Source organism: Vanellus vanellus, assembly GCF_965231255.1.
Source record: "Vanellus vanellus genome assembly, chromosome: 7".
NCBI classification, from domain to species: Eukaryota; Metazoa; Chordata; class Aves; order Charadriiformes; family Charadriidae; genus Vanellus; species Vanellus vanellus.
This window is the reverse complement of record NC_138912.1, coordinates 18,475,063-18,619,241: the sequence shown is the minus strand read 5'-3', so window position 1 is coordinate 18,619,241 and position 144,179 is coordinate 18,475,063. Positions and strand designations below refer to the sequence as shown.

Here is a 144,179-nt window from a genome sequence, read left to right as displayed (position 1 = left end):
GGCTTCTTTCCATTTCGTAAAGAAAAGATTTTGGTGCCTTCTCCGATGTATTTGTCATCTGACCAAACATAAGTCCAAACTGCATACTTAGTCCATTTTCCAGAAAATTATGAAGGAGAAAAGTCATTGATTAAAAAATATATAGGAACAAACAAGTACTAGTAGTTTCTATCTGAAAAATTATAAAGTTTTTACACTATTAAAAGAATGGCTAATATGCAAATTACAGAAGGCATTTTAGAAGAGAGTCCAAGCACGTCCAAAGAGAGTCCAAAACTTTTTGAAGCCTCTTTACTTTTCAATTCTATTTTTTTCAATAGTGTACAGATAGCTTTGTGTAGGTAATTATATCTGTGTGACATTGTCCATAGCAGAAAGAGAGAAAAATCCTCTTTTCCCTTCTCAATTCTGTTGTGCTTCACAAAGATCTAGATCTCAAAAGAACATAAAATCATAAAATGATACAAAAATTAACACATTAGTGTATATGTGAAGGCATTAGCATATACATCATCTCTATGCAATTAGGAGAATATTAGTATTTCTTGAAGCATGTTTTTCTATTAGGACAGATCAACTATGCCAGGTCCCTATTACAAAGATTTAATCAGTCAATAAATAAAGATGATATTTTGCACAACTGTGATCACGAGTAGTTTTTCATCAGCTTTGAAAGAATTTCATCATTTTGATTCTGAGTGGAGAAACCAACAGACAAAAAAGCAAGTCAGACAAGTATTTAAAAAAAAAATACCCTGCTACTGCATTCTATCCCCTCTGTTATGGGAGGAATTAGATATTGAATATTGCACTGATGTACCACAAAGCTGCACCTGTTAACAATACCATCATCCATATTTGAAATGCATACATTTTGAATTTTTCCTGAAAAGGAATGTATTGTAGGAAATTGTACAGAACTAACATATGAAGCTCAGCTCTACCAGTGAGGATTCATAATAAATATATCAGAGCAGGTGAGACTTTTTATGATGGTTTGTTTTGAGAAAATAACAGAATTTCTGGGCACAGAAAAAGCCTGCAGCAGAGCACTTGCCGCTATGCTTCATAAGTGGTTCTTAGTTAAGGTAGAGAAGGTAGGAGTTGGGAGAGTTGTGAGGTGGATGAGAATTTTGCTAGAGGGGAGGTGCTGAAAGGAGGAATATTTGGTCAGAGGTGTTTAGAGGAGAAATTACTACTGTAATTTCTCAATGATCAATTTTGTGATCATCTCGTTTCATAAGACAACAAAAAGCCAGAGGGCGGTCGTGTCCAAAAGAGAATGATCAGAACGGCACAGAAGAGAAACAGATGCTCTTGAAGACCACAGTAGCAAAAGTGAGATGAAAAGTAATATATAAAGTACAAGTATATATTTAGCAACTAATAACAAAAATTTAAATTAGACTAAAGGTCTCATCAGCTGGAAACAACAGAAGGAAAAAAAAATATCAGGAGGTATTACCTGATCATGGAAAGACTGAGTCGCCAACATGATACAGCTGCAAAAAGCAAAAAGTGATACTGGAATATATGAAGCGAGGTATTTCCAGTGGAAATAGTCAAATATTCATAACACTGGAGAAAGTGTTGTTTGAGCCTCGTCTGGAATACTGTTCACATTAGCCCACATTTTAAATTAATCTTTGTTCAAAATTGAATGATGGAAGAGAAGACTTGCCACACTGACAGGATCCTGGAGAAGAGAATGAAAAGGTTCATGTGGTGCAATAGAGTGAAGTCTGCTAGGATGGTTCTCTATAAATAAAAGAAAAAACAAATACTCAAAATGGGAAAAAAAATCTTATTTAATTTTAAAACCAAATTAGTGCAAGAATAAATAGATATACTCTAGCTCTGAGCAATTTTTTTTTCTGGATTTTGAAGGTTTTAATTGTTAGAAAAGCAACATTCAAGAAGAGCTTTCCATTAAGAATAGTGGAAGCAAAAAACATATCTGTTTTTAAGACCGAGTTTGGTACATTTTGAGAATGGGGTTTGTGACCAGATAGTAGTTACTTGCAACAGCAGTGTCAAAAAAGGTCTCTTCTAGTCCAGCGCTATGATAACACATATTGCTTAGGATAAAAAATACTAGCTCTGATACAAAACCTACTACATGATTGCCAAAATAAAGTCATCTGTAAAATAACACCTGCAAGCTATTGACATATTAATATAGTTTCTCTCAAAATTGAAATCTAGAAACAACAGTTCTTTCTCTCCTCACTTCCTCCCACCACTTGCATCAGCAGACAGTAAACTTGGCAAGAACCGCTTCACCAAGCAATAGTCATGGTAGGAATATATTATACAAAATGTTGATCTGGTTATATTAAAGTTAGGTATATTGTTACTTCCAAAAGAAAACATACCTTAGGATGTGGTGAAGTGTAGAAAGATCTTTTACAGTCAGTGTGAATATTTTAGTTTCTAGGTTTTGTGGCACATGATGATATTATGCTATGGAGTTATTAGTCTGTAGTGCATGACTTACTGCTCATTCCTGCTGCTTTAACTCAGACCTATCACAACTCCTTTCCAGACAAGGCGATTCTTTTACGTTAATTGTGCATTTGAGTAACGAATGCAAAATTGGATCCCCATTTTCTACATTGAAATAACACGAGCAAACCAAATAGGGTATGAGAGAACAAGGAATTTATATTTTGCATTGATTCAGTCCATAACACAGCTGTTTTCCAGATTTAACCTTTATATTCGGAATTCTACTACTTGATAAATCACTCAGAAATATTCAGGTCTATGAATATCTTTTATTCAATTCCTCTTTCCAGGTAGAGATAATAAAGTGGACAATGTTCACATTCAGGCATGGAAATATTGATAGCCCATTAGGAAATCTGAGCATTTCTGCAGTAAGCCAGTGTTGCTGCTTCTTGCCTCGCTCTTGTCAGTTTTAACTACTATTCCCAGGACCACAATAAGCAAATACGCTCCCTATACTGTCGTCATAGGAAACAACTGAATTAAATCACAGAGAGTAAGACCTTTGGAATTAGGGTCCCTAGGAGCTTAGCTTTCATCCTTTGAAGTATTCTCCTCTCAAAAATCAAACTCACTCATCATTATAAAGGTTGGGTGTTTTTTATCTAGTGCTAGGGTCGTAGATGGCAATGTAAAAAGCAGATAGAGTTGAACATATCAACTCCATGCTCGTCTAGCCATCTCATCACCATGGTAGCCAAAATGACAACAACAAACTCATCCTCAGCCTAATCAAGCTTTCTTCAAAAGACGCTCAACTTCACAAAAGGTGTAGCCAAGCTCCTTACTATCAGGCGAGCACCCCAACTCCCGTGTTAGAACCCCGCTTCCTGGCCACACCAGTGAATACTTATAATCTTGCTCTGGCAAAATTGTTCAGGCAAAGTCAAGTTTCTCCCCCAGAGTGGAGCCACCATGCTACTGGAAGCTTTGTGGTTAGGAATGCTTTCCCAGCAAGGGGGAGAAATGTGTCACTCAGCCAAGGTATGACTTAAGTTTCCTAAGTCTTGGATGGCAACTTTCATTAGTAGACAATTAAATGAAAAGGAGACACCATTGCTATTTTCCCTTTTTCAGCTGACATCCTGAGCATATCTAGTAGAAAAACAATGCATCTACGGCCCTCAAGACCTGTAGATCACTGAGCACAAAGATGAGGCAGAAAATACAAATAACAAAAAAACAAAATAAACAAGGATAGTCTCTGTATAGGACTTCTGTTTAAGGACTGGGTTGCTAGAGGAGTCCTGCAAGAAATTTTGGCTAGACACACCCTGGCTTTTCAAATTCCAGTGGAGTTTTGTTATCAACTCAAATGATGTTCTTTCCCATATTATACCTTGCTTTTGTATGTAACATTGTCCCTGTGTTAGATAATGCCATCTTGACATCATATCATTATCAATTAACTTGATTTGACTGTTTTAGCAATTTATTATCATATCACTAATTTAGAATAAAACATGTAACAGGGATTGTTTGGTTTTGTTGTTTTGAAAGAGTTGGGTATAATTCAGCAAAAAGGTAAAAATAGTGCAGCAGCCTACAAATACTGACAAGAGCCCAGTTAGGATTCACTTCTGAACGTCCACCTAAAATTGCAACCCATCAGAAATCAATTTTTTCTTCTATATACTGACATACATCTTTTACCTTTTTGGTAATTCAGCCAATACCTGAATGTATCAGAATCTAGAGTTATTAACATTTCTGTTTTTCCAACTTTTTTCATATAGGCAGTTGGGTAGGGGGCCATGACTTTCAGTTGCAGTACATTAGATGGTGTGAACACAGTAGCTGTTATTGCCTTCACGTGAATGTTGCCTATTCATGAAAGACTCGCAAATGAAACAAGTGGGTGCCAGTTTTTCTCAGTAGAATTAGGCAAGCTTTTGATATCATTATGATCTCCAGAAGCTGCTCCTGAAAGCACAGAGGATGTGAAAGCCCTCCAGAAATTAATTTCTGTGCTTTGGAAGGGACATAGTTACCTCCTTAGCTTCAACTTGTTCTGCGAAGGCCTTCTGCACGGTGGCGTCAATGAGCAAGGACAGGCTAATGTGCAGAAGCTGATCAGGAGAAAGATGTGACACCATCTGTGTTCCTCAGCCTTCAATACTCAGACAATGTATTTGGATGGATGACCTTGGCTTCTTGTAGAAACTGCCAGCCTGGGGAACAGAAGACATTCACTTTCCAATAACTTAGAAAACAACCACGCTCTCTGTGAGGGAAAAGGTCTGATGATCAAAAATGCTTCCTATGAATTTAGCACTGTTAAGTTATCAGGATGCTGAGCAGATCCCATAGTCATGTAAAACTAGAGAGGGTGTTTTGTATCTAATATCCCCTAAAGAAAAAAACGGTTCTAAATGAAAAGTAATCCTTAACCAACTTCTCACATACCTACAGGTGCAAGCAGAACACACCATTTGTTTAATATCGATGTGAAATTCTTCTATCGAGTGCTCGGTCACCTGTAATCCTGAATATATCAGTCTGGCATAACTGGCACATATCAACTAGAATGCTCATCTGGAAAAAGTATATGTCACAAATTACCCATGACATGGTGACATTTTTCCTTACATCATTTGCACTTTCAATTGAAAACAATTAGCCAGCTAAATTATTGTTAATAATGTTGCCCAAATACTGTGTATATTACTGGTTGCACAGAAGCTGTGAGAAAACATTCAGCCTTTTGACTGAAAGAAACGACCCACTGATCACTTTCTGCTACCATAAAATGCTTCTGTTCTGGAATTACCAGCCAAAGTCAGATCCTGTGCCTCTGTAGTCAGCAGGCAGAGCAGAGCCTCCTTCCATGGGGCGGAAAGAAGAGATATGTAATACTTCTTATACAGCTCCCCTTACAACAAGCAGGTAGTTTGTGTAAGCCTAGGCTTCTTCCCTTCAATGAACCCCACCTATTACTCTTTTCACAGTTTAATGGACAGCTGGTATTGCTACCATAATTTTACATTCAAAGTAAAATAAAATATGTGTAAACAGAATTCTCTTTTGTTCCTTCTTCTGTAATTCTTTGTGAAGATGCATGTAAAAGACTAACATAAATAATTGTTTCACCTTCCCTAAAACAAGTCAATGACTCTATTTCTCTGCCTGGTGAGATGAAAAACCACACTAATCCAAGACGGGTGCTAGTGTCATTGCTCAATGCACTTCTGGAAGATGCTCAAAGTGACGAGTACAGCAAGAGAACCTATGTAGAACATAACAGATGAAAATCTAGCACAGAAAATAAACAGAGCTCTGGACTCAAGCAACTAACATGAATGAGCTCTTGGTACAGGTTTGCCTGCAACAGCATTTTGGGCATTGGCTTGGCCTGTAGGCAACAGCATGACAGGCAATCTCTTCTTCCTAGTGCCAGGACATTCTGATAACAACTTTGAATAGAGAAGGGTTAATGATCAGGGACATCTGAACAATGTTTAAGACATCGTTCTAGTCACATTGCTGCATTGTACACCAATGATAATAATGCCCCCATTCAGTCACATGTCTTCATAGCTCTTGTGCTTTCAAAGGAGAACCACACTTTCTGCAGGGACAGAGAGAGGTGAAGAGATGCTGAAGGTGACAAGCAAGGAATCAGCAATCCCAGGAAGGGAACTCAAGCCCCAGCTGAGCAGTCTGGGACTTGCTCAGAATATGTGGAAACCTCTTTTCTCTGTGGTAAAGACTGGTGAAAAGGGCGCACACATTTGTCAATAGATAGTGCTGCACTCCATGTCAAAGTGGTGCTATAATTGGCATCCAGCAGCCTCCGCATAAGGCCACATGGTTAGAAGAAATTGCTAAATTATTTGACTTGTAAACCCAGTTTGAAATGCTAACTGCCGAGTATTTGTCTGAGTGATAAACTCTGTAAGGAGAAACCTTTGATCTCCAGTCAAGTAAAGACCTTTAAAAGTCCTGAAGTCTGGAGTAGCCAGCCCTAAAGACCTTTGTTTGCAGCCATCACTGGAAGAGGGGGAGGGAAAAAGCGTTTTGCACAGTGATTGCCCAGAAGTTTGGCTTTGCTTGTAAAGCTGGAAGGTGAAAGGCCGCGCAGCTCCCTTTCCTCCCCCCAACAAAAAAGGGTCATCCAGCTTTATGGTATAAGGCAGTCCTTAACTTTAAACTAATGACTTGGGCTTAGCAAAGAAGATTGTAGTCTGCAAAAAAGGGTTTATAGACAGTGAATTTTCTTGTTCATGAAAAAACATTATTAAGATCAAATTTGAAGTGGCCTGTGGTATCCCTTAAGTACAGCATGTTGCAATATATTTTTGGTTTCTAGCGCTGAAATGGGAAAGAGTTCAATCTGCGTGCTAGTGCTGGTAGAAACACTTTGTCACTTTATCACTGAGTTCAGATCAGTGGGGCCAAAGCTTGCACGTGTGCTAACCGTCATTCTTCAGCATCACTCAAACTAAAAGCAGCAGCGTTGGGCTGCCACTACAGTCCTCTCGGCAGTGTAAGAGGACAGTTGAACCATATGTGAACTCTTTCCTGCCACCGCACAGGCAACCTCTAGGGTAGACGGCAGGGTTACTAACCCTTTCTGCCTCCTGAGTTTATTCATGGATAATATTAACTTCCAAGATTCTTTGTGACAGAAGGAACTAGAGTTAAAAAAAAAAAAAATCTACCAGAAATTGCTAAGGCCCAAGTGTCTGTCACTCCTTCGACTTCCTCCTGTGTCCTTTCACCACCACCACCCCCTGGACAAAAGTTCACAGCTGACTAGCAATGTCTGTGAACGGCAGATCTTTTACTGCTAGCTTGAGCCTCTGCTGAGCTCCCAAATGGGATGGTGTTGCTTGATGGGGTCATCTGTTTACTTAAAACAGGACTGGGATCAAAAGTTCATTTTCATAGACCATTAAAGGACAATGATATATTAACAACTTCAGCCACTGCTGAGTTGGGCTGGATGTGACTCGTAGGTGAATGACACCATACGCCAGCCACTTTGTTTCTTACAAGATTTATTTCAAGGACCTTTCCTATACCTGTCAGGGAACATGGGAACAGCCATCTTCCATACCAATCTAGAAGGTGTACCTGTAGGCAATCTCTGACACATTATCTTCCCCTTAGAGGTCACTAGTGATTCATTACAGCATATTTACAGACATGCCCCCAGCCACTTGGGTTTGTTTCAATGAATCAGTAACGCTCAATTTCTGACCAGCAAAATTTAACTTATCTTCCACTTTTTCGGTCACAAGGAAAGCTCTGAGAGACTTACTGCATGTAGACCATTAAATATTAAAGTCAGCGCTTGTGTTCCAGACGGAGGGCAAGGGAGAGGGGAAAAAAAATAATGAGAAAGGATGACAATTTAAGTAATTTCCAAGTTTTCAGACAGCAGAACTGAAGAAGTGAGCAACAATTCACATTGCTTCTAACAGGCAGCTCCCTGAAAAGTGGAATAAATATGACAGTGATTGATTTTTGGTGTAAAAGCCTGAGCTATTTAGCCTTTTAAATTATTTGACAGTGTTTTTGCTAATTAATCATAAAAACTCCGGTCCAGTTGAGAGTTAAGGCAAATTTCTGCAGAAACACAAAGGAAGACTTCCTTAATCAAGTAGGGACACTCAGAGCATGCGGCTGACTGACACATCTGCTGAAGGCCCAGCATCTGCCTGTAAAAATGCATTTTCTCCTGCAAAAGTGTGTTGTTTTTTTTTTCTCATGGCATATTTAAACACTCAGGAGAAAGTAAGGGCCCAGCTAACCAAATCCCACCCTCTTCCACACAGCCACCAAGTGCACAGGTAACTCCAAGAAGACATGGAGCCCTGTCTGCAGCTTCAGCTGTCAGTCCTTCCCACGAAGGACAAGTCCTGCTCAGGTCTCCAAACCCCTCTTCTGAAGCCAAAGCCTCAGGTATTTAATGACACCTCATAAGGCCTTTTCTCAGCTGGAGGGTGTTTCTCCCTCTGTAGTATGGCGTATTTTGCCTGCCCCATCAAATCTGTTAGAAAACACCAAGGAATGGTGTAGAGCAATGCCAGACCCTTCTTCAACTGGAAGAAAATCAGAAAACTGGGAAGGGGCAGTGGGAAACCCTTGTGCCCTGGGCAGCACCAGCAGAGCTTAAGGGACTTCTGCTACGGTCTGTAGATCACACAAGTGTCTGGTGGCACCCATTAACCGCTTTCAGCATAACAATGGCTCTTTCTCATCTCTGCCCATCCTCCCCGTCCCAGTTAAATGAGCTATTTCCCAGACAAATAAAGACTGGGGAGACTGCCTTCACCAGGGGTAGGAGACTGGGGAAGGGAATTCAGATGAGAGTGATGGGCGCCTACTGACAGAGGTGGGGAGACGGGCCACCCTGAGCGCTGCTATGGGAGAGGAAAGGAAGGGAAAGCCTGGCGGTAGGAAAGCCTGGTGCAGGGGAGAGAGGCACAGGGAGCATGAGGGGACATGAAAACACATTTACCCTCTGCCCAGGGATCTGCAGGAGGGAAGGGAAGCCACAGTGCAGGGGCAGATATTAGGGATCAGGGAGGCGCAGGAGGTCAAAGGAGGACGGGAAAGGAGGAAGCTGACAGGGAGGAGGCCCTGGTGCCTGCACCAGCTCAGCCTACAGAAACCGCAAAGTGCACAAATGATCAGTAAAACCAGCAGGCAAAGCGCTAGGCTTCTGCTTCCCTTACTGACTGTTCTCTTAACATACCTATGTCCTTTTCATTCGAAAAAGTTGAGCAGGCAGGAGGGGAGCCTCACTGACACCACTTGTCCCAAGCTGGTGGCCTGACCCTGCTCCTGCCCCTTTTCTGCTTTAGCTGCAAGGACAGTGTGTCTAGTCCAGAAGCTTCTTCTGAAATCCTCATACTTCCTCCAGCCTTTGGGAAAAACAAGCAAACAAGGAGTAGCAGCCAGGTGGGACACACACTGCGCTTTAGAGGTGACAGGTCAAACTTCAGTTCCACAGTGTGTCTGTGTTTCTTTGCCTAGTGTAGGTAATGTGAAGATAAAAAACATTTTATATATTTCTACCCAACTTTATATAGCTAGATGTATAAATATATACATTTGTATAGCGTGGGTAAATATTTCTATGATATCTAACCTGACTGCAGACTTCATGCTGTCAGATAAAGCAAGCAGTCAATTTTAAGGAATTCAGGAATACAAGATTGGTTTGTAATATCACTATGGTATTTTTGCCACTTCTGCTGAAAACAACTGTTCCAAAAACCACACCGGCCACAGTGATACAGCAGAGCCCCGAAGCTGGGCTTTGAGAAGTATGAAGTTCAGTATATGAAGAAAGAATAGCAACAAAAAAAGACTTAGTTTGTTAAAAGACATTAGGCAAAATCTTTCTCCACAGCACTGTTAATTATAAGAAAGCAATTATCAAAATAATTCAAAAGAAACCACTTCGAGTCTGCATCACTGTAAGCCAGCTCAAGTGAGATAGCTGTAAAGTAAAAAGCTTTGGGACCATCATTTTTGGTGTATCTAACAGCTCTAACTCAACAGTGACCTCCTAAGCATCCTTGCCAAAGCAGCCACCCTGAGGATTGAACCTACTATTTTCTCCTGTAAGAGTTTTGTTGACAACCCTGCTCTCCTCTTCCCGGGGGTAAGAAACAAACCTCCCTGTGAAGCGTGAGGTCGCACCTTTCTTGAAACAAAGCTGCTGGCCCTATGAAACTCTGAGTGGCAGGACATGAGGAGAGAAACCCCTCCAGTACAGCACAGCTGCTTGCTGGGCTGGCTGAGCTGCGACAGGGGCGTCCTGCAAAGAAGACTCATCTTAGGGGCTCTCTTTTAACACAGAGGGTTCGCTGGAAGCAGCTGTCAGTGAGAACACTGTAGCAACGGCATCTTTTTTGCCACCGAGAGGGCAGGGCTAGGACACACGGTGGCAGTCTGGCATGTTCAGAGAAGGTCTGGTTTAGTAAGGCCAACTGTGAGGTCTGCCCAGTTTTGCAGAAGATGAGATGTAATGTTGCATCCTGTCCAGATCTTTTACACCAATCCTTTCCCTCCTTGTGCCTTTCCTAACCTCACCACTGTCTCACATTCAGAGTCAAAATACACAGCAAGATCTTGTAGCGTGAAAGACAGCCTGACCTAAAATTGTGGCCTCACGGGCCATTGCAATGAAAATCCTGTTTTAACAGAAATTGTTCGTGGCCATCAATATACAGGAACTAGAATACTAACGCACTGCTGTATTGTCACAACCCGGAGCGGGCAGAGAGCCTTGGGGAAGGCAGTGAAAACGTATTTGGGAACATTTTGATCATAGACTTCCTAAACATAATTCTCTGCTGAAAGGATGAAGCTGATCAGAACTGTAATCAGAACGTTACTGGCAGGCGCTGACTCAGCCTTTCCCGGATATCTCCTTCCCAATCCAGCCGCTCCTTAACTCCTTATTACACACGTACTGGCGCTTCTGTACGCAGGACAAGCTTGCTTGTACATGCATCTCTGCACAGCCTTTCCGCAGGCTGCAGTGGCAAGGAGGTTAGCCGAGGGCGGACTCGGAGGAAGAACACTTGCAGGAGAGAGTTTGCAGCGCAGTTTCCCCCTTTTCTCTTCCAAGTGCACTCTCTTCAGTATGCCCCTTCTTAACATCGCTGGGACTTTCTTTTCCGCTTTCTGCTGTAATACTGGTGCTGAATTTTGATGAGACAAAACCAGGTGCAGCCCGTGGCATTTATTTATTTGGAAGCAAATGCAACATTTTTGGTAGGTATTTTGGAGTTACAGAGAAGAATGCTAGGTCAGCTGCTTCTCTCAATCCAGAATGAGTTCTTATATTTTTATGTGGTCAATTAAGGGAAATATTTGCCTTGAATCCACAACCGTATTTTTTCTTTTAGATATTCCAGAAACTTTTGGTCTTACGTTAAAGTTAATGTTAGCTCTTTATATAATTCATACAGTAGCCACAGGCACCAAAAAAAAAGTTAATTTCTTAACTGTAGCTTTCCTCTTTTTATGTTTGCAATTTCAATTAACTGTTCTAAATAACTGACAACATGGAATATAAAACATTCCTGCAACAATGTAGGTCTAACAGCAATTACGTTGATTTACTCTGGACCATGTTAAGTTCAGGGAGTAGGATAAAGAGACAAGAGTTTAAAACTTCTTTCACACTGATGTAATAAATTCAGTACATTGCTTTAAAGTTAGGGCAAAATAGCTGGTAACTGAAAGTCAAAAAAACCCTTGTTTTGTTTTCCACTGTGATAGAAAACAATAGATTATGGGAAAGTTCTTCAGAAGGTGATCAGAGGAAAAGTTCACCAGCATCTATCATGGACTGTGTCTCTGTGGCCTGCTGGGATAGGAGGGAGGGACATAAAGGTGTCAGCAGTTGAACTGATACGGTAAATCACAGTAGGGCTAGTAAAGCGCAATGGCAGCCTAGTGTAAATGCCTTCAGACTTCTATTTCTTCTCTGAGGTTGTACTCGGGACACGTCCCCTCTTTGTGACCTTATCTCTGGGGCAGTGGGTTGTGCGCTGGTCTCTCCTCTTTAGTTTACGAGGACTAATCCACTTGCAGGTTAATAAAAGGTGAAAAGAACAATCACCAAGGAGCCACCAAAATAAACACATAGTACCTTTGACTGCTTAAGGATTCTTGGTTTTCCTCACCAGCGTGCTCAGCCCATCTCCTCTCTCTTCTAAATACTTTGATATTAAGTACATCTGTAAACCGTTGATTAAAAAGAAAAAAGGTACTAACAATATGCAAGACAGGAAAACAGTACAATTCCATAAGAAGTGGATGGTTCCACTTTGCAGTGGTGTAACTTGTTTCTGCAAAATGTACTTTTCTGTGTATGTCCCTGTGGTTGAAATTTGCAATTTTTTCTAGAAATGCTGACTGACAATCAGTACTTTTCAGTGACCAGCATGCTCTCAGTCCCAGTTAGAGGAAAGGTTCCCTCAGAATCGTCACAATTCTGAGCCATTTCATTTCGTACAATGAGCAAAAAGGTCACGACATGCTGTTACTTCAAGCAATCTGTTGATAAGATTAATGAACTTTTCTCTTTAACTGCTAGATTTATAATGCATGTGCTAGCTTGCTGCAGTGCTGTAGGCAAGCATCATTAACATCAATAATGTATATTTAATACAACGACACCAAAGAGCAAAGGAAGCCCGGACAAGAAGGGTGACACCAGGGTGAAAATCACCCGTGTGTTCTGCAGGCAGGGCTGCGGCGTGGTGCCGGAGTGGTGGGGCTGTTGGCCTCGCTGGTGGTTCCTCTTTGTTCCCACCCCATCTCCTTCCATTCTTGTCAAAGTGAAGGACAATTCACAAAAGAGGAGGCTATTGCCAGGTCAGGGAGCTGTTTCTGATTACTCTGTGGTCCGTAGGCTTCCAAGGGAAGCTTCAGAGAGACGTAGGGTGTTTTATGAGTAGGTATATGAGGTAGACTTGTAAGTAAGAGGGAAAAAAACCCAACCCTGTTCACACAGGCTGGCACAGCTAGCAGGGCACTATCCAGCCCCCTCCTTCCTTTCCCATAGGATACAGACAGGTTGTTAATTCAGCAGGGCCTAGATATAAACCAAAAGCTATTAGATAGAAGCAAGGGGCTGTGGTATGCTTTTTCAATTAAGTCAGCAAGCTGAGAAAACCAAGACCTACCATCATTCCACTGCAAATTCAGATCTAACCCTGAAAAGATGCTTGTTCTGCTGACATTTTACACAGAAAAGCAGTGTATATTTTTGTTACCCAGATATATTAAATTAACGTCAAACCTATAGATCTAAAGCAGAAAAAAACCAGAAAACTAAGTTGGTGCTCCTCTCTCAAAATAGTGAGTCCTGGAAGAAGCTATTTCATTTAAAGCAGCATTAAAAAATATGACTTAACACAATCTTGGTAGATGTGTGCCTGTGCACATCTCCTCCTTAAACTGTCTCAGCTATACCTAGACCACTGCTCAGGACCCAGATCTTCATGTTGACACTGATCTTTTATCTCAGAAAACCACCTCAGAAAGTTACTGACCTGCCTCCTACCCGAAAGAGTGCAAATGGGACTGACTGCCTTTTGGTTACTTTTATCTCAGGAGAGATCCTGCGAGGGGCCCTCAGCTCTGGAATTTATTCCCCCTTTGCTCAAAAACAGCCTCCAACAATCTTTGACCCTCTGGGTAAGCTGTGAGGCCCAAATCCAAGGATTTGCTGCGGGAGAGGCATAAGAAAGGTTGGCATTTGTGGGTGTGGTAGGAAAGCATGTTGTCAATAGCCAGTTTAGTCCTTGGTTTATAATTTTCTCGTCTTGTGGCGGTTATCCTGTAAGCTTCACCCATGTACACTTAGGCTTTCCTACATGGTCATAAATTGGAAAAAAAAAAATGCATTGAAATCAGCCAGTGTATGAATGATTGTGTGTTTGTGAACAAAATGACCTGGCAAACAAGTACGTCATAAGTCACTTTTGCTAAAATGATCCTTCTAGCCTTGCAAATCACACACGTTCTGCATGTCTCTGGGGCATTAACAGCATTGACAAGCGAAACAGGATTGTTGGGACTGCTGAAGAACAAATGACACTTTAATTAACTAAGAATACTTAATATGTTGCCCTGCCTATGTTACAACTGCAAAGCGAGCTGTAAACACCTATTAAAACAGCACTATTATGTCCCACCACCAAACTTTTCTTTTCTGTCACCTTTTAAATATTTTAAGCTGAGATTCTTTAAAAGCTGTCTCTGCTGCTCTTACTCTCTGGATGTACACAGATTTGTTAAATATTTTATTTCTAACCCACCCACGAAGTTACATTCATTTACATAACTTAATGAAGGCTGCATTATTCATTGAACTTCTCATATAACATTTTTCATAAGACATTATTAAACAAGTGAAGCGAGCCAGTCTAGTAATGAGCCTTCTCTAAACTTGCTGCCAGTTATGTTTCCTTTCTCCTAATCTATCACTCTAATGGTTGCAACTAATAAACTTTTTGAATCTTTGCTGCTAATCTGTATATGTTTTGCATTGCATGCTGGATGTATAACTTGACAGAGAATTTACAATACAAACCACCTGGGAAACAAAACTATCTGGATTAACAAATGCTATCCAAAACCACCCACTCTTTTTTTGTTATAATAGAGAAGACAATTACATGCAACATAGTACCTTTAAGCCATAAATGATGTAACTAATTTGAGGCTGGAACATACCCTATTGAGCAGTATGTCCCAGATTTGTGACTGCTTTTTATAATTTCAAAAACATTGCCGAAAGTCAAGAGATTGGAGTTTGGTTTATGTGAATGTTCAGCAGAGACACAACCTCGCATAGGATTATATAGGCTTGTGTAGGATGCTGTTAGACTGTTCTAAGAATGATGGTATTTAATAGTTTTAAGGTAAAGGAATTCTGCAATGGGTTGCTTGCACTTGGGCTACTTAATCTGTATTTTGGACTAAGTCAAAAGTAGTTGGATTTTCAGGGAGTCTAAACAGTGCGCCTCACCTTGAGACAGATAGCAAATTTTGAGAATTTATACCTCATAAAAATAAAATCTAATACTCAAAAAAAAGAGAGAGATTAATCTAGGGGTCTAATTTTATGCATATTAGTTTTAAATGACTGGGGCATATTCTTTTGTCAGCATCCACCCTGAAAACCTCTGCCAATGTGTATAATTAACAAAACACAATACTGTTCTGTTCTCAAAGATGACTGGACGCAGATTCGTACAAACAGATTAAAAAATTTCCTATGGCACTTAGGAAAGTATCACTTGAAAGTCATGATGGACTATTTTACATATTATTAAGTATTTTTCTTGGTACCTCTCCAAAGGTTATTCTAAATCACTGACCAGAATAAAATAAGAAAACGTACAATAAATTGCAATGGGGTAGAACGGAGGGCAACCTTTTTGTCAGCTTCTCATCCTGCAAGGTCCAGAAAAAAAAATCCTGTAAAGGCACAAAATAAAATAAAACATCAGAAATGTAAGTGCAAAACCTCAAATATACAAGGCTTCAAATGATACTGTCCCTTCGATAGGATTGTTTATGAACCAAAAGAAAAAAATCCTTTCACAGCTCAGCTGCTGATAGTAACATATCCTAGTTTCACTAGGACAAAATAAATAAATCTGGTCAAATTATTTTTAATCAAGCAATATTTTTTTCCAATGAGCATTCAGCATTCATTTGCACTTTTTTGCCTTGCTTATATAACCAATACCAGAACTCGCTGTTACACGTTTTGAAATTATCTGAAAATACTATTGCCTTTCATCGAGAATTGATTTATCAAGTAGCATTCCTCAATGTCAATTTATGCCAATGTCTTTCTTTGATGTAATTTTTATTCAAGAATGGCTATAACTGCGTGTTGTTAAGAACCACACATTTAGCATCACATAAAGACTTCAAAAATCCTGAGCACCAGAGATGCTGCTGGCTGGCAGGAGCTATGGTTCACATGGGTTTAGGAGAAGCGTGGGTTCCAGTAACCACCTTACCCTCAGAGAAGAGCCAGCATGCTACATATAAATCACAGCTTTTTACTCCAGGACCAAAGCATAGCACCTACTGAATCACGTGTGGTTTTTTGCAGAGTCAAATTTTTTTTCTTTTAAATGACAGGTTAACTAAGAGAAGAAATATGAAATACCACAAAAAGGCCCAATTACAAGAAGCGAGCGAGCGCTCCCCACCAAATCTGACCCTTTACTGCATCTCGTTTGTAAGCCTTGGAGTCTTACCAGTCGCTTACAGTAACACATCGTAACACTTGCTCCTTCCTCTGCCTGCCTCCTCCATCCCCACTGCAGCACCCCAGCACAAACCGCTCACCCAGGGAGCTGGGGCAGGGACCTGGTGTACCTGAAAAACAACGGGGGTTTTGGCAGATAATTTTCCAGCAAGATCAGTTCCCAGGTCCTGCATAATAAAAGGAGTAGGGGCTGAGGGCACAAGAGCACATTAGCCCCTAAATAGCAACCACAGCCTTAGTGGGTGCCCACACCAGGCACTGCTGAGCAGGCAAAGCTACATATAATCATACCAGAGCTCACCTGAAACTGGTCTGCAGCCAGCATCTAAGCTGTCAAGATACAGCTGCATAAAGGAGATTAGCAGGGGTTGTAAAACCTGCTCAAGAAGTTGGGCAAATATTTTAGCAATTAACCCACACTGAGCTCTGTATTACTGCAGCTACACTGCTACCATTTCTTGGGACAGCTTGTTTAAAGCTAGCTCTGAGATGCCTAAATTACACAGCAGTGACAGACCATTTAACTACAGAGATAAATTATACAGGGGTGGTGCCTAACATAGGTTATATTGTCATGATTTACAACAGCTGAGGATATGCCCCCAGATGTCCAGACAAAATCAAATTAAGTATATGATTTTTTTTTCTCCAAACATAAAAGCCTTGCAAACTTGACTCAAAAATAAAAAAGGAAACAGAGAAATGCATGTGTGACCTTAGACTTACACTGTGAAAGTGTTTGTATTCTCCAGACAGCACTTAGATTGCCATTCTTTATAAAAAGAAAATATAAACTAAAATAATATGAAAACTATGCAAAAAGTTCCCACGCATAAAAGACTTCAATTAAAAATAAACAAAACATTTAAAGAATATCAGCAACTATTTGGATTTGCAGAATGTTGAAATGTTAAGGAAGAAAATGTTAACAAGAGATACCAAGACGAGAGTCTTGCTCTTCTCCAGACTTCAGATCACCTGCAAATCAGGATCAGGGTTTGCAGTTTTCTGTTACTATATTAGTAATAATGGGGTCGTAAACTGGGATTATTCATCAAATCCCTGGAAAGCATAATGGTCTGCATGGTACAAGAGGTTTGCATAGTAAACATTATTTAAGATTTTAAACGTTGCCAAGAAGACTCAGGCATAGTCTAAAAGGAATATCTTTTGTATTTTAAGACTAAAAGAAATTGAATATGAAAAAGTCTTGGTAGTTACACTCATATGTAGGTTGTATCTAAGGTCTTACATTAGAAGTTTATGCATTTAAAATGCTAGCTGGAAACACATCAAATATACTATAGAAACACTCCTTAAAAAAATCCAAAACGTCATAGATGTCGTTAAACAGCTGTGGCGATTTTGAGCAACTTAACTCCATCCATAATTTTTGTCTTCGGAGAACATAATGAAAAAGTGCCTGTTTTCCAGAAGCAAACAAAAAATTAAATTAGTCTATATGGTGCTATAAGTATTAGTGGCACTGAATTACATTAGTTTACTTCGTAGATGTTTATAAAGCCAGGCTATGTTGTTTGACTTTTGAGGGAAGACTAATAGGTGTAGTAAGGGGGGGGGGGGGGGGGGGGGGGCAGAAGAGCACAAAAAAAACTTATGGTTAAACCAAAACAGGGGTCATGCCTAGGGCATTTTATCTGCCCTGCTTACACACCCCCGGGGAATTGCATCTCAACAGTTGATTCCCTGTTAATCAATTCACATTAGCGCCTGCCCTTTAGTTTTCACTTTGCTGAATTCCAGGAAAGAAGTTCTTAAACCAAATGCATGCTCTATCTCTGACCTAGTCAGAGCTGTTGCATTTTGAGAAGAAAGCACAGCAGATTTTATTTGCTCTGCCAGCTGATAAGAGACACCTTCATAAGTAAAGATTCAAAAGTTTCATAGACAGCAGACTCAACACAGAACAAGACCCAGTGGTCTGCTTACACAGGTCAGCAGTAATATGGGAGGAGAGGACCTTTATGGAATTTATTTTTCCTCACATATTTTATCTAGCTACAGAGAAAGACTCGTGTTACACATTATTCTTCTACTTCCCTTTACTATCTTATTTACTATGGCTCGAGATTATGCACTTGATAAGAAGACCCGTAGCACTTACTATCACTCCATACTGTTTTCAGCGAGCGTGTACATTTTTGCACTGCTCTTGCCACTTACAGGTTAAAACATAAAACAATTGACTATTCACAAGTGAGAACCACGTTGGGGGTGGGAGGCAGGGGAGAGTTATAAACATAGAAATAGCTCACTCACAAGAGCAGGTCTGACTTTACATCCAAACCCTTTAGACCCATTGGCTAAAACTACTCTCTAGCATACACACAGATCTTCATACAGAGGATCATCAAAAATAAACTTTATTATCAAACTTAAAATTCACACATTAAACGTAAGATCTAGACAGAAATAATACTGAAAACATTCTCAAACAATAACCATTTTAGGTAATGTGGATGAGTAGCTAGTTACCATTGTTTCAAATGCCTTTATGAATATTTCTTAATACATACACCATCGTGAAATGTCTTCAAATGCTTAGCTGGCCAGCTTTCAATAAGATTTTTAAATAGGAGGAAACTTATTTCTATAGAAATAACATTATCTAATTATGAATCAGAGACCCATAATTGTAGTGCTTGGGGAAAAAAAAAAAATCATAGCCTTTTGAAATATTTAGAAGACATAAATAACTATTGTACATTTACAAGTTTAAATATTTAAAGGCCTTTGTTACTATAAAAAATTGCTATGTACATATTAGATGCTATATAGAAATCCAGCCGGAGGCAAGTGTTGAGCTCTCAGATTTGGCCGCTGAAACCTATGAATTTGGTAGGCAGATTGTCCACAGGGTACACTATGGGGCCCGTTTTCATTGTAGGAGGTCCATTCAGCAGCTGCCAGTCACAGCTCCGAGCCAACTCCACTGTAAATATTTTTAGAAGGACTTTTGCAAACTCTTTGCCCACGCAGGTCCTCAAGCCCCCACCAAAAGGAATGAAACTGAACCTAGAAGAATCCTCTGGAGATGGAGACATGAAGCGATCCGGGTTAAACTCATCCTTGTTGGTAAAGAGATCTGCCACATCGTGGGTATCACAGATACTGTAAATAACATTCCAACCTTTAGGGATCTGGTAACCCTATCAAAAGAAGAGAAAGGAGACGTGAAGCACCTTGCTGTGTTAAATGAGGTGAAGCATCAGCACAGGACATGTTGGTGCACCCCACCTCCCCCCGGCTTCCTGCAGGTCTCTCCAAGGCAGATAGACTGCGTGAAGGCACTAGTGCTTTGCAGCTGCGCTGCGGAGTCGAGCCCAAGCCCCACTTACGTTTAGCTCAAGGGTCTTGAGTGCAATTCGAAATCCTCCAGGAACAGGAGGGCTCAGCCTGAGGGTCTCTTTGATGACACAGCCTGTGTACTTCAGCTGCTCCAAGATCTCCATGTCCAGCTGCTTCTCTTGGTTAGGACCACACAGTAACCCCTAGAGAGGAAGATGCTGCAATGACTTTCATGGAGCAGGCGGCCGAGGCTCCTTGCACTGCAAATCAGCTGCCCCTCAGTGGTGTTTTCATGCCAACCCCCTAAAAGAAGGGCACCACCTGGGTGGAGGGGAGCCCTGTCTGGGACACCTCTCTTGGAGGTACCTGCTCACTGCCCACTCCCTTGAAATGGCTCTGGGGGAGACATGCACCGGGGGAGAAACACACCTTCACCTGCAGCTCTTTCCTCACTTTCTGCAGGACATCGTGGTGGAGCCCTAGGAAAGCAATCAGCGACGTGGCGGCACTAGCAGTAGTTTCATGGCCTCCAAACAGCAGCTCTGTGGCAGACTCCTTCAGCTCCTTACGCACCAGACAGAGGAATACAAAACGGGTCTTGGATATAATATCCCTACCAGGCCCACTCCACCACCATCTCACTGTGCATCGCTCCCAGACTGGAGCAGGCACCCAGTGGCCAGGATGGGGTGGTGGTGCTTATGGTCCCTGGGGACATGGCCCTGGTCCTGTGCTTCCCCATCCAACAGCCCAGTCGCAGCCTCTGTACCCCAGTGCACTACACGAGCTGGTTCATTGCATGGGGAGAGGGGGCTGAGCCTCCTGCTCTCTTCTTTTGGCCCCAAAAGATAAGCATGCTGCTGAGAGAGGGGCTAGGGGAAAGGGCTGGATCTGGCCCTGGGGACCTCACCTGCATGTTGAGCTGCTCCCCATTGCCCTGTGTATGCTCCATCAGCAGTTGCAGTGCATCTTTGTAGCCACCCTCGGGCTCCTTGCGGGCCATCTTGGCACGGATGTTCTCCTCGATCTTGGCATGGATGATGTTGCGTGCCCGCAAGCCCTACCAGGCAGCAGGGACAGCACCGTGGGACTTGGGCCAATACTGCCATCCCTCCCATCCATTCCCTGCTGCCCTGGCTGCAAGGGCGCCCCTCTCCTCCCGGCCCATCAGGAGCCTTACCCGGTAGAGCCCACTGAAGGGCACATCAATGGGGAGGGAAAAGAGGTTGCGGATCATCTCCTCGAAGGCCTCCACCAGCTGCTGCTCGCCGTCGGGGCTGGCCTGGCGGGGCTGGAAGCCGAGCAGGATCCTCATGGCGATGCGAAACATGAGGCGCTTCACCTCGGGGTACACCAGCAAGCAGGGTCCGGCAGCGCCCAGCCACTGCGCCAGGCAGGCGCTCACCTCCTCCTGGATGACGGGCACGTAGTGCTGCAGGGCGTCCCGGGAGAAGGCCCGCATGATCACCTGCCCGGGAGGACGAGGAGGAGGAGGAAGGGGTTCAGAAGGAGCTCAGCCGCCGTGCCTGGGGTGGCCGCACGGCTCCCCGCCCGCCGTCGGGGCCGTACCTTTTTGCGGTGCTTGTGCTGCCCGTTGTGGAGGTTGGAGAGGCAGCCCGAGCCCAGGATGGTGCGCACCGAGGCGGGCCACTGGACGGAGACGAGCCGGTGCTCGCCCAGCAGGATGTGCCGCACGTTCTCGGCGCCCATCACCCGCACCGTGGGCCGCCCGAAGAGGTGAGTCTTGTAGATGAAGCCGTATTTCCTGCGCTTCATCTGCAGGAATTTCCGCCTCTGGACAAGGGAGGGGGCGGGGGGGGGATAATAAAATAAGTTTTAAAAAGGAGGAGAGGAAGGGGCAGGGAGCGCAACTCTTTCCCACCTGGGCACGGGAGCCCGGCGAAGCCGCTGCTCATCCCCCTCCCCTGCAGCCAGAGGAGGAGCCGGAGCGCTTCTCCGCGGTATCGCCTCTCCTTACCTGCAGCACCATCTGCAGCGTCTCCCCGAAGAAGGGGAGCCCCATGGTGCCCGGGGGCAGCGGGAGCGGGCAGCTGGGGTCGCGGCCGCTCACGCAGTACAGGTCCCAGAGCTTGACGGCGGCCAGAAAGAGTAGCAGGGGCAGCAGGAAGGTGCACAGGGCGCTGGCGACCAGGGCGGAGAAGCCCATGGCTAGGGAGCCAGTCCAGCCCGGCCCCCCGGGAGCTCCGAGTGCGCGGGCCGGGCTCGCCGCGGGCCGCCTTTTATACCCTTCCCAGGTTGCTGCCCACCCTACCTTGGTCCGATAAATTAGTTCACCCAAAGTTCATCTTTAATTGCGGATTGTGGCCTGGCTCCTCCCCCCGAAATCTTTAACTATTTGCTTTGCGCGGCGCATCCTGCCCGCCGCAGACGGCCGCCGGGGAAGGGAAGGTGCCGCCAGGCGCGGCGGCGGCTCGGGGCTCGCTCTCGCTGCACCGCGCTCACCGAGCGGGCTTGCGGGACTCCGCCGACAGCTGACGGCCGGCCACCGGCCGTCTCCTCGGATTTATCACCGGTGCTCGTTAGAGACCAGCAGGTTGCGCTGAGGCGGAGAAATGCCCCGCTCCCGGAGACACCGACCCCCGGGGGCGCTCCCCGGCCGGTGCCGATGCGCTCTGCAAGCTGCGGAGCTCCTGTCGCCAGCCGGGACCGGCGAGCGAGAAGAAGCCGGGAGAAGCCGGGCCGGACGGGGCGGGCGGTCCCCCGTGCTGGGGGAGCCCGGTGGCTCGGCGGGCAGCGTCGCAACTGTGCCGCCGCATCGGCGGAGGAGCCTCCGCTGTCCTCTGGTTCACCTCGAAAGGCCCGGCTTGTATTTCTGCCCGGCCGCGGAGGAAGGAGCCGCAGGCAGCAGTCCGTCTCAGCCTCCCCGTGCAGGTTCAAGCGCGGGTCACCGAGGGAAAGGGAGGTGAGCGCGGAAAGGAAACACCCAGCCCGCCGTACTCGGCTCCTCTCCGCGGGGTCCGCTGCCCGCCCTCGCTTGGGGCTCGTCGGCATCCCGGGGCCGTCGGGGCTGCCGCGTCCGAGAAAGGGCGGTCGGCACCGGCCGGGCACGCCCCATCTGCAGCCGGAGCGCGGAGGGGCTCTCCCGCAGTCGGCGAGCAGGCACCGGGGGTTGCTCTCCGGGATGGAGCGGCGGCTCCGGTCAGGAGGAGCGCGGCGGGAGCAGGAGCGGGCGGCCGGCGGGGCCGCGGGGAGGCTGAGCTCGCTGGGGCTCCCTCCGGGTCCCGGCGCGGGAGGCCCCGTCCGGGGGAAGGGGCGCCCGGCGCGAACCGGGGCCGCGGAGGGAGGGACGGAGCCGGGCAGCGTTCCGCTCGGCACGGCTGCTGCCAACAAACTGTCGTGCTCGCGTCTTATTTATTTTTTCCCTTTCTGTTTGTGTTTCCTTTTCCCTCCCTATTACTTTTTCTTTCCTTGCTCCCAGACAAGTTCAATAAACGCTGGAAGTTTCGTGTGTGTGTGTGTATCGGGGGGGGGGGGGAGGAAGGATGTCACTTTTAATTATTATTTTTCTGACAATCAACGCATCACACGGGACCCTCCCTCCTCTTACGATGCCTTGCCGGAGCGGGGCTGCCCGCCTCCCGCAGCCCCTTGCCCAAGAAGGGGACACCCCCTCTCCCGGGGGGGTGGGGTACCTCCTGGCCCCCGGAGGTGCGCAGCGCCCCGGGGTACGGCGGGGCTCCCGGCGGGGCTCGGCCGGCGCTGCCCGGGAGCGGCGGCCGCGCCCTGACCCGGCGCTCGCTCTCCCACTGCCGGGCGCTGACCTGCTTGTGACCTACAACACGGACCGTGACATCTGCGTGAACCCGGCCGGCAACCGCGCCAAGTTCACTGTCTATCAAAATAACGAGATACGGTGGCCTGAGCACCGATAATTGCCACAGGAAGGCTTTATTATCTCCCCAGCTGTGTATTCCCCAGCCATCGGCTCGAAAAGAATCAAATGGTAAAGAGTGAAAGGGATAATTAAAAACATCTTGGAAGGGGGTCAAGAAATTAACAGCCTAATATGAACAAACTTTGATTACAAGTAACAATTATTACACTTCATTTGTAAATGCTCGTGTTTATCTGCAAACAAAATCAGTTTCAAGTCTTTTTTTTTTTTCAAACTAGATTCATGTTACATTTTTCAGCGGGTGGCTACGGGACTCGTTAGCGCTCGGGGTAATTTTTAAGTGCGCTGCTCGAGGAGCCCTGGCCCTCCCGCACCCGGTGCTGGGTGCTGCAGGCCTGGTCCTGCCCGCAGCCCTGCCCGCGGTGGGAGCCTGCGTCGCCCGTGGGTCACAGCCACACCAGCAGCTCCTGCTAATTAAAGTTAGTCATTGCCACTTGCAGCCAACACCTACTGATTTCACCTCTGATAGCCAGAAAGATTCACCTTTCAGGACAAGGTCAGGAGGGGCAGAGGGTCTGGTTCACTACGGGGTCGACCTGCCAACAGCACTTAACTCAGCCCTGCAGTTCAACCTCTTCCAGATTTGACCTGTCACATTTGGGAGCCACATTTCTGCCCCAGGTAGGTGCTCGCTGCACAGCCCTCGGACAGCTAACAGTGGCACACGCCCCACCGCAGTGCCCCAGCATGGGGGTGCAGGACTGGCCAGGGCAAAGTCATTTGTAGCCTGGCATTGAAGCGGGACGATGGCAGAGATTCAGGGGACAGGGGAGCTCCCCAGAGCCTTTCCAAAGGGACTCTGTCCTCATGCCACATTTCTGCCCTCACAGGTCAAGCTGCTGCTGGTTCTTCACACAGAGCACACTGCGCCACCAGGCTCAGGATGCAGTGGAGGGACAAGGCGGATGGATGGTTTCCCCCACTGTTTCCATGCAGGACGCATGACTGAGGTGAAGCTGAAAGGAGCATATAAACACATTGCCGTGGAGTAAGGACCTGGGCCCAGCTCTGCTCTCAGTGAACAAGCAACAAGGCTCATTTCACTTTACATGGGAGAAAAATATCCCATGTCTCAGCAAGGCAGGCGGTACTCGGAAGACACTTAAAAAGGTGCCCTCAGCACCCAGGCTTAGCCCCAGGTACCACCTCCTGGATGGATCCACAGAGTTGCTGTCCTGGCAGAGGCAGGCTGTGGGAGGTGATGGTCAGTCTGGCCAGCCAGCCACCATGGCGCCTGTGTCACCTTGCAAATGCCCCATCTACAATGTGAACAGCATCATCAGGAACAGGGGACTTACCACCACAAATCTACTTAATGCCACAAAATATTTAAAATGTTTGTTTTCCAGATGTTTATTCCCCAAAGCCCCCTCCCCTGCTTCAGTCTGATCCCTCGGTCAGGCTGTGGCGGGGGAGTGCATGCTGCGGGGACCACAGAGGGGGCTTCATGGCAGACCCTGAGGAGCAGCACAGTGCTCAGGCACAATATACGCAGCTACTACTATTGGGTGAATGAGACACGTCCTCTTTGTGCTGGCTGCAATGGGAAGTGCAGGAATGAGATTAAATATTTACAATAAAAACCACTTTACACCCTATTATTCTAGGTACAGCTGATGCCATGGATTGAGCAGCCCTGCTTGTGTTTTCCTGCAGAGTCCCCTCATCTTTCTTTTTACATCTAAAAAGCTACAGTGTGCAGGATGTTCATCCTGCCTCTCCTGTAACGCGCCCACAGGAGATAACCCTGGGATAGAAAGGCTCTGGGAGCCATAGCTGTGGGGTTGGGAGTTTTGCTCCCCAACCTTGGTGGCTGGAGACCTGTGCAGGGCAGGGACCGGCTGAGCCCCCGTGGGGGATGCTCCCTGCTGGCAGCTTCAGCGGGTTTGGGGCTGAGGCTCACCCCAATGCTCAGCAGCGGGACTCAGCAAGACCCTTGCTACCAGCGTGCACACCAGGAGGGGAAAAATAAAGACATTTGTGGTTTTGCTCTGTAGTGACCCAGTGCCGTACCCAGCCTGGGGCAGCAGAGACCTGCCCCCAGCAGCCATGGAGGGGCACAGACGCCAGGGCTGAGGGGGCAGCATACCTCTGGCTCAGGCCTCGCTGCCGCGGCCGGGCTGCAAGCGGTGGAAGTAGAGCTGCAGCCCGTCATCAACGGGGTGCACGATGGGCACGGTCTGCATGGCGGGGTAGCTGGGGGTGGCCAGCTCCCAGCGGGCCGTGCTGACCAGCTCGATGGCCAGTAGCTTGAGGATGGCCTGTGCCAGCTCCTTGCCAATGCAGCTCCGCGCCCCACCGCCAAAGGGGATGTAGTGGAAGCGGCTCACAGCCTCCATCCGGGTGGCATTGAAGCGGTCTGGGTCGAAACCACCAGGGGGGCTCTGGTAGACGGTGGCCGTCTCATGCGTGTCACGGATGCTGTACATGACGCTCCAGCCTTTGGGGATCTGGTAGCCCTGGGGAGGGAGAGAAGAGGGGAGGAGTGTTACATACCTGTGCAGCTGGCTGTGCTTAGCAGAAGGTGAGCCAGTACCCAGGGACAGCCCCACCACATTGCTCAGCTGCTCTCCAGCTCCTTTTCTCCCCAGCCCAGCTGGGACCCATGGAGGTTGCTGGGTGCCATCTTCTCCTGAGCTACCCTGCCAAGCACCACCACTGTGCTGGACGCAGGGTGCTCGCAGGCAGTGGCAGGCAGCAGCTCCCTAGCAGCCCGCCAGCGTGCGAGGCACTTACATCCAGCTCGAAAGTCTGCAGCGCCGTCCTGTAGCCTCCAGAGACCGGGGGCAGCACCCGCAGCACCTCCTTAATCACACAGTCCAGGTAGCGCAGGCGGCTCAGCTTCTCCAGGCTGATGTCCGAGGGGCAGTGACAGCTCTGCCCCGATGGCATCCGGAGCTGGGGCTCAGCACAGGGACTGGGCTGGGGAAGGTTGGGCTCCGGCGGGGCACGGGGCTGGGGAGAATCTTCCTCCGTTGGGCCCTGGGGCTGGCTCTGGTCCTCACGAGCATCTTTGGCTGTGGGGCGGAGAAATGTCTTCTCGCTGTTGCTGCTCTGGGCTGTCAGGGTGTCTGGGCAGGGTCCTGCAGGACAGTGCTCACACTGCTGGTACAGCTCATGGGACATCAGCTCCTGCCTTATTTTTTCAATCACTGAGGGGTGCTTCAGTAGCAGAAGGATGAGGGAGGTGCTGGCACTAGCCGTGGTGAAAAAAGCAGCAAATATGAGCTCAATCGCTGACTCCTGGGAGAGGAAGGAAGGTGACAAGTTTGAATGCCATTTTAAACTGGTGGTGATTCAGACTGTTCTCACCTTTTGCAGGTTTTGGCCCTGTGCAGGGCCCTGGCCCCACCTCTGCTATCCAAAAACCTGCACCCACCCTGGGTTGGCAGGAGCCAAAACAAGACACACTTGTTCTTCCATTTCTGTATGAACTGGACATCCACTTGCCAAGTGACTGATGCAGAAACATAACTGAGATGAGTACACATCACCTCCAGTCCAGTTCTTCTGAGTTTTCTTCCCAAGATTTACAAATTTTAAAGAAGCAGCTTAACATGCATTTTAGCATACTGAGTGAAGTGCATTTCAAGCATTACGCTTTTTGTCTTCATCTGCCAATTCCCCTTTGCACCCAGCATTTACTTCTCTGCCCAGCCAGAGCTTATGGGGCTGCGTGTTTATGCATAAATCCTAGATGCGCTGGCAGCTAAAATGGGTTGCATTTGATCCATCTCCAGTTGTAATCGACCATTTGCTTGTCTGGGAGGGGACTCAAACCAACTGAGTCGAAAGCAGAAAGACCTCCCTGCCACAGCAGGTCAGCCAGGGAGGTGCTGCAGCCGGCAGGGAGCTCTCCCGCGGGGACGCACACACAGGCAAAGGACCTGCTTGCTTTTCAAGCTTTACAGCCTGAAGCAGAGCAGTGCTGCCAATAGCTCCGTAGCAGATGTGTCCGTAACAAGTTAGGAGGTTAGCCAGCTCAGACGGACCACGGCACAGTCAAATCTGTAATACGTGCCTCATCCCGGCTGACGGATCCCCACGCAGTCTCTTGGTCCCCTCCCAGGGACTGTCTGCAGGGTCTATATGGCACAGCACATGCCAGGCTGCTGCGGGCTGTTTGCAGCACCCTGTGATTGACTTTTGGAAATTGTTTTCCAAAAGTTAAGGGTTGCCTGGAGCTGGGTCATGGCACGTCACATCTGTGATGGCAAACATAATGCTCAAACTCACAGCACCATCTGAAGGTGCCAGCAGCTCCCTAGCACTGGGCTGGGAGCGCTGAGGCCAGAGGCCAGACCCAAAAGCCACGGGAGCAGCACAAGGAGAGAGCACAAGGAGCTGCCACCCTGGGAGGGGCTGGGACCTGGCTGGCACTACCCAGCACTAATCGCTCCAGCCCAGGGGCAAAGCAGAGTAAAACCCTCGGGGGAAACAGAGCAGTTTCCTTTCATGCAGCTATGTGTCTGGATTTTAAACTGTTCTGACACAACCAGTTTCTGAAGAGGTGAAGCCGAAAACACAGGGAAGGGCACCTGAAGCCTGAAGGTACCTGGAGCCAAGTCTGGTAAGGTCAAGGGTAAGGTAACAAGGATCACCCTTTGCTACTGTCCCCAGTGCCATATATTGGCTGGACTAGAAGCTTTCGCCAAAGTGCACCTCTCAAGGGCATCTTTCAGCTGAAATAAAACCTCTGAAATAATAGATCCCTGTCAACCCCTATCACACCTCCTGCAGGCGTTAGCAGGAATTTTTACATTCACAAGGTAGCAGGCCCAGATGAAAAGAAATCTCTCAGTGCCACCTCTTGCAATTAAACCCCAAGACATTTCAATAGCACGCAAGGAATTTAGGTCAGGCTCTGCAATTTGAAATAACAGCCCTTATGACTCCCTGCATCAACCTCTGACAGTGCTGCTATGTAAGGTGTGACACTGAGCTGCCGACTTTCCCTCCCTGCTTTTACAAGGCCAATAACCGATGACTGGGAGGCAGCATTAATACAGCTTCACCAGTATTGTCGCTGTGCTACAGCCCGACCCCCAGCCCTGGGAAGCGGGACCAGTGGTGTTACGGTTCCACCCAGCCAGCCAGTGACAGCACTGTTATCATAGAATCATAGAATTGCTGAGGTTGGAAGGGACCTTTAAGATCATCAAGTCCAACCATTAACCTACCCTGACAAAAAACACTTCTAAACTATGTCCCCAAGTACCACATTTACCCTTTTCTTAAACACCTCCAGGGATGGCGAATCCACCACCTCCCTGGGCAGCCTATTCCAATGTTTAATAACCCTTTCAGTGAAAAAATGTTTCCTAATATCCAGTCTAAACCTCCCCTGACATAACGTGAACCCATTTCCTCTCGTCCTATCACTTGTCACCAGGGAGAAGAGATCAACCCCCACCTCTCTACAACCTCCTTTCAGGTACTTGTAGAGGGTGATAAGATCTCCCCTCAGCCTCCTCTTCTCCAGGCTAAACAACCCCAGTTGCCTCAGTCTTTCCTCAAAAGATTTGTCCTCCAGAAGCCTCACCAGATGGTTGGTGTTTTTTAATCTTTCCAAGGTTTTACATGTTTTAAAACAGTACTTTTGGCAAAGTGATATGTTTTTAATGACCTTTACATTTCAAGGGCCCTGCTGAGTTCATGCTAGCAGTGCAAAACCACAGCGTATTTAGGAAAATTTCTGGGAAAATGGTCCTTCAAAATAATTTGAACAAAAAGCAAATTAGCGACTAGCGTATGCCAGTGTTTGGAGTGTCTCTCAAAGTCAGATAGATCCGTGATTCTGAGACATCTTTGGACTTTTTATCCAATTATACCATTTCACTGGATGAGAGCTCTACTAGTGTTTTAGTAAGAGTGGAGAACACTGCCATAATTGCAAGCATAGGCCGTTCGGTTTGCAAGTCATCTTGTTAAATACAGACAAGGTAGAAATTTTCTAACTGTAAAGGCACAGGGCAGCTTATGAATATACTATCATTTGAATCAGCTGGCCCAAGGTCACTGCCACGTCACTACACGTTACATTTAATATCTCCATATTCCATTCGTGGTCAGAGGCAGGGACATGATGAGAGGTCATGTAATTATTCGTGTGTAATATCCATGTGAATACTAACAGAGATTAATCAATCTTAATCACATTTTGAATCTGGCAATTATTTTTTAAAAACATATTATAATAAAACCCGTTCTATTAGAATAAATGTCTTTAATGACCTTTACATTTCAAGGGCCCTGCTGAGTTCATGCTAGCAGTTCTAATTGTATCTAATAGTCACTGTAAGTCTTTCAAATATTTTAGATTTAGAGATCACGCTTTTACAAAATATTTATAAAATATTAATCTTTGGATAGTTTTCCTTAAATACCTAAATGAATGGTGAAACTGTATGTTCAATCCTTTCAGACTATATTCAAATACTTTAAAACTATATTCAGCTGCTGTACCCATGCAAAACTGCTTCAAAACTTGTTATATAAATGCAGTGTCATCTGTCATTCACTGAATCATTCATCAAGTGACCTGGAGCTATGAACGATGCAGCACTAATCACAATTTTTTCCCAAGATCTTTGGCAAGTTACTCTCCACATTCAGTTGGTAGTTTGGGCTCTGTATGGACTACTGGGTTCATCCCTAAGTCACATTGATGCATCACATTGCATCATAGCAATCCATAAGCTAGATGATATAATTAATGATGAGGTGATAGGGAATGACTCGGAACCCATCATTCCATCCCTGGACCCATTTTGATATATTGTTGCAGAGATTTTTGGGCTCACAGCCCCAAGGAATAAGGTGACATGATCTACACGCCATGCCGTGCCCGATGCTGGGGGATGTTTAGGGAGCACACAACTAGCTCTAAGTATTTCCAAGATAGTATCTTGGAGGCTTCCAAGCGCACACTGATGTACAGAGCCTTAGCATAGCCACATAACCCTCCCAGCATCCTAAGTCAGGCTGAAGCCTGGTGGCCATGAAGAGGCAAGGTAGAAGAGGTATTTATTCCCTTTTTAAATACCAGCTCTCTTCTAATGCAAGGAGATGCAATCCTACAAGAGCATATAAGCATGCCGAGTCCAGGCTTTCCCACTTGCGCTGGAGATGGTCTCCTCAGAGTTAGTAAGAGGAGGGCAGAAGCCAGCGGCTGGTGGCAGGTCCCCATACAACCTCCCGCCCCTCAGCCCAGGTCTCTCAAACAGCCACCAAGTCGGACAGGACACTGCAAGGGGATTTCTCCTTACCTTTAGCTCCTGCATGGTGAATTCTTTGCCGTGCTCCTTGGCACTGTTTATTATGAAATCCAGAGCATCGCTATGATCTTCTGGGTTGTTTCTCTTCAATTTTTCCCGTATAGCCTTCTCCATAAACTCATGTAGTATGTCCCGTGCTTTGATTCCCTGCAGGAGGCAGACACAGTTCAGGAGAGCCTTAGGAACCGCCCCCCTCTCCAGAGAGACCGGGGGACCCCAAGCGTGGCAATCCTTAATCCCAGGATCTGTAACAGCAAGAACTGTTTAATCTGTTGCCCAGCCCCACAGCTTTGCAAGAGGCAGCATTTTGGAGGGACCTGCTGCAAATTCTGTTGCCTTGCTGTTGTGAACCAAATACAAGAAACCCCCTGAGAGGAAAAGACAGCAGCAAACCCACGGTACCGAGTCCAGAGGCATCTGCGCTGAACAAACCTATGGTCACATCAGATCAGAAAGAAGGTTGTCCAAAGGGACAAGAGGGAGTAACTTAATAAAACTGAATCCAAGCAGGGAGGCACATTTGAGACAGGAACAAATGAGTGGCTTTACCAGGGTATAGTAGATAAAACTGCATTAATCACACCCAGCTCATCTGCAGTTGTGTTGCACTCCTGTGCAGCAAAACATTTAGGTAAGATCTCAGCAAGTCAAGTGATCAGCAATCTCTTTGCAAAGTGGGATGGATGGATGGATGGATGGTCGGTCACAGAGCACATGGCTCTGTATCAAGATGCCTCCTGCCAAAGCCAGAAGGATCAGAGGGATGAAAAATGGCCATGACCAGATGTTGGGAAGAAGATACAAAGGCTGAGATTTGAGGTGGGAAGGACTGGACAAAGGAAACAGGGCAGGGAGCAAGGGGAAAGACAAGGTGACCTAAATGCAAGTTTAAGAGGTTGGTCTGGGGCCAGACAGGCTGTGGCTGACCTGAGAGAGGGCATGGAGGGCTGCTTTGCAGGGAAACTGGAGAAGGAAAATGAGCTTTGAACTGGTGGAGAAGAGCAGCACAGAGGCTGGGGGAGAATTGGGACTGGCTGGGTAAGGTGAGGCAGAGCTCACAGTGGAAATAAGAGATTGGGCAAGACCCAGCTAAAAGGGGCAGGAGACTTGAGCTGTGATAAGGGTGGAGAACCCAAAGCTGGTGGACAGAACGCAGACTGAAATGGGAGAGGAGGGGTGGAACACAGGACTGGTACGTAAGGCAGGAGTGTAGGAAGGCAGGGTAGCGGGGAAGAGATTGGGTTGAAAGAGGCAGAGGAGATTGTCCCTCTGCCATGTTCCCCTCCAGGACCCCTCGCTGTCTTTCTGCTGCTGGGGGACAAGGGACCAAGGACCATAAGAGGGTCGCAAGTCCTCGGCCTGCCCTGAGGTGCACAGGGAGTGCTAACCTGAGGTGCGCTGTGCCCACTTGCTTTTGTGCTCATGCCCGCACACCTCTCTGCCATGGGCTGACATGAGTCCAAGCAGGATGAGATGGGACAGAGAGAGGCCAGACATGATGGACTAACCAGAGCCAACAGAGGCAACATATGGGGTGAGGGAGGAGACGAGCCCTGCGCTGTACAATAAGCTGGAGGCAGTGCTCAGAGGGGCTGGAAGTCAACCAGGAGCAGGTGAGAAGCGCAGAGAGAAGGGGAGACAGCTGGGGTGGGCAAGACACCAGGCCCTCAGACCTGGAACAGGGTGCTGCAGATATCCTGGCCCATTGGAAGTGTCCCTTAGCGGGCCTGGGGACAGGGGGTCTGTGCCGCTGTGGCCCGGGTCCCTGCCCCCAGGCAGAGGGCGTGGGGCAGGCGGCAGTACCTTGCGCAGCCCACTGAAGGGTATGTTGAGGGGCAGGGAGAAGAGGTTTTCCACCAGCTGTTCAAAAGTTTTGGCCAGGTCCTTGAACTGCTTTTCCTCCAGGCGGAGCCCCAGCAGAATCCGAGCTGCAATGCGGAAAGTTAAGGTTTTAGCGGAGGAATAAACTGCGATGGAGCCCGGCTCCATGCACCAGCCCCGCAGCTCCCAGCTCACAACCTTCTGGATCCGTGGCAGGTAGCTCTCCAGGGCGGCGCGGCTGAACACTCTGGCCAGGATCTAGAAGGAGAAGGGGGGAACAGAGGCAGGCGGTTAAAGCAGGGGGTCCCACGTGCCACTGAGGCCCAAGCCGGGGCAGGAGGTGCCACCCAGGCTGCGTGCCCTGTCGGGGCAGCACGAGGCTCACCTTGCGGCGCTGGCGGTGCAGGTCACCGATGGAGCCGAGCAGGGTGTGGGAGCCCAGGATGATCTGAGTGCTCTGGGGCCACTGCGTGCTGACCAGTGTGTGCTCGCCCAGCAAGATCTTGCGGATATTCTCAGCGCCTGTCACCCGCACCACTGGCCGACCCAGGAGGTGGGTCTTGAAGACGTTTCCATACCTCTCCCGCCGGGAGCTGTGGAAGCGGGAGCCCTGGGGACGAGCCGCAGGTCAGCCCGTGGTTCCCACCAGCCCCTTCCCACCCCGTCCCCGTTCCCGTCCCCCTGAGCCTTACCTGGAGCAGCCACTGCAGGGTCTCCCCGAAGAAGGGCCAGCCCATGGAGCCCTTGGGCAGGGGCAGGGCGCTGGCGCGGTCCCGGCTGAGGCTCCAGCGCAGCGCCCAGAGGTGCCGGCACAGGATGACCAGCAGCGCCAGGGCCAGCAGCGCCAGCGCCGCCGCTTCGGGCCAGGAAAGCCCAGCCGGCATCCTCCTGCCGGGCGGCGGCAGACGGGGCGGCGGCGGGTCCCCGCCCCGGGGGCGCGGGCGGCTCGGGGGGGCGGCCCCGGCGGCTGTCAAACGCGGGGGGCCGAGCGCCCCGCGACTCCGCTGCCGGCGGCGGGCGCTCCGCGGCTGGCCCTGCCGGCTGCTGCCCGCCCGGCCCCGCTCGCCTCCTGCTGCCGGTTCGCCCCTCGGCCACATTTATATAGATATTGGCCACTTACGCCCGATCCACCTTCGGAGATGACGTATCCGCTGCATATTTAAGCAGCGAGGCCAAGTGCGGTGATTGGAGCGGGAGAACCGGGGATAGTGACTGCCGGCAGAGCAGCCCCCCTCTCCTCGGGGCTGGGGGCCCGTCGACCCTCTCCCCCCCACCCCGCGACGGCACGGCGCTGCCGGCCGCGGCCCCCCCCCCGCTCCGGGCAGGTCGGCCCCGCGGAGGAACGGCCGCCCCTCGGCGCGGGGTGCGGGCTCTGCCCCGCGTCCCGCCGGGACACCCCCCCCCCCCCGGCCGCCCCCTCGGCCCAGCCCTTCCCGGCGCCGGGGGAAGGAAGCGAGTCCCGTCCCGGGCTCCCCCGAGCGGGGAGCGCCCCAGCCCCGCTCCGCAGGCCCCGCCGCCCCGGACGGCAGCGGTAGCCGGGGAGATCCCGCAGCTATCCCGGCCGCACCCCGCCGGCGGGGCCGCCCGGACCCCCGCCCGCCTGCCCGGGGGTAAAGCACCAAAGAGCCGGGACCTGCACAGGTCCCAACGAAACCAGCTCTGAGGTGCGTTCCAGTGCGTGAAATTGAACAGGAATACGGGCGAGGTTTATATTACTGTATTTAGACCGTCAATAACTTAAAAATACAGCGAAAAATGTACATTATTTTTACATGTTCCATTTGGTTTGTATTTGTTAGACATTCTCTTTGTGTCTAAAATAGCCAGGAGGGGACAGTGCAAAGAGACGGTGGGACGAAATGCTAATCGCTGGGATGAGTCTGGCGGTAGAAAGCGCCTACTGACAAACAGATGCGGCACGAAACCAACAGTGGCAAATCTATTCCTTACTGCAACCTGGGGAAAAGAACCCGGGATCTTACAAAAGTACAGTTAGAAATAGTAACCCTGAGGAACAAAACCAAAACAAAACGTCACATTATAAAGAACTCAAATGGTTATTTACATTCACAACCTCAAGATTAAACCCTTTTGGAGAACAAAGCCTATAAGCCCTAGTGCTAAATAAATATCAAGTCTAGTTCTCAGGTAGTTTTCAAAGGTACTAAAAATCAGAAGATTTTTTAATACCTCCAGACTACAAAATCTGGTATACAAAATTTTGTCCAATCACTTTAAGGCTAATATACATTTAATGCAAGAAAATAACAGGCGGCATCTGAAATGCAACTATCTCAATGCTTAAAAACCATTAAATTAAGATTCATCCAGAAAACAGCAACTAAGAGGTCATTTCTCAAATAATTCCTACCTGGAGCAAAATTTTGGACACCATGTCTGCAGATATTTAAATAACGTATTTACAGTTCAGCTGTTCCATGTACAATACGATTGAGCTGTTTTTTATTGTACAGCCTTGTTTTTCACCATGTGTTTACAATATACAAAATAGTATTCGATCCATTAAAAATACGTACAAAGAATTGTTTGCCGAAGACTCCGTGTACAAGCCATCTACTGCGTTTTTCCTTTACTCGGTCAAACGAATGTCCTAACTGATATCACTGTTTGCTTAGTAGAAATAGTGGCTAAGAAATACCTCTTGGCATGATGAGATACCATCGATTTAAGATGCTTATGTGTGCTGGGACATACCATTCACTAAACTCCTAAGTTGCTTTACCACAGTCTCTATTAGCTTCTGCTTGTCACGATCATTCTTCCTGAACTGAGCAAAAATGTTGTTCTTTTTGCTAGAGTCTCTCATTCTGCAGAAATAAAAGAACAAATGACACAGATGTGTTAGAAAAATAATTTGAAAAGGAAAAATCTGACTATTTAAATAGGTTTACTTTTGTTCCTCTTTTGATCTTTGTGCTAATAAGAACGGAAAGATTACAAAACCTGTTATCTATACGTACTTAAATTAAACTTCCGCAATGCGGAACTCGTTTTAACAAATATTACTTCACAAATCGCCCGTAAGTATTAAGCAAATATGACTTCGGCAGGAACCAAATGTGTTAAGAGAGAAGCTAACCAGAAAACCCGTTAGTATCATCTGCTTCCATGGTCAGTTCAGACTCAAGGAACGGGAGTGTGTTTTTCACCATCAAATTGCCTGATATCGTTATTGTTATCTCCCATATCAATAGATTTAAAAACGAAGTTTGGGAAAGGAAATAAATTAAAGCGAGAGTATTTTGTAACAATATAGGAGATACGTACCCTCTGTGAACTCTGCAAATTGCGTATTCATCGCAGGCGGGAGAGGAGAGAAAACACCGTTAGAAAATGCCTTTCAATCACAGTATATTTCGATCCGGTTTTTAAAAGCACATTGATACTCGGCTGGCGGCAACCCTGCCCTCCCCAACCCACTCGCAAGCCCAGCCGAAACGCTCACCCCGGCTTTTACCACGGCGAAAAAAAAAACCCAAAACACGCGTTTCCCTTCCCTAAAGCGGCAAACTCGGGGCAACCGCAAAACCGCTCCTGGGGCTGCGGCGGCACCGCCCGCGGTTCTCGGTACCCGGTACCGGCACGGCGAGGAGCTGCCGCCGCCGCTCCCGGGAGGTCGACCCCGCTCCCCCCGTTCGTGTGCGCAGCGCTCCCAGCCCGGCACCCACGGGACGACCCGTGGGTGCCGGGCTGGGAGCGCTGCGCCCACGGTCCTGCCCCACCGCCCACTCGCATCCTCAGCTTTCCCCCTCCCCCCCGCTATTCCCCGCACTTACTTCTCCAGCAGCGTGAGTGCCGTGCCGGGATTGACCCGCAGGTATTTGGAGGTGGCTTGCCCGTAGTCAGCCAGGTAGGTGGACCAGTCCCACACCATGAAAAGGTCCAGGAGCTGGGGGGGATTGGGGAGAAAAGGCGGGTGAGGGAGCGCCGAACAGCTCTGCGGGCTCTGCTCTCTCTCCGGGAGCGCAGCCGACAGCCCTTTCACCTGCACATCTTCTTTAACGCCTTCTCGCCTCCCTCCCTGCGCCGGGAGGCGGCTGGGCAGGTTCGGCCCGAGGAGGGATGCTGAAGGTTTCACGCTCGGCTGTTTCGGGAGCTTGTTTTACCGTGGGGAGCGAGAAGGGGATGCTCGCCCCTGTTGCTGCTCACAGTAATTTAAACCAGAGGTTCAGGTAGTCTCAATTAAGTGAATTAAACAACCCCTGCTGCACTCTCCATGGTGACCGATCCCCATGACTCAGCCCCAAGCCCTGGGCACACTTCTGGCCCAAACAAACCCCAAACACTTAAATGGGGGAACAAAAAAGCCTCCAAACACAGTCCTGCATCTGAGTGCAGTTTCAAATCAGGCCTTTGATTCTCAATCTTGGAGTTGCTGTTCAACGAAACAGCCTGCTTTCGCAAGCAGACGCCAAGCCTAACCTCCAGCAGCCAGCAACCCTGCAGCCCTCAAAGCCTAATTCCCCCTCTGCCATCACAGGTGCAGACCAGGCACCGCCAGGCCCCCTGCCCAGGCTGCCCGGGGCCAGGGCACAGGCGGCCCCACTCGCTCGGTGGAGCTACCTGCGGGCCAGCCGGCCCCACTCCCACTGACGTCCATGGTGGAGTGCCCCAGCTTCCCCCCGCGTCTGATGCCTGGCCTTGTCCTGCTGCTGAGGGCTAACGCGGGCTTGTTCTCAGGCTGCCCTGTGTTAGCCAAACCTACTCTAAGAATAAGCGTGGGGAACCATTAGCAATGCTGCCCCGGCTCGTGGTGCCCATGGCTGCTCAGCTGAGCTGGGTCCTCAGCGTAATCCTGCTCCCCTGAGGGCCTTGCTACATCATAATGCCTGGAAAGGTGGGGTGGAACAGGATTTTCCATAACAATACCACTTTAAGAAACATAAAACTACTGCACCTCACAGTATTTTGCTATTTAAAGAAAGAACCTTTTTCACTTTAAACATTTGCTCCTGCTAAGCCAGACCAGAGCAGTCACAGCCGGGGCACAACAGCAGCAGCCCTGCTCCCGCAGCAGGCGCCCGCTCCTCTGACTGCTCAGAGCGCGCTGAGAGCAGGACTACGCCCCTGAGAGCCTGGCCTTATTCAGGCTGCTCAGGCTGATAAAACGGCACAAATCTCCAGGAATGCTCATCCCCAAAATTATAATACCAACTTCATTACAAAATAAAAGCATACACCCGGTCTTCACAGCTTCAAATTTATATGCTTTTCTTTCTCCGATTTTTTCCACTCCCTAACCCCCTTTCTTACATTATTTTCAAATAAAGTGTCTAATTTAAATAAATTATTTTCTAATTAATTATTCCTTTCATATTTGTAGTATAGTCTTTTATGAATGTGTAGTAACGTTTCCTGGCTTTATAATGGACCTGACACAGTTACTGCTCTGTTGTTCCAAAGTCCTTCAGGGACCATTTGAAAACTCAGCGACATCTAGATTTTACATTTGACTATCTCATTTGGGTGAAAGGTGTGTAAAAAGCAAGGTGGCTATTTCATTCTTCACTGACTACATATCCACAAGAGCCATCAAGGTCAAATGCAAACAGTTTTCTCACAAAGCGCTTTCTCAGGATGGGCACCATCAATTCTCCTACTGAGCTGGAGTGAAGAGAACACGCCTTTAGTCACTGAACAGACAGACTTGGGAAGGCTCTGATAACTCAGGAATTAGTGGCATGGTCTCAGTTGCTGCTGCATGTTACTTATCATTTCTTATTACTTGCGTTACAACAGTCAGTAGTGCCCAGTCCTCACAGAGGCTGTATGATACGTTCAAAAGCACTCAGAAGCACTATGAGATGGGACAAGCAGACACACAACGCAAGTTGCGAGGATGAAGCTGAAAACCACAGGAACACAAACTACATAATCTGAAGACTTGATGTTCCCTCTCTCTCTTACAGAGAAGCAAACAATGTATTAATAAATTGCTACTAAATACAATGTCACTTGCCATGAGCTCCACATGGGAGATAGTCCTTAAGAAAAGACCGTGCCAATGCTCCTGCAGCAGCTGCTTTCAGTAAATCAGAGGTGAAATATTTCATTTCTTGTCCCTATTGTAACATTGAAATTGAGGATTCTGGGTAAATCCTAAACAACCCTGAAGGTCTGTATGCTGTTAGCAACGTGCAACCCAAAGCCATCGATGACTGATACAATTACAGTGCTGACAAGTTCAAAGAAACTTTCCTGCCAACATCGCAAGAGTGATTTTCATATCATACTTTCAGTGCCTGAATCAGCCATCTGATTGTGCCGTGGCTCCGGGACATCTTAGTGATAGTGACGGCTGGGGTGGAAGATTACACCTCATTTGTCACCTGATCAAACACAGGTAGGCATGTAGGGCTCTAAACAGACCATGGAGTCTGCTGTTTTTCAACACAGGGTAAAACAATGTCCCAAGAAAATATGAAGCATATTCTGCGTGCTCCAAGACAGTCCTGGCTCTGAGGAGTGAACACCATGAGAGACACTATTAGCAAGGGGGATGTACCTGTCCCCTGCTCCACACTTGGTCAAAGAGCTGCACACAAGCAGACTTGTGCGAATAAACCTCCTAAGTCAAAGCAGCTGTCGTGACACGTGGCAGATAACACGAAGGACCAGGGACATGCAATCAAATGACACATGCCACTCAACCATAGCTCCCTTCCCTCCTTCTGCGCATGTGTTCAGGGGCTGCAGTGTGACAAACGTGCCCTGCTGCTGGAGTAAATGCTACGGAGCTGCAGACGCTACTGGAGACTGGACTGCTGCTGTGCACAATTATGCATTGTGCGTTTTGTCCCCCTCACAGCTGCAGGCATATTGCTGTACATAATGGGCTTTGACAGCACGTACTGTACTCTGTGGGTGGGCAAGAACTGCCTGGTGAGCAGCTCTTCGGATCCGTGTCCTGGCCATTCAGATCACCTGCATCTGACTTGGCACTTGGCGGATGTACAGTCAGTGCAGGCACTTTGCGAGGGGAGCAGGTTGGCGAGCAGCCAACAGCAGCAAGGACAGGCTAGCAGGAATGAGCTGCCGCTCCCAGGACCGTCACACTCGTATGGGAAATACCTTCAACCTACCTATACAAAGCTTCCCCCGAGCACAACCCCAAATTCACCTTCACTCCTCCAGCCATGCTGCAGAGGTATTGACCCTACACAGTGCTTCAGCTTCTGCTATTCTGTTTCTTTCTGATTTACACTGCCTTTTGCTACAAAAATGCATGCCTTATTTAAATGAAGCACTTTGGTTCCTCTTGCTCGTATAGAAAGACCTCTATTAAAGTAGGACTGTCTTGGCCACAGCCAAGACAGCCCACCCATTTTAAGATGCATAAAAATATTTGGGCTACCTGATGTGATTTGAACATACTCTTGGAAAGACAAAGCTGGTAATGAAGCACTGGCCTACCTAATCCTTCGGTAGATTATTTTTATTTTAGTAAAGGATAAAGTTATCTTGAAATTTATACATAAAGATTATTGAAAATAAGAGAAGAACATGAAGATACAAAAAGGCTGGGTTTTAATTCATGCAAACAGAGAGCTACATGAAATTCATCATGAAAATTTGGCCAACTCTTCAATAGAGGAGAACACCCCCACAACTTTTTCCCTATATTTTTGCTGTATTTTCATTCAAATAGATGCATATTAAAATGATTTTATAATGTGACAGGGACTAGGTGTGTGCAAAACCACAAGGAGAGGGAACAGCCCTTGGTAATGTTACACAGTACTCAAGGTGAAGATATAATGGAAATAGTTTGTGGATTTGGCTTGACATAATGACGTGACTCATACTACAGAGATCTAATATGTGGGATATGTTAAGTTCCACTGAAATAAAAGGAGGTTGTAACTCTCTGCAGTTTTAAATACTGTGATTACTACTAATGTGGAAAAAGAAAAATTATATCAAGGGCAAGTCTAATCATAAAAGCACTAATTTTCCCAAAAAGAGTATCAGCTACAATTAAAAAAAAACCCCAACAGTTAGAGGATTTAAGTTCAGGTGAGCTCGCCCCACAGCTTCTCACTTGTGAAGCATGAAGTACAGGAGAATTTGCTGGTTCTGTGACAGTAGTTCTTATTGTGGCAAATAGAATCAACCTGTTAAAGGCCAAATTAAAGCAACATTTCCCTGCTACTATTTTATCCACTAAAACTGTCACTGTTACCAAGACAATAACTGAAAATAAGATGTATTGTCTAGCAAGGAATGGTCCACACTGACATACACTGCAGTAAGAGAAATATATGCACAGAGTAGGTTCTGGCAATAAATATTTTCCTGCCTCAAAAATCAACCCAAATCCACAGTGTAGCACATCACATTGCGCTGCTGGCTGTGACTTCTTCAAGGTTAGAATGTGCATTCTTTGCCTTGAATTTATAATAGGAAATGCATCTTTCCAAAGTTAACATGTACACAAAATACTTCAAACCAGACAGAAAGGCAATCTCTCCCGCCACCCTCAGAGTCTGGAGGCCGAGCAGACCATTAGGTGGTAGGCAGCCACTCAGCCCCACCCAAGGAGCCACCCAAGGGTGCTCTGTCAGAACCAGCTTATCACACAGCTGAAACGCTGTGAAGCACTGAATAAACTATACATACTCTACTACGCAAGAACAATGGCACTGTTGTACTCTCTTTATCCCATAACAACCATGAAAAATAAGAATAAGCTAAGACAGGCAATGCTATACCTGAGAATTTTACAATGAAGCAGAATATCCTCCCCTGGGAGCAAGGGAAGCCCTTCTGACTAGGAATAATTTGCGGAGAAGTACGTGTACCTCTGTGTGTGTCTGAGTCATTACCAAACAAAAGGAACAAGCTTTATCCTTTCTAGTATACCAGATAGTGTCCAATAGACTGTCCACTTACATTTCCAAGATAGAGAGGGTACACACTTCTGCCTTACTTAGAGGAATTGCCTCTTCTAAAGGTTTGACAGAAGGGGAACCTTTATCCAACATCTTGGAACCATCAGGCATGATGATCAGAGCACAGCATGTTCCTTTTACTGTATAGGCAAAAGATGGTTTGCCTTCTCAAACCATCACATTATTAGTCACACATATACTTCTAACACTGTAGATAACTTAGGCCTCTAGTTGCTTTTCTGCACTTGCATTTTGAATGGTGTCCTACAATACCTTGATTTTCTAACTTTTTGTTCATGTCTATGTATTTTCTAAATGTCTTTTATGTCTAACATCAGCTCTTTCTGCTTGAAATAAATACCCCTTGGAAAAAAAAAAGGTGTTCATATATACTTACATAAAAGGCTATAGTCATCTCTTACATTATACAGATAACACTGCTATTTTTAATTGACTTTTATTTTAAACAAAACAATTTGATTGTAAAATTTACTAAAATATTTTTTGGTTAAAAGAGGTTCTACTTTAAGACCTTGATAGCTAATGGGTTCAGTTAACACAAAACATTACAATATTGATGCTATGGGGGGAAAAAAGTTAACCAGAATTCTGGTTTCAAATAGGGCACTTGCACCTATTCTTCAATGTCAGTACACTTGCTTTTTCCCAATATCTAGGCGATATGGCCACGTCTGGATAGAAATTACTGGCAATCATTGCTCAGTAAAGCTTTGTCTTACACTACCTAAAGTCCTGAGCAGCTCAGCCGTAGTCCTGTATTTAGGCCATCTTGTAATTATGTGAGAATTTTGTGCACTGGGAACTGCTGGAATCGACCATCCGGCCCTTTCAATCCTGTTTGAACCTCTTGTCACATCGTCAAATATCATAGAGATGCCCTTTCCTTTTTACTTTTGGGCATCTGTCAGGAATAATCTCGGAAGAGACCACAACTTTGGGAACTAGCTATGCAGAGTCAACAGAAAGGCTTTGCAGAAGGAAATGGGGGCAGTGTCCATTTGACAACACTAAGCATGTTGGTTGTACTAGAAAAAAAACGTAATTTTAAATTATCAAGGTAGCTAAGTACGAGTTGGGATGGTGCCGTTATCTCTTCTGAAGTAGCAAGAGTGTGAGCAAATAGCTTTGGTTGTACAACAGGCACCAGCGATAGAGGAGCTGGAGATAAAAATGAGGAGTTGTACACTTAATATCCTGCTTACCTTTCCATAAATCCAAATATTCCTTCAAAAGAAAAGCAATTCTTTTAAACGTATCACTGTCAGTTATGTCCTTCTGGTCCACTCTCCTTGCTCCCAAGCTGAATATTTCTTATGCTAAACAGTTTATTAACCCCTAATCACCCAGTTACTTCTAGACTTGATTGCATGTGTAATTACCTTTTGTCAGGTACAATTTGCCTGATAAACATGTCAGAACACTTGCTGCTTAGTCTGTTGAAACAGATAAATGCTGTCTTTCCACAGCCTTGGGGCATAATTAACAGGGAAAAAAAAAGGCAGTTATAAAAACACACAGAAGCTGATTCAGTGAGGCAGGAGTTCACAGCATGCAGCCCGCCAAGGCCCATTGCCTGGCCCGCTATGCTTGCCTGAGCGCTTATTGAGTTCCAGCCTGCTGTGACAGGGCAACAGGGGCAGCCCTCAAAAACTGAGATTTAAAGCAGGTTTCCACGTGAACTTCAAAAAAAAAAAAAGTGGGATGATGCCTGTTTGGGAAAAAAAACCAAAACGAAACGAAACAAAACAAAACCCCAAACCCAAAGTAAAGCAGCAGATAATGATATCGGTAGAGTCCCACATAACTGTTATGTGTTATACGCTCAAGTAGACTCGCTGGGATGGGACCAGGAATCGAAAAAATTAAAATATGGCAAAGGTAAAAAAAAAAAAAAAAAAAAAGAAAGGTCAGGAAAAGCAAAAAGGGCAAGAGTTAAAAAAAAAAAAAAAAAAAAAAAAAAGCTAAAAGCTTTGTGGCATTCTTGGCCTCAGTTGCTTCTGATTTCTGCTCTATAGTGTTTGCAGGTTATGTACCCACGCACTACAGGGAGTGCAAAAAAAGAAATCCTTACCTGACCTCTGGATAACCCAAACAGGAGATTAGCCCATTTCCAAGCAAAGCAGGTTGTCACACTGTTAGGCCAATTGCTTCTATTGACACTTTGCATAAACATCTTACACAGGGTGATCAGAAAGGACTGTTATGCCATTAACGCTCTTTTTATTTTTTTATACCTAAGCCTTACAGAATAAAGGCCTTTCTGAGCAAGGGATAACAAAAGGGTCAAAAGGTCACAAACATTCTTTTCAGTAGGTAAAAATCGGGGAAGTTTAGATTCATTGAAAAGTGCAAATTGGGACTTTTTTGCATCTTGCGACATTTCAGCACACTCAGCTTTTTCTAATTTTACTTCTAGTAAATTAATTAATCTACTTAATTGTGTATTTTTACTTTTACTTTTAAATAAGAAAATGCTAAAAGCTTCATTTTAGGAAATAGCAAGCTGTCTAATCTTCTCAGCTAATCAGTAATCTAAACAGATTTAGACATTACCATTAAAATCCTCATGAGGAACAGTGTGAAAATTTTTCTTGACACTTTTTCTTGAAGTGGTACAACTGAACACTCTCTCATATACAGTTTTCACCTATAATTTACACAGCATGTGGTTTGCACCATGTACAGCAAAATATTATATATTTTCCTTTGTTTTGTTTCTGCTTTGATCAGAGATGGAAACAATCTCCCTTTAATAGTATAAAAGCCACCTGCTGGGCATCGCAGACTACAGCTAATTGGTAAATTCTTTGAAATTTAGATATAATGGATTTTGACCTCTTCAATTAAAAAAATCCCAAAGCCTAGAATACTGGTGAACTCTTCTGGGAAATGAACAGTGCCAAGCATATACAACTGCAAGCTATGCCAAGTCTTTTCTTAGGAGAGAATACACAAATAATATCCCATTTTTTTTCCTTGAGGATGAGTGGCTTTTGATCTAGAAAAAAAGCCCCATGATTGTTGTTAGCTATATATCATTTAAGTTATTAAGATAAAGGAATAGCAAATTAATTAATATTTCAATTATTACTATTTGTATTTCAGTTTGGAGCTAAAAAGCTCCAGAGATGAAGGGAACTTTTTCATTCTAAACACAGACGTTACAAAAGCTACTCACAAATGTCCCACTCCAACATTTCCCACCCCAAGGAGCTCACACACACCTTTTCGTCAGAAGAATGAACAGGTCTGATGACTGAAGAGGAAGCCTGTCAACCAGAATCGTGGTTGTTTCATAATTTCTGACATAATGTTAACCTTTCAGCGGAGCTGTGAACTCTGGAGCAGCGCTGTCTTCCTTTTGATAAAACATTTATTTATACTCTGCCCATCATAATGGAGCCATGATCCCTGCCTGGGACTTGTAGGCACTGCAGTAACACAGCTACACACCACCACCACTTTCTTTTTAGTGTCTGCTTATATTTCATGCACAAGTACGCGTGAATATATATTACACAGGTATACACTTACTTCCAACGGATTAACAAAAAACCCTGCACGAACATGAAGATAACACCCTCTTTAGTTCACCAAATGTTATCTCCCTGTTTATTAAAGCATGCACACCATGAAAGCACTTACTAGATTGGAACTAAAACATGAAGGACCAGAATCAGAACTGGACAAAGACAAGTCTTGTTCACTCTAAACTTTTCCTGATCACAAAGGAACAACGGACGTATCTAAAATACAGATATCAAAGTCCAGCTTACAAGGAAAAAAGACAGAGTTTGCTAATTGTAGAATAACACCATACCAACCAAATGCAATTATCACTTAATCCGTTGGTGTTTGTTACTGCTGACAAATATCTTGTTAGCCTGGTTAGCAAGTCTGCCTGCCACTTGCCAAAATATTTTGTTTTATTTACTCCTGGTGACTTATTTTGTGAATGTGGTGAATTTTAAAATCCCCCCCTACTGATCACATAACTGGAATAACACACATTGGTCTTGTATTTCAAAGTGTAAATTGATCTCTTGATCTGTGAATGTCTCCCTATAGTTTATGCTACCCTTTTTCTGGATTGGTATAACAAATGCATTTTCAAAGTGATGTTATGGGGACTTAGCTATGCAATTCCCATTAGTGTCAATGGGGGTCGCAGGCTAAATTCCTAGGCAACGCTTTGAAAATTGAGCCCTGGATTTTCAAAGGAAGGATAGTTTGTGTTAGAAAGGCAGTGTCTTTCAGTTTTTAAGCCACTGCATTAAAACGTGCTTTTTTTTTTTTTAAGCACTATGCATTTAGAAATTGTGCCTAAATTGGGGACATTTAAATGTTCACAAGAATGAAACGGGTTTATATTCAAATGCTTCCATCTGTTTCAAATTTATAAGAGAAAATCATATCTGTCACTATCTTGAATGCTGGGATACAATCTTAAACACATTTGCAAGTGTATAATATATAAACTCAGAGGTTATGACAGCTGAACCATTGGGAATTGTTGTTATACTAAGAAAAGAAACAGAAGTTACTTGTGGTGAAATAAGTCCTTTATAACCTAAATTCTCTGAAAGGGCAGAATTCTTTCCTAAAATGTGGACGTTGAACCACTGTGAGAGATGCCTGGTCTTGTTATATTCATGAGCAAGCCCAAATACCTTTTTTATTCTTGGGCACTTCAAATGAACTTAGGCCTGCCACAAAATAAAACGCTTGCTGTTGAAGTCACGCGAACAAGCTTGTTGCCGTTACCATAACCAGAGAAACACTTACAACGTATAATTTTTACAAATCCCATTAAAACTTCAAGCAGCCCAACTTCTGAAGAAAGTCAGTGAAAAACAGTCACCGAGGCAAGTATAAATTGCTAGGTCCTACGCAATATACAATATAGCAACAAGTAATACCTCTTCAAAGAAGATTTGTTTAATTACAGTGCAAATGTTTATTATGAAGTGTGTTCTTCTTCATCATTAAAGAATAAGCTGGACTAGTAGCAAAAGAACCGTCTTTTGAGTCTAGAAACAGGGAAGAGTTTGAAAAGCAGGAGTCTGGCAGACAGTCAGGCTCCAGAGGGCACAGGCTCGGGCCAAATTGCTCCTGTCAAGCCCGTTAGCCCGTACATGAAGTCCCTTTAGACAAAGCATAAAACTATGTCAATGGTAAAATCTGTGTGGATTAAAAATTGTGTATTATGCAATGGTCAGGTCATTCACCATTTTTTTTTTGTTTTGGAGCTTCTGACGCAGAGGCGTACGCGCTCCAACAGCACGCAAGGGTGAGAAGTGCAGCCCCCCAAAACAGGACATTCGCCTCTGGCCTGAACGAGACCTTGAAAATACAATTTCAGTTTTTAAAATTATGGAAACATTTAATATAGCACAGTTAAATTTAAGCTGTCGTTTTCATTTGGCTTCTGCTTTTTTCTCTTTTAAACACAGACCTGCAAGTAGCCCTTCAACATTGAAATTTACCAAAACTACTATTAACTGAAGATGTATTTTTTACAGTTAAGTTCAAATAAACTTAAATTTTCGATAAGCGTTTTTTTTTTTCAACTGCACAAGACTTGTAAGAGGCTGGCTTTAAAGAATTTGTATGTCTACAAAATAATGCCATAAAAGGCATGGGATGTGGCACTGTACCTTAAAATATGTTTCTTAGGGATTAAAACTGTATCATTTGTATCAATACTTCCTGTAAAAATCCATTTGAGGTGTTTCACTAAAAAGATGTATTCAAAAATTTCAAAATCTAATGTTAAAACTAGATTTAACCACCTTCTCTGGTTTAGAGAAGGTGGAACTAATTAAAAATCATCTAACTTGGTGTAACTGGAATAAAATTTAAATGCAAAAAAAGTCCACTTCAACTTCCATAGTACATTCTGGAATTGAATACTCTTGTCCCATTTGTCATATTTAAAATTTAGCAGAAGCCATGTGACTAGCTCTAGATGCTTTCAGTCTCACCAGAGGTCAGTATATACACTATACCATGAACAGTCATTCTCTGACAAATGCTGTTTTGAACGAACTAATCCAAACTGCCCTTGTATACACCCATACCTAATCTATAAAGTCAGGCTGCTGTTCCCTGGAACTAAACATCCATAGTGGTCTCCCCAAGCATAATTACAACTCCAAGTTTAAATTTCAGTCCGAATGCTTCTAGGCTCGAGGAAAGGTGTTTTAGACACACGGTCCTGGTGTGCGAATGTAAACTGATGCCTACAGGAAGACAAGTAAGCATGGCACAACTCCACAGCATCAGGCTTGGGCTGACAGAGGAGGCAAAGACGAGCCACTTCAGCTCTTTGTGCGAAGCTGCAATGCAGAACTGACCCAGGAAGCCACCAACCTGGTCACTGGGAATTAGCAACTCGGTGGTAGAACGGGATATTTCCTTTTCCTAGCTTTCCAGTTATTTCTTGTCATATTTTGACTTGGACCAAAACACTAGAGGAAATGACATCTGAGGAACATACTGAAATTACATTGTTAGAGAGATTGAGGTTTCCAACCTAACAGAAAGATATATGTCAGGTCTATAAGGTTTATGAGCACCTCTTGAATCTGCAGCATTTGGTCTCCACATAGGTCAGTGATCTCTAGTGTGCACTATGAAACACATCATCTCCACTGAGGTAATCTGGGGTTCTAACAGCAGGTAGGGGAAAATAGTTTGTTTCAACACAACAGTCTAATTATTTTTTAAATTAAAATGTTTTGGTTCGGTTTGGTTTATTTATAAGATTTGTGCGGTTCTCAAAAAGCTGCAGATCTAAAATAACAAAAAATCAGTCTCAGTGCTCCATATTATTCTCTTATGTGGCCATCAAAGCGCTCAGCATTTTATATACGAGGCATCTCCCTGAAAAGCCTGCGCAGGAAACAGATACGAATATAGCAACTGTTCAGTAAAGTATCTCAGCTGATCTTGGGTGCTGAGTTAGAATATGTGGAAAGCCACTGAAATCTAAGACATAATAGGCCAGAAGCCAGCATAATTTTGTTTGCATCCGGAAACAAAAATCCAATGCAATCCATAAGCATTACAGATGTGCTCATCATGAGTTTACTGTAAACAGATAGTTATTTCTTCCAAACTAGTGCACTCAGGGTACGGCTGCATAACCACCCTTCAGAGCAGATGAAGTTACATCCCTTAGGGACAGCTATACTAGACCTGGGAACCACTGGACAAGGAATTCCACAATCAGTAGCTCAGGAATGTAAATACAGACAAGTTAAAAGCAAAGCCAAAAATCACTAGACAAAAGTTTTATATGCTTTCTTGGACAACCTTCACTTTCTTCTTCAACTACTACAAGATGTTTACTTCCACATTTATATCTATCAAATGACTCTAAAAACATTTTAGCAAATACTACAGCCCATATAGAATCCTTGTACTTGTTTTTGTTTTTCTTGTCTAGATAACTTGGTTTAGCAAAGACTTCTGAGCCCAGTAAGTTGCAGTAACAAGAAACCCAGATAACTCACAATTTGTTTTTGTTGGCTTTTTGAAAAAGATCTTTTTTCTGCTACTATGTTTGCAAACATTTTAGGAAAAACCCTTTCTGCCTAATGTCAATAGTCCCCTATTACTTCTTTTCTAAGAAATACCTCTACAAGAAATTATTCTCCTTAGAATTTGTTTTCCTTACAATATGCCTTTTCTCATTACTCCTCAGATGATATTTTCTTAAAATGTTTCGTCTGAAAAAATATTTTTACAATTGCTCTTGAAGAGAGAAAAATTCCAAAATATGTAATATGTAATTTGTAATAATTACTCTTCATATCTTAACTCCAATAGATCCCAATATACATGGAACTTTTGCTGAGTAATGATGGCACAATTCAGCATCTAATACCTCTTGCAATTTGAAAACCTCTTCCCCTGATTTTACTTGCCACTTTGAAATGTTATCCCTTTCTGGTGAGTAATCCTGTGCCAGATTCTTTTGCTGCTTAAACGAACATTATTCTCACCCTTTATTGACTGACCACATCTATTATCACATGTAAGCAGTGTTAATCCTCTAGTAATTAACACCCTTATTAAAGTAATTTTAACTCAAAGAAGTTTAAATCGCATTATTGGTTTTATTTAATTAAGCTATGGGGACTGTTTTACACTGTCATTCGAGTTTTCAGCTTGTGCCTTTTCAACCTACCAGTTCTGCAGGTTCCCCCCACACCTCCAGTTACCTGTACATTTCTGTCTAGGAATTGTTCAACATTATTCTGTTTCACTGTGAACTTTTTAAACTATCCACTGTGTCAATGAATGCAAGACTTAGACACTATACCGAACATATTACCATTCCCAAAACTATCATTTGGGTGTGCATTTCAATGAAATCATCAAATCTATACTTCCACAGGGCTCAATATCTTGTTAGTGCTTAAAATGAAAGAGCCACTTTTAATGTCCTTCTCATACATCCTAAGCAAGGGCAAAGATTTTTGCTTAAACTTTAGACTGGCAAAAAGAAAGGAGAATCTGAATGCACTGAGTTGTGCCACTTGCAAAGGCTGGATCAGCACTTTTTCTGTTACTTTGAAAATAAGTCAGGTTTTAAAGTTGCTTTTTGTGTGTGTGTGTGTGTGTGTGTGTGTGTGTGTGTGTGTGTGTGTGTGTGTGTGTGTGTGTGTCTACTGCATGTTCTTTTCTATGGGAAAATATCTGATGCCCTACGTTCTCTTACAGATCTCAGGTAAGCTACTCAACTGACATGTTTGACACAGGGTCAAAAGATGAAAACTGTCTTCTGGTTTAACTGCATCATGTTACACTGTGCACTCTGGAAGAGTGTGGGCTAATTGTGTGTCCTCCTGGAATGATTTCCTGGAGGCACGCCACCGAAACCAGGGAAGCTTGCGTTCTCCTGGGAATAAGGCAACCTGATGGCTTCATGGACTTTATACACCATTAACTGTGTACTGAAAGTCCTTTCTTCTCTTTGGGTAAAAACATCTCTTCAAACTTCCGCTGCTTAAAAAAAAATGTTCTTAATGGATCTCAGCATAAACCATAGAAAATGATAAACACAGAAAGAAAAGTATAAGAACAATAAAGTACATTTATAGACAAGAACTGACTTTTTCTTTTTTTTTTTGTCCTTCATCCCAGATCTTTAAGTTCTTTTCTCCCCATCATCTACTGCTTTCATCTACTAAATTTTTTGACCTTTTTTTTCTTTTAATTTCTTTACATTTCTGTTCATATTCATTTTTTTTTCCTCCCCCCATCTCTCTCCCTATGATTGTACAGTCTTCTAAGTTGCACTGCTCCTTTGGTCCTAATGCTCTAGGGAAAATCCTCTCCAAGAGGAGAACCTCTTTAGGTTCTAAAACATAACCCATATGTGAATCTTGTATGTAAACTTTATTTATTTCAATATTCTTTAGAAAAGTGCAACTTGTAAGATGACAAATTGCTCCAAAACTGACGCACCCATAAGAGACACGTATGTTAACACGGTATAAGCCAGGATGATATAAAACTGGGCCTGAGAACATGCTGGTTCAGTCATATTGCTTATAGTACAATTACTTCACTTCATTCAGAAACCAGTTACTTACATAACAGTATGAAATTCAATCATTTCTTTTGCCACTTATTAGTATCTTTGTACTAAGAGAAAGAAAATACAATGGTTTAATCTCCCAAATTTCACTGACTGACTGGAGGCAGTCAGACAGTCAGAATATTTTTTTTATTTGTATTTCTGCAGTGCTAAAACAGCCAGCTGAAGACCAGTGTCACATTATGGCACATAGTGTACAAAAACTTTTAAGATATGATCTTTTTTTTCTAAGACCCTATGATCCAAATTAATAAAAATTCATTAACTACATTTCACTTATTCAAGTCCATACTATGTCTATGCAAGTCCTTCCTTATGTTGTTATTGTTCTGAAGCAGAGAACAAGTCTCGATTTCTTGTTGTAAAAGATTCCTTTGATTTTACTGAATTTTAAATGTGCCCTATAGTGACTTCCAAAGAAGAGATGGACTAACTTTCTTTTTCACAGAAGAAACTAGCAAAAGGAAAAAAAATGGGATATTCTGCCTGCTGTCTGTGACTGACAGACAATTTCGAGAAGGAATGGGACCTAAATATGTCAACTGATGCAACTGAAAAAATATTGAAGGCAAATCTGGAGGGTTAAGGGGTTAGTAGTGTTGCCCAATATATACTACATACCAGTGATACTACCAGCTTAGTTAAGGCTGGAGGATGTAAGCAATTTTGGGGCAGAAATTATTGAATATGCTAATGCAGCTATCAGTCCCATGGCTCCCTGATGGGAGACTAGGTCTCATAGATGTTAAGAGAATACAAATAACAAGTAACTTGAAGGAAAGCAATCATTTTCTTCTCCTGTGTTGTTCAATTAACAATGCTCATTCATTACTCATAGGAACCACATACCACCCATGGGATTCAGAGGAAGTCCTGTGGACCTTGGGGCTCCAAAATTGAACTCCATCCATCAGCTCAGGGCTACAGAAGGGCCCAGACACAATGGTAGAGATCCTGCAGCAATTGGCTGTCAGCAGGAAGACAACAGCTTGAAATAATGTATTCAAAAACTTCAGGAAAGTCATGCACCCAAATCTTTCCTCCTTGCATTCCATAGTTTCTTACATGACAAAGATAAAGGCAAGCATCAAATGGGGAGCAAAACTGCTAGCAGAAGAAAACTAGAGAGAAACTTCATTCCACTGAATAGCTTCCACTGAATGTGATGTGTATCGGTGACACAAAGAAAGGTTAAGTAGGAGTTTACAAATGTAATAGGCACATGGATCAATTTCTTCTAATTCAAGCTAGAGATTTGTTACTTGAGAAATTATCTGAAAGTGAACTTTCTGAAACCTTTCTACCAACAGCTCCTTCTGCAAAAGAATAGAAACCATCTCCAGATAAGGCTTATTTTGTGCTTTCTCTCATAATGTCCTTGGAAATGACTGCTTTATGAATAGTTTCCCAGACACGTACCATGCCATTTATTAAAGAAATTTAGTATCTCATCCAAAAAAACCCGAAGCCTTTGGGTTCTGGCATTATTATGGACAGGGTATAACCGGTATAAGCACTTGAACTACCAAGGATACAGTTTTAGTGCCATTTACATCATGATCTTACAGGGAATTCCTCTGTAACTATGGGCTGCACTTTCTTGAACAGAAAGGTTTTCCAGAGATATGAAGTTTTCATCGTAACAACAGTTCTGCAGATTTTGAATGAATTGATTAACTATTTCTAAACCTTGTCTTGTGAAAGTATTGATGACTAAGAAGAGGAGCTGAAAGCTGATTAAATGTGACAGTAGTATTCAGATAGGGATTCAGATATGTCCATCTAAATAGTCTTGACAGAAGCTTTTGACTACCTTTTTTTTTTTTTATTGTAATATTTACTTTGATCAACATCTCCAGTGAAACTTTTAGTACTTTCTATGATGGTAGTATTTAGAAGCTGGAACTCCCCTGCACTACTCTAAGAAGTCAAGTGTTTCACCTGCACATGACAAATGAGATCAATAAACGTCATTTCCTGTCTCAGTTCCAAAAACTATAAATTCACACAACAACAACAACAAACCCCCTCTTGTTCAACTAAGGCTTAAGTTCTTATGCAAAGGCTGTTATCTGCAGGTCTCTAAGTCAAGCTGAGCCAGCGCTTCATGAGTTCTGCCATTTTCTAAATACACAGTACAGATTTCGTGTCAGCTTATCTAATTCTTGCATATATCTTGTTCAGTAAGTGGAGAACTGAGAGAATCGTATCCCTTAAATAAACTAGCTTAAAGAAACAACAAGAAAATTATTTTATTTTTTATAACTTCCATAGTTTATGTACCTACAGCATTCTTTACTGTTAATTAGGAGATGACATTCAGTTTAAGCATTACACCTCTCACCACATAGTCTTTTGTGCACAATGTATACTATACTTTCCTCTGGAGAAACTGGTATAGTTTTTGCTGTAAGCAGAGTAGCCTATCTTGTAGTTAAATGGCCACATGTATGTCATTTTAGTTAAGTAAGATAACAGCATTTGTACGCTGAGTTTTTAAAACCTGTGTTCAGGTATGGCCCCTCATTGTGAGTAAGCCAGGACCTAGAGCAAAAAACTTAGTATGTTATCAGCATGTTATTTGCATTTCTCTGCTGAAAAAGGGGCAATCAGATGCTGAACTGGATACAATCTGTTTTACAGTGAATTTGACGATTGATTTAATGTCCCAAAGAACATACATATACCTAATACCTGGCACGTGTGCTCTTAGATCCTGGCAGTAACAGGGTAGGAATACCTACTGCTGGGAAATGACCGACTTGCCATCCTGTTTTTATTCTGCAAATCCTTATCAAGACAGTGTATCCAAAGCCATGCTTGTTTTTGACCCCCTGCTGCTAATTTCTGTGCATTTGTTCCCAAAGCTTCCTAATTCTTACCAGCTGGCAGGTATAACCCCCATCCAAGTAACGAGCTGGCTTGTTTCTGTGTACAGAGAACCGATTGAGATCTTCCTCACAAATATCTATACACACAACTTGTGATATGAGCCTACTGTGATTACCTGAAAGCATCACAGAACCTAGCTGAAAAGGAGAAATCAAAAGTAAGAGACTCCATTGGGGAATATAAGTGCTTACAAACAAATTGTCACGTTCATATGAAGAATTCCCATCTACTTGTAAGAATACAGTACTCTGAAAAGAGACTGTGCATCCCCTGCAAGTTGGTAACACACATGTAGCATCCAGTCATACTCAAATAACCGTGTCATTTTGAATACAGGTATGCATATGCATGCTGCCCCTGTATGATGCAAATACTTGAGATATTGAGCCTTGAAGTGTCCTTGTTCTGCTCACAGTGTGCCTCAAGCCCTTCTTCTGCTTTAGCGCAGAGTCAATTTATGGAGAAGGGGAAGGCCAGCAAGAGCGTTGCTTCCTCCCCCAGCAAAGCGAGGATCCATGGTCTGAAATCCAGAGAGGTGCAACTCCTGTTTTGTTGCTGTCTGAAATCTGAGCTCCTTTCTTTAGCTGAATAAGCAGCATTGCACTGAAAATTAGAGAAGCACAAATCCCATTACATAGCACCCTGAGGCTGGGCTTCATGTTACAGATGTAACATGCTCCCCTGCTTGTTCAGAGAAGCTGGGGAGTGCACGGGGGGGGCAGGAAAGGGATCAGGAAGCATTGTGAAAGAGGCTCTGTGAAGATGAAAGTCTCAACAACCATTTCCCTCAGGAAGTGAAAGATGAAATATTCTATACTAGTTGCTAATTAAAAATTCAAACTGTTGCCTTATGAAAGAGAGGCTTACTTTTATCTTTAAACTCTGAAGTTTTTAAGACTTACTTCTAAACATACTGTTAGAGATCTCTCCCTCTTGGAAAATCCTGATGTTTTTTCAGGTCGAGACTCTTCTGTGGGGTAGAGGCCAAGGGTGGGTGTACCCTGCTAATTTCAAAGCCTAGGCACTGTGTGGGCTGGCAGCCTGTGAAGGAAGGCACAGCACACCTTTAGAGCCCTTGCCCTCCAAGAGTCATGGTGGATAGGTTTGGCAACAGGCTGCAACTTATTCTCCGACATCTACTGAAGGGCTCAAAAGCACTCTCCACAGGGAACGCAGATGGTGAGAGCTTCGGCATGCTTCACGTTGGGGGAATCGGAGACAAGCCAGAGATGAAATCAGTTACTACCACAGGAAACGAATTCAAATTAAACACTGCAAACAAAACAGTGGGGGAGACTGATCTGTCAGCCTGCATTTAGTGGCAGACAATCCCGTGGCTGAGATTGAAGCCCAGTGATCTGTTACATAGTTCCTACCTACAATGAGTTACTTCTGATTTTATCACAAGTATCATCTCTCAACAATGAATGAGAAGGAAAGAAGAAGGAGGAGGACTATATTAAGTACCAGTAAGAATTTTCTCCTTCCAGTAAATTTACATCTGTTGCATGCAACACTACAGTTCAGGTTAGCAATATTTCTCACCAACAATAAACCAGAAAATGCATTGCAAAGCAAACGGACAAACAACGCAAGAAACTACCAATGTAATTTCCATTATGCTTTGGAATCAGAAGAAAATGTATTATGCTTTTAAATACTAGGTATCAATTTTCAGAAGGAATGCATATTGTGTATTAACAATAAGTTGAGCTCATAGAAGTGCTTATCCACATGCTTATTTACACACATCCTAATCAAAATATATGACAAAAATGTATCTTCAATGTTTCCACGGTACATTATTCTGTATATTAATCACATTGATTGCATTATGAATTTATGTCTGATTTATCTCTAATGTTAGTAAAATGTTAACAGAAATAGCTGAAAATCATCAAGAATTTTCTCCCACACCTACGCAGAATTTACGGACCTTGCTGTTCACAGCCCTCAGTCTCACAGACTGGGACACATCACTATCAGACTGTAAACTATATGTTACCATGTGGGTGGAGATACTGCTATGGTGCTTGCTTAACTCTGGGGTACCAACAGCACATAATTATGTTCACTTGAGAGGACCGCCCCCGTTGCAGGACCAGCACTGACAGCAACTGAAGGATATTAACAACATGTATTTAAGTGCCAAAAGAACACAGATGAGACACAGTTCTCATCACCCCTGGCAAAAAAAGGAAATTCCACAATCATCAAGCTAGCTGACTACGTGTCTGAGATCAGACAGTAGAGAAAGGAGGCCTGTTTGAAACTGAAGTAGTGCTCATGGCAGAAAGAAGCACTAGAAACAACTTGTGAAGTCTGAAGTGAAAAAAAGCCAAGCTACATTTGCAGCTTAGGTTATAACTCTGCAGCCAATGACTGGATTTCATGAACAGGCATTTGTTACTACCCAGATGGTTAAGAATCAGGAAAGTTGCCCCGGGACAGCAACTGTTGGCCTCGCAGACTACCACGAGGTTATCGTTCCTGTCCACTACAATGGCTCTCTAAAGAATAATGCAAAAATTGTAGGATTCAGGACTTTTCCTCATAGCATTTAAGTGTCCAGGACATCCAAGAAACTGCCTCACATTCCAGAACTGTAAACCTAGTCTTTAGGCACTAAAGAACAGATCATAACCAGGACAAAAGTATTTCGTATCGGAGGCTGAGCTTCCTCAGAGACTAGTTCAAGTAGGACAAACTAACACCTGTTTACTTTTGAAGGTTAATTCCAATTGACCTAGGATCTGAATCGGTAGCAAAATCCCCAAAGTTCATTCCCCCTCACTCTGGGCCACTGCACTATTTACCCAGGCTCCCTATATAGACAGTAGCAAGAGATTATCTTCAGAGAGCGATGCAGGTCGCAGGAGAGCTGGGTCATCTTCACAAGATGCCAGAGACCAGTCTCTTTCAAGCAGCACGTGCCACTTATATAATCGCCTTGCTGAGCCGGCCTGCCCCTCACTGGCTTTAAGTAAGTGGGGTGAAAGCATGCACGTAGGTATGACCTCAGGTTATACACTGAGATAAGTGGTATGAGGCATGCCACAACTACTACAGCCGTAAAGAACCATGAATCTATCCCAATTTCCTTAGCAGCTGCTTAGCTAGGTGGAGATGCAAATTTCTAGACTATAACGGCCACGTGATTCTCTATTAGTACGGGGAATTGCATATTGGTGTTCTCCCTGCAGTAAACTTCAGGCATGTCTCTAAGAAAATGCTGTGTGTTATTCTGCGGTTCTACACCCACTGCCCATCTTCCGGGGTCTGAAGCACAATCCCCTCTTATCAGCCCAGGGATGAAATTACATAGGTACATATATCTTTTGGAGAAGAGGGCTGCTATAGATGCCAAGACTTCCACTGATGCAAAAGCCAAGTATGTTTTTGACTATGCTCATTACCTACCAGTCAGCATTAGGCAAGTAAGATGGACTCTTCCATTTGAAGTAAACCACTCACATAGAAAAGACTATCCAAACATGAAATTATCCTGGATTCATTTTTTTTTACAATTACTCCATATGATATAAAAGTTTTTAAGATCTTTAGAAATTGTGCCCTCCCCCAAAGTTACTTTCTGTCTTGTCTGCCAAACATGTATAGCAGAGCACAGTCAAAACATAAAAGTCAGAAAGTCATCTATGCACTTCAAGTCTTCCTCCTGGCAGATGAAGACAGAATAGAGAACAAATGCACTATGTGTGATTAGCCAACCACACCAAGTCACCTCTGTGAGATGCTGAGATACTATGGTTATGGGAATAGCACAAAAATCTTTATTGACTAGGGTTCTACAGATTACTAAGATCTTTAAGGAGCATGTTAAGTATGACAAGAACATAAGAGGGGATAGTATAAGGAGAAAGAGGTGGCTTATCAAAGGAGACACTGGTAAGTGCCTGCTCCTTCATGATTCCTGGCCTCTTAGAGCTCCCTGCTACTAACCAATGTTCTCTTCTTAGAAGCAACTCTTTCTCACGCCAACTGTTTCTGTTTGCTCTTCTACATCTGTGGAAGGAAGAAGGAAAGAAGTGGGCTTGCTGGGGACAACATGCTGTCTACACATTGTCTTCAGGGAAAGACGGAGGATCAGGAACTGTTAGGACAAAAATACCTATGGCAATTCTTTTCAAAGCTGCTCCCCCCCCCGGGTAATCATCCAAGTGTAGCTCTTCCCTCTCTGTCTTCCAAGCTGGCTCCTTGCAAGTGACTTTACTTCTTTAGTAAAATGTGCTACAATATTCTACTGCCCAATCCTCATTAATCTTACACATTGCCCTAGTACAACAGAGAGAGAGTAAGCTGTTGTTGAGATAACTGGCTTCCATTAGCAACCATGTGATTGGCAGGACGATAAAGTCTTTTTCCCTTGCAGGTCAGCTGCTTTTTAAGAAGAGGGCAATCCTGCTGATCCATCTTTTAGCTACAGTCTCTCACTGAGTCCCAAATCTCCTGCCTTTTAGCTTTGATACGGTTCAAGCTTTCCCCCTTGTATCAGCCCCTACCTGTCATCAGCTCCTCTGTACCAAACAGCCAATATCAGGAGTTTGACCTCAGGGCACAGTCCGGGTGGGCAGGTAAAACCTGACCACTGGACCTACTTCCTTATCTTTCATATCCTGCAATTCATGAAGAAGTATCAAATTCAAACTAAAAAACAGAAGCATGACCTTTTATAAGAACTTTCTGAAAAAGGCTCTGTTGCCTTTCTAAGTATTCTTGAAATGAACTGTCATCCACCCTATTACGATAGAAATGGATCACAAATAAGGAAGAGGGGAAACACTTCAAATCCTTGCTAAATGGTAAGTGTTGTTTTTAACGTTTACTTGCAATACCTATTTGCCTTTGGTGAGGCACACAAAAACATAGTAAAAAACAAAACAAATATACTAGAACTATTCTACATCAGTAAGCTCCAACTGCAACATAATAAAGAGAGCTGCCCCGATTTTTGCTGTTTATGAAGTATCTGAAATTGATTAGATTCCCATGGCATACACAGCATCCTCTATAAAGCATTACTTGCATCAAGAGAATCTAAATGTAAATTGCTAATATAAACTGAGAGCTATCATAAGCAACACAATCCCTCTTTATGTGACATGCTCGACAGCTGGTGCTTAAAACATACAAAAATATTATTTATTTCCTGTAGTAAGTATGTACACACCCTGCCCTCCTGCATAGCTGGAAATCATGTTTTCCCTTGAAACAAACATAGGCTCTGCAAGGATTTATACCACTTAGGCGGATGACAGAAATTGTGCCAAAATCTCTCAACATCCTTTCCCTTCAACCAAACTGACTTAGTACAAATTGGAAGATGTTTAGTCACTTCTAACACTGATAATAAAAGGAGAATAAAAAAGAATCCAAAAGAGGAAGGCTGCTAGTCAAGGCAAGACTTGTGGTATTTGAAGTCTGGCAGAGTACATCTTTACAGACTGAATTCTGGAACTCCTAATGTACACGTATTACATGACAAATCTTATGGCCATGGTCCTATATCCTCCTCATGTAGTCCACACTTATCCCATTGTAGGTATTGTTCATTTTTACATAACTCTAAGAATGTAACAGATAACTCTATCTTTTAGCTTTTTAATTAAAAAAAAAAAAAAACTTTAATGAAGTCCCTTCTAACTATTAGGAGAAATTGGAATACTTTTGTGTGAGGAATTTTCCCTTCTGAAATGCCTTTTCATTACCTTGCTGTGAAAAATCTACTAAACTATTAAAAGCAAAAATAGTCTTACTTCTTTTCTGATGACTTTGACAGGCTCATAAAGGTGCTGAAAAATATCACCAACATCTGTGGAAAGCTAAAGACTCTCCATGTGCAGTTAATTTCACTATTTAAATGACACACTCGCAATTTTGTGAAATAATAAATCCTTTCTAAAAAAACTTACTTCAAGTATGAAAAGTTTTTGAAAATTAATTGCTATGGGTGGATATAGTGTCAGAATTTACAGAGAGCAGGGAACAGAAACTACGTGAAATTAAGGTAAGTAGATTTTAGTCTGGAAAAACCTTCCTTTTGGCAAGAACTATGGAAAAGTTCTTCCAATATTAAGGCATTTAAAATTAAATTTGATATAGAATAAAGATCAGCCAGTTGGAATAGAGCTGTTTTCTGACTGTTTAAAAGAATTCTGTGTAACAAATTAAGGAAAGGAAAAGCTAAATACTACCATGCTTGATTCTGCTCTCCAGGGAGTAGTTTTGTAGACAGAAGCAATTGCTTAAAATGGAATCAGGCCAGCACACACCAGGGTAACATGTACACTCTTGCAAAAAGGATCTTTACAAAATCGTCAAGACCAAAATTCAATCTTATATCCATGTAACAGTACCACCAGTAGCACAGTGCCCCCTAACAACAGTTGGAGAAACAGTTTTATGCTAAATTACAGGGAATAGTGCCACTAATAACACTTCAAATAACCGCTTTTCAAAACTAATTACATGGGAATGCAAAAACATGAAAGGTTCTTGAATTTAATAACTTCAGCATTGGTCAAAAGGGGAAATTAGTAGGATAAAAACCAACAACTAGTGTCTTACTTGTCTGAGGTCGATGAAAGCTAACTGCAGGGTGTCTCCCTGGAATCCTGGCACGGGCTCAGAACTAGCAAACACTGCAAAGAAAGGTTAACAATATTACTGATGTAGATTTTTTAAAAAAACTTAACAGAAAATCAAGTTTCATGCGATACAAATGCCAGCTCGCATTAACATGAAACTAGTTTAATGGAAATAGATTAAAATAATAACTCACGGTGATTAAAAACAAACAAACCAACAAACAACTTTTGCATCATTTTTTCCAATAATCTGCAAGAATAATACCTTTAGGAGTATTATTAGGAATTTTGCTTAAAATTCTAATCCAGTAGTAATGCTACAACCACAGAACCCAACATCTTTTCTTGGCCTCAGGTGAACGATTACTGAAGAATTTCGAAATAATACCAATTCCATGGCTGTCAACATATTTTCAAACATCTGCTTTTGTTACAGCATCCGCACTATAAAAAACCTCACCTCTAGCCAAACAGCAATAAAAGACAAACTCTAAGGTGGGAGTTACTTTAATGTGTAGACGGCAGGTGGAAAGCTCTACATGCCACAGTCGGAGCAGAGCTGAGATGCCTGTTCACGCCTTTTGGCCAGCTTATCAATAACGAACTTCTGCTCTTTCTGAACCCCAAAATAGGCTGTCAAAATTGGAAGGCAAAACTATATTCAAAATACAAAAAATGGTAACACTTATGGTAATGAAAAATTGAGCTCTTTGACAATTATTGATCATTTCCTAATTTAAACAAAGTTGAAAACAAATACACTTTTTGTTGTTCTTATTGCAGTCACACGTTTATAACAGACGCATGCAGAAGCACCCACTGCCTCACATCCCCGCTGAAGTTAGACACCTTACTTCAAAAGAGCTTAAGAGAATTTTTATTATGCTCTTCAGTTAGAGCTCTTACCAAAACAAAACAGATATTACTGTAATAGTTTTAGAGAGGTATCATCTGAGGCAGTGAAAGGTAACATTTTTTTCCAAGTTTGAGAAACAGGTCATTCAATGGTAGAGGAAACAAAACATATGTATCCAAAAAATTTCCAGATCCAGTGTTCAACTCTACTGTGCCACATGGATTCCTACTAACATTTAAAAGTGATAAGAAGTCCTTAACAGATTTTTTTTTTTTTTTTGTAACGGCTAGTTAGAAAATTTGGATCATCAAGTGAAAATAACATCCAGAAAGACATCAGTGTCTGAGCTAACATCATGGTAAAATAATGGGCTCAATCATTTACTGCTGAATGTATGGTTTCAACTTAAAGGAGACTAATGAATTCAGATAGACTATTCACAAGTCTAAAAATTATTATATGGAAAGTAACTGTAAGTGAAAATAATAAAGATTCTTATTTAAGTGGTACAAGAAGCTACTGAGACCATGTCAATATATCTAAGAATAGCTTAGTAATAGATGAATATAGTATCAGATTAGTAGTTTTACCAGTAGAGGCAGAATTTATTACTTGTATTACAGTAGTGCAAAAATGTTTATGGACAGTCATGCAATAGGAAAATTATTAAACTGGAACGTGACTTGATTCTTCATCAACTAAAGGAATAAAATATAGCAATCAAACACCCTAGGGAGACTACTGTAATGTCACAAAAAAGTATAGGTAACAGTTGGCAAATGCTCACTGATTACTGCATTTAAGCCTGAATTTCAAATCGTCTGGTTTTCCTACTTTGTAAGTAACACCAACCTGCTAGGGGAGTTTTCAGGGTGTTTCAATCTACCTTCAATCTAATAAGAAGAAAGATAAAAAACAGTAGAAAAAGCATATCCTAAACCTAGCATTTTATAGAAAGTTTGATTAATAATAAACTCTTTAGAGGCAGCAAAGAGAAAACCGTCTGTACAACCACCAACTTGCAGAAGATTTCCAGGCCTGTGAAAGCACCCTTCTGCGCACCCTAGGCTAAAGGGCTGGGTGTCTCCATGGCCGTCTTCTGCAGGTATTTCATGGCCACTGGGACCATCCTTTCTTCAGGGACACCCAGCCCTATGATGCTGGCCCCCTGGCCCCTGTGGTCAGCCAAACACAGCATTTAAAATGAGAACACTGTACTATACCAGGGAATTCTTCGCAATGCCCCATAGCACACAGCTAAAGAGATCCATGGGTTGTGAGCTACGGCAGCACACTAATGAGGACAACAAGCGTGACGGTCAGAAGGGGTGTTTTCTACATCCCCTAAACCAGGAAGGAGAACCTGTACTGTTCTTGAAAGAGAACGTCCACCTGTATCTGATCCTGTATAACTTTCTGTTCATACACAGTACACTGGGATCAGCTTCTCCCACTAGAATCTGAGCTCCCCCAGCCTCTCCACCATGGCAACACTGGGAGAAGAAAGCTCTACGGCAAAGGAGTGGCTACAGAACTGGAAAGTGAATATAACTGAAAAGTGTGACCTGCAGCAAAACTTTTCAGTCAGCTATTGGCACTTTATACTTTGGGAGGTACCTTCCTATAGTGGGATACTTTTACTTGCCACAGGGCAAATATTTGCATCCTTTCCGCAGCTCATCAGGCTAACATAGTTTGGAATTTATAAATAATGCAGTATGATTCAGTTTGTCTACGTAGTATCTACTACCATTGCAGCTGTGGAACTAAAGCATACAAGGTACCAAACTTACTGTATTTTGATCTCTTTAGCTACAATTTTATCATTTACAACACCAGGGACACTCATTGTATCACAAGCATTTATTCTCACACTTGGGTCATTTTTGACAGGTGACTACAGTAGAATTTGTTTCATTATTACAATTTCATGAGTTCAAAGGGCAAAAAGATAATCTACTTATGGTAACGGTCAGACAGTTCCCCCTCTGCCCTCAGCTCAGGGCTTTTAAGTTTTGCTAACAATTTTACAAAGCTAATTAAATATTTTCTATTGCACAGCATTTTAGGAAGATATTATAAGAACAGGATTAACATTCTTAATGTCTTTGTCCTAAGTGTCCTTTTCCAGATAATAATGAAACATTGTCATATATATATATATATATCTTTTAAAATATTCACCCCTTACATTCATTCTAAGCTTAAAGAGGATTTGGAAGGGTTAGGAGGCTGGTTGGTCGGTTGTTTTAGCGTGCATAAGAGCATTCAGAAATTTTATAATATGAGACAGTGAAAATGCAAAGATCACCATTAAATTACCACATACAGGGGCAAAAAACTAGCTGCTTGGCTGTTTGAAAATGCTCAGAAACTTCAATGTTTTAGGGAAAATAGGCTGAAAATATAAATGACATGAATCTGGTATTCACAAGGTTTGTTTTTGTTAACATCTTCTTTCCCTGCATTTTGCTGATACTGTGTAGACCTTTTCTGTGTACATAGAACAGGATCTTTGGCACAATGTGTGTCCACAATATGTATAATCTCAAACCACTTCCTACAACAGCCAGTTTGGGAATTTACAGGAGGTAGGAACTAATGAAAACAGTACATAAATAATACAAAAACAGGCTGGGAGGTAACACATACACGAGAATGGTAAATTTAAATATTGTAAAGATGACTTCAGTGTTATCTTCTTTTGAATACTTCGCTTTGATCTTTTCATTACATTTTGTATACAGGATATATGTGACTTGACATATATACGTGTTAACGGATATCTTAAGAAAAAGGCTGTGTCTGCTAAAGTTGAATTCAAGACATCTTTAACTGTAAATTGCACTGAATTTCTACACACTTCTAGATTTATTACCAGGAATCTTCATTTTATTCTCTCACAACCCCATCTGGTTGTGCCTCTTTGTTGGTCTGGGAATTCAGTACCTAATTCCTGACAAACAGTTTTGCTGCTCAATGGCAGAAATTAAAAATCAGTGTCCAGACTTTGGATCAAAAGCCAACTTTGGACAGTTTTACTTCAGCCTCACAGCCTTGATTCACAGGCAGGACAGCAAAGCTACAAATTTATTTTTAAAGGAAGAGCAGTGAATCAGGTGACTATCTCAGCAGCCGTCAGCCACTTTGCAGCCCAGTTGGATGCTCCAGCTGTTCAAACACGCCTGGAGGGGAGCCTCGCCAAGGGAGCTGCCAGCTGGCCGGGCAGCCCCCAGCCCTGGCCCCAGCACCAGCGAGATCTCGCTGCTTCCCCTCACTCCCGTGCTGCCACATGTGACCGGCAGATGAAGGATGGTCTCAATGAGTTAAGTTAACTTGACTTCCCAGATGGGAGAGGAGGCAGGTAAAGTGAGGAGCTTCCAGAGAAGAATACAGTGCCTTTTCAAGGAAAAACAGGATTTGGGTTCCTCAGCTTCTGGCATGCCCACCTGGAGATTACCTTTGCATATGCTCAACAGACAGCATTTGGGTCAAGATCTCTCTTGCTCTTGGATATTGCAGCTCTCCACACAGTGGGTGAAAAAAGAGGGACTGGCAGGAAGCCCTACGCAGGGCTGGTTTAGGAAGGAATACTGCATCTTGCTTTGTGCTGATTCTCCGCTAACCCATGCTTATTTATAGGCAGGACCCAACACCTTTTCATCCTTGCACAGATTCACATCTGTGTGAAGAAGGATGCCCACTCAATCATACCTCCTTCTGTCAATTTATCCTGTCTCACAATTCAGCTACGTTAAAACACATAAATGATAAAAATTTCATTTCACTCTTCCAGCAATTAGAATTTCTGACAAGTTCTAACTCCTTAATAAAAAGCTGACGTCAGGTTTCTAGATCTGGATGGTGTCTCTGAAAAACTCATTTTCTATTATGTACACCTTGCTTCCATAAAGTGAGGTACAGCAACCCACATTTTAATTTTGTCTTCAAGAAACAGCAAATGCTGCCCCTCCCCAGGGCACCGAAACGCAATGTCCAAGCAAAAGACTATTCTTTGGGTTTTATTCAGTGGGATCTAGTACATTCTATTTTTCTGAACACTGTTGTAAGAATCCAAATCATTCCAGTGGAAGATCACCACTGAGCAAGAGTGGCATGAAATACAGAGGTAATCGCTGCTCTAAGTTATAAAATATATAGAGAGGGTGGAGAAATACTTTAGTTAGAACAGGACAAACTGAAATCAAACTGAAAGCTTTTGGAATGTTTGGAAGGAAAACAAAAGACTTATTAGAAGCAGAGCAAGATGATCATAACTTTTTTTTTTTTTAAATAAATCACCAGAGAAGACCACCTGATACTATTACTATTCTTGAGCAAAAGTATCAGATACTTCTCGATTTTCTGCTATGCTTTTTAAAGTTAGGTACTTTGCATAGAAATGCAGTGCAGGATAATGAAATCCCAGAGTTCACCACAAGATCACCTCCTTCCTTTCCACCTTCCTTTCTTGAAAGTCCACTTATCATTCTACCTATTTGCTGTGACTAAGAACTTCAGCACTTACTGACCAACAGATTGTTGCTTATTAACAGATTGTTGGGTTGTTGGTTGGAGTGTTGATTGCTTTTTAATGGAAAAGAAAAAATCTGACAGGTAATCACATTTTCCTGCTTTTATTTAGACCTCCTCCAGTTCATATTAGAAAGAATAAAAATGCAATGATCAGAATAAATATCTAAAATATTGCCAAGAATTTTTAAAAATGTATATTCGGATAGTCACAACTTTCTACACATCACACAACTTCTTAGTTCAAAATGATTATGAGTATACTCCACTGTATCTGTAAGAAAAACGTCAAACCCATCTATACAATACAGTAGGAAAGTACCCAACAGTTGTGAATTATTCGCACACTCTAAGCACTAATTGAAATGTCACTGTCCTATCCATTTTCCCAAAGTGGCAAAGAATAAAGCTGGGGGAGGGTGATGAGCAAGAACATAAATCACAGGCATCACTGTGAAGCCTGGAATGTGCCTGTGATGGACCTTATGAATGAAGCCACAACAGCAAAGCAGTCCGAGCAAAATCTTGTGTCAACCCCTTATACCACAGATGGTAAAATGTCATTTGTTGCAACATAGTACTCTGACAAGCTTCCATAATTGTTTTGAAAATACTCAAAGGGTTTCTGTGCAAAACCAATTTTTTTCTAACATCCCTTAATAGCTTTGTAGAAACGAAGAATTAAAGTTTATTCTATTTGCATCTGTACAGCCCATGCTAGAAGTTACACAATGGTGAAAAGAATGCATTTTTCAGTATTTAAGTTACTAGTTTTCTGAAGTTTTCTCACTTTAGCCCAAGGTTTCCCATGTCCTCTCAGTATAACAGCTACGTATAACAAAACATGTTGTCTTAAGGTTATATTTTAGTCTTAAAATAATGAAAAGTTATCATGTTAGATTAAATAAAACTCTACTAAGATCCCTTCATTGATTGAAGTTTCCACTGTGCAGTAACGAAAGATGGTAGAAAGAGCAGTAATAAAGATTAGGATGGTACACAACAGGGCAAAGGCTGAGAAGAAAAAGGTCTGAAAATAACTGAGAGACCAGATGGCAGCTGGACTCATTGGGACTTCTCATTACCTTGCTGTGAACATAGTGTTCATACTGTGAAAGTCACCTGCAAGGCATGCATTTTATCCCCTGTACTGCCAGACATCCCTGAGTGAAACAGTGAACACAGAGCAGTGAAGTACTGCGTTGTTCACAGATGATATTTTAAATATTAGAAACAGAATAACACGGTAGTGGGCAAGCTTTCTTCACTGTTATACTATTTGTTTGGAAGTCAGATGACTGTGTAGTGGGTGCACCAATTCAGCTTGTCAAGATGAATGATTATGGTGTCAGTATTATGAATACTATGGAATTTCTGTTTTTACAGCTGAGATCTTTTTTACATCTAGGAAACTTACAAATGCACATACACCTACCCCTACCCACTTACCTGAAAAGAACACTATGAAATTTGCAGCACCAAGCGTACTAAAAGTAAAAAAAGTCAAACCATCATTTGTTTGGCCAGCTTGCGTAACCATGAGACAAACTTTAATGTCATGATTGCAAGCACTTTTTTCAGTCGGACCTTGATCATCCCGTCAGTTCATTCAACGCACTGAAAGGTCTTAGGGCTGTATAATGAAGGACTGTCAGAAAGATGTCAGCTCTACCTGTTACAGAGTTTAGCTGATATGTAACAAATAAGGCAGGAGAAGGAAAGACAAGCGTATGGTTAAAACGTCAAAGATGCCCCTGAACTCTGTCCTTGGACTCCCAGAAGAACCCTTTGTGATGCTAACCAAATTGCTTGAAATCAAATTTCCAGTTTCCCGTAGGTGCTGCTAATTGAGTAGTCATCAATTTTTTCACGTGTCCAAACTAAGAACCTCAGGACACAACTTGCAGAGCTGCCCCATTTTACAGCTGTCGCCAAAATCACTGAGACCCATGCTTCAAACACATAAGAGGAAAGATACTTTGAAGAAACAGAGCATAAGAATATAAAAATGTGCATTGAAAAAAACGTTAGTGAGCCTTTTCACTGTATCTCAGTCATCAGCTATAAAACCAGACCTAAAACCTATTCATAACACAATGATGTTATGGAAGTAACTTCCTTCACACAGATTAATAGCTCACACTCAGTGGTGGGCTTCATCCATAACATGAGGAAATTAATCCTACCTTCAGTGCTGGATTGAGCCAGTTTTGTGAAATAATTCTGATGCCATATTTTGAATAATGGGATTAAGACATCATGGATGTTTACTAAATGAGTACTATTATTCTGCACAGTGAGTAAGGCAGTAGTTCGAGGAAGGAGGAAATCCTATGTAACAGCACATTTAAAATTTGTACCCCAATAAATAATCTCAGGAGGGAAAATTAAAATTTTACAGACATTTGACCTTTTTTTTTTTCTCAACTATAAAAGCATAATGTTTATGTAGTGGTTTTGAGCAATTTTGTACGAGACAATAGTCTTTTACTGGATATAGTGATTATGATCCCATTAGGAGTAACAACGGCTGTACATTTCAATCAGATACTCAAGTTAAAAAAAGAGAAGTTCCATAAAAAAATTTCCCAGAAACGTAAGCATATGTATTCATAAATACTTTTACAAGAAGCTGTACTGTAATAATTTTTTTAAAGAAAAAGCTTTAGTAGATTTTGGAAAAAGATCACTATATGGCTTACATTAAAAAACTTTTTTTTGCAGTATTAGGACAGACATAGATAGCAATTCTGGAACATCTACTTACATTCACACTGTATCACATCTAAATTAAACTGCTGAATTGCTCCCATGCTTATTTGCTTTAATTCACTGTCCAGTAGCATCTGCATTAGGGATGTTGAAAGATGCTGGCAGGCTGACATGCAAGCTGTCTGGGCCACTTTTCCCTAGTAGAAAGAGCAACAGGTTTTAAGATAGAAACAAATGATATGTCACTAAAGAACTGCTTATCTGATTTGATTTTAATATACACTCAAAGTCTTAATGATGCGGGACTGAGATTAGCAGGGGAAAGATCACACTTGCTGCTATTTCTTTGACCTGTTAGCTTTGTTTCTATTAAATCAAATGGGGAACTAAATTAAATATACGTTAAAGCCATTATTGATATTTCTTCCAGAAATCCAACAGTCTTCATGAATACAAGGACATTTCCAAAATAATAACAATATAAGTTACGGAAGCATATGAACAGCTTTGTGGATTGATTTCATTTTTTTAACCCAAACAGAATGAAAGCAAGAATGTAATGAAAATCAACATGCTGCATATTTTTACCAGTAGTCAGTAAAAAACCCTCAAACTATATAAACCGAAAACCATTGCTTTCAGTTGGGGCATTTCTCATAACAGCTTGTGCTAATTATTGGCACTTTAATTGCTTGAATTCCATCTCAAAGCTTGTTGCTAAATTATTTAAAACATTCATGCTTATCCATCATCTTTTCAGGTGCTTAATAAATCAGTGCTGTCCGTAATCAACTACTTACAAAATGAAATGTAGCCCTCTGCTGTACAAAATAGAAATAATTTTCCAATTGCAGTCTAGTTAGTAACATTTCTCTTTACAATGTATATGTAATTGAGACAAATAACTTCCCAAACATGAGACCAAAATACAAAGCACAAAATCAGACATTAATTTGATAAATTATTAAAAATTTAGTACAGAAAAATTGAAAGAGATTGAAATTCTACCTTAGAATTACAAAAAACAATTAAGACCAGATACCCGATCAGATGGCACCATTCCATTCACAGTGCTGCAATCTTTTAGAGCAGAGCGATCTTGGCTTTCAAATGCAATTATAAGAATCTCTGTAGTTTAATATACTTATTAAACCACGCTTTTCAACTGACGTCCATGTTACAATACGTATTGAAACAAAGGTAACTATTAACACGCTTACATGAAAGAAATCATAATTACTTAATACACCTACTGGAGCACACACCACTATCATTTTACTTATATCCATCAGTAAAGTGATGACACCTATTCTCTAAAGCAATGGTTCCCCAGCTGTTTTCTGCAAAGACAGGTTGATCAATTCACTGTTGACTCACAGAAACACATATAAGCAATGAAATATGATAAGGATAGGCAGCAGTTCGCTGTCCCAAAAAGTCTGGAAAGTTCTGCTCCAACATCTGGAGAGCCAGATCTTGTCCTTAATAAGACAACTTGCTCATATCATTGAATTCTCATGTATACATATAATAGAAAGCAAATTTGGCCCTAAATATTTTGTACTTTAAAAATCCGTTCTTTGTTAAAATGTAATTAAAATGTAGACAACACAATGGAATATATCACACTGAAACATTAAATGGCTTTAGCAATAGGACACCTTGAACTGTTAGGAGCTTTATATCTAAAATGAGATGTCAGTTTCTTAATTGAAAATCTCAGAAAAGCAAATAACATTTTGACCAAAATAGATGAACTGACAACGAGGAATGTAAGAAACAATGGAGGAACAGCATGCTTACAAGTCTCCCAAACCCATCGGTAATTACACTGGGAGACATGCAGCTCTATTCCCCAAGCAGAACAATATCAATATGAAAAGAGGAAAAAAAAGAAAAGAGGAAAAAAGGGGGCAAAAAAAAAGAAAAAAGGAGGCGAGAAGGGAATCAACGGGCCACAGTTCATTTAATTACAGTGTAGTAGGTTTGAAATACTTAATGGAAATGTCATTTTGATTTAATGGAACAACTAGTGCATCTCTGTTTAATGTACTGCTCCATCAAATCAGCTCCATGTCCTATTTATGCTGCCACTATAATGTAATAAAAGTTCAACCAGATTAATAGGTTGTCAAGAAAAATTTTAAAATTCAATTTCTTTCATGTGCAGACAATGTGTACTCCTCTATTATTTTAAATAAAAGACAGAATTTTATATTTCTAACAAGCATCTGTTGTTAATTGTTACAATCTGGCAAATATCAATAGTACTGGAGCACAAGATAATGGTTACAATACAGAAATGACATGGTAAAAGCCACTTGGACTTTAAATATGTAATACATGTATGTTTAATGTTTATTTTAAAATTTCATAAAATGGAAACATCCTAACATTTCAACTATTTCCAACTATGTAACTTGAACTACAGGCTTATTGTTCACATGACATATCAACAAATGATAGAAGCTTACTATATACAGTTTATACTTAATACAATCACTCAATTTTCTTAAATCCAGAGAAAAAACAAAGCTATGTATCTTAATCAAAATGCTGAACTTTAACTGAGAAAAATGTGAACTTTACTGTTATCCTCTTCAAAATTCAGTGCTTCCCAGTTCAAAATACGTTGGATGTATGATTTTCAGAAAAGAATGAAATTCAAATTCGTGTTTGACAAATGAGATCTAGTTAGAAATCTCTCTCCAAATTTCCACCATCCACCAATTAATCAATTCCTTGCCATTTTTTCATAATGCATTTTGAAGAGGAAATTTAAGGATTCATGAACATAACAAGACGATTCTTTTGCAGAATTAAACAAATCTCAGTTAGTTTTAAAACATTCTTAATGTTTATTATTTATCAGTTTGGTTATTTTTTTAATTACTTTTTTATTTTTAAGGGAGGGTGGCCATGGTTACTGTATCTAGCAATTAAATACCTACATTCAATAGCATGCAGAGTTTCAGCAGGCTTTTCACATTTGCTCCAGTTGCCTCCTATGTGGAGACACCACTATTATCTCTGCTGTGCCTATGCTAATTACTGCTATCTACAAAACCTATTCTTCCACTCAACCAATGTAAAGTTTAAGAAACAAGGACCCTATTCTATAAGCAAAAACACCTGCTAACAGTGTTAAAGGCAACTGTTTTTTCACGCAGCCTTCACATTTTGCTGAAATACAAGTTTGTAAAAAGAGAAAACCCTTAGACAAACTTCTTATATTTCAAAGGAGCTTGTAAAGAGAATCTGCTGACATATTAAATCCTTTTTTATAGGACCCAAAAGCTTTTCTCCTAAGAACAATTGCAGTAAAGAGACATTTGGCTCCTAGGAAATTCCCAAAGGGTCAGCCATATGCATCCTTCCACGGCACCTTCGCGGTACTGCTAAGACCCATGCTATCTGTCTCAAAAGCAGCTTTCATCATTCACTATGGTGTCAGTCAATATGATTTATGGACTGCATTCAACAAAGTCAAAGCATATAGAATGAGAAATATGACTACAATCTGCTAATTTGTTTTGTATTGAGCCACTTAGGAGTCAAAGACCTGATGTCAGGCTGAGACCGGCAACACAATTAACCGGCTAGTGACACATTCATCCATCCTCCCTGCCAGGCTGTGCCAATCAAAGACAGCATGAAGCAGCATTTGGAGAAACCAGTAAGAAAACCCATTCTCTAAGTAGCCTGTGGAGGCTGTTGATTGACAGTTTTTGAATATAGCTGCAGAAAACCACCACCCCTTCACCCTCACTGCAAGCTGTGAAATTAGGCTTTTGCTGCCAATCACAGAAACAATAAAATAACACAAACTGCCATCCTCAGCATAAAAGGGAATAACAGAACTTATCGGTTAAATCTAAGAAGTTAAGCTGAAGAATTGATTTAACAATTTGAAATAACGTAATGCAAATCTTTCTGAAAATGCAAAAAGCCTAAATTCAGATTTTATCAGTCATAATAACTAAAGCATTATATTACTTAACCTCAGGACTAAAATCCAACTGCTGAACTATTGATAAAATACAACTATGCCAAAAAACATTAATGAAATTTTTAAGAATCAATTTTACTTCCAGTCTCCGCCCCAAATTCTACTGAAGTAATAAAAAAATACTGATTTGAAAGTAATTTGTAACTGCTACTTTTAATAATCACCCTTTTCCAAAGAGTTATCCAATACTAACTTTGTACTGACAAAGCACATACCTAGAATAAAACTTGAGATTACACTTAGATTAAAAATACTTGTCTATACACCCTCTATAATTTCAAATTAACTGATCTGAAAAAAAGTGATGATTTTTCTTTAACTGTTCAAAATAAAAACTAAAAAATGCAGATCCTTAATAACAAATTGGGTCATCCAATTAATTTCATTAGATTAATGGCTATATAATGAAATTTTAGTTTGCTTTTTAATTCAAAGTCCTTATTGGCACTATAAACTGCAATATAAACTTAAAATGGGATGTAAAAGAACCTGAAAACAGCAATAATCTCAAAAGACTAAATTCTTATAACTTTAGAAATCACAACCATTAAAAACTGCATGGCTCAAATAACCTTTCAAAAGCAATACAGCCTGTGATCTGCATGATTCTCTGCATCTCTGAAATTCTGTTAGTGCTTGGTCATGACATAACCAGCACACTGATATTCAACATTAACAGGAAATATTTCCACACAAAATATTTAATATTCCTAGTGCTCATGAAACCTATTAGCTTGACAGTCCAATGTGAGGCTGAGTGTTCAAATCATAGAAATGTTCATTGGAATGAACCACCAATGTCATCTAGTCCAGTCTCCTACTTGGAGTAGGACTATTGGCCAACACTAGTTCAGGTCTGTTGTCCTTTTTTCTGGCTGAGCCTTCAAAACAACTAAGGATGGGAATTCAACAGCTTCTCTGGGTAACCTCCTCCAACGCCGCACTACTCTCTTCATGCAAACTTTTCCCTAATGTCAAAGCGTCATGGCCCAAGCTTCTACTTGTCACCATAGCAACATGTGAATTTGTCAATCCTACCAAGAAGAGTTTGGCTCCATCACCTTTGTACTGGTCCTTCAAGAGGCTGTAGGCAGCCACTAGATCTCTCTCCAGCCTTCTCTTTAACTGACCAAATAATCCACCTCCCTAAACCTCTATTTGTTAGTCACATGCTCTAGGCTCCTAACAACTTGTAAGCCCACTGCTGGATCCTCTCTTCAGATCCACAGAGCTACTACTCAGCCAGCTGCTTTCCAGACTGTAGCAATTCCCACACTGTGTAGTCTAAGTGCCTTACATATTTGTTCACCTAAACACTGAACAGCAGAGCGTACATTTGCTGGTGTACACTGCTTAAGTGAACAAGATTCAACCACATTATTAGAGAAAATTAGTAAAAGTAAGTTCAGAAATTCAGCATTCAGAAGCCACTCTTAACAGGATAATATTAATTTCAACACCTTCATTATCATGGAAATGCTTATGCCAAATCAAAATAAACTCCTTATACAAAAATTGATGATCTGAAAATAACCAGGGCTTGGAAGAATTCTTAAATGCAATCCATCATCATCTTAGGAAAAAAAAGAAAAATTGAGCACACACATTCCCTTGACCCCAGGAATGACGGAACTTTCACTGATTCTTTACTCTGTTATATCACTCTACCCTTATTCTGTATGCATGTCTCACAGCTGCATTTTGATACCTGACCTCTCTTCCAAAAGGTCTTATAGTCTCCTCTATATTATCTCATTTGGGATGCAAGGCACACCTCACCAACCTTCTGTAAGGTTTTTAGGGCTCCTGCTGTCCTAGTGTACGAAAGCCCAATGTTAGTCATTAAACTGATCCCTGCATGCAATCACACAAAGTACACAGCAAGTCATCAGCAAAACAGAGGGGTCTTTTTATCAAACTATTAAAAATTGAAGCAATAAGCCTGCAGGCAGTTCATAGTTTTTTCAGTTCACATGCTTTTTCTTCATCTTGCATCTACTTACCGACATAGCTGCATGGTCATTGTTGTTATTCTGAGAAGGAAACCAGTAAGGCAATCAAAACAAAAAAATTAAGATGTACTGTCAACATCAAAAAAAAAAAAAAGAATAAAAACTTGGTAGCAATAAAAGGTAAAGAAAAGCTTCCAAAAAGAACAATTACAGCTACATAATTCCTTATTTTTTTAAAAAACTCTGAACTTATATAGTATTTTGTTGAGGCATAACAAAGAGATTATAATTTAAATAATAGTAATTTGTCAATAAAATGTTTTTCTGTTATAAGGAACTGTATGCCAAAATATCAAAGCAGCAGACTTCAAATGACAAAGCATCTGTTGATATGCCTTTCCAGAAAGTTTTCATGATAAAATATAACATATTCCAAAATACTTAGATTAAAAAATAAATGCCATGTTTACCATCTTGACTTACAGAGGCTGTCTGTATGTCATTAACATATTTTGTTCAAGCAAGACTTAGAATGGCTCAGGACAGAACGAACCTAAATGTAACATAACCCATTAATAAATTTTAACATAAATCTAATGGTAATATAACTGCAGGGTAGAAAAAAAGCTATTTTCTTTTCCAAAACTGCTTCTTAAGTACAGTAAACAAACACAGAGGAGAAAGCTAAGACATAAAACTTAAGAGAAAAAAAGCTTCAGAGATGCAAGGCATTTCCAGTGATTCGACAGAGATATCAGACCCCAACTAAGTTGTGCCATGACGTGTACAGGTTCAGTAAAATGCAGACCATGGTCTACCTGATTTAGATCTCTAATGTTCCAATAAAAATAATACAAATTGCATGAAACATGTAACATAAGATGTATTTTTTAGAAGTTCTGCCTACATCGGTACAGAAATAATCCAGTATAGCCCCACATGAAAGCACAAAAGGAGACACATCCCTGTGCATTTACACAGCTTACAAACACAGCTAAAATAAAAAAAAGACTTTAATGACAGGAACTCAACGACTGCTACAAAAAAATCATTAAAGAACATATCATATCACTTCTACAGGAGGAGTAGAGTTTGAAACAATATCAAAGAGAAAGTCAGTGACCCTTAAACAAGACTACAGAGAACGAGTGTGGCCAACTAGTGCCCCCAGCCCTAGCACCATGCCCTCTAACATGATTGGATACGCTAAGGTAGGAAGAGAAGAGATTCCTCTATTTGTTCTGCTCTTTTCCTTACTAGAATTATGGCCAGCGGCTAGGACTTTTGTTCTTTGATTTCTAATTACAGAAAAGCATCTGAGAAACTGTTTTGAGCAGTGGAATGTTTCTGCCAGCCATACAAAAATTATTATGGAAATGACACTATGACATTAATGGAATAATACATTAATGAAGATGAATACTAAAACTATTACAGATATTAACTATGGCATATGAGAATCTAGCTTAGTTTAGCACTCCAAAGCACTTATTATTTTAATGGGTTATGGAATCAAGTTCTGAGCTTATCTTTGAAAATGGTTTTACTATAAACTTTCTCATAACGAAAATAACTTACTATTACAAATCTAACCAGAATCACCATAATGAAACGGTATACACATTTTCATATAACCTCCACAGCTCAAACACAACATTCATAGGACTTTATGTTTCTACAATTGGCCAAGCCAGAATAGGGAGCAATACACATGGAAAGTCAAAAGTTACAAGAATCCTCTTGCCAGACCAGACTAGTCATCCATATAGTTCTACATCCTGCCTGTTACCTGACCAGAGTTTGAAATTACCAAATAACCTTTTCATAGGACCTAGCTTTCTCCAAAGGTTGACTTGTGCCCCTAGGCGCATATTTCTATTCCTTTCACATGTTTCAAGTCCTAATGCCACAGCTGCTTCTTTCCATCCCTCTTAACACATTACTTCATCCTGTTTGTGGCTCATTTCCAAACAGCTATATCACAACATATATTCATGACAGATTTCTGTCCATCCTTTAGAAATTGCACATCCCTTAACTGCTATATGCATATGACCATTGAGGAGAAGTGCCATTTGTTCACACTACTTTGTATGTTAAGTTACAATGAATTTATCTAACAAACTTGCTGTTCTTTATCGAAAAATGCTCAACTGATTTGGCACAGAAGCACATGCGTCACGTTACATTCACATCAATATTATGTGACATATTTTGAGTGGGTTATGTCTTTGAGTCAGTAAAAAAAAGGAGACTGAAGAACCACAGCCTCTTCGCATGTGATTTGGAAGACCAGATAAGCCCACTATGCCAGCAACTTCAACACATTCCATACACTGAGGACTTATTCTTTATAAGCATTACATGTGGGTAAAGCGCTCAGACATCAGTGTGACAGTAGCAACCAAGCGTAAGCTGATGAAAAGCAGATGTAGCTTGAAAGACTTATTGAAGTTACTCCAGACCTAATAAAGCTATAAGCTATTATGATGATAAATCAAAGTAGAAATAGTCTTTTTTGCCTTAAAGCAAGGGGAAATCAGACAACAGAATGTAACAATTAGTACATAAAACATGTTAACAGTACCCTTTTACCCAGGACAAAATAACACAGGATATATTTGAATATGAACAAGAACTCATTTCAATGAAGCTCAGTTAACTAGAATCAAATGACTTTTCACGATCAAAACTCTTTAGCGAAAAACAACCTTGGAGAATCCAAGGCCTCCATCATCATATGTACAAATGCAGGATTTGCACCAATTCTGCATTGCTTGAATCAATGCATGTATACACAGAACCAAGATGGTTAATTAAAATGGCCACCTGATGCTCTAGAAAACTGCATGAGTTCTTACACTATTTGTAAATTAGCTGTTGTTAACAATATTACTAAAGTATTTTCTAAGTATTACCACGGTAAGCTTCATCAACATACTGAAACACATCTGAAAATACATCTGAAAAAAGTTAAAAAATACATCTGCCAGCATGTGCACAATTCAAAAATCACATCTATCTTCAAAATCTTATTATTTTAAAATAAAATAATGCTCCAATAGTTTGAAATTAAACTTAATTTTGAGCACTTACAGGTAAGTGAGTAAAAACTTGAAACGTGCTTCTTAAAAAGTTAATAAGGTCCATTAAGTATCCACTGGCTCTTCCATCCGATTCAGACATCGTCCAATCATAATCAGCAATCTGAATAAATTCATCTATTTTTTGGTTAAGTTTTGTGTATATTTCGCCTTCTGCAGCATGCCTTGCATCCTGAAAAAAAATCACGTGCAAGTGTCAGAATTCTAAAATATTATTAGAATGCAGATGAAATTACATTCATCAATGAAATGAAAGTCTTGTGTTTTTCTCAGATTTGAATAATATTTTCTTTAAATCAATACTTTAACTCCTGTCTTACAATGAGTCTGAGGCTGTGGTTTTCAAAATACTCCCATAATGCATACTATGAGAGTATTTAGAACAGAATATTCCTACAAAATAATCTAAGTTCTCAGAGACAAATGAAATTAATTTGAATTTGGAAAGTAAACAATTGCTTTACTCTCTTCACAACAATCACCCTTAATTCATCCTTACAAATTTATGAACCTTGACACAAAGTTTATTTGACCTCTTTTCCAAAGAAAACAATAAAAGAAACTAATCACTTTATCTGTTATGCCTAGAGGTCCAGAAATCATTATGATTTTTACGTAATTAATGTCTTAAAGCTGCACATCTGAAGAATACGCATCATTTTTCATTCTCCTTTAAATATCCTGATCATCATATACCATGATTCAGAGCACTCTTCTGCTCTACTTCTTCACACACTCCTACTTTTTGTTCTGCCACCATCCAGATTCTACTTTTTGGGACAGTAAAGAGGTAATGTCTAGCATTTACTGTGAAGTGATTTTACAATGTTATCTATCTGCCTTATTTGTTTAGGGGACATTCTCTTAGATGCAATGGGATCTATGTACAGATGCTTGATAAGGTGTATCTTGCTGGAAAGGCATGCTTTTGCCAGCCTGGAGTTTAAAGATAGTCAATAAATTCTATGTTCTAACTTGGGCTCAACACAAAACTTTCTTCACAGATCTTGAGAAATAATTCAAGTAAGACATTTGATTTAAAGTGAACTGGTCAGTTGCTGAAGGTTTTTAGAGAATGAAAATAGGCTAGATATACTGGAGCCACATAAAAGTGGATGAAATTCCCACTGCTAGTTTCCTCTGGGAGAAAGCAGTCCAAAAACATGGCACTTCAGAAAGGTGTAAATAAGAAAGGTAAAAAGAAAAAAGAAAAAAATCAAAATGATCAGAGCTTAAAGGTGGCATCACATTGAGTGTGTTGAATTTAGTCTTCAGTCAGGCCCCAGGCTGTGAGGCACTTCAGGAGGAAGCAAGGAAGCATGTGGCCTGTCGTGTATAAATATCAAAGTACAATTCCCTAAAATTCCCTATTTATGCTTAGTGCGACTGTTGATTTAAACAAAGGAAAACAATGGTCATCCAAAGCTGGAAAATGTGGTTATAAATATTGAAAGTAACGCAATTTTTAATCTGATAAAATGAAACGAGTTTTGGGTGTGTTTTTGTTTTTTTTTTTTTTTTTTTTAATTTCCACCCATGTGAAACAATGCTTGGAGAGTTCAAAGCACATCTTAAAATGAGATCTTATACACAAAAATAAAATGAGAAAAACAGCCCTCTAAAATGGTAGCCATGAAATAGGTCTGAAGGCTTCTATTAAAAAAAATAGTGTAGATGTACTTATAAGATGACCTCATGGAATGAAAATGTGGTCAATGCTGCTAATAAAAGGAGATTTTTGACCACTCAGAAAGAACGGAGGTGACATGATTTGCCACCAGGAGATGAATTTAATAACAGTAGAAAATACCAAACTTTGTGAGGGCCCAGTTGGGAAACTGCAAGAAGTTTTTCATTAAAACAGAGAGGAAAAAAAAGAGGGATTAACGAGAAAAGAATTTTCTACTATAAGTGGAGAATGTTGTGCTAACGAGTTCTCCAGGGAAAGAGACAGGACAGAAACCATAAAAAAAATTCTAACATGTTTGTCTGCATTCATTCTGTATTTTTCGAAAGTGCATAGTTACTAAGCTCACTAAACACAGATATAATATTCTGTGATTCCCTCCTATAGAACTTAGATCGTTTATAGGATAGTTAAACATAGCTTACACCATAAGCAATCAGCACAAAATACAATGCAAACTTTCAACTGCATTTATTAAATTAAATTCAAGGATAAAGAACATCTTACCTCTTAATGAAATCAAAGACTATGACTGCATTAAGTGTTTTGTTTGAATGTTAAAACGATTATGGATTGACCTTACAGGAAAATATCTGTAGATATTCAAAGACACACATGCACCATCGGTACACAACAAGCAAACTAGGCAGCCTAGATCTTAAGGATAGGGCAAAATTAGTAAAACTACTGGTATGGCAATGGTAACCTAACTACAGCGGCTAGGCCAGAACCTTTCTGTCTTGCCTTATTCATTAAATTCTTAGCAAAACAAATGACAGTTAATGGGAAAATTGTTGGCAATCAACTGTAAGTATGAAGTGTCTTGCAATGATGATGTCTTATTCCACCTCACCCACCTTTTAACACCTATGCCAGAGGGGATAATATAATAGGATAGACTACGTATTGCATCAAGAGAAAAAATGTACAGAAAACAGAACTCAATAGGATTAGTCCTCTTTATCCCATAAATACAAGAAATCACCCTCCTTTGTTTCAGTGTATGCTGAAAAAATCCCAAATACCTAAAGTTCAAGTTGCAGCTGCTTTGGAATCCCTGATAACTCTTTGTTTTGTTTTGTTTCTCTTTCAAAAATTTCTGTATAGAAGCCCCAAGTGAATAAGAAGGCAATGCACTGGCTGAATTGACGGCACAAGGTAACCTATACAAGATTATTCTTCCATGGGAATGTTTTCTTCAGAAAGCGTATTGGGTTTGCGTGGCAAGGTTTTGGTAGTTGGGGGGGCTACAGGGGTGGCTTCTGTGAGAGATTGCTAGAAGCTTCCCCTATGTCTGATAGGGCCCATGCCAGCTGGCTCCAAGATGGACCCACTGCTGGCCAAGGCCGAGCCCACCAGTGACAGTGGTAGCGTCTCTGGGATAACATATTTAAGAAGGGGAAAAAAGCTGCTGTGCAACAGCAACTGCAGCTGGAGAGAGCAGTGAAAATACGTGAGAGCAACAACTCTGCAGACACCAATGTCAGAGAGGGAGGAGGTGCTCCAGGCCCTGGAGCAGAGATTCTCCTGCAGGCCATGGTGAAGATCACGGTGAGGCAAGTCTGTCCCCCTGCTGCCCATGGAGGTTAACAGTGGAGCAGATATCCACCTGCAGCCCATGGAGGACCCCACGCTGGAGCAGGTAGATGCCCAAAGGAGGCTGTGATGCCATGGGAGGCCCACGTTGGAGCCGGCTCCTAGCAGGACCTGTGGCCATGTGGAGAGAGGAATCCACACTGGAGCAGGTCTACTGGTTTGTGACCCTGTGGGGGACCCACACTGGAGCAGTCTGTTCCTGAAGGACTGCACCCTGTGGAAAGGGCCCACGCTGGAGCAGATGAAGAACTGCAGCCCATGGGAAGGACTCATGTTGGAGAAGTTCGTGGAGGACTGTATCCCACAGGAGGGACCCCATGCTGCAGCAGGGGAAGAGTGTGAGGAGTCCTCCCCCTGAGGAGCAAGGAGTGGCAGAGACGTGTGATGAACTGACCACAACCCCCATTCCCCGTCCCCCTGTGCTGCTTGGGGGAAGGAGGTAGAGAAAACTGGGAGTGAAGTTGAGCCCATGAAGAAGGGAGGGGTGGGGGGAAGGTGTTTTTAAGATCTGGTTTTATTTCTTATTACCCTTCTCTGATTGATTTTCCCCAAGTTGAGCCTGTTTTGCTCATGACAGTAATTGCTGAATGATGTCTCCCTGTCCTTATCTCGACCCACAAACCTTTGATTATATTTTCTCTCCTCTGTCCGGCTGAGGAGGGGAGTGACAGAGGAGGGGCATCCAGCCAGGGTCAACCCACCACAGAAAGAAAACTCCAACACACACCCCAAGCACACACATTTGCTTCTGTTCTAAACCAAAAAAGCTACTGAGACAGACTCAGTCAATGAAATAATTTTATATTTCATTTTATATACATATTTTATGTATATGAATATGAAAATTTGGTTCTTCAATGTACACAACCAACTGGTGCTTGAAAGAAGTACCTGGCACCCAACCCCCACCAGAGCACAAAGGATCTCCAAGCATTTCTACACCAGCGCCACAGCGCAGGAGGACTTCTGGTGTAGGGCCATTGAGTGACCAAACCATCTTTGCACTCAGCATAGCTAGTCCAGCTGTTGGATCTTGTTTTAGAGCTTACCATTATGACATAAAACTGCCTCAGCAAGGATCAGAATTTTGACTAATTTATTTTAGGGATAAATCTCAGTGATCTTGAGTTACCTGACATTATGTGTATAAGTTGTATTCAGCAGATTCATTTTTAAATGCAGGTTTCTCATTAACACCACACGTGTCTGCCTTACGACTGAAAAAGGGCTAAGGCCTTTTGACTAATACAGAGAGAGACTTCACAGATGAGGGTATGGGTTTTGCTCTGCCAAGGACATCAGATGTGACTATACAAGTCACTTGGTATTTTTGCTTTAGTTTCCTCTTTGCAAAATCCTTCAGTATTTTTGTATAGACAAATGCAATAACAAGTACAAGAACTTCACCTACAAATGAGATTAGGAGCCATATATAGAAAGAAAATTACAACATTTTTTATTTTAGGATTATTTTATCCTAAATGACTTACAAATGTTGCCATGCTAACTGTTGAAAGTACAATTGTCTATGCTGAGTATGCATCACCTATGATTTACTTTAATTTTTTGAGATATAAACTTAAGTACTTCTGCCATTTCTGAAAAATGACAGAGAAAATACAGCTTATGCAGATAAGCAGTTGCCATATGTTAGAAACAGTCAAGCTCCCAGTGATCATTTTAACAAGTATTATTATGTATGTAAAGGACATGTAAATAAAATACGAATTCTAAAAAGAGAATTGAATAATTTATGCTTTGCAGCACATTAGTAATACTTCTTTTATATTACCAAATTACACAATTTGAAAATAAACTACAAAATACTTCTATTGTAGAATAAAAACAAATAAATAATAGAAACGCTTTAAATAAAACTAGCTGGTTTGCTCAATTTCATTCAGAAAGGGGAGATGTTACACAAACAGGAGCTTAATTTATTGAAAGCTTCTAGTGCAGTTAAGCTTTGCTTTGTCATTTCATAACAATAAAAGATGCATCTGAAAGACAATATTGATGTTTCTCATTTACTGACATATTTCGGATCATACTGATAATATTAAAATCAGTGTTTATCTGTCAGTGTTACAATTGAATTCTTACAGTTCAGAATTGGTTTAGAGTCAAAAATGAAAAAGCGTGCAGCTTTGCCCTCACCCCCTTTTGTTTTAAAATGCTTCATTTATAGTGATTTTTAAGTAACTTTTCAGACATAGTCATATAATGGATGACATATACCATACCTTAAACGTAGAAAGTCCATAAAGTCTTGCAGTGTGAACAGTCACTTGTGAAATATTTGTAATGTTAGATATAAAATCCTCAAGGTATTTACAGGCTTGTTCCAGGTGTGTTGTGTTGATGATGATTTGAACAAGCTACAAGAGAAAAAAATTCTTCTAAAAATCCTTTTTGTATCACCCATTGTCACTTGATTTTGTAAATGGTTAGTTCATTCAGCAACAGCACTGCTAGCAATTACAGTATTTCAGGCTACCACCTATTACCAGTTAGTTTCCAAGTTTGCTTTCAAATACCACTGAGGAGTAATACTACAGTTTACATTTTAAAAATGAAGACTGCAGACAGTCCTGATGAAGAAACAACATGCACAAACCTACTAAAATATTTTAATTGCAATTACTATAGAAAAAGTTTCGTGTGTTAGAGAGAAACTTGAGATTTTAGATTTCTTGATCTGGTAGGTTTACTCTGAAACATTTCATGTGAGGGAGATTTTCTTCCCCCTACTCCCTTTTTTTTTTTTATAGGAAGAAAAAGAAACTCAACAACGTACTACTAATTGCTAGACAGGAGCAGAAAACATGAACCATGCTCTGCATGCAACCAAAGAATTAAGAGTCTTTGGCTTATTTCTTGCAAATCTCTGTTTATCATACAGGAGACAGAACTTTTTCATTGTCACCTCTCTCTCAAAAGGCATCCCTGTGTAAATATGCTTCCAACTAGACCCAAAACTGTATTGTTGCTATTTATGTAACAGATATTGATGCTTCTTATACTTCATTTTTCACCTCTTTAAATTTTCAATTTCAAAGCAAACACTACTTGTTTTTCTTACACAAATCTTAATACCATGGTATATCTACATCCACAAAACTAGTTTTAGCACTAATTGTTATTGAAAAACACAGTTTTGAATATGTGTTTTAAAACTTACCTCGGTTAAACCTATATGAGGTTTCTTAATTAGGTTCTGTAAACAACTACTTAGAGTTCTTGTAAGCAGCAAATTTGTAGATTTTCTGAGCATATCATCTATTTCTGTTGAGCTGAAAAAAGAATGTTTATAACTATGCTGTACATGATAATACTTTAACAGTAAAACCTGCTATTTTTATTTTTTCCCTGCAAAGGAACTTTTCATGTTAAGAATTCCCCATGTTCATTTAATTTCTGGTTGCTCCAAGTCTTCTGTGTTCTAACACACAGAACATCCAAATTATCCATCAACTGAACTTCAACACTGAAGCAAACCCTTTTCATATATCTCTATATAGATATATTTTGGACATGTTTATTGACACAGCAGTTGGGAAACAGTAATTTGTGGGTTTTAATGAGTTACTGAGGAGGTCAACATGTGCTCATTAGTATGTGTAAATTATAAACAGTACCAATTAAGAATGTGTGAAAGCGAGTCTTTTACATCTTTAACAGTGCAGAAGTGGGTGACCCGCCACAAATACCTTCCATACTTCAGATCTATGAATGTTATTTTTTGTAATTGAAACTAAGCTTTTGAAGGCCACGACAGGAAAGGAAATGGGAGAATTGTGATGTTTTCCATCAGAAAAAGGTGGGATGGAAGAGGGAATGAGCATGCAGACAGCATGTTTTGTTGCTTGAGAAATCAATGCTAAGGAAACCGAAAGCACTGAGAAGCAAAGACTGCTCAAACTAATCAGGTATGCTATGCAATTATTTCCGAAATGGTCAGTACCAAAGTATATTTTTCAAATCTTACATGCTTTGTTAAATAAATAAAATCTCTGGATTATTCAAACCAGTCAATACTGTTTAAAAAACCTCAGCAGTGTTTTAGACTGCTTATCATGCCAAACTACCTTCACCCATACAGACATACACATATTGTATACAACTTATATACACACATATGAAATACATGCCATAGCATTGGGAATCATAGATTAAATATAATGAATTGTGTATGTAAATTATACGTAAATTACAGAACAAGCACAACTAGCAAGTACACAGGAAAATATATTTTCAATTTAGTATATATTTTTAGGTCACCTGGAAGTTATAGGTTACCTTACAGTCCCCATTCCTGATACTTTAAGCTTACCTGCGGTGAAGTGACTCTGAAAACTTAAGGCTTGCATAAATAAATTCCTTAACCTGGATATAAATCTGAGGCACTGACTGAGACATTGGAAGCTTCTTTGGAAAGGATTGCTGTGAAAATAAAACATAATACTATCATACACTTGAAACTGATTCTAAGAAAAGTTTGGTATTAAATGCAACAATTAGAAAGCCACTTAACACTATCAATATTTTAATCTATCTTAAACGCTTCTGGTTTTCATCAAATACAAACAGTCATATGTGTTGGACTGACTTCTACATCTGTTTAAATAGTTTATAAGCAGAACAGAACTTTATCACTTATTTAAATTACAATAAAGTTGCGAGACTTTATGTAATTTGAGATCCCTCTGTAGATAGCAATTTCCAAACACACATTAAAAAACAGGTCTCAAACCACTTCTAATGTGAATGAATGAGAGAGATGTAAGTGGGATGAGAGGTTCAAAATGCAAACATTTTTTTTGCCAAAGCAAGCAGTGAAAAAAAAAAAAGTTTGAGATGTTCAATACATCTGGGATTTTCAAAGCATCTTGAGTATGTTTAGGCATGTATATGTACTATCATATATTTATTTTCTCTCAATGGCTCACAACACTAAAGCAGTTTAAATTAATTTCAACAATTTGGATTAACACGTGGGAAATACCAGTAGTCTGTAAGAATATATTCATGCTTTTTACTTTAATTTAAAAGCTGATATCGCATTTGGGAGGACAAAAAGAAATACATTCAATTAAATCTACACATACCAAATAGATATTTCTGCATTGAATACATAATTTTGTACATAGTTTTGTCCAGTCAGATTGGATTTGCTATGTTAAATTTCTAGTAGGTTCTGTTCATAAGTCTGCCCAATGTGCAGCAAACAACTCCTATGATAAACTTACCTGTAAAATGTGAGGGTGATTCATCCTAACCTACAGTTCAAAATGAACACTCACTCACGTTTGTCTCTTTTTATACTAAATGGAGAGAAAGAGACATTTTCAAAGGTGAAATTCCCCTTAATCTGTTAAAGGCACCAGAGATGCATCAAATGAAATTAGCCCTCTGGGGTATCTATTACTTTCTACCAACTACACAGGCTCCTTCAGCGACTAGTCTGAAATTACACATCTATTTTTAATTTTTTTTTTAAACTTCAAAATGTAGATGAAATTAAGCCACCCAATAGGACCTCCCAGTGCTTTATAGCCTGAGGCAACAACAGAGAGGTGAAGTGGATGAGATTATAAACAGCAACCAATAGAAGCGATGTTGGAGCATTTATAAAATTTTCCCTCCACATGGATTCCCTGCTATCTAATAACTTATAAGGTAACACTGCACTCTTTCTTTCAGCAAGGATACTTAATGATTCTTTCTCCTCTATCCCACTGCCGAGTTGACAAAATTCTATGAACTCAGTGATCTTTGAAACTTCTGCCCCTTTGCTACACTTGGTTGAACTCAACTAAACTAAGCATCAGTGAGATTCTGCCCATAAAATATCTACAAAAAGTGCTGCGCACTATGAAATAGAAATCCCCCTCTGTGTCATAAACCGAAATCAAGATTGTTGGGTACAGAGAATACATTTCCCTTCTAGTGAAATAAGAGCCAAAGCTTTGTATTGATCATACATAGATGTAACCACACATGCCTATACAAGTAACGTCCACACATTCATGCTGATATATCAGAGAGAGTGAGAGAGGCTAGCAGATATTTTTGCAATACTGCAGCATATACTATACTATGAGTTACTAAACCCAGTGAGTTGCAACAAAATTTAACTAATTAAAGACAGACTGTATTATAATTACATAAAGACTGTATCAATTAAAGTGTATTATTAATTTATTTACAAAACAATGGGTTTCATTATTCACTCAAGCATCAGAGCAAATGACTGAAGCTTTAATTTTCATATTTATTTATGACTAGATAATTACACACAAAGAAGGTGATTTAGCCTCTTAATCTACCTAGCTTTTCAAATTTTAATTGCTTTTTAATTATAAAAATCATTACTGTCCCAAGTGTCCTTAATTGGATTTTGACAAACTTCAATAACATAAAACTTTTCCTTACCTTGTCAAGTTCTGGATCTTGAAAAGGAAATTTGCTTATAACTATTTTGTATTCCTCTTCATTTGCTACAGGAATAGGGCTGTAGTTGTCTGCTTCAAAAATATCCCTGGTGAATTAGTAAAGTGAAAAAAATTTAGAACATATAACTTATTTGCAATATTCTGCAGTGTTAAAACATGTAAATGAATATAAATTTTACTACCACACTTATATGCACAGCTTCAAAAAGTTATAAGCTGTAATCATCATAATTTCAGACATCCAAACTATTTTTAGATCAATGTGAAAGTACCTTGTATATGCTAACTCTTTATACTGTGTCTAATCACAGAGAAAAAAATAGCTGAAAATGTTTTAGTATATATGACTCAAAGCATAATACAGCAAAGGAACTTTAGATTAACTAGTCTACTCCAGGGTAATCCATATGAGACACTTATTAATTACGGTAGCCTACACTTTGCCTACAGTATAGCAGATATTCAGAGTGTCTCACTTAACGTACCACAGCTACATAGAGTTAACAGAGGTGATTCAGAAAACTTCAATTAGGCGCATGGCCACAGCGTTAAGTGCCCACTGGACTTTTCTACTAGTTAAATGACCATACTAGGAGCCTGCAGAGCTTGAGAACCTTAAGTCGTCAATTTCATTTTAAGGTTTTCGGCAATACAATGTAACATATTTTATGGTAAACAATTTGTGCACATTTAGACACCACACCCTATCTGCAAACAGGCTTTGGAGTACAGTCTCAGGTTGCTGGGTTCCTGGGTTTACAATTTACTCAACTAAATGATTCCAAAGAATAGGTGGAAGCCAATTTGCACTAAAAAAAAAATTGAAGACATACTGGCAATGTCAGTAGTCTGTCAGGGACATATGCACATCAACTAACTGTAAACATTAAGACAACCCAAATTAGGAATCTAATGACCTATTGCAATAGCCTAGAGTTATTAGGTTCCTAATGAAGAAAACCAGATGTCTCTCTCCTGCGTGTTTCTCCAATAGTGTCCCATTGGAAACCTTCCCTCTCTCTACTAACTACAGAAGCAGTACTGAATGGCTCTTTTCCTAAATATTAGTTACATGTGAGGAATATCTTAGTCCTACCCAACCCGAAATTCATACACAATACTGAATTAATAAATTCTTCCAGAATTTCAACTCCGTCAAAACCCCCTGCAGTTAGACAAAAACAATAGATGTAATACAAAAGGCACAATTATTTTGAAATACTAACCTGAACAGTCCAGACCACTTTTTAAGAAGTGTTTCATTGTACTGGTCTCTTATCTCAAATAAAAGATCAAATAGTCGGTTCACAGGAAAACCATATCCCTAAGGTGTAAAAATAAAAAGGGTGGATAATTCAAGAACTAATACACCCAATTCGTATCACATCACTTCAGGACTCTGACAGGAGACACTACTCAATCTTGCCACTTGGATAAAACAAATTACAGTGCTTTAAACACACCACTACAATTAGAAGATTATATATTAAACTCTTACCAAAGAATTTATCCTATGCTTTTGGGACACATTTCCGCTTGAAACCCATTTCTCTATTTCATTTTAACTTGCTATTTATGCATATAACTAATCTTTTTTTCAATCTGTTAAATATTGCAAGAATACTTGCCCATGATGTTCATTTGGACTTTTAGCTAAAGAGTTAATCATAACTGGAATGCTATTCTTGCTAAAGTAAGACAGACACTTATAAAAGACAAAAATGTACACAAATTACAAAGCTAACATTAATTTTGCGCATTTATGAATAACTGGATGTTAGCTGGATAGCCCAGAATGCATACATTAAATTGATAATACTGAAAAGGAGGAACCAAGGCAAGAAATATATATATTTTTAAAATATTACTGTGTAATTTTGTTCTTGATTAATATATATGATTCGGGAAAACCCAAAGTATTGCACTTACTCACCTAAAGGAAAAATACAACTCTAGGAATTTCAGTTAAATTACTAACATAATATGTACCTGCAAGGTATCAGCAAATACTACAATGAGGTTCTTCAGTTCCAGAACAAGGTCGGGATCACTGCAATATGACTGAAAGTGAGAAAATCTGGTTTTGTTATAAGGATTTGAAATATGGGACCTAAGTTTCCAAAGAGTATTAGCACAGAAGGTTAAACTCTCCAGCCTTATCCCTTTACCTGACTGACTGCCTTAGTAAAAAACAACTTAGACTCACTTGTCTTCACTTAGTCCAGCTACATAAAAGTATTTGTTAAATTTTTACATGAACTATCAGTAGTACAAAAGCTCAGAAAAAGTACACTAAAATATGAGATTCAATCAATATCAGTATGTTGTACTAAGATTCAAAATCAGAAAATTACATTTATTTTAGTGGAACACAAGCACGCATCAAAACGCTTTGCTAAATTAACATCAGAGAGGTTTCCACAGGACGTTCTTTCAAACACTATGCCTAGGTCTAACTAGTGCTAACTGTGTATGGGGAAAACACTACAAAATGCTTTCTAAATAAATTAAAATTACAAATTTGATGGTAAAAAGTCAAGACATTAATTTATTTACTCTGCTAGATGACTGAAATGTGATTTTCAGAGGTGTGGAGTCATACAACTAAGGTTTTCACCTCAGCTTCATTATTTGCAATACTGGATAAAGTAGAAAAAAATTTATATTAAAATAATTTAAAGCAGCATGAGAATATAGTATTGATTAGAGACTATATACACCTGTTTCACGTTTCTTTAATTTTTACTCTTAGTAAAAAGCCCTTAATAAAGTATGGGTTTGGTTTAAAATACCTCACATGACAACATACACTAAACATTAGTCTGTACTTGGATAATGTTAGACGGAGACTGCGATAGAATTGGTTTTGATGGGAGTTATGCATTTTGAGAAGAAACAGTGATCAACTACATGACAAGACAGAGTTCTTTAGACATTACATTACTTTTACTCCTTAAGTTACCATATTCTTACATAGGTGTATAAATATGCAGCCAATTAACTTGCAAAATATTTAGCTTAAAATTGCTGAATATATCACAATTTACCCCAATCCTCTAAAATGAATTAAAAAGTATGAGAACATCTCATGTACTCCTGATCAGTAAAGGGCCTACGATAAAACTATAGTTGCAATCTGAACATTTTCCCCGTTTTTCCTCAGTATATATGAAATGTAAAATATTCCTTGAATTAAAGATCAATTGTATTAAAAATAAAAATCACATTGCATAAAGGAACTGCTTCTAACAAACATTAAAAAGGGAAGAATAAAACTCTCCTATTTTTTTTCAATAGTAAAAGTTGTACCAATAGTAAAAACTCTGAAGCAATTTACTATCAGTCAGTCTGAGTGAACAATGGTATTCCGTTAGTTTTCACAGAGAAATAAGAAATAGCATGCACCTATTCAGCATCATTGGAGTTCAGGTAGAAAAGTAACTTTAGGAGACACACTTTGAATATACTGAAATACTCAGTTGATACAGAATTACATTCTAACATCTGTGAAGATTTTTTCTAATACCTTTACCTCAACATAAACATATTACTACTATAGCATTGAAGAGATAGCTCCAAGGGTTTTGCTGGTGGAGTTTATTTTGGAAACACAGCATTTGGAATGATAATTAGGAACTATTTCCTGGTGGTGTTTTCAGTGCTGAACTATTCAATCTGATCTAATGAAGAGGTCAGTTGAGACTAATGAGGAAGGATTGCAATAATAACAGCAGATTAACTCTGCATATTCTAAACTGCTGGACTAAGAGAAGGTTTGGAAGACCCAGTGAGTTGTAAATCAGTGGAGGATTATGCAAATAGCCCATGGCTGCGGATCACAGCCTGATACTGTTGGGAAAAACAAAAGCTTGGCAGGCTCCCTCCCAAATCTGAGCAATTTTTAATCACAAGGAAAAGAAAACATGAGAGAGGTGTAATTTTTCACTTTGTTACTATCCCAGCTTCAAATATACAGAACTCTGAAGTAAGAGGATTTAAACTGCAATACTGACAAGACTTCTCACTTACTGAATGTGTTCTAAGAACAGCAATGATCTTGGAAAGGGCCATGTTCCAGAGTTCATCGGTATATGTTCTAGTAACCAATCCTTGGGTTACATGTAAAATGTGGTCTTCTACTACAAAGAAACTAAAACAAAATAATGCTTGAATTATTGTTTTCTAATATTAGAGCAAATTCTACTCTTTCACACACAAGCATAGTCAAACCCTTCCCCACTTGAGCAGTGACACTTTGTTAGGTTTGGTGTTCTGCTTTGCCCAGCGTGAAGCCAAAATGTGAAAAGTTTGTTTCATGCCAGCTGGAGCCCAGGTTGCTGGAGGGTCCTTGTGGGGCACCGTACTGGTAGGATCTGGATGCTCTTCTCCGCTTAGATCCAAGAACAACCACTCACATGATTTGTGCAGAAACTGAATCTTGCAGAAGAAAATTTTTGGACAATGGGAGAACAGAATGTGAATTAAGAATCAATATAGTAAAACTGAAATAAATCTCTGTTTCGAAAACTTACCCTACAATTTGACTGAAGTATCTTCTATAGCCTTCTACTGTTTCATGCTTTTAGTGAAAAAGAAAACAAGTTTAGGAATAAAAATACCACTAAGTATTAGGTACAACCCAAGTCAGTGCAAAAACAAACGTATTGGTTACCATGCTTGACTGTGGCTGCAGAACTAATCTTGCTTGTTTCCTTCTTTGTTTTCTGTAGTAATTTTCAAATATTTCTCCATCACCCTAAAACAAGACAAAAGTAGCTAAAATAAGAGCATTGTCTCAGTATAAAAAAAGACACTTCTTTAAATTAAGGGTAGATTTCTTTTAAACGAAGCTACATATTTTGCATTTTTTCCACATGTAGCCCTCGAGCTGACACCAGCAGTTTTGCATGCGTGAAAAATGCAGAAATTATCTTTTTTTTTTCTTAAAGTAGCCTACAGAATGTACTGTAAATAAAAACACTCCTCATGTGCCTACATTTTTCAAACAATATTACACATTTTAAGCAATATTTATGTCTTTAAACTACAGCTTTCAAAGTATATTAATATTTATAGACAAGACATATTACCTATGACTCTATAACGGAAACTCATTGTCTCCTAAAATGCTTCTCTAGGTTATTCAAGAAACTAACTGCATTGTAAAGTTAAGTTACAAAAATGTTTCTGAATATATGATACATCCGAACACTGCCTGCATTAGCTTTGCCTGAGAAAAAAAAACACATGAGATTTATTTAAAGACTTATTCTCTTTGGAATTGGTAAATATAATGACTGTGGATTTGGATTTTTCTCCTATCACAGTCCTCGAAGATACAATACCCTCTGTGCCTAATGATTATATTGTGAGGAATTCAAGTGACATCTTAGCCATCTCATTAAGATGACCATTCAGTAGAAACCATCTGCCCATTTGAAATCAGTGCTACATTGACTCATCTACCTACTGAACGCAATGTAATTTATATGCAAGCAGAATAAAGCAGCTTCGCATTTTAAAGGTTTGTCTTTACCTCATAAGCCTATTATTAGGCCAGTGCTATTTAGAATTCCATTACTTGGACTTCCAAAAATCTTGAAATCAAATTATTACAGAGATTCTATACTACGAAGTCAGCATTACTTACCTAACTCCTTTATAAGATAAAATACTACATTTAAACTTTCTTTATTATAAGTTCATAATGAATATCTCCTCATATTTAGAAATACCGATAACCTAACAAAAATCTAAAAGTAAAGAAAAGAGACTTGGCTTAAAAACAAAAACCCACTTGAAACTGAGATGTGAATTTATCAGAACACTTTCTGTTCCAGTAGAACTTTAGTGTGCTGTAATTTGTACTAACTCATCCTGATCAGACATACTAACCATTCACCTCCAGCCCAAATATTCAATGCAGTTTTCAGATGCACAAAGCCATTACCGAATTCTACTTCCAATGCCAAATCTCTACTCAGTCCTGACACAAGCTTCTCAAGTGAAAGAGAGTAGCTGCTGTTCTCAAATCCACACCAAAAATTGAGATGTTAAATATCTCATGATTATTTATAGACCACACTATCCTATGCAAGCAAGATCAGCAATTCGGGCATAACAAGTATTTTAAACAGATGTTCTAAAGCAGTCAGCAGAATACAGCAACAACCCTGATGATTCACTCACTGAATAAGCAAAGGAAAGGCAAGATAAAATATATCGAAGCAATGCATTTGTTTTGCCCAGCTTCCAAAGGTTCATGAGTTTATATCAATAGAAATAATAAATCAGTTCACACTGACTTATACATTCCAGGAATATTGCTCATGTATCAAGTGTTGTTTCACACTGTAGTTATATTTATTCTATACTGCTATATAGCATTTAGTTAAAACGTAACATTACAGGCCAAAGGGATCAAGCATGTTTTCAGCAGAATTTAAGTAATATAGAATCATAGAATGGTTTCAGTCAGAAGGGACCTTAAAAATCATCTAGTTCCAACCCCACTGCTCTGGGCCGGGACACCTTCCACTAGACCAGGTTGCTCAAAGCCACATCCAAATATACAGCATCTCACATAATATATAGGCTAAAAAAAGGCTCTTTATATATATTGTCCAGAAGTTTCTAGTCTAAAGAAAGGTTATTTGCCAATAAATACAGTCTGTTTGGTGCGTACGTATCTTGCAATCACAAGCTATGTAGTATTCTGAGGTATATAAAATACTGCTTTCTTCTTAAATATGAAAGAGAGTAGAAAACACTTGTCCTGCATAAAACCAGAATATTTTCTACAGCTTTGTAGCAGAGAGAGAATTCACTAAGAAGGTGACATTTGCTGTGAGATAAGTCCTTGATACAGAAATGCAACAGACAGACACCTGGTATCAACTCCCCTCTTTTGCCATCATTATGAAGCTACCTACACTCCAAAAGTCGTATTAGAACAGGAGGTAAATGAGAAGGTCTCCAAGAAGTGGTTAACGCGCAACTCTTGATAATGCTACCATGGCTTATTAATTAGATGATGTTGGGAGGAAAAACAGAAGCCCCATTCTGAAGACATCAACAACCCTTTTTTCTAAGGGACTAAGGGCCTTTGATATCAGAGAGCGTTCCAAGTTGTTTTCTGTCTCCAGTAAATTTGGAAGCTGGAAAACTTTCTGTGCAAACCCAAAGAGCATATCCTTGGGTCAATGATCCAACATCAGGATCCTTGTCAAAATAAAGAACATAATCACATATTTCTTTTAAAGGTCACCTATAAATTTTACTTCCTGTTCTTTTATTATGCTAAAGAAAGAATAAGACAATTATGTCCACTGGTATATTTAAATTTACACATTCTTTCTTATGTTATTTCACACTTATTTCCTCTGTAAAAAGAAATGGTCCACTCTTTTTTAATAGTTCTGGCAGCCTGTCTTTCTGTCCCTCCTGTTCTTTTCATTGAGATGAATAATTACTAATGTAATTACTGATGCTTTTGTTTGGATTACTTTTTTTAAAAAAACCCAAACAAACAGTGAAATAACACTTTAAACATTACTTCAAGACATAAACTTTCACGTTACACAGCTGCAAGGGTTCCATAGAAAGAAGATAACCCAGCCTGAATGCTTGAAGCCAGTTCCAGCTGAGATTGTAGGATTAGCAATACTTAAAAGTACTTCATCTATATGCCCTTGATATTTATTCTATAAGTGAGCTGACTTTGAAAGTAACTGAGACATAGGAAAGGTGAGAAAATAATAAATAATTTGTTACCAAGTTTCCCCCAAAAAGTTTTTGTCCTTGTTAGCTTGTGCATTCTATTTACAGCAGCTAAAACGGGCTATTGTGTCTCTGCCACTGAATCTAATCTAATCTGCCTGACCACAGTCTGTCACAATCTCCAGTTTTTGCTTGCCATTTTGCTCTACTATTCTGATTTCCACAAGATTCAGACTGAATATTTCTAGGTTTTTAAAAATTGATCATATCCCCCCAAACATTTGGGTAACATGGAACAGTTGGGGGAACTGCAAAAAAGTGTTGATACCACTAATGAGGCAGACATGCACCTTCTACATATATTCTTAAGCACACTTAGGTAATTAATGTCTTCCTGTGTGTCCTTTATTATGCATACAAACTAAAACATGCAGTTATGCCCTGAGTATCCATGCTCTACCCATCTTCGCTGGTTCATTGAGAACTACTACTACCAGAAGCAGTATGTTTGCTTGGGAACTATTAGCATATGAAAAATAAGAAAATGAAGATTCAACTTCAAAAAGTAAAACATCTTTTTGAAGTCAGCTTAATACATACCAAAACTGAGTAGATGTGCAAACATCTATAGACTGGAGAAAAGTCTACAAGATCTTGAGCAGTTAAAATCTGAAGAAGAAAAGGGGAAAAAAAAACTTATAAAGCATAAAAATCATATAATCTACAAAATGTGATACATTACCAGCAGAACTTGTCCACTTAATAAATACTTTGTGAGACATCTTACTGGTAAGAAATTATCCCTTCCATTTAAATTCTGTTTTAGTGCCCTTAGTTTTACAGCTGCTCAACTTGGTTCCTTAAAAGCTTGAATATTTAGGGAAGAATTAGTAGTTCAGGAGAGTGTGAAGTTAGTAGAATGATGAATCTAAAGTTCAGATGAATATGGAAATACATTGGGGTTGAATACAGAAGCATGACCAAATCAGGATCAGCAAAAGCCAACTCTGTTGACAGGTTTTATGGCTACTAAACCTACTGTTTTAATAGAAAATGGTAGATGGAGTTTGCTAATGACTTGAAAAGTAACTGCATTAGTCTTTTTGCCATTTATTTCAGGACCCAAAAATGGATGGGTTCTAAATTAATTGCTTGACTCTCCCCTCCCTCTGTATTACAGTACTAGATTTTATCTGTGCTACAGGACCAGACTCCTTTCACTGTGTTTTCAGAGCACCAGATTTAAAGGCCTAAATACTTGCTGGTTTATGCAACTTATGAATACTAAGTATTCGATAGCTGAAAGAGTTCCAGCACAAGCTAAAATCCTCAACACAGAAATGCTGGCTTTAGCAATAGCAGAATATTCCAGTGGGTCATGTATAATTTACAGTGGGCAGGTACTGTATAATGTAAAATGCAAGTGAATTCCACAATAATTGCAAGTTTGAATGTCCCCAAACATGACGCTAAAGCTAACGTTAATACAAATAATATTTTGGCACTATTTTCTCCCCTTAAAACACTGATCTAGAGTAGTGTCCCTTGAAGGTGTTCTCTGGTCCTTCCTAACTTTGACCATCTACAGCATACTGCAAGTTTTGTTCAATAAACCTACAAAAATCACTTTAAATAAGACTTATTTATAAGATTAGTATAAAGTTACCTCTTCTTCATGTTCATCATCTTCTTCAAACGTGCGCTTCAATGTAATTTCATTCTTGGATTCCAAAATTCTGCTTCTAACTAAATGCATATTCCGACCATAGTTTACATTATTCTGCTTCTGAAGAGCGGTACTAAAGGTTTTCTGCTGCTGTGCCTGTTTTAAAAGTAGTACCAATAAAGAGGGATGTAATGCAAATTTCATCACTGATGAGTATATGATATGACATGAAAAACAGGTGGTGCTATTGAACACACATCAATATAACTGCAAGATGTGTGTTCTCAGCCTCCACTGATGATTTTGTCCTTAATCGATTTGGGATGATAAATTAGTTCAATAGCAAATTTCTGCATAATTTTTCCCTAATCCCCAGAATGCAATTTTAAAGACAGAAAGAAATTAAAAAGTAATCTGTAGTTTTCCTGATCATGAAGGGCAAACATAGAATAAATATTTAAATGAAGTACAGTTATCACAGTTTCCAGCTATTTTTTTGCTGTCTTCAGTTAAGCCTCAGTGAGCAGTGAGCTGCAGAAACCAAATGCGCTATATTGTCTTTACTATTGAAAGAAATGCAACAAAGCAGCACAGTATAATCTTGCGATCAAGTTTCATTTATAATAATCAATGTGGCATTTTACAACCTTAGATAACAAAATGGCAACCCAACCTGAACTCTGCCCAACAAAAAGCCAAATGAAAACTTTACTTGCTTTCCAAATAAATTTTAAAAGCATTAACTGTTTCAAAGCTTGCTCAGTACCAGTGCTCTGAAGTGGCAGATTATTTTGTGATGGAACGGGCAAGGGCTCCAGCTGTCCCAGTCTCATCCTGGCTCTCATCCTCTGCCCTCTGTAGTGTGCCCTCTCTAGAGGGTAATATGCCATTGCCATGCTCTGTATCAGTAGTACTTTAGAAAGGACTAGGCAGTTACCTCAACATTTCCTTTAGTCTTATTTATCCTTGCTGGCTTGACAGATGGGCTGCTCTTTGTTTTGGTGTAGTAGCTGCTGCTCTCCACCTTTACTCAAAGGTCTATGTGATGACTCTAATCCTTAGACAAATCTTTTGGGCTAACCTGAGACTATCGACACTGCTGTTTTCAGCAGATAACAGGACTGAAGTCATCCTGTTAGATCGACTTACCTGCTTCATGGCAGTTTCCCCAATTCTGTCAGAATGCTTTCGAATACTCTCTAAGAAATCCTTGAGATCTGACATGGATATTTCTTTTATTTCTTCACGCAGTTTTGGAAGATTTTCTATCATTATCTGGCAAAAACGGTATTGGCTAACTCTAGGAAGATACAGATTTTCTAGCTGTTCCATTGTTTTTAAAGCAGAATAGTACCTACAAAGAGATTAAAATCAAATTATGAAGCTTCTTATAAAATTTTAATAAAATACTTTATCAAGTATAGGATATCAATATGATACACACAATCAATATATATATAATGAAATTACTACGTTCTTAGAAAAATTAAGAAACATTAAGGTCAACCATATAAATCTTTAGTTTGGAAAAAAACAGTGAAGTGTCAGAGTGACTCAATGAAGTAAAAATTTTAAGTAGGCTCCTATGGTATTAGCTGTTCTGATCAATAGATTCCTAACACCACATAGAGCATCTTGCAGAATGAAGGCACTAAAGTCATAACAATTAACATCCCTCCTAGATTGAATTTATCAGGGTTTTTTATGAGTTCTTTTTTCTGAAACATAAATTGCCAACCACCCAACAGCGCAGTATATGCACCAAACAATGAAAAAAAATATCTCAGAAAAGTGTGCCTGTGTGTATCTGCCTTCTTTAGGTATACATGAGCATCCACACATCCACACCCACCCTCCTTCCACCATTCTCAGCTGGAAAAGACACGTATACATTTATCTCAAACAGTACCGTATTTTGCTGTAAATCATGAATCTATTTACTCTTCTGACAAAATACAGTATATCAAGTATACCAAGAAAACAATGACTTTCAACAAGCATTGAGGTCAGAGGGTTTTAAAACAACAAAACCCAGAAAGACTCAGTAATTTTCTCTGTTCTTCCAGGTCCTGTTAGCCTACAGGCTGTAGCAGAAATATGGAAGATATGGCCTGAGAGGGGGAAAAACCAAAACACCAAGAAATCCTTCCTCTCATGTCCATACACTATGCAGATGCTGTACAGTACATTTGTAACTATGTTGTGAAATTTTACATAAGGGACAATGAGTTTAAAGAAATACTCGAGTTAAAACTAAGCATAAAAAGTGAATTAACTGCAAAATAAAATAAAAAAATAAAGACTCAAACAATTTTGACAACAGAAAGCTATCAAATACCGAGACATCAACTCTATTTACTACTACAGTTATTTACCTATCTTCGGTCTCAGTTCTCTCATAGATTACAGGGGTTGTGGGGCCAAGACTTACTTGCTAAAACCATTTCTCAACTTCACGCCTGCAGCACATAAGCAAAACTTTGATGCTTTCAGCTGATTTAGGGAAACATTTAAAGAAGGAAATTTAAATTGAGGGAAACTGTTTTTCCATGCTTCCTCTTATAATCACCTCAAGGAGGCGATTCAGAGCTGAGTCAGGCTCCTATATCCCTGTTCCTGAAGTCGATACCCTTCTCTATTATATTTTCAAATGTCACACAGAATCCTAAGGCAAAATGCTTGTGAAAATTTTTACTTTATTGAAAAGATGAAGTGGGCCAATTCTGGGACAGACAGCTACACTAAGGCGGCAATAAACAGAAACACCATGATCAACAAATCTGTGATGTCAACATCTTAAATAGAGTTGCAGCAGACAGGTTAAACATGAATAGGACAGCAATTAGTTGTAGATGTGACAATAACTTTCCTTTATGCAGTGTTCTTACCAGCCACTCAGCCTAGGAGGCTTTCAGAAAAATGCATTTACTTTGGTCTATTATAACAGAATAACATGAACCGATGCCTTCTAGGTTGGCCTTGAACAGGAAAAGCAGAAAAACTGAGATCAGACTGAGTTAACCCGCTGTTAGTTCCAACCCTTTCTTTCCACAAATACAGAGTACATCCTTAGCCCATTTTTAGCTTTTTGTATTATAACCTTACTTCCCTTTTCTTCATGAAAGTCCTACACAATCAGTATTGGAAAATTACCAAATCATTTTGAAAGGGAAAAGCTGAATATGAGCAAAGTCCCTTCAACTGTTGAAGCAAACCTGGAAAAGTGTCCTTTCCAGTTCTTTTGCTTCTGGATATTACTTTGTAGATGTAGCAAGTAAAACTGAAATACAATTCAAGCTGCTGGCTCCCCTTCTGTAGACAAGCAATAACAAATCATTAATACTTCAGTCATAACTTTTTGTTCCATTCTGAAATAAACACATTGTTTTGAATTTTCTCAATCAAGATATTTCTAAGCTGACAGTTCAGCACAGCCGGAAGATGGGAAAAATCTTCTCTTTTATTCCAGAACACAACTGCTTTCAGGAGACTGCAAATAAAAAGGTTTCAAGTGTAAATTAGGAGCTTTTGTTTATTATATACTTAGTTTACATAAAATATACATAAGGCAACGGGAATGTTGCAGATAAGAAGGGGTCTGGGGGTTTTATATGTGTGGGTTTTGTTTTTTTAAATAGTAAATGACCAAGAGTGCCACATGGTGAGACTTCTGGTGAATAAAACCATAATAGCATCAAAATTGTATAAAAGGTTTTTATTTAAATTATACGGATCAGCTTATCAGAACACTGTTAGTTCATCTGGAAGGTTTTTGACTGCTGTCTCTAAGATCAGAATTAACATAATCCATTTTAAATCCATTCTAGAGTCCCTTACTAATTATATATATATGGAGCTCTGGACCTTGCCCTTTTAACATCTGTTCTGATAAAACACTGAAGTCTTATTAATTTGAAGGTCATTTGCAGGTCAGGATTTAAACTAAAAAGTTTCGCATCTCATTTCACGGAATGATGTATTTGTATATTTTGCTTTAAAAACATTCCATAGATTCAACCCAATGCTGAAGATTTTTACAACAGTATTATTAGTTCCCATCAATCATATAAGGTAAAGATTGACTATTTGGCTACAAACGAGTTAAAGAAGTATCTTCAATGCTATTTTTTTCATATAAATATAGCAGTCCTCTGTCTATTATTCTGAGCTAATCTTGTAAGAATATGTTCCCCAATGCAAAATTTATGATGTAAGCTTTGAAATTGAAGACACAAGCTTGAAACCCCAATAGAGGTCATATGATAAAGACTATCCAGAACTGATCCATCATATGGAACTCATCCATATGATAAAGACTATCCAGAACTCATCCACTGTGATCAGAACCAGAAAACTGTTAGATGGATTTTACTAACACCTCCAAACTATAAAAATGAAAACTTCAAAAACCAGCACGAAGCAGGACTGGAAAAAAAAAAAAACACAAACAAACAAACAAACAAACAAAAAAAACAATAAAAAACCTCAGAAGATTAATATTAGTATTTTACATCACCTTATTCTAAAATTTAGCTGGCATTTTACAAAACATCCAAGTCCCAGACACAGAGTAGTCAGGTCTGAATTAGAATTTGAAATATCAACAAAAAAAAATCCAAAAGAAAAAGAAAGTGACCATTACTTCAGAGTACATAAAGTTATGTTAGAGTACACATTAAGTTACGTTTTAAATGACAGAGAATTTTTAAGATTTTTATCAGCAGACTGTCATTTGAAGGCAATTAATAGAAATACTGTAATTTACTAAAAAAGCCCCATCAAGTTAAACTACAGCAGTCAAGAAGCTGCATAGGACAGGAGCAAGATGAACTCAAAGGCTGTGAACTTTACTGACAATAACGCATTTGTAGACAAGTTGTTTGAGTAAAGAAACATAGTCATGCCCCAAAATTTCCTGCTGAAAAAAAACAAGAGGGGAGACAATAACCTTAAAATTCCCATTCTATTTCAATTAAGGACAAATTTGATTTACAAAGAAAAAATAGTTTTCTTCTCCTACTTTTGTGTTTCCCTCAGAGTAAAATTTGTTTTTACCAAACAAATTTAAGGGACATCATTGGAATTTTTCAATTATACTGCATAGAAGTCACATTCACAGAGATCTTGAAGATGATATGTTGAAATTGCAATTGAAAAAATCTTTCACCACAGGAAAAACTATTTGTTTATTTTGTTTTTAAATCTAGTTGCCTTAATAACTCTAAACCTAATTGTTAAACTTCCCCAGCATACCAATTTTATCAGTTGCCCCAAAGGACCATGAGCCAAGATCGAGGCACTACTAACTCTGAAACGTCTATAAAGTGAGTCAAATGCTCAGTATTTCTGAAAATCAGATTAAAGAGTTGCTGTGTGGAAAAAACATCTGTGGAATACCTTTTTCATCCATTATGATGCAATAGGAGATTTTTTTTTAAAATAGAAATTATCAAACAAATAGGGGTGTGAGAACCATGAGAAAGAAAGCAGCCAACAGTTCAGTATCAAATATATATTTTGATGGGGTTTTTTGCCAGATACATGATTCCTCTGGGAAGTATTGATTTGCAGTTGGTAAAATCCAGTGCTTCATTTTGACATGGTTCCAAAACAATGCAGAAAAGCAATATCAAATCACCATCATGTTTTTTTGTTCCATTATCTTTCCATACAGACATGGGTAGAACCAAATTATATAAATTATGAAGATTTCCTATTTGCATCCTTTATGTCTTCAGGTTTATTTGAATGCTTGGAAGGTTTATGCAGAGAAAGGTTGCTTGACCGTCTCAGTGAGACTTAGTAACCTAAATAACTAATCAACTCTGTCTTTCCCACAGTTAGGAAGAAAGCTTATAGTAAGGTCAGAAAACAAATCCAAGTCTTTCAGGGCAAAAAGCCCACTCTGAAAGACCATACTCTTTCTTTAGTCCTTCTCACAGTAGATTCAAGAAGATTCAGCAACAACCTTTGCAGGTTGATTTATTTCATTATTTTCATTGTATAGTGTGTTTGGGGTTTTTTTTGTAATACTCATTGTCGAAGACGACTTGCAAAAACACCAGTTCCAAATTAAAAGACAGTATCTTGAAGCAGCTGGGAACGTTCTCCAGAGACATATAAAAATGCAAATGCACCGGCCGTGGTAACAGAGCTCTATAAAATGTGCGATGATCTTATCTCCAACTTAAAATTAAAGATCTAGGTAGCTCAGTTTAAATGCAGAGCCCCCACTAGGCGTTTTGGAGAATAGTGGAGAAACCACGCCTCTCCCTTGTGCTTCCTCAGCTAAGACTTTAAACCCTCCATAACTCTTTCTAGCCAATTGTGTCTGTTTAAAGCGGATTCCGCAGTTACTTCCTCTCACAACTATAGTTCTTGTCAACTTGTGTTATGCATGGCTCAGGAGACAGATAAATAGGATACAGAGCCTTTCACCTCTAGGTCATCAGTTCAAACATAGCCCATGTTCTTAGGGACCAAAAGTTGCTATCAACAGATGGCTTTTTGGACTCCTCAGTAAACCTCCATTCCATCTGCATAAACCGGTATGTATTCCAGACCCAAAATCCCGCATTACCTTAAAAGGTTCTGCCATGGAGACAGAAAATGGAATTCCAGTCCTTATCCTAAAACAACTGTCCCCCAAAAATATAGAATATCCACACTTGCTTCTTCCCTTCCTTTAAACATTGGAAATTCATAGTGCAAGACTGTAAGACAATGGAAGAATGAAAATATATTCTAAAAGGCTGCAAGCAGAGAAAGTCAAAAGAAAACAGGTTTGGTTTTTTTTTTTCTTAAAGACCAATGAAAGCTTTGCCGCATTAGCAGACCTCAGTTGTCGTGGTTTAACCCCAACCAGCAACCAGGACCATACAACTGTTTACTCATTCCCCTGCCCCACTCAGTGGGATAGGGGAGGAGAATTGGGAAAAAAGGAAACCTTGTGGGTTGAGATAAAAACAGTTTAATAGAACAGTAACGGAAGAGTAGATAATGATAATAATAACAATAATGATAAAAAATATACAAAACAAATGATGCAATACAATTGCTCATCACCCAATGCTCGATTGCCTAGTCCGTCACAAACAGCGATCACGGATTCCTGTCCCCCTGTCAGCCCCTATTTATATACTGAGCATGGCATCTATGGTATGGAATATTCCTTAGGCCAGCTTGCCCTGTCTGTGCTTCCTCTCAGCTTCTATGGGAAGCTGAAAAAGTCCTTGACTTTTGTCCTGGCTACACTGCTTGCACCATTATTCAACATTATTCTCATACTAAATCCAAAACATAGCAGCTACTAGATAGAAAATTAACTCTATCCCAGCTGAAACCAGGACATCAGTGAAGGTTTGTGAGAAAAGTTATCTTTGCCTAAAATAAACATTCCTCATTGTTTTGTTAAGACAGGGATTGTGAATGCTCCTCTCTGACTCTTCCAGGAAACCTTCACAGCAAAACCTAAAGTCAGTTTTGAAATTCCTTGTACCTGCACACACCAGCTATCAGGTCTTTGCACTGATGCTATGGATGTCCTTGCTATTGCTCAATCACTTGGTGATAAAGGCCAGGTACACTCAACTTTTTGGATTTTTTGCCTGATAAGCCACAATTAAATTACCATTTAATTTACCTGCAGTTTCCACGGGATAGCCACCTCTAGGCTGTATTATTGGAAATTTTAAGTCACGCGCAAAGTAGTAACTGTAGCATAGCTAATGAAAGAGATATCTGAGCTGGAGCAGTAACCTGCAGCAGAATCTAAACCTTCTGCGCTCCATGTGATTTCAAGGTATGGTACATCAAAGCTATGGCATCTCCCCACTCCCTTAGATCTTTTTATGGTATGACAGTGACATGTCCAAACCCCTCAATTTAGTATATCGTCCTCTGACTTTTAAGACTTCCTGCCTGGCAACTCCTTCCACAGGGAAATTATCAGATCTGAATGTCTTAAATAATAGAAATTTAGTTTTAAAGATTACTGATGATTTCTCAGAAAGAGTATCAACCATCAGTGGACCCTACAAAACTACTAGTGAACATGGAGTCAAAATGCCAAAAGCCATCTGCAATTTTATCTCACCTAAGTGATCTCTCCATTATGACATTAGGAACTATAGCTTTCCCTTGCAATTCTAAAACTGGGATGCTGCTTGTCTTGCCTGACAGAGCAAGGGAATGGTAGAACGCAGGCCTTGATCACAGTCTTCCCATGTTTTGAACACTCTAAACGTAGCACACTCTGCAGACCACCTTGCAGAGGGAAGTGGTGTGATTCAGACAGGACACCCTGCAGTCTGTTCTCTGGCCACAGTAGCAAGGGCATTGGACTGTTTACACCTTTCTGCTGCACTGCTCCAAGAGCACTGCAACAACGTGCTGCCAGCTACTCTTAAGCAGATGTCAAACCAGTGTCCTTGTTCAGAGGAAACAGTGTATAGTAGTCAAGCTGATAAGATCTACCACACTGGTTCACGCCTAGCAAGTTTTGATTGTAGTAAGAGCCAGCGTAGTACCATAGCTATTAGGTTATTCTTAAAGCTCTTATATTTCTGCCGACAACCTCCCGGGCAGCATGCATGCACAGGTATCATATAGCACATATATCACTGTCGAAGGTGCATCAGATTTGCTGCAATACTGATTGATCTGACACTTATAGTAGATCTGACGCATCTTGACCATGTCTGCACACAGGCGTTAGAGCTGGTTTACTCATACGCTGTGGCTGTTGTTGAGGATTTTCAGATGTCCAAAGGTATGGCAGGAGGTGTTGGCTACCCAGACAACAGAAATCCAAACAGTCCAAAAGTAAATCTAGATTACACAGTAGTCCTGTAGGCACCTGGCTATGCATAGCTAGTTCCAAGGGAAACAGTCGGGTCCAGACAACCTTGTTAGCAGGAGCTCCCTGCAGTGGTGCCAGGCACACAAAGAAGCAATGACAATGATCGTGAACCCAGTAAGGGAAGACACAGAGCAATCGGTGTGACCAAGGCTGTATGAAAAGCAGGCAGGGATGAAGGTGGCAACGATGATGTAGAAATCAGAAAGAAGAAAACATCAGCAGCAGTATTCCTGGTGTGTGTGTGCATGAGGTGCAAGGCAGCAGCATCAGCCCCAGAGGGACAGGATGACAGCTACAGGGGGTCAGGGGCAGCCAAGCTGCCACGGAGAGAGAACTGGGGATACTGGGGTTACTCAGAGGGGCTCTCTGAGAACATGGAAAGTGAAGACACAACAGAGGAAGGAGCAACTGGTCATGTACCAGTTAAAAACCATTATTCTAGAAATTTATTTTTAATTATGGTTTTAATTATTTTTTTTTAAACAAGTCAATTTGTCATAGAGGGAAAAAAAACGAAACCACAACACATTTTCTGCACTTCATTCTCATAGTCCCATGTACACAAAAGATTAGTATAGAGATACCAGATAGGTCCAAAGAAAGTATATGGACTGAAACGTCCTTTTTTCTTGGTTATGAATTTGATTTAAATATATCATGATAGATTAATTAGGTATTAATGTACTCTGAAAGATCTTTACTCCCTAAGGATCTTATTATTCTTGATTCTTAAACTGTTTTAAGTATTAAAAAAATAACACACTTCACATTTTGTAATCATAATTTCACTGCATGTCATACTCATTGAAGTAAACACTATTTTTCATGGCAATCACTAAAGCTCCTAAAGTTCTTTATATTTAATATAACATTTGTTCACTTGCAGTGACATTCTCTAAAGACGAACAATGTATTACGAAAAGACTACATGTACCAAGCTACAGGACCTAGAATACTTACTGGTCTACATTAGTGTTTGCTATTCTATCAGTTTACTTACAAATGTTGTATCTTACTTGTAGAAATAAGTTCACTCACCTTTTTACATTCATCTGTTCTTTTAGTTTGCTGTACATTTCCAGCACTGCATAAAAACAAGCAGATTAACCCATGGATCTTATTGTGGCTTTAGTTAATAAAAGAGGAAAATACATACTGTAAAGGACAAAATAAACCATAGAAAAAAATATGCTAAATTTACCTTATTTAATTCCTATGGCAACATAAATGTGATAAAACTAGCAAAAAAAAAAAATCTAGGATGCAGCTAAGAAAGAAAAAAGAATCAAACTCTCAACAGCTTTTAAATGAAAAAGAATTAAGATTAAACAAGACAGTAGACATTATATCAAGCATATTCATTCACTTACTACATACCATAACCTTATCTGCATTACCAGTCTATGACCTGTCTCCATTAAATGGCAACAGTACCACCTACTGTACTCATAACAAGTCAACAGCAAGATTTTACAAAGGAAAAATTCTCAAATCTGTTTTACCCCAATATCACAAACATGATAAAACCCTTATAGAGCTGTGTGCAATCCTATAGTATTATCTTCCTGAAATATCATTTAGAGCCCTTATGTTTTATAAAAAAAAGTCTGTAATGACACAGTTAAAAGTACAACGCTGAAATAGAATCATTAGTATTTTCCCCAGAATTCAAACAGTGCAAAACACCCTCTTAAGCAACAAATACATTGTTCATCTTATTAAAAATATTAGTTCATTTAAAGCTGTATATGGCTACACTGCTTGCATCATTTATGTCTGTCTCACTGTCTTCTCACAAAGTGGCATAATTCTTCTACATCAAATATTGGAAAAGACATGGAACCTACATGTTGACATCTTTTTAAAACCTGGGGGTTTTTTTGTTAAACTGAATGTTACAGAAGCACAAGTTAAAAAACAAAATTCTTTTCCATTTTGGCTATTGTGACTTACTTTATTTAATTTGCCATCATATTTAGCTATAGGTCACTCACCTGGAAGACACAACTGTAGTTTTTCCACAACTGTTGTAATATTCCGTTGCTGAACTCTACATCGGATGATTTCTTCTGTTTGGGCTATCACCTTAGAGATTTAAATAAAAAAAAAAAAAAAAAAAAAAAAGAAGAAAATCACCATTAAATTATGCAAATAAATTTAATTTCCTACAAATATTCCTAATGCCCATATAGGAAGCACCATTTTCTCACCTCTTTCCCAGCATCCTGAAGCCTTCGGTTGGTATCAGTAACTTGGACCTTAAAAATAATTTCACCTTTGTTAGACAAATATGCATATATTGCCCTGATGTGACTGCTCACCCTTGTAATCAGATCATGCTTCATGAGAAACTTAGAACAAAGAAATGCAAATTCAAATTAACTCTACAGCTTGAACTTGAACTTTTGATCGCAAAGGGCTTTTGTTAACTTCAATTACTTATGACAGTTCTTTCTAACAGATTCTGTGGCAAACTTCTCAAATTTACTTGGGATTTTTGAACTTTCCTTGTTTCTGTAGGTCTGTCAAACAATTCAAATCATTGACCCAATTGACCACTGGTCCCTTTTTGATAACCTCAATGAGCTCTATGGGCCATTCATTGTCTGTAAGAAATGGTGATTGCATTTTATGGTAATTAAACATTCATACTTTGCTGAATGCAAACACTGGGTGGTTGATTAACATCAAACGTGGAAATCTCCAAACCACAGCAACATTTTAATGCTGCAGGTGCAGGCAAAGCTCGACCTCAGATTTTCCCACATAGTAAGTGACTCATTAGGTCATCATAATAAGGAAGCACATTCTAGTTTATTAAAAATCTCATTAATTTCTGAACAAAGATGCTCAATGACCTCATTGACGCTGTATTTGGTCTCTTGTTATCTGAATATCCTTTATATAATGCTCTTCTAATCATAACCTCTGATGAACTATGCTCATTCTGTCTGGTGTGCATATTTTGCTCTCAAAAGTGTAAAGAGAGCTAAAAGGGACGGATCTCATAATTCACTATTCTGCGTTCTGAGTTAGGAGTAAATCTTAGTTCTCATTTCTAACGAAAACTACTAACTCCACCTACTCTCCTACTCATTATAGAAAATTTACTTTTCATGCATAATCGCAATATCTTTCTTTTTCTAATCAAGATTTTATTTTTTTCTAAGGTCTGACATGTAAATGCATGATTAGAAAAAGACCAGTGTAAGAAAGATTAGTTTTACCATTTGTTGTTCTTTACCTTCTGAGCAAGCCTTTAGAAAGAGCAAAATAACTTTGGTAACATTTTCTGAAAACATACATTTAAAAAAAAATCAGAATTAGATCTAATAAAATATTCAGCCTTGTAAATGTAAGTTACTAGATCAGGCAATACAGCTCTAATCACAAATCCTAAATAATCCACTTTTAAAAAACTGTTGCAAACATCAGTGTATGTGACAATCACTAAATTCTTATTCTTCAGTAAGAATGTCAAGTTCCTTCTTTTAAATTAAAAGACAACGATATATGAAACTCTGAAAAACTAGTTCCTTACCTTTAATTTTTCTGCATCAGCCCTAACTTTAAGAAGTTCTGTAATAGCATCCACAAACCCCTGATGGTGAAAATTGCACATCTTTTCTATCTCCCTGTCATGGTTACGTATGCAGGCATCTAGTTTTTCCATAAACCTCTGGTGTGCATTTGGTTGGTCATCATATACAGACCTGTTAAATACAAATAAGAAAATCAAAGTTTACTTTCCCCCCCGTTAAAAATAGTATGCAAGGATCTTTATTGAAATCTCTCTCTGAAAAAGAAAAGCATGCAAACTTGATGTTACAGTGGCATCATTTGTGATCCACTCCACCAAAATCAGCATTAAATGAAAGAGATGGCGCAAAACTGAGAACTGAACCCAGCCCTTATGGCATTAATCCAGGTGCTTAACCAGTTACATCATGGTTGACCTGAGCCTCACTGCTCTGTTATTTATGCCCTAATGCTCAAATACGGGTACAAAAGAATCAGTTTCTCCGACCACCTCAAATAGCATGGATCGCTTTTCCATCAAATTCCACTCTTTGCTAAATATAAAGAAGTGCAAACATACAAATTTGCTTTTCTGGTATTCCTAACATCAGAGTTACCCAACTAAATCAGGGTTGGATGCTTTCAGGCAGAAGGACCGGAGCACTGAGCGGCAGCAGCCAGACCCCTGGCGGAAGGCAATCCCCACTGCTCCCTGCCTCCTCCTGCCTGCACTCAACGTCTCCCAAAGCAAAACCGCGACATGCACATGCCTAAGGCTGCTACCTCAATAGGATCTAACTTTCAGGAATGGCTAAAATCAGGTCTTTGGGCCTCTTTTACTCATTGTTCGAATAGTACACTTACAAACCTCAAGGAGGAAACATGACTCCTGGAGAAATTACCGTTGTAGCTTGTTGAGCTGCATCAGAAATACTAAGATGGGTGGAAAAATGCTCAAGCGTAAGAGCAAGCAAAGGAGACTGGGCAATTTAAAGCTTCAGACTTTAGCAAAGGAAGCAAGAAAAGAGGTATTACAGAGAACTGTACTGGAAATAAAAGGAATGAAGTCTCCCAAGGCAGTTCCAAAATTTAATTAATAACTTGATATAGCAACAACAGCAAAGACAGGCAATTTTTGAAGCAGCTTTACAGACAGAATGAGCGCAGCAATACGAGGATGATTTAGCCATACATATGCAAACATGTTTGTACTGCAAACTACAAGTGTTCAAAAAAAATAATCAGGAGATCAAAAATCTTTAAACTGCTTTTTTTAGCCTCTAATTTCCTTTCATAACTACAAAGTTTTCTCCAGAAACCCATAAAGAGAAGCTGCTTTAAAAAAAATTAAAAAATAATCTTAAGATGGGGACAAGAAAAGGCTAAAGTTCTGATGATCTCAATGTTGCTTGCAGAAGTACAGTCTTAAATTCAAGACTCAGGCAACAGTGAGTCAAAGCCTCTAAACCTCTTGAGGAGAGAGAAAGCACTTCCCTCCTAGTCTTCTCGGAGAAGTATGACTTCCCATATTCTTCAAGATCCTCTTTTCTAACCAGACAGCTGGGCTCTGCCAAGATCTGGGGTCATCACCACCCGTTCAACAAACCTATAGCTGAGTGTCTGACAAGAACTTTGCCTTTCAAGGAAGAAAAGGGTATAGAAGAGATTGAAAAAACTCTTGTAACTAGATTCTGCATCCTTTTGAGTTCCTTTTGACCTTGGAAAATATACTCAGAAAAGCAACTGAAGTTAGAGAAATAAAAAAGGTAATAAGCGGTCCTACATGCCAAAGGAAGAAAGCCAATTCCTGATAGCCTGCTTGCTACAGATATTTTCTCAAGGAAAAATCTATTTAATAAAATATTCCTAGAATATCCCCCTTTTGCTTATGACAGGAAAATAAGGCTATGGTACTGAAAGGCAGGCTCTTTCCTCCAAAGTGCACCAGGGGAAAAATATAAGATTGTTGACTCATAAAGTGGTTCACAAAGGGAAAAATACCCCTCACCCTTTCCACCACTGCAGTTTGAAATGACAGCTGGAAGGAGCAAATGTGTGACAGTGAGTCTCTCCTCCTGAGGTTCTTGCCTGACTGCCTGAAAGGGACCCCCTCAGGGCTGCCCAGGATGACTGAGGTTTAAAGGGCTGTGGTGGAAGATCATGAGCAACCCACACCTGCCAGTGGGAAACACCTGCACCCAGAACCTGGTTCTGGCTGAAGGGAGAAGCAGCAACCTGGCCTGGGAGGAAAGGAAGGTGCAAGACACACAGTCAGCGTTGACCGAGCTCTCATTAGGCAACCTGATGTTCTGCAACTGAAGACATACAGGGAAGCATGTACACCATATCACTGTTACCTGTAAAAAAAATGGGGAAGGGATGAGAAAAAGGTTCAACAACTGATGTTGTCGTGCCCCAAAACACATGGTACAAGCTGGTTACATGAGTGCTGCTCTGTCTCTATAAAGGTCAGAGACATTGGAACCTACAGGGTGGACATAGAGGGACATCCACCTGCTTCCAGACTACCGTTCCGGGAAAAGAAACAAAATTATTAGGAGGACCAGAGGCATCAGGTAGCGCCTTCGCAAATATCAGGCATGCATGAGCTTCCTCTGAATGGGCTGGACTCACCATCTGTACTGCACAGGATGCTAAAGCAAAAACCAGAAAAAAGTTCAATTTATTACTACTTCCTTGAGCCTTTTATTTAAGGGTGGAAGGAGTCTCCAAGTTTAGGTCTCCTTCCAATGTTGTCAAAGGGAAGTGAGAAAGGAGTATTATTATCACAGACAGAAGACTTCCACCTATCGCTGTGTACTTGTAACTGTAAGTTGCGTAACACAGTGGTAAGTGAAAACAGTAGTAAAACACAGTAGACCAAAAAGACCTAAAATGAGAACAAGGCTGTAAAAAGATGGTGCAAGAGGAACTCCATACTTGAGTTTGTACCACCAAACTTTCTTTGGTGGTAGCAATGCACTGTCTTTTTGGACTTAGATATTGCCTGATGACTTTGGGGTATCCAGTAGCTGCAGTTCAGCATGGCTGTCTTGACACCTTTTTATCAATTTCAGATCTGCCAACACTGGCAGACATACTGTTAAAATATTGAGAGGGAAATAATTTCTGTTCAGGAGATTTCTCTTTAAAATGTTATCAAACAATTGCAGACAGCATAGCCAGAAATTCTGGAAGCACACACGATGTAGTGTAGGCAATACAGTATTCACTGTTATAAATTCAGTATTTATTATTTTTTCTCAATATTAAAGCTACTTATACTTCAGTTTACTGATAATAAATAAAGTACTGATTGATAATTCTCACGGGCATTATCACAATATTTAATTCAAAATCATACAGGGAATGTTTAGAATTGAGGGGGAAGAAATCAATACTCTGTACATCCCGATGCACTGCCTTAACCACAAGATTACCCTTCCTTATTAAAATAATAGTTACTATTTTATGTTCTACCTTGTACTTTTTTTCTGCAGGGATACTACTAAAATGGTGATCTATGATCTAAACCAGCTCCTTAAGATTCACAAGTAGTATAAATTCCATATTAATTACATATGTAGACAGCTCCATCTTGTGGGAACAATTACAAATCAACCCTCTTTAGCAAGCTAGCGAAAAAACTCCAGAGACAGAACTACTTACCTTTAAAGAAATACATCATCACAGCGTTTAAAAGAAATTCACAATTTGTATCACAACTGTCTGATCTAGGTGAGAAGTACGAAGACAAATTAAACAAGTTTACTAACATCCTCTAGACTCTGTACTCGCAGGACACTATACACACGCTATTTCAGAGGCTTCAGAAGGAAGTCTGACCTACAGCACTGGCCTTTTTGAGAGTGTACGTGCACTCAAGAGCCCTGCCATCTCTGACCATGGACAGGAATTAGGCTCTCTCCAAACCACAAACACAACTGAGGTGACGCATGTCTGATTTACCCATTATGGAACACCATGCACAGTACAGTAAGGTTTTTTTCTGATACTGAAGCTTATATTCCATACACACACCTCAAAAATTACCTACGCTTATCTAAATAAAGTAATTGCTACCTTTGGATAATTACCTGAAGGTGTACATAGCAACAGAATATGGCACTGCAAGCAATCTTGATAGCAATTCAGCACTTTTCAGAGTTAAACTATCAGGCAGACAAATCACCATATTGCAATATCTTGGAGAGAGACACAAAATCCTGAAAGCATCCTATAGCTAATTCTTTTAAATTACAAGACAAAATTAACAGAATTTACAACACACACGCACAGAGTTCTGCTGGGAAGAGAGTGAGAAAGTGGTAACCCTTCCAGATGCATTTCTTCAGGAAATGACTATTACATGCAATTACATCTACCCTAAAAATATCTCTCTCTCTCTCACTTCAAGTTGCTTCACGTATGTCAGTGGGAAGTGCCATAAAAAGTGGCAAACATGCGTAGGTTATCAAGAGAAATTTTATAGGTTGTGCTGGTTTTGGCTGAGATAGAGTTAATTTTCTTCATAGGAACTAGTATGGGGCTATGTTTTGGATTTGTGCTGGACACAATGTTGATCAGACTGCTGCAGTTACTGCTCAGCAGTGCTTACACAGAGTCAAGGCCTTTTCTGCTCCTCACAGCACCCCACCAGGGAGTAGGCTGAGGGCACACAAGAAGCTGGGAGGGGACACAGCTGGGGACAGCTGATCCCAACTGACCCAAGGGATATCCCATACCATATGACTTCATGCCTCAGTACATCAAGCTGGGAGAAGGAGGAGGATGGGGGAGACATTCAGAGTTACGGGGTTGGTCTTCCCAAGTAAGCGTTAAGCGTGATGGAGTCCTGCTTTCCTGGAGATGGCTGAACACCTGCAGTGTGGGAAGCACCCTATGGGAAGTAGTGAATAAATTCTTCCTTGGTTTGCTTTACTTGCGTGCACAGCTTTTGCTTTACCTTTTAAACTGTCTTTATCCCAACCCATGAGGTTTTTTCCTCGCTTTTACCCCTACAATTCTCTCCCCCATCCAAACTGGGGGGAGTGAGCAACTGGCTGCATGGTGTTTAGTTGCCGGCTGGGGTTAAACCATGACACACGTGTAATACATAGTTCTTTCAATTTTTGTTTACATTTATATACTTCTGAATGAAGAACCCCAAGGATCCTCTTCAGCTTTATGGGCCCCTGAAGTGGGTCTGAAGTACGGCACAAGTCTGAATGGAGCAAAACTAAAAGACATGGTCAGTTTGTATTACAATTGTTTTCAACCTGTAATCTATACAGCTATAGGAACCTATACACTACTAGTGGTCGATTCACATCATGAAACTCTGAAGAGAAAGCTTTCACTCAGTATGAGTCTTCAAACTGGTGGAAAAAAAAAAAAGATAAAATTACTGATGTTGAAGACAGAAGTTTGAACTTGATTTTGGCACTAAAAAAAAAAAATACACAACATAACATCTTAATTTTCAATCTGGAATAAGAGAACATTAATTGAGTGACTAGTTAGACATCCGTACTGCGAATCAGCAACAGGGCAGGCACTATTTTCATTTGTAATTGATGGGGCAAGCAGGGCACCCATAAAGACCACAAGCAGAGCTGAAAGGTTTTTCTGGTAATGTGTAGCAGGTTATTTGTTTATATTTCCCAGAACTCTGCATATAGGCAGACAGACCTTTTTTTCTGACTCATCCCAACAACTGGACAAAATGAGTCATATTAATGCCAGTCTAGGTAAAGACAAGATAGTGCAGAAAGTACTAGAATGAGGAAAAAATGAACGAGGAATAGTCAGAGACCGCTTAACCTAAAGGAGAAAGATGTCTCAGTCGCTGGCTCAATTTTATTGCAATAGGCATATTTTTACCTTGGTCTTTTCTTACCAGCTGGGCTAAAGGAAGAGAGACAAGCATAAACAGATTTGAATTCAGGTGTCAAAAAATGAAGTAGAATTTCCAGATATGCAACCATTTTCCAATTAGAGAAAATCAAACAAGGTTACTTTATACCATAAAAAACTCCCTAAAATTTTTAGTTTCAAAACACAATATGAAAAATATGTATTTAATAGTTCTTGACTTTTTTTTGTGCTTACATGCAAAAATCTATTGAAGCACCAGAGGGCACCATTCTACGCACAAAAATACCAGCCGTTGAGTAAGCAAAAAGGCTAATCTCTAGAGAGCTAAAATTCAGTCAAGAATCATAAAATCTAACCTGCCATGAATTACACCTGATCCTTTACAAAATAATACTTTAAAAAAATAAATTATCTTCAAATCATCTGATCCATTATATAATGACAACTCCATACATATGCATTGTAACTCTAAGCCACTATCATAGATGTCTTCACAAACAGTGAAGTACAGCTTACAGTACAGCTTCAAAAGTATATTTCTGCTATCGTTTCATATAAATATTTTCTGTGCATGCAACCAGAACATAGGTCATTAAATGTCTGAGTGCAAATGGGATTAAAAGACGATCACCATTTCACTAGGGAAGAGGGAAATAAAAAGTTACAGGTCAAAAAATATCATAAGCCCAGAAATTAATTTAATACATTGACCAAACTACTGGAAAGGTAGGCAAAGGAAGTGCATATAGACCAGTAAGTGCAAAAAGAGAGGAAACTAAAAATACATTTTGAGAGTTAAGCAAATACCCCAGATTTGCTTTTTCCCTCCTCATCCCCAGTCTTCACATCTACATCATCTTCCCACTAGAAAATGAGAATAATCAGAAACCTGAACACAACTTCCACTGTAATCTACTTGGTGGGAGTTTAGCATGGAAAAGTGAATTGCAAGAGTGATCACAATGAGAACTAAAGTGATTTTGTCCCTTATATCTATGGCAACAGCTGTAACTTTTCAATAGTAAGCAGAACTGCTCAGGTACTCAGGCTTCAGACAAAAATTAACTTGAAAACTTAATTTTATTAAAAATAAAAGCTCCATACTTTAATAAAAAAATGATTCAGAAGATAATATGAATTCCTGGTTGGTGATAAATAACTGTAAATTAAAAATAATTACTAAAACAGTCTATTACATAAAGAAAAAAAAATAGTCAACAAACCACTTCTGGGTTTTTAAAAAAAATCTATTCTTTCTTGAAGATTTGGGGTTGCTTTTTTTTCTGTGCATGCTTGGTTTTTTAAATGGGCAATGGTTCAATTTTTAACTGCAACCCATATTCAGGAGAAACATCTCTGAGCTTATGTAATTACTGTAAATTTTTTAGAGTGAACAATTGTCTTCCTGGTAATCATTTATAATAATAGGTTCTAACAGCAGCAGACTTAAAACAGATCATCTATTTAAAAAATAGCAAAAAAATGTCAGAAAATAGAGAAAACACACCAATCTTTTTACAGGACAAAGTAGCTCCTCACTAACGACTTGCCACCTTCCACCATTTTCACATACCCCCAACCCATCCTGTTCTGCCCCATTTCTAGGACTAATTGCAGGTTCCCCACCCCTGCCTACATTGCCACAACGTCTTTCATTTCCTGATTACAAAAGACATATGAAGCAATTAAAAACTGTATACACACACTTCTTTCAGGGTACTGATAACCACTTAGGAAGTGCCAATCAATCAGTTACATATCCATGAATACTGTGACGATGATGGGAACTACACATATCTGCACAATAGCTGTAGAAGTTTGACATGGAACATGAACCTGACCACACAACTTCTGAACTGCAAGGGATGCAAGAAAAAACGATTCACTTGTAGAGCTTCAGATTTAGCATTGTGGGAAAAATTAATTTTTAACTGATCACTTTGATCAGTTAAACCAAGTCACAAAAAAACCCCTCAGACATACAATTTTAATTTCATTTTTCAAAGTAATACTTAAAACAAAACACACACACAAACCAAGTCTCAAATGAAGAAACTGCGCTTGTGGAAAATCATGGTTTTAGAATTCATGTCTTGCTACCAAAGCCAATTTTGCACTGAGGCTAGAAATGCTCTCAACTAGCTCCCATACACACATTGCAAGAAGTGTCCCAGTAGACATTTGTCGTCTCCCTCCATTTATTATTTGATTAAAAATAAAAGATATTAAATAAAGTTATAAAATAAAATAATATTTACAATTCAAATTTGTATTATGAGCTCAGTGAGACTGATGCCAGCACAAAATACTGATCACGTAAATTAAGATTTTGCCTTTAAAACGGACCTGTCATTGTGACTATAACCATGGCATCCCTAACCACGATACTGTATCACACACTCCATTTAAGTTGCAATTTCACAGGAAACACTGCAGAAACTTCCTTTGTCCTACAATATACAAAGATATTTTCTGTTTACACAAACTGCAAACTTTGTAGGGATTTTTCCATGGAGTAATTTCATATAGGTTTCTGCATACACCCTAAAAAGCTTTATAAAATAATGTCCAGGTGTTTCCTGTAATTCAACTGGAGTAATGGTAATAAGCACATTTCTTAAAATCTAAGCAGCCCTTCCATGCCAGGAGCTACCTAGGGTCCAGTTCTGCCATCCTTATTCATAATTACATCTCACCACTCTATTTAAAAGATCACACTACATGCCAGAACGACATAGGACTCAAGCTATGGCCTAATCAGAGAAAAGATTTTATTAATCTTAGTTTAGCTGTTATGCTTTACTTGCCTGGTTTTCCTGGATGTGCCATTTCTGTGAATTGTTCTCACTAATAGTATCCTGTTTCTATGAGCAGGAAAGGGCTGAGTACAGTTTGTTAGTTAACATTACTTCCTATAAGCAGGGTCCATATTCTGTAGTAGCAGCACTACAGCAGTCATTGTTCATGCTGGATAAGCAATGGATCACGCTGATGGCTGTTAATGGACATCCTCTGCAGCGAAACATGAACTGATAATCAGTAAACCCAGATTTGCAATAGACTTCCTCCTTCCTGTTTTTACACTGCTGACCAAGGAGATGCCTCTTCCTGCTAAGCCTTTGTGCGACTTACTGATGTATGAAGCAAGAAACTGAAAAACAAGTGCTGCACTGCTATTTTTTTTTTCTAATTTTGTGTTGTAACAGTAGACAAAAAAGACAGCAAAGAAAACGCAAGCTTCAGTCACTTTGATACTAGCTATCGCCACGTAACAAAATGCCAAGTTTGGCCATCTGTTTCATTACAGATGAACAGATACAGTGGACATAGTTGGGACCTATGTTATTTCATAGAAAACAAAATAAGCAACTGAAGTCCATATAGCAGTATTTTTATCTTCCCTTAATATTTCCATAGACTGTAACATAAATTATTCCATTTTAGGAGCAATGAATTCGCCTATAAATGAAATTGTGAGCTCCTAAGTTCTTTTTAAAGATTTTATCAGATTTCATTTACGCATGTCCCAGAAATAATCAGCCATCTATTACAACCTATTGCTAATCTGTCTTCTTTATCTGGAGCACTTTAGACAATCTTCAAGATAAATGTGTACCAATTGTTTCTGTAGAGCCTTCATGAGACAAATGAAAATAGAACAGAGTATTTAATTTCACAAATATCTAAATTACTTATTTCAATAGGCTTTGAATACCAACACTAAAGATTTAAATATATTATTTTAGAAATCAAGAAGTTCCAGATTAAATAAAATATCCAATAATTAAAGTTTCAAAACCAGTTAGATTAAGAATGTACTCTGTTAAATACAGATCAAAACAGATAATTCTTCGATGCATCACATTCCTCTGCAAACATATAACTAAAGCATATATTTTCCAATATTTTTCTATTACTATTTTTTGTTAACTCTATGAGCTCACATAGCCTATACATAGAAAATCATGTATTTTTCTCATGCAAATCAACAGCCTGTACTATATATCCTTTGCACACGCACATGCCCCAGGATCACTGAAGAGAATCAAAGATGACTTTTTAAAAAGTTTGGTTTTAATTCAAATGCCCAACTAAAACTAACTCACAGTGTTTTTCTCTGTTGGAAGGTAATTAACAGTGTTGAAGCAACTGACTTCTACTACTCTTTGTAACCTTACTCCAGTCCTCTACCTGCTCGATACACAGACTAAGCAAGAGAAAAATCTGTTCATGCCTCAGGGAAAGGTGACACTCCAGCATGCCACAGAAACTCCACATGTGAAGAGGAGGTAGCGTGCATTGGCTACCTGATTACAGCTTCCTAAGTTTATGAAACAAAACAGAACAAACATACTGTATAAAACAATATCAACTATGTTACTTTCATGTTGAAATTAACTCAGAAGAAAACGTTGCCTTGCTCAAATCAATGGGGTAGAGATCCTTGAAAGTCACTCTGTGCTTAAGGAAGTGTGCAAACTGGGAAAGTCCCAGCGAGAGCTGCTACCAACAGAAACATCTAAATGCCTGTAATAGAAAGCAGAGTTAGAGTGCATTAAAATTGAAGTATGTGACACTTGAAAGTTTAAACACTTCTTTTTGAAGCTGAAATGTCTCAAAAGTATCCCCCTAGGTACACATACTACAGTATATGCATTATTAATTTTGTATTACTCTGATTCATGGGAGAATTGCAGGTTACACTTGCTGCAGTTTTGCAAGCAAATTACTTTCTCCAAGACATAGTGAAAATCCTGCTCACAGTATTAGAGCTGACCACCTTTCTCATGCTATAACAAAACAAAACAAAACAAAAAAAAAAGTAAAAAAAAGTCCCAGCCCTCTTCACAGGTGCCCAGTGCAGAACTGTTCAATGACATCTTTTAGGTCCTCTCTGTCAAACCTCAAGTCTTTCCATCACGGCTGATGCACTCTAAAACCTACTTCTTTCCTTATAATACCTCCGTCAGTGATTAAGTCCCCTACTAGTTTGGTATTACTGGCAAAGGTTGAGGCACAGGAACATCTTCAGCCAGGCTCCAGGAGAGATCATTAACTCCTTCCTGCATAGGACACACTCTGTCAGGCATACAAATAATTCCTTAGTAGATATATACAAGATGAGGAAGAGATGCATTGCTGAGCACACTTTAAGCTGAACATCAAATTGAACATGATGTCATTGTTATACCAAGGTCTGTGGTGACAGCGATTAGGCTTGGGTATTTCAACCATCGCCAGATAATAGCCAGAAAGACTGGCAACAGCTAGATTTTAGAACTAGCCATAGCAAGCCCTTCAGTAAGATAAAACCTCATGTGATTACTTGATGCTGATGCAAAGCTAGGTTGATGTTTTTGAATGAGTTAATACTTAGTAGTTTACTACAACCCATAGAAATAGTTTCCTATTTGCGAACCCATTCCTGGCATTATCTTAGAAGCATTATTTAAGAAATATCAATCCTCATAGATTTTTATGAGCTCATTTTAGTAGTGTAATCCATAAAATGCAACATGACAAAACTTGCTTAACTGCAGTTGCTGTAATTCCAGCCTTGTATGTGCAAACACTCTAGCACTTCCACACCAAAACCAGGCTTATATTTAACTGTATTATGCTAAGGCTCCTCAGGTAGATGTCTGTATTGAGGAACTTGCAAAGTCTCAGAGCCATGGTTCAGCAATGCACACAGAAAGCTAGAGTACAGTGTATGCTGTTGGCTTCTCAAAAAAAAACTGCAAGAAAGTAAGTACCCACGTGACTGGCATTTCTGAAGGACGTAAAATTATGCATCTCCTATGCATACAGCAGGTCCAAAATCTGGGTCAACGGACACTAAACAAAATCAGCTTGAGGAATAAGTCCATGAAGAAATGAAATGAATAACAATTGGTTTTCCTGAAATTAACTGATGTAACAGTGAATAAGTTGTTCATATGATGAGAAGAATAAGTTTAGATGAGACACAATGATACAAACTGCATGAACCACCTATCAAGTACACTATTCTGGATCTCTTGGCAGATGATCCCTCTATTTTGAAAGCTTTAATGTATTTTGAAACATGTTTCCTAAACATGGGAACAATTTCAAGCTCTTTGGTAATGCTTGTGAAATTGGAGAGAGCTATTTCAGAAGTATTCCTCACATAGGTTAAAGCTTCACTTGGTAGTTGCCCATCTGGAAAACACTGCAAGAACTGAGTCAGAAGCTGATGCATGAACACTTAAAAAGATCAAGATAACTTGATTTGCAGACACGTATTTCATGACAAACTTAATCAGCATTGAAGCTAAAGATTTTTTGCAGAACAGAAAAATGCAGTGCATATATGATTACCCACAAACAGTTCCAGGCTTTGTAAAAAGTAGAGAAGTACCATGTTGAAACTTGCAGCAATGGAAGCAAATCCTCACCTTCTTCTAAAATACTTTTTGCCACCAATGGCAAATCAGCCTGAAATATCAGGCTAGCATACAGAAAAATCAGAACTGCAGTTCTGCTGCTGAATATATAAATGCCAGATTAATCAGTCTACAGCACATACTCTTTTTGTGCTGCTTTGACTCCATGTAATGGACTAGCGATAAAAAAATATTGCTTCTTCATAGCAATATACATGGAGATAGACCTGCTCACAAAGACAGTTGCTTTATCTGACTGTTGCCTTTCAACTTAAACACTCCGAATATCATCAAATCCTGCACCAAATAACAAAAGCTGCAACCGATTCCACAAGCCAGCCACCAGCGAGCCACCCGTTCCCAGCGAGCAGGCCATTCTCCTTACTCTACAGCAGCCCAGTTGCAAAACAGGAGTTAGCTATTATAATAAAGATAAACTGATATATAAATTTACATCAAAGTACACTCTGTGACCTGATCCAAAAAAGACCCCAGCTAACACAAATGGAATTCCTAGTTCCTTTGGGCTACTTTGTAACTTCAGTTTGAAAGGGAACAAGGAATGAAACACATTAACTTGAAAACTGAGCAGGGCTTGAAGACAGACCGTTAATGAAGATACAGACTGCTGATTTTCAAACCATAAAAATGGCTTACAATATTGTAAAACATTATCATACTATTTGAAATGGAAATACACGATCAAACCATTTCAGTTCTGATTCAAAGCATTGGTTGCTCACTTCAGAGTCCTCTATATTTAAAACAAGATGAAGCTATAGACAAAAATGCGAATTGCTGGCTCCTAATCCAAAACCAAATAATGAAAACACAGACAAATGCTTTCAGACAATCATACCTGACAAGTAAGACCACAGGGCAAAAATGAAGGCAACCACATTTTGTCATTGGATAACCACATCACAAATCCCAACAGCCCATAGGCAAGTGCTCAGAAAAATATTTCCTGGCCTGAGACTGTGTTAATGCTGTACTATCTTTCCACACCTAGAGAAGTCATTCATACTGCCTATGCTACTGCTTACAGATACAGAATCATGCCTGCTGGTAATAAGAGTGTATAACTTCAGTAAAACAAGTTACATTGAGACTTCAGAGCATCCTGTCGTACTCCAAAGGGTATTTTAGGCGCTTTGCTAACTTGGCTTTGGACAGGCACCCTCAATGGACACCAGAATGTCTCCAAAATACAAATTACAGCCCACAGTCTGGGCAAAGCACCTTCAGTTGCAAAACATACCACAACTCAGCAAAAACAGCAGAATTAGACTCTCACTCTGTATTTCTACCTCTGAATTTTCTCAGAAACATTGATCAGGAAAGGGCAAAACAGTCTTGCTTGGACATCTGCTGCTACCTTCACTTCCTCAACTCATTCCTCTCATGATGCCTTACTGAAGTGTGCCTTTTACCTTCAGCTTGATTGCAACACAAGGACAGAAGTTCAGGATGAACAGTTATCAATCACTTCTAACACTTCACCCATACTCATTTATGAAGCTCACAACAAATCTACATCCTACCTCCAAACTCTGTTCAACCTAAATGAGAAAAAAGCAGCACCATGCAGAAGTGATTTTGCTTTGCAGCTGGGTGGCCCAGTGCTGCTTTTACCAGTGCAATGCAGTCCTAGGTCAGTGGAAGGTCACCGCAGCATATTGCAGCATCAGACAGAAATGCATCAACCTAACAGTGCTTGTCGGTGTGATTCCCGTAGCCAGAAACAACATGCCACTGAGATGTCTTCATAGGAGACCCTCTAATAACTCTGCAAAGAAGTTTTACGGCCAGTACCTAGAAGATGCTCTAACATCTACCAGGCAACAGCTTGGTGATGACAGATTTCAGGAGCAGAGGAACAGAGAAGTTGCTTAAAAGCACTTTTACACTGACTTTTGAGGAGCACTTTCTAGGCTATGACCGTGGGTAAGGGCCACAGCGTACATCCCACTTACACATACACCAACAGACATAACACCTCCTTATCAACTTCACCTTAGCTACAAAATTGCCATCATTGATTCCCCTATAACTTTTAAATTTTATTTTACTTTTGTATTAGTTGTTTAGTCAACTGATTGTGGGCATGGAGGTACTCCTTTGACAGGTTTGCGTGTGGATCACAGAACAATGCAGAGTCGGTGATGATCATTAGATGAAGTGTTCAGAAAAAGTCTACCATATGCTTATGCAATACGTTGCCAAGCGAGAGTTTGAGTTAACTCATTTATTTTAAAAGGGGATTTGAAATATTACACATTACCACAAGCTCAAAGAGACTCGTAAATATAGTATAGCAGGACACTGGCATAACAACATCTTCTACTCTGTTGAGCTCCACTTTGACCTATTTCAACCAACATAAAACCAACTAACCAGCAGATAAGGTCAATTATTTTCGTATGAATATAATTTATCTTACTAACTACCCTGGCATGTCCAACAGAGTATTCAAGAAGTGTGAAGACACTCTTAAAAGTTTACTCTTGACATTTTGTTAATATGTATTTATATGGAGTTCAGTGAGGGCCTTAAAGTCTTTTGTTACTAACCTTTTAATATATTTATCTTTTTTGTAGACAGGGATATGGGAATTGGGTTGCTTTCTTTTTTTTTTTTTTTTCCTTTATAAAGATTAGAAATGCGATGACAACTCTCCCTGGTTTTGCAAAGACCAACTGTATGTACATGACGAATTATAAGATATTAACATGTTATATAAGAAGGTGAGAAAGACGAGCCTTTAACAGGTGTTGTCATTAATCTCATTTAGTCAGCCATTAAAGCTAGAAAGATGTTGATAAAAGTTTCAGTCTGCTGAAAAAAAATTAATCCTAGCCTACTATATACACAGTCTGCCCATTTAATGAAAGCCATGTTATACAGTTGATCTAAGTCTCATTTATAAGGATTCAGTGTGTGTTACTAAATTTAGAAATGCAAGTAAATACCAGCAATTTTAAATCAATAAATTCATCCACTTAAAATTTTAAAAGAAAATTAATTTTATCAAATACAATACAAATTAATTTAATGAAATACAATATCTTCATCTTATATTTCTTGAGATGCAGAGCGACCTTTAGGAACTTACTCTCCTAAATAGTAAATAAATCCAATTGTTCCAGCTGTACCTTGATTCCTCCTATAAAGGACCTATACATGGGTGGATCTCAGCAGTAGAAAATCACCTGCAGGATCAGTCTGTATGTTGTTCTTTATTGGTAAATTACACACAAAACCATTATATATCAATTTATGCTATTATTTTTTATATCATAAGCACAAGTGCTGCCGCTGTTCTAGCAGGGTAGGAAACAGCACCCTGGCAGAGACAGCTATACCAAACTAGCAAACAAAACACTGAACAAGAACAGAAACGTGTTTCCATGGAATCTACATACAGCCCACAAAAAAAATATACTTCCTTTTTGAAGCATGGATGCATTAGGAAGATATTAAGATCTTGATGTGAACAATTAAGGATGAGTTAGAGCTTGCATATCCTACAAGCTTCAGCATTTAGTATTACCTCATGCTACTTATCTGAACTGCTCACCTCAAGCCCTTTGTTTTGTTCTGCTATTTAAGTAGCTATGTTGGTACTTTATTTCATGTCATGATGCTATAAATGTCCTCCCAGTATTACAGACCATAGATTACAAATATATTCCTTTTCACATAATGAAATTAATGTAAGTTCAGTCACTACATGTGACAACTGGCATCAATGGCTTCCACGACTGGAAATCGACGGATCACTTTATGTTGTAACCTTGCGCAACTGCATGTAGAATTACTCAACTTGTTTCTTTGATTTCTACTGTTTAGCAAGTAAAACCTAGATCTTGTGCAAAAAAATAATGCTCTATCTTATGTACACACTTTTGTTCATTGAAATAGATCTTGAAATTATATGTGGGATTTTAGGCTTTTAGTTTCACACAGCAATTCACAAATTTTAACAGGCAGACGGAACAAATAGCTACAGTTTTGATTTTAAACAATGCTGTTCTTATAAAGTAGCAGCATATATCTGTGACCTTGGCTGGACTTTCTTCAAAACACTCAGCCAGGTGTAAGCATTCTTTAGCCTTTTTTTTTTATTTGCAAACAAATGCTAGAGGTTAAATCAGACCAATGTGCACTTCTTTTCTAAAAATTCTGAAAGTCAGCAATGCAAAACTCCCTTTCTGAAAGGTGAGTAAGATAACAAGATAGATGATATACAAATAGAAAAAGAAAGGATGGGAACATGCAAAGAAAATAAGAAACTAAGTGTTCATATTTATAAAAACTTCAACACATTTTAAACATTCAATATGGATACGAGATTCATATTGTCCCTTTCTGCTTTGACATCCCTCCCTCATCCACACTCATGGGTCCCAAACATGCCTTCTTCCACTGTGCAGCCTGATTCTCTGTATGTCCTTTACATAGGTTCCTCTGATACAAGCTCTACACTGGAGATGGTAGGGAAACTGCAATTACATTTAGTATTTTGTTGCTAAGTTTTTTGTTTTGGTGAGTTTTTTGCAGACATCAGCTCCAACCTGTCTAGGCTTGTTAGCTAAAACATGGCTCAACTGCCTCCAGGGACAACTCAGGTCTGAAAGCATCTCAGCTACTTCTCTCAACTTGAACTCACAAACCCTCACAGGCGAAGCTCCTTGTAATGCTCAGCTTCAACACCGCCATACTATATTCCCAACACTGGCTGTGTTTAAGGAACAGTAAGGGGAGAACAGACCACGGTTTGCTCCAAGCTGGCCTCAAAGACCAGGCTGACCAGGCAAGCAGCCCCTGGGTGATGTGTGGGCCACCCCACCACACTCCCCATCTGAGCTCTTTGAGGACTGATTAGCCTCAGCCTCGCACAAATGCCCTGGCTGCCTCCTCCCACACAGCCCTCAGTGCTGGAGGATCTACAGCAGAGATCGACAGCCAATTACAAAATCATTCGCTGCGAAGTGCGAAACGACCCATTGCACGTGCAACATACATCTCTCTTCCATCAATTCTCAGCATCACGTTCCCCATCCATGTACCCCACGTTCGCCCTTTCCTGGCCCTGCCCATGCTCTCCCTGCTCCAGTGGAAGCCAGCAGTGCCCTGCAGCATGCTGCCACACAAACCGCCTTTTCCAGTTCCCTGCACACGAGCTCTCCATATCTTCCCAAAGAGATAACATGTAAATTCACAACTCTCTGTCCCCAGTTTGCCAGTGTCCGTGCTTTTTTCACTTCTTTCAGACATCTCTAATCTCTGAGCATCAGCACAGCTCCAAGATGAAGATCCCCTTTCCCGCTGAGTCTCCTCCATACCCCGATCCACTCCGTCCAGGCCCTGCCCTCCTCTCCCCAGCTCAAACTGAAGGGCACTGACATGCTTCTCTCTAACAGAAAAGATTAAGCAGAAACAGAAAAGATTCTAACAGAAAAGATTAAGCAAAACCTTTTCTTCAACATGCAGGCTACGCCATTTGGCAGTATGTGGAATTGGAAGAAAAAGGAAAACAAAACAAAAGAAAAGAAAAGAAAACAAAAACCACTGAAGGCATGGCATTTCAGAAACGCTCTGAACTCTGTCACATTTCCAGAAGGAACCTGACCGGGCAGGAGATTTCAGACTGCATTAGGAAAGGCTGCATGTAGACAGCCTTGCAGTCACCGATGCAAACCCACCCACTATACGGTTTCGGGCCCGTTCTCAGCACAGACCCGGGCGGTACCGGCACACCCCGGGGAGATGCCCGATGTCCAAGGCGGGCGCAGGAGCCCCTCCCTGCCTGGGCGACGGAGGGGCCGGCAGCTGGTCACGGTGGGCGCCCCCGGCGGGCCCAGCCCTGGCGGAAGCCGGGCAGCGCCCCGCTTCCCCGGCAGACAATGACAGAGGGAGGCCAGCCCGGGGGCGGGGGCACGGCCGCAGCCTCCCCTCGGCCCCCCTTCCCTGTCAGCGCCGCCGGCCCGGGGGTGACAGCCACCCGCGGCCGAGCCGGCTCCGCTCCTTGTCGGCACGGCACCGCACCGGTCCCTTCTCCCTCCACCACCCCACGAGTGGCCGGGGCGCGGCGCCCCCGCAGGGCCTGGGGCGGGAGGCGGCGGTCAGGCCTCCGTGGGGCGCCCCTGAAGGCTGCGCGTCCCCCCTCCCCCGGGCCCGGAGCGGCCGCTCCCGCCGGCGGCGTTGCAGGCGGCCCCGCGGTGTCCCCAGGGAGGAGCTGTCAGAAAGCGCGGCCGGGCCGGGCCGCGCTGAGCCGGGCCGGGCCGCGGCTCCCCGGGCGGGCGGGGCGGGGGACTCTCGCCCGGCGATGGCGCCGCGGCCCCCGCCGCCCCTCACCTCAGGGTGGGTCCCACGCAGGCTGTGTCGGTGCTCTCGATCTCCTGCAGGATCCGATCATGCTCGGGGAGACTCTCCGCCATCTTGGATGGGAGGGACCCGCCGGCCGCGCCGCTGCGGGAGGCACCGGGGAGGGACCGAGGGCGGAGGCGGCGGCGGAGGCGGCCGCGGAGCCGGGCGGGGGGCCGCGGGAGCCGCCAGGGCGGGCTTCCCAGCGCGGAGGGGGGCCGACGGCCCGGGCGGGGAAGGGGCGGGCGAGGAGGAGCAGGTCGCAGCAGGCTGCGTCCGCCCGCTTCGCCCCAGCCCGGCGGTGCCCCGCGGCCCTTGTTAGGGGAAGGGCTGCGCCGGGGGCGGCCGGGGAGCCCGGCAAAGCCCCTCCGCTCCCTGGGCATCTCCGGGAGCAGCTGCCCCTGCCCGGCGCCACCCGCTCTGCCCCCCTCAGCGCCCTGTGACAGAACAGGGACGCCCAAAACACGACCCTCTTCCTGGCTACGCGACGGGCGGACCAGCTGCCCTTCCCGCGCCCCGCTGCAGAGGCGCCTTGAAGGACTATAGGGTTAAACCCGGCCTTTTCCTCTGGGCTAGTTCTAGTTTGTTTCTTGGGGTGGATTTTTGTTTGGTTGGTTTTTTGCCTTTTTGTATGAATTCTGCTTTGCTTTTAACGCTCCCGCTGAGGTACGCGCGGGCCCTGCAGGGAGGCGGCGGCGGAGCCAGCAGCTACCGGCCCCGGCCCCCAGCGCGGCAGCTCGGCGGGAAATCCGCCTGTCACCGACTCGTCCCCTTCCTTTCTTTAGGTGATAGAAATCTGGGGGGTCGGGGTAAAAAGAGAACAACCAAAAAGTGCGCGTTTTTGTGCATTGGCTTGCTGCGTTTCACTAGAAACTGGCATATTGTTTCCTGGTGCCTTCGAGCACGTGTTACAGCGAGGCTTCGTTTTTCAATGAAGGAGGAGTAGCCCATTTTATATTTAAATTATACACTTCGTGGTTTGTGGCCAAAGATGAGCTAGTCCTTGGGTTTTGCATGCTCGGGAGACAGGATACACCTGCTTTCTGCGCACAAGCAGGAATCCAACGTAAAGAAACAGGCCTGAAAGTGTAAAACTTCAGGGTCATGTGTGGCTACTTCTCCAGTGAGGAACTGGCAGCAGGTTCCAACTGTGGGCGCGTCAAAGCCTAGACCCCAGCCAGCTACAATTGTGTTTGGCACCTTTCCAGTTCTTGTAATCAAACTCATCATTTTCCTGCCCTGGTGCAACTACACCTGGACGCTAGTTAATAAATAGCACTGAAGACCGTGCACATCTTCTCTATGCTTGTGCATTTATCATATTCAGTGTTGATTCAGATGAATTTATTGATGACACCTACTAAACCAACAAGGACTATTCCAAATCTAGACAAGTGACTACAAAGTGCACGCTGCAGAAAAAAATAGGAAAAAAAAATCCTACAGGCTCCCTCTGCAGTAGTATTTCCTTCAAGAAATCACTCAAATGCAGTAACAATCTTCCCACGTTCCTTTTTCTTTCCATCACCAAATTACTGAAGTAATAGACTGATGCATGCATTTTTCAGGGTAAATTAAATTTTCTTTCTTTAGACTGATAGTCACTGCAACCTGACACCTACAGTGCCAGGCAGGCTATTTTTAAAACTCTTCCACAGATACTGGCAATATACTTAAACACATAACATCATAATCTTTTATGTATTACTATTTTGTAGGGATGAATATGCAGAGGAAATTTTTTTCAGTTGCACTTTTACCATTAAATGGTTTCCATAAGCTGCAAATGAAAAAAGAATTAAAATCTTCAGATATTTTGGAATGTCAACAGTAAAACCTTAAGTAGTTGTGTCTTCAGTGATTAAAGAAAGATTGCATTTTTTAAAAATATAAGAATAAGCAGCAATCAATTCTTTAAAAACGTAGTTCAACATCAATCTAAAAACACTGCTACACAAAAGAGCAATTTTCCCCTGTTTTCACTTTTAAAAGTAATTTAATTATTCACAGAGAATCTGCAGCCAGCCTTCAGTAACAGATAGCTTTGTCCTGGTGAAAAGAAAGAGCTGAGTAGGTGACCTTGGTTTGTATTTTTTAATTTAGGGCAAATCACACTGAAATTAAATTCAACTTTCCTGTAGATTTCAGGGTCAGGAAAACAAAGTTTCTAATACATTGGGCTGACCAAAAGAGCAGCTATAGAATGGAACAAATCCATCATGAACAATATAATATTATCTAAACGATGCATACCTTACGGTGGTTCCAAGAGGCAGCTCAAATGACTGGATCTCAGCAAGGGCATTTTCATATATCTGATCTTTGTTTTCTTCTAGATACAATTCTGACAGCTTTGACTTGCTTTTCCTTGCCATAGGTTAGCATAAAACTAGTCTAACTTTAGGAGAGGACTTTTATTCTGATTATTATCGTTGACTAAGTGACCCTATAGTCAGCAAAACCAGGCATGAAAAAAACAGATCCTGAGCTAACCTCGTGACTCCTGAGGACTTTGTGTCCAAGAATGGTGCACAGCTGCTGTTTTCCTGTCTCTGCTGGTAACATTTGCCTCGTATGCAGTACCCGGGCCTGCACAGTCTTTTTTTCTGTGTGCGTCCAATTTATTTATCTTAACAGGAAATTTACTGGCAAAAATAATATTTCTACATCCTTTTAATAGTTCACCGGTAATAAATATTGAGCCTGAAATCTAGTCAGTTTGAAAACACAATTTTAAAGTCATTTCAGACACTAGACATCAATGCTTAATTTCTCTGTTAAGTTTTATGAGATTAAAAATATTTTTTAAAAATATTGTATTTTTCCTTTTGCTGTGTAAAAAGTCTGCACACACAAGAAATTAGCTGGATTTATTAAGCAGGTTTGTGGACCTTGCAGAGTGGAAAAGCAGAGAAATTTTTATGTTCTCATCCTTTTCCTTTTCAGCATTAGTAGATGCTATTTATAATAACAGAGTGCAAAAGATGATATCGGATAACTGTGATATTTATATAAGTGTGCAATAAACACAGTGGTTACTAATTCATTATCTGCGTGGAATCCCGGAAGGAAAGGGCATGGATAAACTACAGATGTTGAGAGCGGTGCTACTGTCATTATGATGATCACAAAGAAAATACTTTGCACAACTGCCACCAATTACTTTAATTTCAGGTAGTTATTTCAAACACAAGGCTGGAGTTCTGGATCTTCCCATTTAAACAACTTTTCAGAAGCCTAATTCAATGTTACATGACATAGTCAGTCTTACTATATTTGGGGGGGTTTGATACTTTAAAAGCTTTAATCAATATTTAACTCTATCCCAGTACTGCTCCTGACAAAATTGATGAGAGTCTTGACACACATGGTGGTGCAGTCAACAGCTAAATACAGGAAAATAGAAATTACTTATTTCTTTGTAGGGCAATATACTGTTTATTCGCTTCTCCATGCCCAGCGGGAACAGAGAAGGGATGAGCTGTCAGAAGCAGTGGGAGAAAGCTCTAAAGGCTACAATGAATTACACAGGTACATATCTGTAACAGCTTGCCTTGAACAAGGTGCTTTAATCACCTGTTTATTTTTAAACCAAAATTAAGCAATTGCTCTGTTAGCACTAATATCCAATACGTTTCCTGCTTTCGTGTTCTAAACTGAGTTGTGAGCTGTTTATACCCCTTTCGCGAGAAATGGGAGCCTGTGATTGACCCATCCAGCCACTGGATGTCACACAAATGCAGATGAAAGGATATCGTAACTACTCGTTCTAATCTTAACAGACACCAGATTAAGTATTAATTCATCAGTTGTGGGGTGACACTGTGAAAGTAAACTGCAAAAATTATTACACTGAATAATAAGTTTAAGCTTATTTACGTGAAGGAATAAAGTACCTCTGCTGCCACCGTGGGAGAGCACAGGCAAGCCAGGTAACTTGAGGTCCCCTTGGACTTCTATACCCAGCCATCACACACCGTGGCTTGCAAGAGAAACAGGGTGCAGCGAGGGGAACATGATGCTTTATACAGAGTGCTTTTATGAATGTTTTTATGTGATTTTAAGTGAGTTCGATACTTAGAGAAGCTTTGGGTACAATTTCTTCTTTCCCAAAAACTTACACAGAAGCTTGCTTTAGGAATGAATCAACCGAAATAAACAGTACCCTCAATCTGTTGTGCAAATGTTGTCCTAAGTATCACAGCTGCCTGGAAATAAATACATTCAATAATAAAGCAATACCGTGTAAAAAGAAGCAAAGAAATAAGAAGGTGAATGACCAAGAAACAGGCAGGTATTAGGTCTGTCTGGTTGTGGAAGCGGGTGCTGAGGTACTGTGGCTCTCTGTGCCTTTGGGCATGCAGGGTTAGACCAAATTGCAGCGGGCCCAGGGTCTTGGCTCTCCGGAGTGGTTTGCACCCACCCCGAGCCAGTGTAAGGCCATGACATGTGGGGAAGGATCTAACAGGTAGTGGTAGATCTGTAGCTGACCCCAGATTTGTGGGCAGGAGTCTGTTAATACCTGCCAAAAGCCCTTTCTGCTGCAGCTGATCCTGCTTCTTCCCTGTGCTGTCTGCCCTGCACTCCCCTTTTTCTGTCTTCTGTTCCTCCTCACCACTTCCATAATCCCGATGCTGATTAGACATGCCCAAAGTCTACATCTTTCAGTCATATGTGAGCTTTTCCTTTTTCCAGCCAAGTTCAGGGCCACTCTCAAAAGTCTTTAGGGAACCGCCTTGTCCAAGCAAATAAAGGTTTTTTTTTGCAAAAAGACAAAGGGACAAATTCACTACTGTAACATGACACAAGCTTATGCATTCATCAACTTCTGGCAGAACAGGGCATCTTTACTCCACAACTATACATAACATGCTCAGGGGCTGCAGCTAAATAGACTATCAAAAAGAAAGTGCTAATTATTTAATTACTTTTTTTTTTAATTGATGGTACTCCCCATGCTGAAAAGGAGAGTAGGAATTATCAGTTCTGAGGCATCAGACTTGTACTAGTTGAAATTTAACCAGGTCAAGAAGCCTGAGAAAGTATTCATCTGCTAGAAGTCACTGACAGAAAAAGAAAAAATATTTTCTGCACTTGTTAAATTCTATTTCTGTAAAGGAGGTATTTCATTGCCTGGACAGTCAGAAACCTAAGGGTCTGTGAGCTGTAAAGACAACCACTGCCATCTTTCCAACCATCCTGAGATTTTCCTGTGAAAAATTGTGCCAAAGCACCTATTTATTGCTGAAGGTATAAAAATGGTTCACAACTCTGTATAAAATAAGAGAGGAAATTGAGGCAAGTATCAGCAAGATTGTGAAGCAGGATGCAGAGGCTTACCTACAGCAAAACTGCTTTCGCTGCGTCCTTTCTCCCCATTCTTCCCCTAATTCCTACTCTTCCCCAACCCCAATGAGATACCAGAGGGCCAAGAACTGCTGGTTTAAATCTAGCCTGCCTGTGTTAATGCTTCAAAAATACTTTTGACCCACATGCCAATTACAAAAAGAGTAGCACGTTCTGTAGTATAGAGGCATCCCTACTGGGTATGTAATTCCAGCGTAGATTACTTTTTCTTTTAAATTACCAATGCAAGCTTAGCAGCATCAAGTCATCAGAGGCTTGTTTAATTTCCTTTCCCAGTTGGATTGGAATCCATTTTGAATAATTCTTGGAAAAGAGGGAAGGGGTAAGAAGTCCACCCTCAAATGGAATTACTTTAGATAATGTTCACATGCAATGCCATCCATAACAAATGACTTCATTGGTCAGTGCCTGGATATCTCCTCTTTACATCCCTCCACAAGGACAACAATGGCATTAGTCATTTCTCTGGCATCTCCTGCTCTGGTGCTGCCTCTTTTCCTGGGCTCATCCCCAAACTGGACCCTTGCAATCCAGCTCGTTCTCCCTAGAACCTGCATCAGCTGCTCATGTTCCCCTTGTGCCTGCTTCTTTTCTGGTGGCCAGACCCATTTCTGCCTGTCTCTTGGATGAAGCATGGCAGCAACACCCCTGTCAAATGGTTCTTGGGACGGACAGACAGATAAGGAGCTGCTGGAATTACCACTGCCATCTCTTGCTTTGGTGCAAATGTGCTTTAAAAATTTTATTTAATCTGTAACCTGAACAGCCACCCAGGCTTCTTGATGAGTACTGCATCAGAAGACTTACCAGGAGGAAGAAAGGAACTCTGACTTGTTTCTTGCTCCTTTCTCTAGACCCCTAAATACTTCTAATCTCCAACACGCATTTACCTGTACCTCACCATCAACAGTACAGTTGCATCTACCTCAGCCTGGCCCATTTGATCGGGTCAAAATTATTTTTCTCAAATATACCATTGAAAGTTTGGAATGAGAAGCTCAGACTCATACAGTGCTGAAGGCTATGCCGCCAGGAAACAGGCACCTCTGCCCAAGCAGACATCCAAGAGTAGCTTTGCAGGAACAGGTAATTCAGTGTCACCTATGCAGTAATAGCCTATGTACAACATAGGCTGGGCTGAATGGAGTACTTAGAGAGTATCAGCTCAAGCTGGCAGCATGACATTGAAGACAGCAATGTTTTCTCTATGAAAAGGGACTTCTGGTGCCTTTCTAGGCCTCTTCATTCATTATATAAAAAAATATTCTTGGATTTTTTTTTTTCAGATGTGAAACTGTGTATGAAATAGGAGTTTAAAATAATTTTATTAAAAAGGTATAGTGGTTACCTACTTCTTATGCTTTGATCTTTATAATCTACTGCTTTTTCAGATTAAATAAATCTTGGACACATTAATAAATTTGATATTAACCTTTAGAAACTATAAGATAACCTTTCCCACATTAGGTAGAAGGCCTCTGTGTATGATTCACAGCCATTTGCTGCAAATGAATGTTTTTTAATTGTCCCAAATGCACTTCATTATGATAAGGGTCTGCAGGACAAACTATGCTTTAGGTTATTGCATATAGAATTGTTATTTCTATTTAAAAATAGCACTTATTGTCAGGTATTACATACACACTTACACACCATAAGCCAAGGAAATGCGTTAGAAATTGGTTTAGTGCTCAGAGCACTACCATGGCTAAAATCTGACTTTTGTACAACTGAATCGCTACTGTCTCTCTGCAATGCATTACTACTAAAACATCTTTTTAGCAAGCAGCTGATAAAATGTATTCTTTTAAAGCTGATGACTTTCCTGATCACTCCATACTGGCAGTATATTACATACCAGCAGGGAAATTACTGTTTTTTTCAGAACGTTTAAGTGAATTATGCTTTCTGTATTGTAGTCAACATTTGTACATACATTGCTTTTTGGTTTAATTACACTGGATTCAAGAACTGGACAGTGTATATAAAAATCATCACCACAAGACTGAGGAAATAACATTCTATTGCATTTTTACACCTGTTATTTTTATAGTAAATTGCTGAAAACAACACACATCTCTCCCATTAGGAGGGCAGCGTATCACTAACTACTTCTGACATTTCATTGACATCTTACAAGTGCCTAAAAATATCAGGAGAGATCCTCAGCTGGTGCTGATGTTAACTTTGTAAAAGTCAATGAAGCCATCGAGACTACTGGCTGAACAGAGGCACTTCTGTCTGGCAGCAGCGGGAATGAGAATCCCTCTCATCATACACGTTTATATAATGCTCGATGCCATTGAAGGACAAGTACTATTTCATTTTCTTTGCAACATACAGACTGAAATAATACTCAGCCCCAGTAATTAACAGTTTGGACTAAATAAATATCTCTACTATATTTTAACACAGTATTTGATTTTCAGATTTGAAGGAGACACTGCTTAATAACGTTGGATAATAGCTTACAAAGCAGCTTCTTTATCATTCTCCAGAACAAAACATTGATGTGTAAAAAAAGTTCTCTCTGCTTACCACCGCTTTTAAGGAACAGGCATCAATCAAAACTCTGAGCCAAGGACATGCCCCGGGAGCCTCAGGGCTTTGCTTCCTCGTAGGCAGTGACGGGCTGGATTACAGACACCGCCCTGGAGGACATTGCTCTCCTGGAACAGGAGGACTTTTTTCCTCCCCACATTAAGAGCACCTAGTCTTCACTAGCCACAGCGTTTAAATTTCTTATGTAACCCAGGAGAACTTCCTCAATAAAAGCAACCCCTGTTCTAGTTTGGGGTATGAGCAAGTCAGAAATCAAAATGACTTTTGAGGTTAGGACGAGCGTATGATGGACATCTGACTGGTGACAGCCAAGTGACCCCAGCTTGGCGAGCTGCTCTGTCAGCTGGACCACAGTGACTGACAGACACTGTGCCTGCTCTAAGCCTGTCCTCACCACAAACTAAAAAGCTTTAATTGAAAGCAACATGAACAACCCACTCAGAAGTTTGATAATTTTTATCATGGCCTATATTCTCTAAACACTTTTGGGAAAACAAATCCCTCGTCTGAATATACACTTGCATCACGTTAGCTAACAATTAATTAAACTAAATGTCTCCATAGGCATTTTCAGTCTCTCAGGTTCTTATTTCAGTTTAGTTAGAACTCCACCTAATTGGCTTAAGTGAAATAACTCTGCCTTAAAAAAAGAGGAATATCATCAGATAGCTTTTTGTACCAGTTCTCTGCAGGTCAGGCTTATGCTTCTGCTACATTCTCCACTCGTGCTTCACTGAAGTTTGCAAGAGAGGATCATTAACATTAGTTTACCACTGCGTGATGGTTGGTATTTTAATTATCCTACTAGTCAGACGTGGCGAGAGGAAATCTTCAGAATTAATTTGGCCCAAGAGCCCATGCCTAACTACTCAGTAGTGTTCACAACAAGAAGAAAATTTAGAGGAAGTATCTCGACAATATCTCCTGCTTAGATAACCTGGCTTTTGTTACAGTGAAAGATCAAAAAAACCCCACCATTGCCAAATAGTACTATACTTCAAGAGAAAATCTTTTTTCTGGTAAAAGAATACAGGAATCATTACTTACAGTATCACACCGTACTAGCTGCTTTTTGATGATATTTCCTGGCTATATTCAATTAACATAGCAGGTTAGACCTTGTAAATCAACACTAATAGCTCTGAGAGGAACCACTTGTTTTTTGAGAACATTCCAGTCCACAAACACTTTTTCCAGTGAAAACTGAACACTTACAATAAGAGTCTGTTTTGGTAAGAAAATAGGAAATGATGCTAAACAAAAGGGAATGTTTATTTAGAAATTCCAAGGCCATTAATTTATATTAAGAAACTGTTTGTGCTCAGAGACTATAATCAAAAGGTGATGTGAATCATTGATCACAAAAGGACTTTATAGATAAGGAGCAAGTGCAGTGCTGGATGACTGTATTATATATTAACAACTTTCATGAGCAGCTTTTGCTGATTCATTTGGCAGGAAGTGAGCTGCCAAGAGAGATTTCTAGGGGAGGAACAATCAACAATATTTTCATATAAAATAACCTCCAGTTACTGTATTGTTCTCACAACATTTGATAATGAATGCTTTCCTGTTTAAGAAAAAAAACATAAATCACAAAAACAAAGGCAGATCTGGTTTAGTGTTACATGGCTATAAATACACAGGCAGTCTGGCAAAGTCAGGGAAGGATCTGATCAATTAAAAAATTGGAAAGCTGATAAGTACTCCTTGTGAAATTGTTGCACAGCTGGGAATTAATTATATAGTAGATGCTATTCTTTTCAGAGGAAAAAAGCCTGTGCTTTTATCTACCTTCTTGGTAGGAAGCTCACTGGCCGGGGCACGGCTGGGATTTACTCCAGAAAGCAGTACTTGGTTTCCATTCAGGAGACCAGGACCTCCGTGACACCAAAGCTGAGCCACACCTGGGGGCTTGCACCATGCTGGGAGGCTGTTACAAACCATAGGGGAGCTCAGCAGTTCAAAAATCAAAACTGAATCACCATCGGCAGACCCAACACAACAGGACAGATCCAGCACCCCAGGACACAGATGTCACCAGGCCAGCCCCGAGCCCACCGGCATGCTCCCAGGGCACACACCACAGCATGGTGTCAGCTTGGCCCTACAAGTGAGACAGCTACAGCAGCAGCAGTGAACCGAGCCAGCAGGTCCCTGCCGCTCTCCAGGGCGAGGAGAGGTTGGTGGGGTTGCGTTACATGTATTGCATTATAGCTAGCCAACAGCGCGTGAACATGGTGACTTCTGTGCCATCCAACCCATGCCAAGGATGCTTTGCCCATGATGCCAGCAGGGGTCATTCAGCTTTCCTAAACTCTTTCACTGCTACCACCAGCACAAATAGACAAAAAATGCCTATAACTAATCTCAGTTATAACTTGATCTCTGATGGGGACTGCCCAAACACACCGCATTTGGGAACACGTGGTGGAGAAAAGGGGACGGGAGAGAAAGCATATACCAAGAAGCCCGAGAGAGTAAAAGATGCTGCAGTGTATCTTATAGGCACTTGTAGGTTCTGTTCTAACTGGATACCAGTAAGATGTTATGCATGGTCAATTGTATAGCGCTGTAACGCAGACTTTCCTGTTATAAGATTTTCAGGAGCAGATTTAGGAAGCAATCTTTATTAGAATGACTAATAAAGGTTTTAAACAAATTAAGAAGGAAAAAAAAATAGAATCCAAATAAGGTAGCGGTTGCAGGTTTTCACTCAACACAGCACCTTGCAGGGTTTTGGTTCAGAATCTTTTTTTCATTAAAAAACACATAGCCCTTCTCTGACTCAGGAAATACTAATTAGGCGACTATGGAAATACACTATTGCAAAGGAAAAGTGCCATTAGATGAAGAATTCCACTAACTTTACCAGGAAGGGTAACGATCATCAAAATCCTATCAGTCAAACTTACAAAAAAGATTCTAAAGAAAGCATTTTGAGATTTTTTTTTTTAATAACATCTTGAAATGGTGTGATAGGTCAGCAAAATTAATGAACATAGCCAGAGCCTGAAATCAAGATACAGCTTGCGCAATTAATGTGAATACAGACTTCAGAAAATGGATTAAAACATCAGACACTGATGCCAAATAAATACTCACTCTCTCACCTCTGCCGGTTGATCTCATCATGAGAACGCAGACATCAGATCTCTCAGTAACAATCCATTATAAGATTGAGGCTGTCCTGATAATGTAGCTCATCCGAATGACAACTCAACCAACATGTAACTATAGTCTGCCCAACCAGCACTGCAGGAAAGACAAGCTTAAATAATTAATCATGGCAAAACACAGATAGTGGGAGGCTCAGAAATTCCTGACTTCAGAATCAGTTGTTAATAACATACAATATTTGAATCCACTCACATGCAGATACTGTAACTTACCAAGACACTAACCATACTGTAAATGTACGTATGTAATGTAAATAAATATATGTAAAAGTAAATAAAATTTACAAGATTGCAGACCAACAAATTGCATTCAACATGTAAACAGATTTTGGTAATTGAAAATCTATTATTCAAGGTCCAAATGATGATTTAAATTGTATTTTTTCCTTTGCATACAGCAATCTACCTCAGATATAGAGAGGCATTGAAAAGATCTCAGGAAATATTATCTATTCAGTGGAAATAATTAATAACAAATGCAGAGCTTTAATACAACTCATATCCAGTTACCCAGGAAAGACGATAAGGACGCCTGGGCCATGTTAAGGATGAAACCAAAGCATTTAGCATGTCAGGCGTTGCATTAGGCAGCAAGAGGAACGTATTGAAAAGGTTAGAATGGATTCATTCCTCTGTTCATTAGCCAGAGGTACATTTAGAAGGCAAACGAATAAGAGAGACATGCAAGATGCAATCAAGGAAAACAGAGTAATACTGAACTTTCACCAGTACTGGAAGGATTCAGGTTTGCACTGCACACAGAGATTCTAAAGAAGTTAAAAAGCAAACAGTTATCTGACTCAGAAGAATTGATAATGATATTTTAAGGATATTTTTATTTTCTCTTCCCTTGCTTTATTACTGGTAGAAGAAACAGTCCTGCAGTCAGATGGTCCTAATATTTGTTTTAAAAATTGTCAAGCTGAAATAAAGGGTGATTTAATATATTTATATACTCATATAATTATATATATTTTTTCATAACTTTAGGTAGTTATGAAATAAATAAATAAATAAATATTATCTCTGTTAACAGGATAGAGAAACATTTAACTGTGGTGGGCGTCACTTTCCAAAACAAGTCTTGGCTTGCTTCATAGATTTCAAGTAAAGGAGAAATGTACCTTCCATGATTAATCATCTTACTCACTAATTATGCCTGGAGATGCTGTCCCACAAGAAACACGTATGTTAGCCATTGCCTGCCACCCTTCTCCCCATCTCTCAGTCTAACGTAAGCTTTACAGTTACGGTTCCCTTTTCCTCTTAAAGGCCACATGTCATTTTCAGAGGTTATGAGCCCAGCAGGGTAAATTCTGTCACCTGAAATGCAGTGTAGAACATTGTCCCCATCTCTTCTTCAAAACTTTAGAAGAAAATTTGCGCAATAGAGACAAAAAGTAATTAAGGCTTCAGTTGCCCCCCCCCCCCCTTTTTATTTTTTAAATGCTTTGACTACAAACTTGCTTTCAAAAGACACACAGGTGTTTTCCTTGCCCGAGACAAGCTACCAGCAGCCTTGGAGCCCAAACACAGACCACTGCCCAGGCACAATGGGAAGGAAAATCAGCCTTAACTCTGAATTTCCCTGTGTGTTTAAATCAGTTGCTTAATGATTTTTTTTTTTTTTTTAATGTAGGGTTTGAGTTTGAATAGTACTTTAAGCACTAAACTGTCTCCTTAATGTTTGGAGGGGATTAAGTTCAGAGTTCATTGTGTTGTCTGTCATTTTAAAAAGATTAGATAGTTTAGTTCGGCTCCTACTGGCAATGTAAAAGTCTCTGTATTTATTGACTGTCTGGAGTCATTATCAAAGCTTCTAAAACCAATCGACACCTTGTAAACAGAAGTCCCATTATTTTCGTGATCCTGATAAGATTTACATGGTATCCACATTTTTGTTATGATTGATTGAACTGTTAGAGATATTCATACTGTAACGGGTTATGTGATAAATGATTACAAATTCGATTAGCAAATCAAACTTTACATTGCTTTGGAAAACGTGAATTAATGTAACCCATCCTGGTCTATGTCAGATACCACTTGTACTTTTGGTTTCGGATCAGGATAATTCTGAGAAAGGTTTCAAATATTCTACCAGGAAAAAAGATCCTTTCAACAGGAGGAAATGATATTTTAAACTTGGGACTTTTTCTAGTGATTTAGTAAACTGACAAACAACATCACGTGGAGGAGACTGACATACTAAATTAGTACATTATGGACATGTAGTAGGAAAGCTGTACACCCCCAGACTACTACTATATAATTGTTCATTTGTATAAATTATTTATTTTTCAAATAACCGTACAAAAATCCAGTGAATTAGAGGCTCAGACTACGAAGAGTCATTCTCAAGAAATGATTGAAGGTTTTTAGTTGGTTTTAAAAAGTGACAAGGCTAAATGACAGGGCTATCAACTGAACAAGCACATCGTAAATATTACCCGCATAAGTGGTCCTGTTGACAATGCGCCAGGACCTGCATTTGTAAATCAGATGCTATTAACACAGCAACACATTGCATTCTGAAATAGAATGATGCTGATAGACTGAGCGGGTTCAATTTAATTTGAGAATTTTGGCATAACTTATAAAACTATACCGTCACAGCAACGTTCTTCTCCCCATGATCATGAAAGGAGGTAAGTTAAGGTACTCCAGGAGAGGTAAGACCTTTTCTTAAGACCTGATGATATAGTTGGGTAAAAAAGAAAAAAAGAAAGTTTCTGAATACTCAATTTATGCTGAGCACATCATGCAGGGCCCGTTCCTGTTGAACTTCAGCTCACATTGTGCAACAAGTCATTTTTTGTGGTGATCCTTCTGCTGAACTTTTGTTTGCTGACATTTGATAAATACTTGCTACTGCAGATGTTAATCAAATGGTGTTAATAAATCAAATAAGTTTGTTAAAGCCTCATATGTTGACAGTGCCAAGGTATCCTGTAATCTACAACAAAAGAATCAATAGAAGCACATGAAAACGTTACCACTGTGGGACAATATTGATTTTTGTCGTAGAAATACTTACTTAGCTCCTGAACCAAATCATTAAAATCAATGGAAAGTCTCCCTTTGACTTCAGTGGGTTTTGGGTCAGGTTTTCAGACTGACAATTCTGGATTCATGCACTGTTTTTAAAGTTTGCAGGTGTAGAGCAGAATGGGGTCCTGATCCTTAATGGCAAGTTCCAGGCACGCCTGTGGTGCAAATAACAAGAAGTACCCCCGGGTACAGTTCCATTGCGTAAGTTCTTAAGAAATACAGATTTAGAAGGTCTGCGTGATAGGCAACAATTAAATCTCCCTCCATTATTACTACTTCAGTTTGTGTGACTTGGTTTTTCAAACTTAAATCATCGCTTTTTTCATCATATTTAAACACAATGCTTTAAGTAATGCCCTTTCCCATTAGAATAATTTCTCAAAGAATTTATAGCCTTCAAGGTAAAGGTCTGTGTAATGGGATTATAACCATAACAACTACACAATAGCATCATTAAGGGTACTTCAGTTGCGTTTACTTTCCCAGTGCTTGAATTTATTGCTACACTGTAAAGTCTCTATTCAGAAAAAAATACATTTAGTTCAATTTATAGAGCTGACTTTGCCTGAGAGAGATTAGAACTAAAATTATTTGAGATCGAATCAAAGAATTCCATCTTTTTAATTAGTCTGTTAAAGGCAGGAGCACCTAATACAAATATTTAACTCTGTTGTTGAACACTACTGCTGAAGTCATGAAGAGGAAATTTATAGGGAGCTCTAAAGTCACTTGACAATTATTTTCTTGGGTTATGGCTCCTCAAATTGCTGTTTATTGCCAATAGCACTACATTTCAACATAAATAGGATTCACGGGATTAGTGCACTGTCCTGGTAAAGATGTTTAATCTTCACTTTACATGAGATATGGTAATTGAACCCCTTTCTTTTTGTGTAAGAAGTGCCTTTAAACAAGGTAAACCCTTTTTTTTTTTTTTTTACACACTAATGAATCACTAGCTAAAAACCATTTTTGGTAAAATGCCAGGCTTGCCTTGTTACCTGCTATTCTCAGTAAATATAAAGCATGAGGTAAAGAGGGGGAAGAGGAAGGGAAATTACTTCTTAATGTTCTAATAAGAAAGACGACATTAACCAATACTGCTTGAAATACTTCAGCATCAATGGGATTAAAAATGAGAAAGAAAAAAAAATACTTTGGCCACTAAGTAGCTAGTTCAAATCTAGCCAGTTTAGTGTTTAAAAAAGTCATTTGAACATATTTGGGGTTTTTTTAATAAGCTTGATAAACTCCCCACCTTTTTTTGTGTGTGTGTGTGAGTGGACTGAAGCACAGCAAACGTTAGCCGAGAGCTAGAGACAGGATTTCCCCTCAGTTTTAGGATGAGCCTTTTCAAGCAAAGTTAAAGAATGCTCATGATTCACAATGGGATTTGTTTTGTCAGAGCCCAAATAATTCCAAAACTTCCAGAAAAATAAGAGACCCAGGTTCCCTGTCCGTTGCTTTGTTGTTCCTGCTGGTTGCAAGATAGCAAGCACTTTAAGATCACTTTAAGTAGTCGAGTACAACACACAGCTGCTTATTGTTGGAATCTATGCCACAGGCAGTCAGCATCTTTGAGATAGCCTCAGGAGCACTTTTTACTGAGCCTTTCAATTCTCCTCCCTTAGCTACAGGGGTCATTGCAGCAGCGTTTGTAGGATGAACATACCATACCCGGGCAGTCCCAGCGCAAACTTTCCATTTAGGCAGGTATGTATTTGGGGGAGAGACACACACACGGTGCTGTTTTAACATTTGCTGGTTTCAGCTAGCAATCTATGGAACCCTATTTTTGCATCTTTGGCTTCACTGTCAGGGTGCAGTTGACTTCTATTTCTGTAAGGCATCAGAGGCTTCACTTACAGTAGGAAACTAATTGGAGTTGGGCTTTTCTGTGGCTGTGTGGGCATATGGTACAGCACAACTACCATCCGCACATCTAGACGATCTCCCATGGTGTAACAGTATGGTCTCATTCTTTCTGACCACTGGGAACCAAGTGACAGTTTCTGCCGTGCCCTGAGGCATGTCCGAGCATTGCAATGAGGAAAGCTGGT

At 40.5% G+C, this 144,179-nt stretch overlaps 3 protein-coding genes across 4 annotated transcripts; all 3 read right to left on the bottom strand.

The window, feature by feature from the left end:
• Positions 1 to 19,104: 19,104 nt before the first annotated feature.
• On the bottom strand, positions 19,105 to 21,752 carry CYP26A1 (cytochrome P450 family 26 subfamily A member 1; the record flags this gene model as incomplete). The annotated part of the gene is made up of 7 exons (XM_082486308.1): positions 19,105 to 19,446; positions 19,636 to 19,788; positions 20,015 to 20,149; positions 20,496 to 20,645; positions 20,766 to 21,053; positions 21,155 to 21,379; positions 21,564 to 21,752. 7 exons carry the CDS (start codon positions 21,750 to 21,752, stop codon positions 19,105 to 19,107), a joined length of 1,482 nt encoding a protein of 493 aa, XP_082342434.1.
• A 3,845-nt stretch (positions 21,753 to 25,597) lies between these two features.
• CYP26C1 (cytochrome P450 family 26 subfamily C member 1) lies at positions 25,598 to 33,483 on the bottom strand (the record flags this gene model as incomplete). Its single annotated transcript, XM_082486749.1, has 6 exons — positions 25,598 to 25,960; positions 26,238 to 26,744; positions 30,770 to 30,925; positions 32,582 to 32,857; positions 32,985 to 33,209; positions 33,292 to 33,483. 6 exons carry the CDS (start codon positions 33,481 to 33,483, stop codon positions 25,598 to 25,600), a joined length of 1,719 nt encoding a protein of 572 aa, XP_082342875.1.
• An 818-nt stretch (positions 33,484 to 34,301) lies between these two features.
• On the bottom strand, positions 34,302 to 130,391 carry EXOC6 (exocyst complex component 6; the record flags this gene model as incomplete). Of its 2 annotated transcripts, none has more annotated exons than XM_082486183.1 (22): positions 34,302 to 35,427; positions 36,397 to 36,509; positions 60,620 to 60,693; positions 68,796 to 68,937; positions 77,798 to 77,977; positions 83,332 to 83,466; positions 84,270 to 84,381; positions 85,422 to 85,531; positions 87,524 to 87,629; positions 88,770 to 88,867; positions 89,533 to 89,604; positions 91,573 to 91,693; positions 92,076 to 92,122; positions 92,216 to 92,299; positions 95,863 to 95,931; positions 96,929 to 97,084; positions 98,078 to 98,282; positions 106,827 to 106,872; positions 107,783 to 107,873; positions 107,999 to 108,046; positions 109,330 to 109,501; positions 130,214 to 130,391. In XM_082486183.1, 22 exons carry the CDS (start codon positions 130,333 to 130,335, stop codon positions 35,295 to 35,297), a joined length of 2,436 nt encoding a protein of 811 aa, XP_082342309.1. In that variant the 3' UTR covers positions 34,302 to 35,294. The 2 variants fall into 2 exon arrangements, with proteins under 2 accessions (XP_082342309.1, XP_082342308.1); XM_082486182.1 differs by lacking the exon at positions 130,214 to 130,391 and adding an exon at positions 127,952 to 128,034.
• Between the last annotated feature and the right edge of the window lie 13,788 nt (positions 130,392 to 144,179).